Source organism: Andrographis paniculata, unplaced genomic scaffold (genome assembly GCF_009805555.1).
Source record: "Andrographis paniculata isolate CXL003 unplaced genomic scaffold, ASM980555v1 Contig22END, whole genome shotgun sequence".
Lineage (NCBI taxonomy): Eukaryota > Viridiplantae > Streptophyta > Magnoliopsida > Lamiales > Acanthaceae > Andrographis > Andrographis paniculata.
Window position 1 is genome coordinate 1,900,318 of NW_026137513.1, and position 144,179 is coordinate 2,044,496.

General features: G+C 31.9%; 5 protein-coding genes and 1 pseudogene across 6 annotated transcripts; 4 read left to right on the forward strand and 2 right to left on the reverse strand.

Moving 5' to 3' along the window:
- Nucleotides 1-46,738: 46,738 nt before the first annotated feature.
- Nucleotides 46,739-56,347, forward strand: LOC127245424 (mannosyl-oligosaccharide glucosidase GCS1-like). 2 transcript variants are annotated; one of them, XM_051266293.1, is made up of 22 exons: nt 46,739-47,145; nt 47,271-47,344; nt 47,958-48,209; nt 48,773-48,941; nt 49,125-49,211; nt 49,345-49,413; nt 49,526-49,613; nt 50,976-51,058; nt 51,894-52,001; nt 52,399-52,520; nt 52,683-52,790; nt 52,876-52,949; nt 53,463-53,588; nt 53,737-53,804; nt 54,240-54,386; nt 54,462-54,512; nt 54,826-54,882; nt 55,298-55,447; nt 55,573-55,664; nt 55,737-55,846; nt 55,929-55,992; nt 56,155-56,347. In XM_051266293.1, the coding sequence occupies exons 1-22, from the start codon at nt 46,864-46,866 to the stop codon at nt 56,297-56,299; spliced, it is 2,526 nt and encodes an 841-aa protein (XP_051122250.1). In that variant the 5' UTR covers nt 46,739-46,863; the 3' UTR covers nt 56,300-56,347. The 2 variants fall into 2 exon arrangements, with proteins under 2 accessions (XP_051122250.1, XP_051122251.1); XM_051266294.1 differs by lacking the exon at nt 56,155-56,347 and having other exon boundaries at nt 55,910-55,992.
- A 95-nt stretch (nt 56,348-56,442) lies between these two features.
- On the reverse strand, nt 56,443-59,595 carry LOC127245426 (nuclear pore complex protein NUP54). The gene is made up of 9 exons (XM_051266295.1): nt 59,116-59,595; nt 58,965-59,018; nt 58,208-58,267; nt 58,003-58,113; nt 57,822-57,887; nt 57,628-57,714; nt 56,978-57,079; nt 56,757-56,900; nt 56,443-56,680 (listed from the first exon to the last, which is right to left on the reverse strand). Exons 1-9 carry the CDS (start codon nt 59,515-59,517, stop codon nt 56,576-56,578), a joined length of 1,131 nt encoding a protein of 376 aa, XP_051122252.1. The 5' UTR covers nt 59,518-59,595; the 3' UTR covers nt 56,443-56,575.
- Nucleotides 59,596-67,576: 7,981 nt separating this feature from the next.
- LOC127245243 (probable methyltransferase At1g27930) lies at nt 67,577-68,968 on the forward strand. The gene is made up of 2 exons (XM_051265996.1): nt 67,577-68,336; nt 68,404-68,968. The coding sequence occupies exons 1-2, from the start codon at nt 67,783-67,785 to the stop codon at nt 68,711-68,713; spliced, it is 864 nt and encodes a 287-aa protein (XP_051121953.1). The 5' UTR covers nt 67,577-67,782; the 3' UTR covers nt 68,714-68,968.
- A 6,333-nt stretch (nt 68,969-75,301) lies between these two features.
- LOC127245711 (uncharacterized) lies at nt 75,302-76,213 on the reverse strand. The gene has a single exon (XM_051266726.1). It carries the CDS (start codon nt 76,211-76,213, stop codon nt 75,302-75,304), a length of 912 nt encoding a protein of 303 aa, XP_051122683.1.
- Nucleotides 76,214-88,293: 12,080 nt separating this feature from the next.
- LOC127245713 (uncharacterized) lies at nt 88,294-89,453 on the forward strand (annotated as a pseudogene).
- A 52,669-nt stretch (nt 89,454-142,122) lies between these two features.
- Nucleotides 142,123-143,075, forward strand: LOC127245649 (non-specific lipid transfer protein GPI-anchored 1). The gene is made up of 2 exons (XM_051266650.1): nt 142,123-142,549; nt 142,658-143,075. The coding sequence occupies exons 1-2, from the start codon at nt 142,138-142,140 to the stop codon at nt 142,873-142,875; spliced, it is 630 nt and encodes a 209-aa protein (XP_051122607.1). The 5' UTR covers nt 142,123-142,137; the 3' UTR covers nt 142,876-143,075.
- The last annotated feature ends 1,104 nt before the right edge of the window (nt 143,076-144,179 follow it).

The following is a 144,179-nucleotide window of genomic DNA, read 5'->3' on the forward strand; positions in this document are numbered from 1 at the left end:
GAAACAACAAAGGTCGGAGATATCGCAGAGGCAAAAAACGCGACCGTCCCCAACCTCGTGGAAATAATGGCAAGAAACCATATAAGCCCCTGAAGTGGCAGAATGACGAGCATAAAATAAATTATGAAGATAAGTGTCACAGGTGCGGCATAAAGGGACACTGATTGTGCGTCTGCAGAATGCCTAAGCATTTGGCTGAGTTGTACCAGGCTTCACTGAAAGGGAAAATTACTTCTGCTGACGTAAATCTCTCTGAGCAGAGTAATGATGACGCATATTATGATGTCTTGAAGAACACATCCGCTGATGTAAACCTCGCTGAACAGAATAATAATGACACATATAATGATATCCTAAGCGGCGACCTTATGCATCTTGACACATCAGACTTCCTTGAGCACCCTGAAGGTGCTAAGTGACTATGTACTTTACCGCTTTATTATTTTTTGTACCCCCTCTACTTTTTGTAATACCCCTCTTTTTGTATCATTTTGTATTCCATCGGCTATATTAATATATTTTCTGTTTTGTTTGTTTTATTCTGAAAAGAATATGAATGCCATGTGTCACAATACATATTATAAATAGGACAATATTTGCCTAATCGATAATGCGACCATGCACAAGATATTAAATACAAAAAGTGTTTCTCCCACCTAAATTTGGAAAAATCAAAAGTCAGCACAATAAGTGGCAGTGCGACAATTGAAGGCTCTGGAAGGGCCTTTATCTGTTTCCCTGGAGGAATCAGACTTGAAATACAAAATGCACTGTTCTCGAGTAAAGCTCGAAGAAATTTGCTGAGTTTTACTTATATTTGTAGAAACGGATATCATATTGAAACAATGGATGAAGCAAATAATGAATATTTGGTGATTACAAAAATCATCAATGGAAATAAATGTGCAGTTGTGAAACTGCCCTCTGGCTTGTATTATGCCAAAATAAGTACCATTGAAACATATGCAATAGACCTGAAGTCTATGCAATCAAATAAATTTTTGATTTGGCACGATCAGCTCGGGCATCCTGGAAATACCATAATGAGGCGAATAATCGAAAACTCCATTGGTCATTCATTGAAAGATCGAAATATCTTGAATTGGAATGAATTCGCATATGTTGCATACTCACAAGGCAAATTGATAATCAGGCCGCACCAACCAAAGTTGGGACTGAATCCCCATCATTTCTGGAAAGAATTCAAGGTGATATATATGGACCTGTAGATTCACCATGTGGGCCATTTAAATATTTCATGGTGCTCATTGATGCATCAACGCGATGGTCATACGTATGATTGCTATTTACGCGTAATATTGCGTTTGCAAGATTACTTGCACAAATAATTAAATTGCGAGCACAATTTATTGATTATCCAATAAAGAAAATTCGTCTCAATAATGCTAGTGAATATTCATCACAAGCATTTAACGATTATTGCATGACTTTGGGAATAACTGTTGAACATCATGTTCCTCATGTTCACACCCAAAATGGTCTGGCAGAATCCTTTATCAAAAGACTACAATTAATTTCCAGACCATTATTGATGAAGTCCAAACTCCCCGTCTCTGCCTGGGGACATGCAATATTACATGCAGCAGAACTTTTGCGAATTAGACCGAAAAGTTATCAAAAATACTCCCCAACACAATTAGTGTTTGGAAAAGAGCCCAATATTTCTCATTTGAGGATTTTTGGATGTACGGTTTACGTGCCGATTGCACCACCTCAACGTACAAAAATTGGTCCCCAACGTCGTTTGGGAATTTATGTCGGGTACGAATCACCGTCGATTATCAAATACCTCGAACCAATGACGGGTGATCTGTTTACTACGTGATTCGCATATTGTCATTTTGAAGAAACAAATTTTTCGGCATTAGGGGGAGAACAAAATCAACTGAAAAAGGAAATTTCTTGGAAAATACCTATGAATTTCTTGGATCCTCGTTCACAACAGTGTGAATTAGACGTAAAGGAATTGTACATTTGCAACAAATTGAAAATCAGTTACCGGATGCATTTAATGACTCTAGTAGAGTCACCAGATCATATATTCCTACAGCAAATTGATGACTCCAAATAAGAGCATATTCTTAGCTTGACGAAAATGTGTAGTACTTGAATTTCTGTATAAAAACCATCATAATATTTGTAAATGGTATACACTATTGATCTATATCGTTTGTCATGATCCAGAGTTCGTTGTTGAGATTATTAATGATTCTTTGCCCTTTTTAAGCGGTAGTCTGGTGCCAGATATTAATCTGGTGGAGGTTCAGAATCTCGTTCGATTATAAAATTTCAAGAAGAAAATCCAGAAGCCTAATCTTATATCCGCCAATTTTACAGTTTTCTTTCATCGCTTTCCTTGATAGAATTTACCGCTTTCATAGTTAAAATTTACAAGCTTTCTTTTATCACTTTCATAGATAGATTTTATAATTCTTACCGCTTTCATAGTTTAGGTTTACAATTTTTCTTATCGCTTTAATTAGAATAGTGTTATCGCTTTAAATAGTTAGGATGATTGCTTTCTAGAAGTAGTTTAATGTTAGAATTTTAATTTCTAACCTGAGCCTCACCTAAGCCACCCATCACTTCGCTTGTTTCACCCTGATACTCACTGGGGGAGCAGTATCGCTCATCCAGCACCGCTTTCATCATCGCTTGTGTGTCACTCTTAGGTAAAAAGAAGTGTTGCTTTACCCGCGCACCCGTCCTGAAAACCCACCCTTATACCTTTATAAGTAAATACATTGGACTTGGCAGCGCTCCGCTTGCCCTCTAGACGAGCAATAGAAAATTCTATAAATACCCCAGTCAATAGTCATTTTCCACTTTTGCCCTACAGTAACTTCCTTCAGAAACTTTAGTAACCGCCACTCTCCAAACCAAAATTTTTTCAAAATCTCGACGTTTCAACCTAACTTCATCTAAGGTAAGATCTAGGGTAACCTTAGTCCATAAACTTGATTTTATCGTTGATTTTCCTTGATTTAACGTTCAAAAACACAGAATCACAAATTATTTTCACTATAACTTTCTGTTCTCCATTTTTGCGAAAATGTTTATATGTTTGATTTATGAGAATCTAAGTCTATTATCTGCTAGATTTGGATATAATAACTGATATACTTGCTTTCTATGGATCAATTTTACAATAATCTGCATGTTCTATGTTGTTATGTGATTTTCTCCCTTTTTCAGAACGTAACACTCACAGTAGTGTTCTGCTTCGTTGTGAAGGGGAGGATCTAGGGTTAAAATCACTGAAATTGTGGAAATGATGGCCTGTACATGAATGTTGTTAGCATTTTAAAGTAGTAAGGCAGGATTCATAAATTTCTTATATTAAACAATAATTCTGGAAACCCTAGGTCCAGGACAGACTTGACAAAATAGATCCAGCAAAGCGAGAAGCGTTAAGGAAGGAATTTGAGAAGGTTAATGAGATGATTGAAAAAAGAGTCCAAAGGATCAAATCCACGGACAGACAAAAGGTGGTGACAACAACCTCAGGGGCTGAATTTGTGGAGCCAGCGCCGCCTGAGGCATATTATCGGAGGAGGAGAGTGTTAGAGCTTACAGAGGACTGGGGGAAGCTCAAACAGCTGAAGCCACTGCCCTTCAAAAACTTCATTCCAGAGTTCCCGGAAGACTACCTTAGATTCGAGTACACTGAGGAAATAGAGCAGAGGTATCCGGTGAGCGACTGGTGGTTGGACTACGAAGAGCTGAAGGAGTACTAGCTGAAGGAGCTTAAGGACAAACTTGCCTGCCAAGAGGCACCGCCAAGGAGAATGAAGGCGTGCAGAGGCGATACCTCCAAGAAGAACGCGATTGATGCTGCCAAGGACGTGTTGAGATCCTAACAGTTTGACAAACTTCATTTTGTCAACAATGAGGTAGCAGCGGCCTACGAAAGGATGAAGGCAATGGGGATCCTTTATGAGAGAGGATTTGACCCCGAGAAGATTACAGGCCCGCTCACTGACTGGCTGGAGGAGCGGGGCCTGTCATGGTTGATCAGAAACCCCAGTGATCCAGTGGATGTATCGCTAGTGAGGGAGTTTTATGCTAATCTGAACCAGGCTGAGAGTCTAAAGAATGTATATATTCGAGGAAGATGGGTAGACTGCTCAGCCAGGAAGATCAACCGACTCTTGGGGTGGGAACACCACTACCCCACCCAGGACATGAGGGACAAATTAAGGGCAACGGAGATCTGCAGCTTGCTTGAGCTGCAGACACTTTACAGGACCTTTGCCACCACCCCTGCCTACGAGAAGAGGAACTTGAAGTTCGGGTCGGTGGACGAAGAGAAAAAGGAATGGGTGAAGTGGTCGTTGAGCAAAGTGATGATCACCACACATACCACTGACATCCGTCCTGACTTCCTCCTTGCCCTTCACTCGATTCTGGAGGAGACTGCTGACGTGGATTTGGGTGCAATCATCGGCATAGACATCTGGGATAGAAAAAATGGAGATAGAACTCTTGGTCACGGGACCTTGATCACATATGCCGACGCACGGGTGTCAACCTGCCCACTCCAGCCCCAGAACTTCAAATGAAGCCGCTGCTTCTGGCGGCCTTTCACAAAAACTGGCTGGAGTCCAAGGGATTTACTCTCATCCCCAAGTAGAAAAAGAGGAAAGCACAAGCAACAGCCCCCCCTCCACCAAAAAGGAAGATGAACGTTGTGGGGGGGGAATAATCAGAGAGAAGGTGACACCCCAGACCGAGCCCGATTCTGAAAGGACAATCTCCAATGAAACTCCCAGCGATGAGGAATAGGAAGCCCTCCGCTTCTCGGGAGATAGAGGAGGATCTTTTTGGAGCAGAAGCGGTCAAGAGTGATAAGGAAGGATAAACGCCGAAAGCCGCCACTGGCGAGAAGAGGTCGAAGAAGAAGGAAGACCCTGTTCCAGCGCCTATCAAGAAGCCGAGGGTCAAGGAAGCACTCCGAAAAAATCCACCCCCTCGGCGAGCGACAAGGCAGGAGAAAGGGAAGGGGAAAGCGGTGGATGTAGAGGCAAGCAAAGACACGATCCCCCTTTCCAGGCTACAGAAGGGGATCGTTATCAGAGAACCCACCGCTCAACCCGAGAGACCTTCGCCAGTGAGGCCAGCGACGGTGGAGGTGTCACCCAGAATGCCGAGTCCGCTTGGCGATGAACCTGTTCCCTTCGACCAACAGGGGGCAGGTGAGCCAACTGCTGCTAGAACAGGCGAGGAAGCCGCACCCGTTAACCAGCCGGGAGTGGTAGAGCCTACCGCTACTGGAGCAGAGGAAGAGCGGAAGACCGTGCTTACTGAAGAAACCATCAACGGGATCGATGTCACAGTGGAGTCCTACAAGGAATATCCCGCCGAGGTCCCCGCTGCCACAACCGCTGAAGCTGCCAATGAAGCCAAGGAGGTGGAGGCAGTAATCTCAAACCTTCCAATCCTGCAAGTGTCCCCGTGCAGCCCAAGAACACCTACCATGATTGGGACACCTGCAGAGACTCTGACTCCTGCCTCAGCCAAATCAGATAAATCAATCATAGATGAGGAGGTGGATGAAGAGGATAGGAAGTTCCAGGAACAACAAGCTCAGCTGTTCGCTGAAATATAACGCCTTGAACGACTGCGGCAGCTCGAGCGACAGAAGAAAATGAAGATGAAGGTGCTGGTCAAGCTGCTCAAGTATTGGAAGCCGCTGACCCAACTCCAACTGCGATTCAGGAGATACTTAGAACGGAATAAAGCAGAGCAGCTAGAGTACGAGGCAGCGAGGCATCTAGTATTCTTGAGAGATGTCACCCCTGAACCAGCACCCGATTCCTATCAAGAGGAAGCGCCAGTGGAAATCAATTCGGCTGAGTCTGAGAGACAGTAACCTGCAGCGGCGGAAGCAGGACCATCAGCTCCCCTTGCATCACTGGAAAATATTGAAAGAAGACTGGAGGAACTCGACTCAGCCATACTCAGCCAATACATGATGACTCAAACATTAATTGATACATGCGCAAGGAGTCTGGCTGATGAACTGGCCACTGGCAAGAAGGCAACTGCCGTACTGGAAGTGCGTGTAGAAGTGCTGGAGACTCAAGCTGAAATCATGGGTACAGCGCTGACCGAGATTTTGGAAGCACTCGCAGCTCTCACCCAAAAAAACGCCATCCTCATGGAGCAACAGCTTGATACAGCCAGAAGTCTCCAACGAATGGAAGACCTAGTGCGACAGATATCTCGAAACCTTCCTCAGGGGCGGGGACCTTCAAGCAAAAAGAGAAAATGAAGAAATTTCCTCCCTCATGTACATAACCCAGAAATGGCAAGGGCTGTACATAACATTGATCAACGAAACAACAATTTTTGGTAACAAGTGACAATTTTTCTTTATTGTATGCCTAACATAATATAAAGTATGTGTTTTTATGTGAAATATCTGTGATATCCTGCTGAGTTAACTCTGTGATATGTTTTAGAGTAAAGTTAGATGACTTAAGCACATCAGACCAAGTAATTGTCCTTCAAACTTCACAATAACTTAAACATTGGCGTTAAACTAAGTAACAGCGAATGAGACTTGTGAAATCTAGTGCCCCCTTCGTTTCAAACTTTTCCATACTCAGTAGGGCAAGTGGACCTATGTTTTTCGAATGTGTATGTAAGAAATAACTTGAAAAGAGAAGTCCTTAAATATGGTTTAAGATACAATGCGAGTGAAGCAGGGGGACCTATCATTACAAAGGAACTGAAAAGGCCTAGGCACGTAAGAATCAAATAAGATCTTGAGCAGACACAATATTTGTTTGAAACTCTCGATCCAAAAAAAAAATGATTCTCCGCGCCCTTCGGCTGAAGGTTTCCTTGATCAAAAAAATATTCCCTGCTAAGCAAATAAAGTTGACAATACCTGGATAACTCCAATCTTGTTAAATCAAATGACAAGCTGAATACTTATGGCTCCTTTGTTTCTATTTTAGATTCACATTATTCCCAATCATGGCACTGGTTGTACACACTTTTTGATTGCAGTGAATAGAATAACCTTATGATCTCTTAATGCAGTTTGTTCGAGGACGAACAAAGGTTTAGGGTGAGGAGGTTTGATGACTCCAAATATGAGCATATTCTTAGCTTGACGAAAATGTGTATTATTTGAATTTCTGTATAAAAACCATCATAATAACTTGTAAATGGCATACACTATTGATCTATATCGCTTGTCATGATCTAGAGTTTGTTGTTGAGATTATTAATGATTCTTTGCCATTTTAAGCGGTAGTCTGGTGCTAGAAAAGCTAAGGCATGTGCCACAAGCGACAGCCACCTCCGCTCGCAAGCGCCCAGAATATCTCCTGGAAAAGACTAAGGCATGAGAGGCAAGCGGTAGCTTTCACCGCTCACAAGCGACAGCCTCTCCCGCTTGCAAGCGACAGCCCAGACACCCACCGCTGCAGATTATCACCAGATTCCAACTAAGTGTTCCAACTGCAGCAGTACAACCATTTTATTTTCAGCCAACACAAGCAAGCCTAGCTGCGCTGATGCCCTCCAACTCTCTGGTAAGTGAGGAAGATCTGAGCCCTTGCAATTCAATGCAATCAAAGCAAGCGCCCTGGGAGTTACGGCCAGCAACTATTTCAACAAAATAACTACCAGCAACCGCCTAACTGCCCAGCGGTTAGAACCGCACAACAACTGATTGCAACTGTCCCGTTTAACCTGCTATAAATAGGGTCAGATATCTTTATGTAAAAGGATCGATAACTTCGATTTTGGAGTACATTTTTAGCATTTACTTTCTGCATTCAAGTCTTCTTCTTGTCACCGAGAACTCCAACCCTGTAAGGGAGTTCTCCACATGAATGGCCAGGGGAGTAGGGATTTCCCTTCTCCCTTGGCCAAGTCTTTACCGCTTTCTTAGATTAGATTACTGTTTTCTTTTACAGCTTTGTAGTTCTAGTATTTTCAGCTTTAGTAGTAATTAATGAAATATCATTCATTTCTTCATACTCATTTCTTCCACACTTTATCCACACTTATATAAAGTTTGAATTTAGAGAACTTCATTTCACTAGTTTAGAGCATGAGAAGAATTGATTAATCTGAGCCTTGTTATGCGCCAGAAGTGATTTCATGGTAGTTCAATGTAGTTAAGTACGCAGGAGCCTTGTCGACCTGCTTAACTACTGTCCTGAATTCAATTTTGATTAAAAAGATGTAACAGAAGGGTAAAGCCACTAATGAGGCAAAAGTTGGGGAAATTAATGCGGCATAGACGGTGGTCTATTAGGTCACAGAGATTCCTAGTGACAGTAGGGTTTCTTTCTTATAATGTCTCGATTCTGGGTGTCATTGAAGTCTTGTTGTAAATTCTTTAAGGTTAAAAATTCCAGTGTTATGAATTCTTTATATTTCAATTTATATAATTACATCATCCACTTTTAACCGTTTCCGTAATATACATATATCTTCGATAACTCACTTACATCGCTCGTTCACTACATCCAGGGAAATCTATCAATTTAGTAACGCACAAGTAAGACACAACACCTCTCTTTCACTCTCTGTCGTTTACCTATATACATATATATACATATATACATAATGTATCATCCGCTCATGTCCCGTTCACTCGGTAACCGTCATTCATCCATGTCCCGTTCATTCGATTTCCGCTTCGCTCATGTCCCGATCACCTGGTTACCGCTGGTACTTCATATTCCGCCCTCGCTTCGCTCGCTTCCGCTCATCCTACCGCTTTATTTACTGCTTTCAATAGACTAAAAGTTTTGATCCGCCACAAACGGATCCTTTCCTGCAAATTTTTGTCGCTTTTTCAAGATCTTCATCTGTAAAATTCATTACTTAAAATCCTTGTGTTCGACCTGGAAACTCACCAGTAAAAAGAGTATAAATAATTGTGATAACTACTCAGGGTCTACAACCACATGATTTACTATATCTGATTGTTTTCTCTATAACCATTCACTCATTGATTTTCGAATATAAATTCCCTGTGGATTTGTAAAAATTACGAAATACAAATTTCGGTTATCACAAATGCTCCGGAAAAATTAAATATCTTAGAAGGACAAATGAAAAGTGCCAATGAATCTTCTATGCGCCTGAAGCTGGCAGACCTGTAGGTTCCAAGGATAAAAATCCCCGAAAGAAAACAGTATTGATTAATGATTCAATCCCTCAAACAATTTGTAGTGACAAGGAATAAATCCTTGAAGAGGATGCTCCTGAAGAGCCTACCTTAGAAGAAAATGAAGTTATCGAGAATTCAATTAACTTCATCGCTACAAATAAAAGTTAGAACCGCAATGAAATAGTCATCGATAAAGCATTTGCATATAACGTGCCACTTGATATAATGGAAAATGACGAGGATCCTGAACCAACATCAGTTGATGAATGTCGGAAAAGAAACGATTGATCAAAATGGAAAGATGCGATCCAGTCTGAACTAGACTCACTGGCCAAAAGAAATGTCTTTGGACTTACAATTCAAACCCCAAAAGGTGTTAAGCCAGTTGGGTGCAAATGAGTATTTTTGAGAAAAAGAAACGAAGACAATGAAATTGTCAAATACAAAGCGAGACTTGTAGCCCAAGGATTCTCACAAAGACCTGGGATTAATTATGATGAGACATATTCCCAGTTATGGATGGTATCATATTTAGATATCTCGTAAGCCTAGCAGTGCATGAAAAACTTGACATGCACCTCATGGACGTAGTCACTGCTTACTTATATGGCTTACAGGAGAATGATATTTACATGAAAATCCCTGAAGGATATGACATGCTTAAAGCATGCAAATCGAATCCCAGAGAATGCTATTCCATCAAAGTACAAAAGCCTTTGTATGGACTTAAACAGTCTGGACGCATGTGGTATAACCGTCTCAATGAGTGTTTAGCCAAAGAATGTTACACTAACGACCCGATATGCCTATGTATTTTTATAGAGAAAAATGGGTCAAAATTCGTGATCATTGCAGTATATGTCGATGATCTCAATATTATCGGAACTCCTGAAGAGCTCCAATCAGCCGTGGAATATCTGAAAAGGAAATTTGAGATCAAAGACTTTGAAAAGAAAAAGTTTTGTCTTGGTTAGCAAATTGAATAAGTGGATAATGGAATGTTCATCCACCAAACCGCCTATACCCAGAAGGTATTGAAACGATTTTATATGGATAAAGCATATTCATTGAGTACCCCAATGATTGTCATGTCACTTGATCCTAACAAGGATCCATTTAGACCAAAAGAAGGTGATGAAAAGATACTTGGTCCTGAAGTACCATATCTCAGTGCTGCACTCATGTATCTAGCAAATAGCACTAGGTCAGATATTGCATCTGCAGTAAACTTATTGGCCAGATTCAGTTTATCTCCTACAAAACGACATTGGAATGGGGTTAAGCATATTTTGTGCTATCTTCAAGGGATAAGTGATCTTGGCCTATTTTACCCGAATAATTATCGACATGAGTTATTAGGCTATGCCGATGCTGGGTATTTGTCTGACTCACACAAAGCAAAATCGCAAACCGGCTATATATTTACATGTGGCGATACTGTGATTTCCTGGAGATCCACAAAACAGACAATAACTGCCACATCATCAAATCATGCCAAAGTATCGGCTATTTATGAAGCGAGTCGAGAATGTGTTTGGCTGAGGTCGATGATTCATTATATTAAAAAGAATTATGGGTTAATTTCGGAAAACGAAAATCCCCTAACAACTATATATGAAGACAATGCAGCTTGCATTCCTCAGTTAAATTGTGTATATATTAAAGGAGATAGAACAAAACATATTTCCCCAAAATTTTTCTTTACTCACGACTTGCAAAAGAATGGTGAACTCGATGTGCAACAAATCCGATCATCTAACAATTTTGCAGATTTATTAACCAAGGCACTACCGACAATAACATTCAACAAATTGGTGAAAGGAATTAGAATGCTTCGGCTTAAAGATCTCAAGTAAAGTCCAAATCAAGGGAGCAAATCAATACAAGAATGATGTATTCATTTTCCTTCACTATGATTTTTTTCCACAGAATTTTTTCATAGTAATGTTATATTAACAAGACACATTCTTTGTTTAAAGCATCCAATAGGGAGTAATACCTATGAAAGAAGTACATAAATGCTTGTTGATGTCAATCATATAGTTGCTACGTAAGTAATATGTATAATTGCTGTGGTGCAATATTGACCATACCCTATCATTACCCCCTCCTATAAATAGATATGTCAAGTCACATTAATAATACATATTAGAATAAAAAAATCCATAAATTATCTCTCCTTCTTTTAAGCGAGCTCTATATACTTGCATTAATTGCTCTAATATATATACACATATTATATACATAAAATAATATATCTATATCTATCCACATACATATATATATATAAGTTAAGGGAAAGTTGGTCTGTCCACCCTGTCAGTCATATTCAATTATAATTCAGTCCATATTATAAAGAAATTGATCTCCACTCCCTCATTTACCTATTTAGTTTAATATTAGTCCTTATTTCATATTTTTTCTTTTATCTATATAGTATAAATTTGATGTACTCCTAAAGTATATCTAAATACTCTTAATGTTATTTTATATACTTATAATTGTTCTGCTCTACTTATATTATTTTTCACTTTACTTAAGTATCCCACTTATTATATATCTCTATTTATATTATGTGTACCTTTATTTATGTATTTTTAAAAAATAAATAAATAAAAATAATAATTATAATCATATTTTATTGTGGGATGAGGTAGAAAATTAAGAAAATTTGCAAAATATATTCTTTATATATTCAATTATCAAATTTGTCTATTATTTACTTGACTGACAAAATATATCACGTATATTCTAAAATATTATATTTTTTATATCCTAGTCACGATTAACGGGTGCAGTCAATTGTTCTTTATTAAAAACTCTATATGCAATTTATATTTTATATTTATTTTTTCTTCTATTTTTGTATTCTTTATATTATTTTTTTACTCTTTTTTTATTTTTTCTATCAAAATTAATTATTGGATTCAATTTTTTTTAATAATTTTAAATTTAAGATTTTCCACAAATGATTTATGTTTATATTTTCTTTATTATATTTTTATATGAGTATATATTATCTTATCGGTATTTATAAATGTGATTATTTATATTTTAATTTGTTTTTCATATTAATAGGTAAGAAATTATCTTATTATCGATTAAAATCAAATTGTATAATTTTCTAAAAATATTACTCTTTTCAGCCCTTTTTTTTTTTCGTTAAACTTATATATAATTTATTTATACTAAACAATTTTATTCACTCAAAAATTTATTATCTCACTTTAAGAAATAACAATCAATTTAGCACAGGGGTGGACACGATTAGGATATTTGTAGATATAGACATTAGAAATTAAATGCCTAAATTAAATTAAATATCATCTATTTTGGAAGAAAATAAAATTTCAATAAAATAAATATATGGTATTTAATTATGCACATATTTTAATTTTTGTACAATAAATATCAACTATTAATGCAAAAATCTGCTTAAAATGGAAGATATCGTACAAATATTACGTGCATAAATAGAGTCATAATAAATTTGGCACCAAAATAAATTATTCTTGTCAATAAATAAAGTATATAAATTAATATTTTTCGAAAAAGACAATGATATAAAAATATTGGCGAGAAAGAAAGGTGCACAATCAACCATAATTAAATATTTCATTTTATCAATATTAATTTACTTACTCTTTTAATTCTACCTATAAAATGAGAAAATTTGATATTAATAATTTATATTATTTTTGTACAAAGTTCATAATTATATTTAATATAATATAAAATATAACGTAAATATTATACATAATATAAACTTTATTATATGATTCAATATAATATTAGCAAAATATCTATCTAGATATATATAATTATTCTATCAAGTATTTAAAATCGTATATATAAGATACAATTTTTTTAAATATAAATACTAGTAATAAAATTTATTTATAGTATTCTATATATTTTAAATCCTTACTATGTATATATAAAAAAAAATAAAATGTGTAAATAATATAAATATAATGAGTGTGTGTAATATATTAATTTTTATAAAAAAATATGTTGAAATTTTTTCAAAAAACAAACAAACCCTTATTCTATAGAAAATAAAATTAAATAATTTTTTCTATCAAAAAATTTATATTAAATATACATTACACTATTTTGTACATTTTTTTTAATCTTTACTAATATTTTTATTGTTTTATTTTAAAACGTGAAAATAAAATAAATATAAATATAATTTTATTAAAACAATAAATTTAATTTTTTTAAAAGAACCAATAAAAATAAATAGAGTCAAATATTTTTTTTATTCAACAATACTAATTATAACGACACACCTAAAAAGTAAATATATAAAAATAAATAAATTATTCAAACACACATCCTAAACACCCATGCACATACCAATTTTTATGTACCTGCAATATAAAGTCATATGATCCCCTAATGCGTATCTATGCTCTAGTTATATATGGTTGGAAAAATTGGCCGTGTTTGGTTCAACATATTCAATTGCTCTTAGTAATTAGAGATAAATTCATCATTATTCTATTCTTACGACTCTCTGACATGTAAGTAAAGAAAATAATACATGTTTACTATAGATGACTAAACAAGTAAGAAATGACGTTGATAAGTTTGTTGGTTATTACTCATGCATCACTATTCTCACAAATTGATTATTTTTTAGACATATTACGTAGTAATCCATACCGTAGCACACACAACAACATTTAGGTCACCAAGGATGAGAGGGGAAGTGTTCTCACCGAATACGCGAATTGACCCATCTCCATGGAAATGACTGAAATTAACTACACTTGAAGATACTCGATAATATACAAATAATACCTAAGAAACCATTATTTATACCTCGCATGTAGGTGTTTGTACCCAAATCACATTCTTATGTACCTACATAATACATCTACATACCCTAAGGTGGATCTTAACTACTTATAATAATAGTCTTATGTGTTTCAGTAAAGAGTATATATGCTCTGATAACATGTAGTTGGAGAACAATCGTTTTTTATTTAAAATATTCACTTGTTGATGGTAACTAAAGATGCTTTCATTGTGATAGTCTTCCTATGACACCCTAAATTGTCAGAAAACGTAAACAACACATATTTATTATGAATGGTTAACCAAGTCAAAAATGACTTGGATAAGTTGTATGATATATGTACTATTATAGTCCAACCTCAACTAGTAGATGTCTAACAAAGTCATAAGTGACTAAGTTGAATTATATTGATTGTTAGATTACATGATTGCTACCACAAATTGAAAATCTATAAATCTATTACATATTAATTCACACCGTAGCGCATATAACAACTTTTGGTCAAGGGCATCTAAGCATAGAGTCTGACTTGACTAAGCAGGTGAGTACTCTAGAGCAGCTATGCCGTACCCCCAACCTGGTTTCGTGTACGACATTCTACTAGTTGTGTACCTACTGCAGTTTTTTATGTAACTGAACATCATAATCTCGTGACAGAGTTTTTTAACTGTGTAACTTCATAACTCTCATGTTAATACTTGTTATGATTTATCATATGACCAAAAGTGACCTTGATAGAATGGAACCTACACTACCAGGCGCATGTGCTTCGATACATCCATTGTAAACTCTAAAAAATGATTCATATAGCTCTGATACGTTTTTAGAAACCTATGACTTTAAAGTATCATAGAAAAATGAACACTATCACATATTTGTTGTTCGTGTCTATATACGTTAGTATATTCTCCCATTTTTCTTAGTGTATTATTTACAATCAATTATGTATGTGTCGAAATGGATACAACACAATAAACTCCGATTACTTTATACCAATTCGATTATTATTTTTCGAAACTTCATTGACATTGATAGCACAGTAATACCATACTACGACATTGTGCTTCAGGAGATCAACTACATACTCAACTGATAATTTGTGTGCCTCTATTACGTTTTCTGATATATGTGTAATTGAATTATCATACACAAAAGGAACTGTCAAATACCCATTGTTGGTGTTCATGTACCGCAATACATCCAAGTGTGGTTTTGTTGTTGTATATTTACAAACAATATTACATTATATCAAGTATGCCAAAACGGTTCAAACCGTACAGTTTATCAAAATGTCAAACCGAAACCAAACCTTCTGAATGACGGTTTCGATTTGAACCGCCGATTTATGTATATTCATTTTTAATATTTTTCTTTTTTGTTTTTAAGTTTTTCTAAATTTAAAATTTATTCAAAAATAATTATTTTTTATTTTAATTCTATTCAAATATATTTATTATTTATTTATCATGTAAAATCATATAAATAATAATTACTAAGATTGTTACAATATAAAAGTAATTGAAATAATAAATTTACTAAGTAATTAAATTAAATTAAATTTTAAATTGAAATAAAAAAAATTAAATTTTAAGAAATTGATGTGTATTAGATAATAAGATAGTTTAAATTAAATATAATTGTATGATAAGAAATACAAAATTTAAAATATAAATATACAAAATAATGTATATTATTATTATTATATAATTAATAATTATTTATTTTTATTAATATTAATATTTCTTTATTTTTATAACAATTTAATTATATATAGTAATTTTAATTACAAGTATATTGTAATATACAATTTTAGTTCTAAACATCTACTCTCCACATTCTACTTTGTAGAGGCTCATTTTTTGTTTTTTTGTTTTTTTGATTTTTTTTTTTAATTTTTTTTTCTTGTTTCTTCTTGCTTCTTTTTCATCGTCCGCCCATAACATTCCATAATCTACAGTCGTCAATCAACCGTCGCAGCCGACGTGCAAGTTTAAATTTTAAAAAAAAAAAAAAAAAAAAACAATGGCCGAACCGCCGGTTGAAATCGTAAACCGGCAGTCTAAACCAGCAGTTCGCACTTTGACAAATATATGAAACGTAACAAACGGTTCGAAAACTGGTAAACAGGAAATTCGGAACTACATGGACAAATTTAAGCCGAATGTGTTATAAGTATATAAAATACATTTGGAAGCATTTAAAGATATTCTAGATGTACATTCAATTTTTACCAGAAAAAATATAAAATAGGGACTAATATTAAACTAAATAAGTAAAAGAGGGAGTGCGGACCAATTATTTTAAAATGTGGACTGAATTATAACTGAACACTACCTACCTGGAGGGAGGGCAGACCAATTATCCGATAAGTTAATGCACTATATATATAAATATTTTATATACTTAACACATTATATACACATATAATATATATACAAATAGTGATTAACAGTAGGGATAATTAATATTCCTATTTGTTATTCCTATATTAATATTTACAACAATTTTTTTTTTTTTATTATCAGCGCAATTCTTTCATATTTAACGTAAGAAAAAATATATTAATCTTAAAACACAAAGTGAACAAATCTTAATTAGGTCATTCCCCGAAAATATATCTACTTCATTTTTATTTTTTTTATGAATAGTTTTATGTATTTACAATTATATTACTCAGTATATCTATTTCATATTTATTTTTCTTATGAATAGTTTTATGTACTTACAATTATATTACTCAATAAATATTTTAAGCCATAAAGTATTTTTATATAGTATATTTTTTTCAAAGCTAAACTGTTTTTTTGGTCCCGTAACTGGACCCCTTTATCATTTTAATCCTGTAAGTGGAGCCTATCGCAAACTAGTCCCATAAGTGATAATTTTTGCTGTTTTAGTCCTCTGGTGCCGGAGACGCCCGCGTGGCTTGCCGGAGATAACGTGTCCGCCAGGTGTCCCGGTCAGCGACACCTGGCGGACACGTGGATTTATTTTTTTTATTATTATTTTTAATTTTTTTAATTTTTTTAATTAGACCAAATCAAAAAAATACAAATAAAATTTAAAATAAATTAAAAATAAGTTTTAAAAAAAAATTTAAAAAATCAAAAAAATCCACGTGTCCGCCAGGTCAATGACACATGGCGGACACGTCACCTCCGGCGAGCCACGCGGGCATCTCCGGCGCCGGAGGACTAAAATAGCGAAAATTTTTCACTTATGAAACTAGTTTGCGACAGACTCCATTTACAGAACTAAAATGATAAGGGATCCAGTTACGAGACAAAAAAAAACTATTTACCTTTTTTTGCAATATAACCATTTTACACAAAGTGAATGGTTACTTTTTTATTCCCCAAAGAGGCAAGTAGTTTAATACAATTAATGGTTGTTAGGGTGTATGTGTAGTGTCGCCTAACTTTCATAATATTATTTTTAAGTGCAATTAACATTCAGGTGACTTTTGAAAGTTTTGACCTGCAGGAGCTACTTATTTTGGTTTGTTATTTTAATATATTTAATTATTTTTTAATTATTATTCCTAAGTTTGATTTAAATATATCACCTTTTATTTATATTGCAAATCTAGTTTCCAGGTCTTGCCTAACATAATTATATTCAATTGGAGATTATCGAGAGCGTATTCGAAAAATAGCGGTGATATGTTCACACATAATAAAAAATAAAAAAATGAAAGTTTTATACTATAGTTTTTTTATAATAAAAATAAATATATAATAAAAAATTTTATTTTTATGTGAAATATACAATATAATAATAAATATAATAATTATTTTATTTTAGCATAGAAAAATTGGATTTATTCTTTTTAATAGCTCAATTCCACTTAAACTTTGAATTTGTTCTTTTGTGATTTCAGATTGAAATCAATAATATTGATAAGATATAATTTTTAATAAAAATATATTATTTTTTCTCACAAAATATTATATACGACCAAACAAATTCAAAATTGAATCAATCGACTCCTAAACATAAGTATTATATATTTTTGTTGTTGCATTCTATTTTTATTGGTTTGTTTGTTTTATTTATTTTTTATTGTGTATTTTTTTTGTTACTTTATAATTAAATTTTTATATAATCATATTATATTTAAATTGTATTATACTATAATTTATTAATATTTTTAACAATTTTTTATTTTTTAATAACTTTTATGTTTATTTGAAGAGAAAAATAATAGACCAACTAAGTGATGCGATTTTCATATGATGTATAAAAAGAAACAAATACATCAAATTAACAAGAAGAATATTGTGGATTTTTTTTTTCAATTTCAATTATGGCTAATTTAATATGTGTTATATATATATATATATATATTGCAGTGTGAATATACTTATTCATCATCTATTGAGAATATTTTTTCAATGGTCATTAACAATATTATTATAATTACAATTTGAATTTGTATTAATATTTATTGTTTTTAATAATATATAGTAACATATAAACTATAAATATATAGGATTATATACTAATTTTATATTTTTAATTTAAAATAATTTTATATATAATTTACTTTTCATTTTTAAAATATTAACCATAAATAGAAAAGATAAATAGACATTATTCTTATATTTAATTTTCTTTTAAGAAGAATATTGGAAGTAAAATACCAAAAATAATGAAAAAAAATATTTTTATATTATTAATAAATAATAGATAATAAACATAGTAATTTTATTTTTTAATTTTACCGTGCATAGCACGAGTTCATATACTAGTTTATTACTATTGCAACAAATATAATATTAGTGTAGTTTTTAAATTTTGTATTTTCGAATAATAAATGGTTTGTTTGCCCGCATATATATTTCGATATGATATGTATATTTTTATTCTTTTATAAAAAATCAACATTCAACATAAAATATTATATTTATATTATCAACACAATTTTATATACTTTACATAAAAGGAAGAAAAAAATTCAAATTAAAATACTAAACAAACAAACCCAAAATTTTCAATTGAAATAATATTTGATATAATAAATGAAACTTGATTTTTTTATAATATAAAAAAACATAAAAAAATATTTAATTTGAAATATTTGAAAAAAAAAATTGATTAATCGTGCAAAACCAATCGAGACCTTTAAGTATAGAGCATTACCAAACTTAAGTTTAGGCAATTAACACTCAAGTGACACTTGCATGACTTTTAAAATTTCGTATTTTTGCTTGAAAAAAAACAATAATACTCCGCTTAATTACCATAAATAAAGATTTGTTTGAGAATTTAAAATTTTTAATGATAAAATTTTAAATTTAAATAATTTTTTAAATTGAAATAAATATATATTGATATAATATTTTTAATACAAAATCAATTTTCAATATAATATAAAATATATATATATATATATTTGATTGTATATATTTTGAAGAAAAATAATAATTAAATAGTAAAGAAAATTAAACTCAACCAAAAGAAAAATAATAATTTAATAGTGCTTGGACCCGTTGCAACAACCTTATTGTGGCATAGCTGCTCTAAGTCCATCTAATCAAGTTTGGTGTCTACCATCTTCTATATCAAAACAACGAGTGATATATGGTCAGTGCTTTAAATTAATTCATTTCTCAATCCCATAAGATAATCAAATTTGTTGTCTACAAGAGGAATTGTCCCATTTGGGGATGGCCAGATCGAGGCCCAACCCGAATATACATAATTAGACTCAAGATCCAAATAAGATCCAGTTGGACCTGGACTCGACCTAAGCTATACTTGTCAGACTTAAAATTTTTTACTATAAACTTGATATGAGCCTAGACCCAAATTCGGACTTGAGCAACTTGAAAAAATTATCTATTTATTTCAAATAATTATAAAAAATTACAAGAAATATAGAATCGTCGTCATTATTACTATCATAATAATCAACAACAACAACAATAATAATAATAATTCAAACATAAAAATATATCTTAATTCTTTCATATTATGAAATAACCAAATATGTATTCTTTTGTTCATGCATCGTTAAAAGTTTAAACACATTCAATGCATTAAGTCGTTAATCACAATACAAAAGAACTACGATCTTCATTGTTCATTGTCATCTTCATCTTTTCATCGTCAAATGCTTTTTAACATATTTTTTAACATCCGGAAGTCAAATTGCCACCTAAAATAATAACTTAATAAATAATATAAGTTATACAACATTATAAGATTTAAATATATTAATTAAAAAAATATTATGACTAACTTATTATTTGCTTCATTTCATAACTAATGTTGAGCTCATACTATTGCTTCAAAAGTAGAAGGATTAAACCTAAGATGAAGGATAATAATTCTTCTATTATTACTAAATGTAGATTCATAAGCAATAATAGAAAGCATAATAACCAAAATATCTTTGGTCATTTTCTTTAAATAAGGATTCTTGACTCCATTCGTCTTTCACCAATCCAATATATCAAAGTTTTGTGTCTATGATAGAATAATTTTTTTCCAAATATACATTCAACTCTGACATCATAGAAATCCTAAAAGAATAATTCATACTTGATGTCACAAATTGATCATACTTCTTCAACTGATCAAGATCAAGCCATCAATAAAAACAAGTTGATTGTGAGTTGTCTCCTAAATCCAACATACCAACATCAAACATCGATCTCATATCCATAGAAGACATAGCTCAAAATTGATAATCAATCAACAAATCATAACAATTTTACAAACTTAGTTAACTTTAATCTCAATCCCTTCACCATATATTATATTAAAGTAAAACTCAACCAACTTAAACTTATACCTGGGATCCAGTACAGTAGCAACCCCAATATGATACGACAATCACTCTAATATATTTCATACTTTGCAAGTATTTTTGTCATTTCTTGAACCAACACATTTGAACTCTTCATCAATTTATTTAATTTTAATTTTATCTCACATATATCAACAAAATAAAAAATTGATATAGAATAAAAAATTTCTTTCATAATACAACTTCGTCACCTGAAAGAAAATCTTCACCTTTTTACATATTTCAATTACAATTTCTCAATCCTCCTTACTTGGTTCACTATTATAATTTCTCCATCGGCATTTAACTTGTGGGAACACATCTTTATAAATGATAATTGTCTCTAACATCAGATAGGTAGAGTTCCAACGGGTTTTGCAATATAAAATTAACCTTCTAGAACAATTAATTAATATGCAATTAACAAGCAATTTTTTCAAAATTTTCAATTATAGAAGGTGAATAGTCCAGTAAGTGACAGTATCACACATTTTTTCAATTGTACCACTAAATATTTTCAATCCATCTCTAACAATCAAATTCAAAATATGTGCAGAACAATATATATGAAGTACCTTTTTGCCCACCAACATATATCTTGATGATAATTTTCTCAAAATATATTGAATCATCGAATCATTGGTAGTACAATTATCAAAAACAATAGTTGATAATTTTCTATCAATATTCCAATCTATCAAACACTCAACAGAGACAATGGATAAAACTTCAATAGTATGAGGATCCGGTACATAAACAAACTTACAAAGTGAAATATTTGTTAGTAAGTTTCAACTATATATACAACATAATTACAAAAATATTTTTAAATAAATATACTTTAAAATGACAATTTTCAAAGTTCAAGAGTTATCAATAAAATGCTCACTAATTAACATAAATTATTTCTTATTATTACTTGATGTCTATATGTTTGTTGTAATGACAATTCAACTATTAAACTTGTCCAATTTCTCAGAACATTTTCTCCTTTCTACTTCATAAATTTTGAAAAATGTCATATTTCAAAGTATTTATTGTAATCATGTTAAAATATAGTTGAATATTACCAACAAATCTTCGAAAACCAATATGATCGACAATTACTAAAAAATAATCATGAAAAATCACCATTGTTGCAAGATCTGCCTTGAATCTTCTTAATTAAACACATAGACTTCAAGTGCTTGACTTCCACCAACTTTTTTTTCCCATCATTATAACACTTTATCGAGAATCCATTTTTCTTGGCCTTTGTTTTTTTTACAATTTTTTTCAAAATACTTCTACAAATTTGTCGTTCCACAACCATTCGGTTCTTTGAGATGGGATTTGCAATAGTTGATTTATCATATATCACATCATCAATATTTTTTTATTTTAAAATGATCTCACCATTCTAATGTCTTTTTTTTTTTTTTGACAAACGGTGGAATTATTAATTCTCAAGCTGTCATTATTAATATTTTCTTCCAGAGTTTTTGTATATTCATATATCTATTATCTTCCAACCCAAGGAATAGAATTATCTACTCATTCGGAATTCATCTACAAAAAATAAAATAAAATAAACAATTTAAATTCATTGACATATATCAAATGGACTAATAGAGCTATCAATTAAGCTTTAGAATATTTGTTTTAAAAGAAAATGCACATAGGAAGCACAAATAGATTAATGAATCTATGTAGTATCAATTAAGTTTAAGAAAATTAACAAAAAAAAAAAAAAAATTGCACGCAAGAAACACCGCGTTTGAATTGTTTTAACTAATTTCAATATCAAATGGTTTAGGGAAAATATGAAATTATGTATTATCAATTAACAATTTTTTTTAAAAAAATGTGCACACATGCAACATAACAACATGTACAACAACGTGTACAATGCATCATTGTATCTGAATAGTTTGAATCAATTTCTACACAAAAATGGATTACTAGAACTATAGGCTATTGATTAAGTTTTAAAAAATTAAATAAAAAAAAAAGAAAAAAATGCATGCAAACAACATAATTGTATTGCATTTGAGTAGTTTTTAACTAATTTATATATCAAATATCAAATGGATTGATGAAACTATAAACTATCTATTAAGTTTTAGAAGGAAAAAATAAATAAATAATGCACACAGACAACAATCAAGATCCGAATAATTGGATTTGACCCTAAATAAATGGGCCGGATTGATCCGAACACATTGTCATCACTTTGCACTCAAGATACAGGAACAATTGATGCCTACTACATAAACATGATGATGATTTCAGAACAACTCCATCATTACCTTCCTGCTTTACATTGCAATTGTGGCTTATGTAACCAAGAGTGTTTCAATATGTAACACCTTCAATAAGAAAATGATATGATATTCAAAATGTTCAGTAAAGTCCATGAGAAATATGGACACATTTGGTCGCAACTACTCAATCAAAGACCAACACCTACCGTTGATGAGGCCTATAATGTCATCATTTGATATGAGTCTCAGCGTAAACAAATTACACAACCTTCATGGTATGACTCCATAGCCATGCTAGCATCGACTCATTGAGCAGGGCGTCGAGACTTGTCTTGTTTACTAAATATAAGTGTTATCATTTGGTCAGCTTCTCGAAGGCCTTCAAGTTCACAAAATCTCATACTACTCGTTTAGCCACTAATAGTGTTGCAAGTAAACAATTGTGGACTCAACAACAAAACAGTTTGGTATGACTTCAGAACAACTAACCACTTTTCTACAGATATTCATCAGCTATGTCACTCACTCGCCAAGCTCCAATTCATGATAGACACATGCAGTCGCTAAGGAAGGGGCTGGAGAACCTTCATACGTCTTTTTTGGTACCTCATTTATGCAAATATACACTCTTTTCAAATCCATCAATTCATTTAATTGTCTTGACCCTTGCCAAAGTGGATTATGGATACCGGAGCTACATACCATATTTTTGGAGATGTATCTATATTTTTTCATTGTGAAGCTATTATTGGCTGCTTTGTTAACCAATCTAGGGGTGTGTTTGGTAGGAAGATTTTATCTCAGATTTTATTATTCACCTTTCTTTTCCAAAAAAATTAAATCAAATATTTGTTTTCATATTATACTAAATATCATTTTTACATTTAAAATATCACATCAAAATATATTTATATCATATTATATAACTATTCAAATTTAAATTATTTTACTATTCAAAATCCAAATACCCTAGATAGAACATCCATTCCAGTCACCTACGTAGGGACAGTCTTCTTCATTGACACCAGCACTCTTGATTATGTCCTGTATATTCTAAATTTTGTCTTTAATCTCTTTTCTGTGAATAAGCTTACTGCTTTAGAAACAATTCATTTTTTTGTTTTTTGGCTCACAAGTGTTTGGTGCAGGCCTTACCATCATGGTCAAAAATTGAAGTTGTTAAACTAAGTAGTCTTCACTATTTTTCTTCTTTTACAGATTATGTCATTCGCCATGTTTGTTCTTTCTTCATTGGCATATTGTCTTGGTTATGCAACGAGGCGAGTCCTTCTTCATTTGAAAATTAAAGGTGTCTCCAGCTTTATTCCCACGACATATAATGCTTGTCACAAAACTAAACAAAAATGTCTTAAATTCCCGGCGTATGCCAAGAACTACATTGCACCATTCAAGCTTATTAATATCGATATATGAGGATTTTTTATCGAGAAGAGAGTTTGGGGAGATATAAATACTTTTTTACTATTTTCGATGATTTTTATTGTTTTATATGAACTCATTTGATGCAATCAAAATTTGAAATGTCATTCATTATTCCAAATTCCCATCGTTTGTCATTACACAATTTCAATTTCATATTAAAGTCTTACAGTTGAATAATGGTACCAAATTAGTCATACATTCTTTTATGATAAGATTGGAATCATTAACTATCGTTCATGTGTGGAAAATTCATAGAAAAATGTTGTTTTTGAATGCAAACATGGCCATCTCCTTGTTGTAGCACATGCTTTTCTTTTCCATAGTTCATTTCCTCTCAAATTTTGGGGCAAAGCTTTTCGCATTGTTACACATCTGATCAATTACTTACCTAGTCAAGTTGTCCACTATGTTGTTACCCCATACACTCTGATTCATCATGCTCTACCCATATATGACCACGTTTTAGTCTTGGTTTTTTAGTATATACATCTATCATTCCCAGTTTCAAAATAAATTCAAAATTCATGCCCGTGCTTGTGTTTTTGTGGGGTATCCAATGGGTATAAAAGGGTAGATTATATGACATTGAAATTAAGTATTTTTTTATGTGTGTAGGGATGTCATTTTTCATGAAAAGATATTCTTTTTTCACAATGAAGAGAGTCTGCTAGTCATTCTCTTCAGTTATATTCGTCAAATGATTTCAGTTTTGATTCTCTTCTTCCTATTCCTCTTGCAGTCCCTTTCATTCAAAGTTTATACACACATCCGTCCATTTTTTTCCCTTTACATCTCTATCTCACTGTCCATCTCTTTTTGATTCAGGATCTATTACAAGAGCAACAAAATGTGTCACATATTCCTTCTATCAATGATCCTTTGCATAGCTCTCCAGCTCTCCTTGCCACTCACAATACCAAACATTTTCAAAACTGACATTTGTCCTCTCATCTCTCCAATTACATCTTAGACCTCCTAACTACCCTATCAACCTCACACAAGACTATTGTTTCTTGTCATTTGCCTCTACTTAAGCCTGATTCTTTTGTGACTGCTATGGAAGAGCTAGAATAGATTGAGGTAATACGTGCTGAGCTGGAAATTTTACATGACAATCATACTTTGAAGGTTGTTCTATTTCCACATGATCAATCAACCATTAGTTGCAAATAGGATTTTAAAACATAGGTACAGATTTGATGGTTCACTTGAATGATATAAGGTGATTGGTGGCAAAAAGCTATAATCAACGTGAAGGCTTTGACTATGATGGAATCTTTAGCTCGGTAGTATGTCATACTATTGTTCGTCTTATATTTGAGTTAGTTGCCTCCCAGAATTGGTGGTTAGAACATCTTGACGTTCATAATTATTTTCTCAATGGTGAGTTAGATGAAGAAGTATATGCATGGAGTTTCCTGAAGGATATGAAATGTTGACTGACAAAATTGTAAATTCGAAACATGTTTGTGTATTGAAAAAAGAGTTGTATGGTTTTAAGCAAGCTTCACGAAAATGTCGAGGCATTGATACAGATCGAGTTTAAGTAGTTGAAGAAAAATGCATCTTGTTCCATGCACACTTTGAATTGTGGAAAGTTTCTTAGTCTATCGATTTGTGTTGATGATCTTATTCTTGGTGGTAATTGCATAAATGATATTGATGATAATATTTCTCTACTTCAAGCTCAGTTCAAGTTGAGGCTATTAAGGAAACCTCATTTATTATTGGATGTGTAATGTACTTGAAATGCATATAAGGTAAAAAACTTGGAACACATATCTTCAATTTATTATATGATATGGGTGCATACAAGGAAAATTTTATTCTAAACCTATTGAAGTGCAACATCAGCTTACTAGAAGTAATTTTCCAGAGCTCCCAAATATCTTTGCTTATCTTATTTTGAACAGAGTCGATATTACATATTTTGTACATGTTCTATCTCAGTTCATACATAAACCACAGCATGAACACATGAGGGCTACCCTATGTGTTTTTCGATACTAGAAGTTTAAACCCAATACAGGATTACTCTTTCCAACTTCATCAACCTTGGAATTAATATGTTATTCAAATAGTGATTGGGGGCTTGTTGTGAGATACACCGATCGGTTATTGGATATTATATTTTTCTAGGAGGATGCTTGATCAGTTGGAGATCAAAGAAATATCCGTAATAGCAAGGAGCTCTACTAAAACATAATATCATGCTTTAGCCTATGTCTGTGTGAAATCATATGGATTCAAAATATATTATCGGACTTGGGAATACAGAGTTCTGCCACACCTTAAATTCATTGTGACAATCATAGTACCATCCAGATTACTCGGAACCCCGCTCACCATGATCGAACTAAGCATTTTGATTTTGACTTACATCTTATTCGAGATAAGGTGCAAGCCAACCTCTTTCAAATTGAGTTGTCTCAACAAAGGATCAGTTGGCACAAGTCCTGGCCAAAGGTTTATCGAACTCTGTCTTCCACAAACTGTTATCCAAAATATGTGTTTGGGAATCCCTGCACATTTTGCAGGGTGGTGTTAAACACCTAACCAAAAAAGCTGGAGCAGAAGTCCAAGCAACAACCTAACAAACTATGAATTATATTTTTCTCTGTAATTTTTTTTAACCGCTCATATGATGCATTCTCAATTCTATATAATAATATCTCTGTAGTCTCATTGTTTTTGCTTCTTTGATGTAATTGATACAATAAATTTGACTGAATTAATCATTCTATCTTCTTCATCCTAAGTCATTTGCATCCACCCTTTGTTAGCTCACTAACCAAACAATTTTAAAAATTTCATAGAAAAAACATAATCATGAGTTTGTTTGACTTTCTAATTTAATTTTTATTATTATTTAGATCGTATAGCCATAATATTTTTTTATTAAAATATCATATCAAAATAATATTTAAATAAAAAACATAATCTCAATCACAAACCAAACAAATCCCGATATTTTTCATGCCTTAAAAATAATTGCATCAAACATTGCAAAGTTACTTGTAAAAACCCGAAAGCCAATACCTATTTTATGAAAAAAAAATGTTTGAATTACATAGAATATTATATTCTTTTTGAAGTTTAATTTTGATTTTTTTTTTTTTGGAACAATTATTTGAATATAATATTTTGCATAATTGAATAATATATTTCTAGACAGAATCGCAACAATTATATATTAAACAAATTGAAATTAATCTCTAAATAGTACACTAATAAATTCTTAAGACACTCAAATTATGCATTGAACCTACCCATTTATCTTTATTCCTACCATATAAATATACTACTCCCTCCGTCCCGGTACAAGATTGTTGTTTACTTTTTCTACGTAGATTTTTTAATATTAATATTATAATAGGTTGTAGTGAAAATGACAAAAATACCCCTATTAGTATTGTGTAATATAAAACTAATGGCATTTGTGTAATATAGTGTAAGTTGGAAAGGTATTTATTATGTTACGTAGGTAGTACAATTATTAAATTAGGAAATGGTAACCTTGTTTTGGGATGGACGAAAATGAAAAATGACAACCTTTTAATTGGACGGATTTGCTCCGTGTTTTTAAATATCTAAGGGTTTATTTGGCCGTTTTTGAGATTTTAGTATATTCTTAAATAATAAAAATTTTAAATTATTTGATATAATACATATATATCTAATTTAATACTTTTAATAATTTGTGTTGGAACTTATCAGGAATTAAACCCTAAGTCTAAGATCTAGCCTGTTGAAATAATTGAGATAAAAAAAAAAATAAAGCTAATAAATCTAACATGATTCTATTAGCGCAGTCGAATTCAGATCTACAAATTGATTGAGGGTATTGTGTTCTTCAAGTCTATGGCGCAATCTCTCCCGAGAAAGTTGCGAGGATTTTTGTAATTACTTCCACAATGAGATATGAACAATTATGAATGTTTCGCTTAGACCTGAGCTCACAACCCTAATATATATTCTTTATTATTAACTGGCTTCATCATCTAATTAATAAGTTACCCGATTTTTGCACATAAGAGGTCCGTACTTACTAAATACATTTAAGTCTAATAAATTATAGATCACTTAATATAGACTTAATCTGTCTGATAGTTCAAATAGTTACATTTAACCCACAATTAAATTTTTAATCCAACAATCTCCCACTTTGGTAAATGTATGTATGACCTTATAAGCCCATGAAAATTTTGCTAGCAGATCCTTTAATATATTTATCAATTTTATCTGTAAATCACATTAATATCGGATCAAAGCAGCAATAACTGCATTTATCGCAATGAGACCGATCAGTGGTCACAACATTAATATAAGTTAAGATTTGATCAAGTGCGGATGTACAACATGGAAATTTTATGTAATGTGATCTTAACATACCTATTTTCAACTTATTCACCTTAACTTTAATTTAGAATAATTGAATATTGAATACTTAATACTTAATACTTAAAATTAACTACTGAATATTACTAATTAACTCCCACTAAACCAAAATATCAAGATATGGTGCCACTGTCATACGAGCAAAATGCTCACTATATAACTTATGTGACAGCCCTTTAATAATTAAGCGGATCCGCAATATTGGAAGCTATACGAATAAGTTCAATAGTTAATTAATGATATGAAGTCAGACTATCAAGCAAATGACAATTATTATCATCAAATAATGTATTAGTTCCAACCATTTCGAATTTTAGAAGAGACTAAAACTTTATTTTTGAATAAACAATAATAACCGAATTTGTTCAAAACAGATATTGAAACCGAATTCTTTCTAAAGATAGTACAATTAAAATGTTTCATCCAAATCCAAATAATAACTAGTACTTAATGATAATCTAAAATTCTCAATGGCTTCAATTTGAACTTTCTTGCCGTCATCCATATAGATGTATCTTTCAACACCATCTTATTTTCGGAAATATAAATAATCTTTCATAGACATACTGATGTGAATTGTTACACCAAAATCCACCATCCATGTGTGTTTATGAACTGAAATTAGTTAAATTTCAGAAGAAACCAAATTAAAAAAAAAAAAAAAAAGTGTATTTCATTCATGATACTTAGCATAATTTTTTTTCTTATGTCCAGCTTTCTTGCAAAAGAAGGTAAGTCTTTTCCTCAGGACAAGCCTGATAAACTGAAAGTGGGAGTGAGAGCAAAACCAATATAACCAATATGTCCTGTAAAAGGTCTAACTTAAGTTCCCTCAATTTAATAGCAATATTGAACGTGTTTAGGATACATTCCCTTATATTATGTTTGCCATTATACCTCATGGTAATGAGGCTCTTAAGGAAAGTACTCATTTCTGCCTTATCGGTTTTGATAAAATGTTTTTCAATTTCGACAAAAAAATCATTGGAAGTAGTCACATAATCAGATATTGTACCCCAAAAGTTTTTTGTATGCTTTTCCATAATGATCATTAGACTTAGGCGATTAGACCTATCCCGCTTCTCAAACAATTACTTTTCATCTGCAGTGCTTTTTCTGTCGTATGAGTGGGTTGGTCTATTCTTAATGTCAAGTCAAAATCCATATAGCCCAAATGAATCAATATTGATTCTTTTTAGTGTTTAAAGTCCTCGGGCAGTTTTGGGACTAAATAAATAGACACATAAATATTCATGATGCATAATGAAACTCAAGGAAAAAGCAATCTTATCCCAAGACACTAAGTGCAACATCAATGATCAATCTTTGAATTAATAATATTGATTTCTAGCAATCAAGCAGTCATCTTATTGCAATAATCATATACGGATAATAAGTAATGTCAAACAGTTGATCTCTCGTTGGACTGATTTACTATTCACATAAGTTAAAGCCATATAATAATCTCATATATACTATCGCATGTGTATATTTCATTCTGTCAATTACCAACTTTCTTTGGGCCGAAGAATAATCACATGAATTAAAATACAAATATAACACTTATAATATCAAATAAAAATCTCATATAAGAGAGATTACTTTGGCAACTTCAAAGACTTGATTTTCACCATCAAAACATAACAAGCATTATTAATGAATTTTCAATTTTCTTAAACCAAATTAGAATCATAATCACGTTCAATGTATAAAAGTCTGGTTCCATAAAAATAAAGAATGTGTACAAGTAATTGATGCACATGTCAATAAGCAACCAAATACTCCATATGTGAATTTATAAAATAAACTAGCAATCATATTACAAGTTATCGAACAACATCAACAATTGTCTTTGGACATATTACTGACTCGCCAGTGAAAACTTGTTTTGACAATTAAATGTTGACAATAAAGTAGTGTGTCAAACAATATTTATTTTTTGGACATATCTATTATTCACACACAAATAATCAAATTATCATCACCACATTCATTGTCACTAAATATCCATGTAACTACTTAATCACTAACTTGCCTTTGGGTCAATCAATAGTCTTATAAGTCACGTACAACCTTCTAATATATAAAATAAATTGATCTATACAGAAAAGACTGTTTTGTCAACATAATTGTTTTAACTCATTCATAAGATATGTTATATTAATTTATTGCTAATTAAATTCACATTAAAAAATTCTTATTTATGTCCAATACAGATGAAAACTATAACCACAACAATTAATTTTTGAATTCATTAAAATAATCATGCAATCCAAAAAAACACTAAATGCAGCGGAATTGCATATAAAATATGTCATCCAATGAGAATATAAATTTGATATAATAAATATTTATAGTAGAATTTAAATAAATGCATGCGTCAAGAAACATATGCTGCTATATCTCAAATTAATTGGACTATTAAACAAATCAGAACGAATCTACAATTCTGATTATTCATAAAATCGGGAATAAAATAAATATAATCTGCACGGATATAATTATTTGCGTACTTCCAACTATTTCAATTATATATCAATTAATACTACCAAAATTAGTTGATCTAATTATACCAATATTGTTTATTATATTATATATATTTATATATGACTGCATACAGATAGATGTAGAACTTACATCAAGAACGCACGTATTCATATTGATCCAATTCATTATATGTCTGATGGGAAGTAATCCAAACACATGAAAATTTATTTTCAGATCATATATTCCCCCGTTCCATTGAAATGTTGCAATTTTTCATTTTTTTCGGTCCCAAAACAATGTTATTATTTTCTAATTTAGCAAGTATTTTATCTATCTAACATAATAAATATCATTCTAACTTAAAGTATATTACATAAATATCATTACTTTTATATTACACAATACTAATAAAGATATTTTTGTCTTTTTTACTACAACTCAATATAATACTAATATTTAAAAATCTACGTGCAAAAAGTACACGTTATCCTTTCAATGGGACGGAGAGAGTATTGCCAAATAACAAAATTATTGGACCGAAATAAATAAATGCATAATTAAATGTCCAAACGTGTACTTATGGTATGTTTGTTTAGGAGTTTGAATTTTGAGTTGAGATTTGAATAGTAAAAATTTTAAATTGAAATAATTGAATAATATGATATAAATAAAAGTTGATGTGATATTTTGAATATAAAATTAATTTTTAGTATAACACATCTATATTGACAAAAAAAAAACATATTTATATTGGCAATTGCAAATTCATAAAACACACTTAAATAAATAAAATAAAGGAACATGTGCACTATCAAGATGAACACGTCTGCACTAAATCTGAACAATAATAAATAATGCATTATGCTGATTTCAAGATTACACTGATTCCATTAGATCCATATTAATATATATGTTTTATATATATTCATAATGATAGGATGATACACAAAACTGATTTGGAATGTTAGATTCAATTCCCAATTTGTGTTGGACCCTATCATTATGAATATATATAAATAAACAAAGAGACTCACAAATTTGTATCCGATTTCAAGAACGGAGAGCGACTTGAAAAACAGAGATGCAAGATATATCATTTCAATCAATTGATCTAATACAATATCTTAATAATTCAACACGGACGCTTTGATACTAATTATTAGAACTTATCTGGAATAAAACCCTAAACTCAAGGTATGTCTGTGTTGAAATAATTGAGATAAAAAAACAGAAGTAATAAATCTAACTTGGTTCTATTAGCACGGTCGAATTCAGATCTGCAAATTGATTGAGGATATTGTGTTTTTAAAGTTTATGGTGCAAACCCGGTTTCTGCTATTATTGCCACAATGATATATGAAAAGTAATTGATGTTTCGCCTAGACTTGATATCACAACACTAATATATATCTCTTATTATTAATTGACTTCATCACTCAATTAATAAGTTATCGGGTTTCTACACATAGAAGATCTGTGCTTACTAAATACATTGAAACCCAATAAATTTATATGACTTAATATAGACTTAATATAACTCATAGCCCAAATAATTATATTTAACCTACAATTGAATTTTTCATCCATTAGTTTGTTGCATGTATGTAATATATCATTTTTGAAAAAAAAAGGTAAGTTAAAATTAACTAACAAATAAAATATTAAATAAAAAATAGATGTACAACATGATGTTTTCTAATAAAAGAGAAAGAAAAAATACAAATAAATAGTAAAAATTGAAAATGAAATACACAACCAAACAAACCATTGTAAATTTCACTTGTAAAATTAGAATATAAGTCAGAGTTTCGAAATATATAGTTGACTATACAATAAAAAATTATAACTTTATTATATATTTATATATATACTAATAAGATTTGAGGCCAAGTTCAAATTAACAAAATAATAATAATAATATTAAATCATAACTTAAGCCCCATGATTAATTAAATAAGAAAAAATTATTCATAACTCTCTTATGGTTTTGAAACTAAGCATAAATCTCCTTTTACTTTAAAATTACATAGCGCCTCTTTATACTTTCAAAAATGTTTCATGAAACCCTTCAGTGGTTTTGAAACTCAACGTAAATTCTCACTTTACTTTAAAATTTATTTGGCACTCCTTTATACTTTAAAAAAAAATATTGTATGAAACCCCTTTCCATGCAAAAAAAATATAGATAAGAAATCATCTTCTCGTCACACAATGGAAGTTTCATGGTGGTAGGTTTTCATGGAATATTGTTGAAAGTATAAGAGGAACCATGCAATTTTTAAAGTATAGAGAAATTTTACGCTAAATTTCGAAATCACAGGAGAGTTATGAACAATTTTACCTATTTTTTTAATTAATTAATTATTTTTATTAAATACTAATATTTAAAGCATAATATTTTATAAAAAATATATTTCTATAAAATATTATCAATAATTAATAAACAAAAAACATGTTACGAAAAGTATAAGAAAATATAATAACATTAAAATAAAATAATCTAATATTTTCTCCGTCCACCAAATTTAGAGGCTTTTTTTTTGTAATTTATAAATGAAACGTCTTTAAATTTGGCGGACGGGTGAAGTTATATATAGTAATATATTTATATTTTGTATGTGTGTGTTTTGTTATCTTAGAGAGAGAAATAGAATATATACTATGATAAATTATTTTTTTAGTCTCATATTTGACCCATTTTATCATTTTAGGACTTAAGTGGGCTCTATTTGAAAATACTTTTGTAAGTAAAAAAAATTCGCTAAAATGAACCTCCAGTGCCGGACTTGTCACGCTGGCCCACTGTTGCTGACGTGGCGATGATGCGGCTGATATGTTATCGTTATGTAGATGTCACATCAACGACACGTGGAATTGTTTAGTCTCGTATATGACCTCCTTTATCATTTTTAGGACTATAAATGGGCTATGTTTGAAAATAGTTTTGCAAGTAAAAAATTTTCGCTAAAATGGTCCTCCGACGTGGCATCTACGTGACAATGACATGTTAGCCGCATCAGCGCCACGTCAGTAACGGCGGGCCAGCGTGACGAGTCCGGCACCAGAGAATCATTTTAGTGAAAAAATTTTACTTACGGGACTATTTTCAGATATAATCCACTTAAAATTTTAATATTATAAAGAGGGTCATATACAGGACTAAAAAATAGCTTTCCCTATATACTAATAGCGAGACATTGAGATAGAGAGTGTGTGTAAATCATGAAAAATGTAGAATATCTTTTCATTCATTGGCAATGAGAATATTTATACATAAATACTCCATCCGTCCCAATACAATAGTCCTGTTTACCATTTTTGTCCGTCTCTAAACAATAGTTTTATTTCTATAAATAGTCATATCACTATAAAACTACCTTTACTTTTTCATTATTATTACACAATTGCCATTATTTTTTATACTAATTCACTCGCAAGGGCAAAAAAAATTTTTACCCGTACTTTTTACCCACTATCAATATAATATCAATATTCCTTAAATCCCGTGTCAAACACAACCCAGACTATAGTTCTGGGACGGAGGGAGTACAATATAATCAGTCATAATTATGACACTTATCAAATATATTTATGGTACATATAACTTGAGGTCTCATAACATTCTCTCTTAAGTGTCATTTAATTGCAATAAATACGTCTTGGTAAACTTTACTAGGAAAAAAAAATAGAACAAAAATCCCAATGAAGGAAAAAAATACGTAATTCATGCACTAAAAAAATACTCCACCTGATGTAGACATCACTTGAAATCTTACTATTGACGCATTCCGATGTTCTTTTATTAATTTCTTGAATGTTGCAGTCGGTAAAGCCTTGATCAATAAATCTGCTAAGTTCTCATTCGATCGAATCTGCTGTACATCTATTTCACCATTTTATGAAGATCATGAGTGAAAAAAAAAAATTTGGCGAACTATGTTTCATTCTATCTCCTTCGATATATCTTTCTTTCAGTTGCACTATACAAGTTGCATTATCTTCGTATAAAATAGTAGGAGGATTATCATTTTCAGATCTCAAACCATAATTCTTTAAAATATGGCGAGTCATTGATCTCAGTCAGACACATTCTTGACTAGCCTCATGAATGACTATTATTTCAACATGATTTGAAGATGTTGTTGTTAATGTTTGTTTCGTGGATCTCTAGTATGCCACTATACTGCCACAAGTAAATATATAGTCTGTATGAGAGTTGGCTTTATGCATTTCAGAAAGATACCCACCATCTTCATAGCCAATCAATTCATGTTGAGGATTTTTTTAATATAATAAATTAAGATCAATTGTTTTTGAAGATATCAAAAAATATATTTAATGTCTTTCTAATATTGTTGTGTTGGCATTGCACTAAATTTAGCTAATAAATTTACAGAAAATGCTATATATGGTCTTGTACTGTTAGCCGGATACATTAGTGCGCCAATCGCACTTAAATATGGTACTTCGTGACCAATCGTTTTCTCACTCTTTTCCTTTGGTCTAAAAGGATCCTTAATAGGATCGAAAGTTCTAACGACCATTGGAGTACTTAATAAATGTGTTTTATCCATCACAATTTTTTTTAGTACATTCTAGGTATATACGGATTGATGGATCAAATTTTAAATTTTCAAATGTTCAATTTGTAGACCGACATAGAATTTCGTTTTCCCAAAATATTTTATTTTAAACTATCTTTTCAAATATTCAATAGCTTCTTGGACCTCTTCAGGAGTTCCAATTAAATTCAAGTCATCCACATAAATAGCTATTATCACAAAATTTCTCTCATTTTTATTTTTTTATAAAAACACATGGGCAAACAAAATTATTGACATATCTCTCTTTCAATAATAATTCACTGAGACGATTATACCACATGCGACGATATTGCTTAAGCCCATACAAAGAATATTGTAATTTAATGGAATAATATTCTTTTGGCTTTGATTTGTATGTTTCAGACATACTGAATCATTTAGGGATTCTCATATAGATATCAGTATTTAATTAGTCATATAAATAGGCAGTTACCGTCTATCAGACATATATCCATTTTTTTCATGAATTGCCAAACTAACAAGATATCTAAATGTTATTCCATCAATAACTGGAGAATATATTTCATTAAAATTAATTTCAGGTCTTTGTGAAAACTTTTGACTAGAAGTCTTGCTTTATATCTTGCAATTTCATTATTCATATATATATTTTTTTTAATAAATCATTTATAGCCAACAGACTTAACATATTCAGGTGTTTCAATTCATATTTGATTGCATCTTTCCATTTTTACCAATATTTTCTTTTCCAACATTCATTAACTATCTAGGTTCAAAATCATCGTCATTTATATTAAATCAAGTGCTACATTATATGAAAAATTATTGTCTATAATTATTTTCTTTCGATTCCAATGCTTTCCACTAGTAACATAATTTATTGAATTTTTAACAACATCATTCTCTTCAGGAAATTATTTATCAGGATCAACTTTTTCAGGAAATTTTTCAGGATCAACTTTTTCAGGAAATTTTTCAGGATCAACTTCTTCAGGAATTTGATCAATGTTACTAATTTTTTCTTAAATATTTTGATTGACATTTAATTCCTCAATCTTTTCATTTATTCATCTTTTCTTTCGTTTTCGAACAAAAAATCATTTATAGTTATCAGACTTAACATCTTTAGGTGTTAGTACAATGAGTATGAAATTTTTTTGTTTTTCCAGTGAATTCAATTCAGATTGGATTGCATCCTTCTATTTTGGCCAATCTTTTCTTTTTTGACATTCATTAACTAATTTAAGTTCAGAATCTTTGTTATTGTCTATTAAATCAAGTGCTACACTATATGCAAAAGTATTATCTATAATTATGTCTTTTCGGTTCCAATGTTTTCCATTAGTAACATGATTTATTGAATTTTCGATAACATCATTCTATTCAGGAGAATGTTTATCAGGATCAAATTTTTCAGGAAGTTTATCATGATCACTTCCTCAGAAATTTGATCTATGTTACTACTTGTTTTTTTGAAGATTTTGATTGACATTTAATTCTTGAATCGTTTCATTTATTTCTCTTTTCTTTCAAGAATTTTTAACCTAAAGGTATGCTATGCTTCATGAGTGTATTCAATTCATTAGCACTTTGCATTTTTCAATCGGGAACAATAATTTTAGTCGGTATATCTTTGCAGCTATATATGATTCGGCGACCCTATTGGCATCATCGAAAATATCAAGTAACTGATTTTCTATTCGCTGCAAATATCCAATTCGTTGTACTTTTAATTCATATTGGCTATTATGAGAATTAAGAAAATTGAAAGGTACTTTCCGAGTAATATCCTTTTTTAATTGATCAGTTTCTCTCCCTATTGTCGGAAAACACGACTTGTAAAAAATGACATTCAACAAATTAAGCAGTAAATAAATAATCAGTTAATGGTTCAAGATATTTAATAATAGATGGTTATTCATACCCGGCATATATCCGCAATATCCGTTGTGGCCCATTTTTATGCGTTTTGGCGGTGCTACTAAACATAAATTGTGCACTCAAATGTTTGCAAATGTGATATATTGGATTTTCCATTGTACACCAATTGTAATAGAGAGTATCTAAGATACTTGTCGGTCTTAATCTTATTAGGGTTATTGCATGCATAACTTCATGTCCCTAAATAGATACGGAAAGTTTAGATTTCATTAATATATATCTTGCAATTAATTGCAGCATCTTTATAAGTGATTCAGCTAGACAATTTTGAGTATATACGTATGGTACAAAATGCTTAAAACCAATCCCAATAGATATACAATAATTATCAAATATCTTGAATTAATATTCACTAGCATCATCAAGAAAAAAAAAATTTATTTGGCGATCTGGAAATTCTACTCGTAATTTAATTATTTGAGCCAGCAACATTGCAAATATCAAATTGCGGGTGAATAATAAACATACAACTATCGAGTAGATTCATCAATAAGCGCCATAAAATATCTGAATGCTCCGCATGGTGGACCTACCGGCCCATATATATCACCCCGAGTTCGTTTTAGAATGCAGGAAATTTAGTTCTCATTTTTTCAGGTGATGGCCTAGTTATTAACGTCCATTTTGAGCAAACAACACATTTCAACTCATTTGTATTTAATACCTTTTTATTTTTCAAAGTATGGCCATAGCTATTTTCAATAATTTGTCACATCATAATATTACCGAGATGCCTAAGCCAATTATATCAAATCATAAAATCTGTAAACTTCTGGTTTACCCGATACGTTTCAATTGAATTCAGTTTTGTATAATATACCTCAGAAGACAATGAAGACAAATTTTCTAATATATATTTCTATTTATCAATGAATTTTGTAATTAAAAAAATTCATTATTTTTCTCATTCGATGTTTTGATATGATATCCATTTTTTCGAATATCATTAAAACTCAACAAATCTTTTTGATATTTTGGCTAAATAATATTGCATTTTAGATATCAAGTTCTACTCCTTTTCGGAGAAATATTACTGTCTTCGGCACCTTCAATCAATTTTGCAATACCAGCTATTGTATTAACATGAATTTTTCCAACTTCAAGTTGGTGAAATATTTTGTATACTTTAGGATGGTGTATGTTGATGCACTATCTATAAGATAGAAATTGTCTTCAGTATTATTTATTGTCGCACTATCTATAAGACATAAGTTGTCTTCAGTATTATTTATTATCACACATTCAAAATTCATATTTCTCTAATTTGGAAGAAATATCAGAAAATAAATATATCAGTCATTTGAACAAAATTCATAGTTGTTATATTATTACAAGATATGAGAGTAAAATTAATTTTATATAAAGAGTGTTAAATATATATTATCATACTGCACCGTCATGATGCTCAAAATATAAATTATCTGAAATTTTAAAATATGCACCTTCAGAGTACACAATATACAATATTGGAAATTTCAATATCGGGGTTTCAGAATATGAATATTTAGGATTCTCAAAACACAAATCTTTAGAATTATTAAAATATGTACCTTCTGGTACATATAAAAAACAAAAAAAAAAATCATACTTAATTTTATGTTAATAATAAAATTATCATCACTACTAACATTATTTTCAGATAAATTTCTAATATTGGCATTTTCAGATGCTTTTTTCTCTATAATAGCTAGTAGAAAATTTTAAAATTCTGTGTTAGTAATGATTATACCGAAAGAAAATAATTAAATAAATACCTTGAAAATTTTTGCAGAACTTCCGCGGTGTTTTAATATTTTTTTTTGTATCCAGATAGAACTTCGGGCTAAAAACTATGTTCTTCGAACACAAATTTTGCAACATGTTTTTGAAATTTTTAATAAATAAAAAAAATACGGAATCTTTATATTAGCACTTCATTGGCAAAACCTAATGAATGTGTTATAAAAAATATAATAATATATAATAATATTAAAATAAGATAATCTTATAATATGTAGTAATATACTCCATCATCACAATTCAAAGTACATTTTTTATTATTTTTCGTTTGTTCTACTTCAAATTTGAACCAAAAAAAGGACTTTTTGTATTGGTAAATTGCTTTTGATCGTAGTTGTGTTGTCCAGCGCTGACACTTCGCCCTTCCAAATAAAAGGCGACTGCTAGCGAGCAGGAGGACGAAATGAGGGGGCCATCAGAGAAATAAGTCCCACCGAGATTGGCAAGGACTAAAGAGAATCCCATTTCTCCAAAGGAAATAAATAGAATAAGAAAGTCTGCCCAAGGCTCCTGGCTTTTGTGAATCAGTTGTAGTTGCGTCCACTTTTCAGCTCGTACTGCTCACACACCTAGATCTTTCACGTCCCTTCCTCTACCATAGTGTGAGTTTGTAACTTCTCCGAAAAGTGAGGTAAGCATCAAATTAATTCGCTTTCAAGAACGTCAACAACACCACGAAAAAGTCAACTATGCTTTATGACTGATCAGATCATAGGTGAAATCCAAAGGGTATGGTCGCTTGGCACCTTGTCTTTTCTCTTTGTGCGACGTTAGGGACATTCTCCTTTGAACAAGAAAGAGCTCAATTCCATCGACCTAGAAAATTTGTAACGAAAATCCAATTTTTGTGCAAAATAGCCTTTTGTGTCAACTCTGTTGTGAATTTTGACCGCTACAAAAAATTGCGGTACAAAAAGTCTATGTTGCAACAAATTCCGTAACAAATAAATGGCGGTCAACCCTCAAAATAAGCACGTGTTAATTGTATTTGTTGCATTTTTTGTATGTAACAAAAGCATCGATCATGTTTTTGGAACAACATATATCCGTAACAAAAAAGTCGGAACAAAAAAAAAATCCTGTCAGAGAACTATTTGTTAGGACATATTTTCGGAACAAAAAATGCGGTACAAATATGGAATCTTTTCAGAAAAATTTTTGTTGCAATCTTTATCCGTAAAAAAATTGCATTACAAAAGTAGTAACCTGTCAGAGAACTGTTTTTTACGAAATTTGTCCGCAACAAAAAATTCAGTACAAATGTAATGCAAACGTAAAACACTTTTTGTACCGGCCATCGTCCGTAACTAAAAATTCGCTACAAAAGGTGTCCATGTCTCAAATAAGGATTTTGTCACCACGAATAAAATCCAATTTTTAAAGTATTTGTAATGGATCAATCTGCATCACAAATAATTTAAAATATAATTTTAACATAATTAAGTTGAAACCCTTGTTTACCTACACAACAACATCAATCCAACAACATTCATATTCATGTCAAAAATAGAATACTAGGCATCAACAATGGTTTAAAACATCTTAAAAAATCACCATGTCATACAACATAACAACCAACTAACAACCTGTTAACACTAGATTCCTAAATCCAAAAGTAATATGTGAATAAATAAATATGGTATCAAATTGCAGTATAATCCTAAGGTCGACTAACAAATACAACTATGAACGACCAATCTTATCGAGTGCAAAATCACAGAGGAAGCGATTAGAGGCGGCGAACAAACTGCAATGTGTTTTCAATGATATATAAGAATCATATCAACAACTAAAGTAATTAAATTTCCAAAAGAATAAACATTTAAAAAAAATGTGCACACCCTTGTAAGTCCACTTGATGTTATCTCCGTCAAGTACCTCATTGAGGATCTTCACTCTGGCATTACTTGGGAAAATAAGTGCGGTCTCCGGGACTATAACAAAGGTAACAAATTCCTTGACAATAGCTAGGGTATCACCTATATAAAAACGTAAAGCCAGAGCTAGTTATGAGGAAATATGATATCTTTAAACAACATGGATGAATATAATAAAATATATAAATATATCAAGAAAATGGTAGCAATGGAAATTTCATAATAAAATAAGTTATCCTTCAGTTTGATCTATGGACACTATTTTAACTATGAATATAGCAATATTTACAACCGAAATGGTCAGCACTAATCAAGAAGGTTGACCGCCAAACATTAGGAAGATAAACCACACAACAATAAACTACGAAACAACTCTCCCAACACCGATAAACCAACATTTATAAACCACCACAATCATAATCCGTATCAATCCGTACAACTAAAATTATACAATATGGGGGAAATCCTTCAGCAAGAAGAATAACATAACCACTCCTATGGCAACAAATAACCACCAATCAAGCCCTACATAGAAAATTCGACCATACAACTACCTATTACCCAAATAATAGTCCTTACAAGAATATCACCAAATGCCAACAAATTTCCCGATGCCATCCAATCCCAATATGTGTCAAATTTGGATTGAGGTTGAGATAGAGATTGGACTTGGGTGGCATCGGAAAATTTGTTGGTAAGTATTATTTAATTAGTAAAACTTCACAAATATAGAAATATATAATATGTTATGTGAAAGATTAAAATAAAAATAATATCATTTATTATGAGATGGAAGGAGTACAACATTTCATATTTACCCTAAATCACCGTCCACATAGCCACCGTTTAAATCATCATCTTCCTTTCTTTGTTATTTCATCTCTTTAAACCTCCTAAGCACCTCCATCAAATGATGTTGATTTTCTCCCTCTCTTGAGTCTTTACTGTTTCCTACTAAGCCAAACAACATGTCTGATCAAAATTTAAACTAAAGTAACTAGGAGCAAAAGTTATTATTCTAGTACTGTAAACTAACGTCGCTATTAAATTATGCCAAATAATAAAATAAATATCCACAAACAGCCCTATACTAATATAAATAAAAACAAAACTAATCTATCTAGCAAATTAATTAATCAAGGAGCACTTATCCTAATATAATTTAAACAAACAACAACAACAAAGATAATCAATATTGCAGTAACAAAACTTGCAATTTAACAATTAATGGCAACATGCTAATTTAGACTAGCTAGAGGCTATTAACAATCTAGTAGTGATATAATTATGACTAAGCTAATATAATATAATTAAGTAGACAACAACCTATAACAATAATATGTACTGAACCAGCCTGCAGCTAAAACTGCTCTATATTTCTCTCTTCTTCATCTTCTTTTTCCCACTTGAGTGAAACTAAGCCTAATCCAAAGAAACTAAAATCTATTGCACACAAAAAACAAGCAAGAAACAGAAAACCTACCTCTATGGTTAGTAGTTAACTAACCCTTTAAATACACCATTATCATAATATATATTATTTAAATAGTTTATTCATTATGACAACCTTATCTTTCAATCTATGTATAAATATTGCAGACTGCAGTTGTGCGGCATAGATAAGTTTGATAGTGGCAGAAGTTGTGGAGAACAAAGGTTTTCTAGCTGATAGGACCAAGACGGACAGTTCGGTGATAATTCGCTTCAATAAGTTGGTTCAATCCCAACCTAGTTTTGACATTGGATAGATAGATAGATATTGATAATATTTCTATCACTTTTCTGTAAAACAGTAGAAAGAAAGAAACTCATCACCACTTGCAATTCTCCCCAAGTTTGACAGTGGTAGATGTTGTGGAGAACAAAGGTTTTCTAGCTGATAGGACCAAAACGGGCGGTTAAGTGATAATTCGATTTAATAAGTTGGTTCAACCCCAACTTAGCTTTTGACATTGGATAGATAGATAGATATTGATAATATTTCTATCAATTTTGTGTAAAACAGTAGAAAGAAAGAAACTCATCACCGCTTGCACTTCTCCCCTGCACTTTGAAGTGGAATAAATATGCATATATAAATCTATAAATATGGTGGGACCAAACCAAAAGAAAATCACATTCCATTTTGATTGATAATTATTTTGTTGGCAACCAAGATTAAGGCATAAATCTAGATAGCTCAAAAAAACAAAAAAAAAAAGATGCTATCAATGTATCATTTATTATTCAGGTACTAGAGAAAACACTGAATATAAATTTTGAAGATTCATTAAGTTCAATACTCGCATTAGTACTTAGAAAAAGTAATTATATATTAATACTAAAATACTGTTAATTTTTACTTAAATTACAAATATATTATTACACGTATAATTAGTTTATACATAAAGTCAAATGGCAAAACTATCAAAAACTCTTACGCATTTTTACTAACCAATAAAATACTATTATTTCTTAATTTACTACAAAATCTCAAAAGTCCTATTTGAATTGAGACAAATGAAGTATAAACTTTTATACTGTAATCCCTCCGTCCGGCTACAAAGTAAATATTTACTTTTGCAGTGGAATTTAAGAAATAATAGTGTTTTAATTGTAGTGGGTAGTTAAAAATAGTGTAATGACATTTTTTATATTACTTTTTAGTATAAAAGCAATGATGTAAAATTGAGTATTTAATAAAATTGTTACTTTGTAATTGAACAACCCAAAATAGAAATATGTATAATTTATGACTGAAATAGAAGAACGAGAGATATTAAGATAGAGAAAATATGTAGATTATGAAAAATGCAGATTATTTTTTCATTCATCGGCAATGAGAATATTTATACATAAATACAATATGATTAGTCATAATTATGACTGTCGGTATATACTACGTATATATTGACGAGTTTGTGTTGCTACGTGGTGTTCCATTTTTTATTTATTTTTTTTTTAATTTTTTAAGGTAAAGCCCACTTAAAAATAATACGTGACACTTGGTTTTTTATTTTAATTAGTTGCTGGATTATTTTATTTTATTTTATTTTTTGATATAGGATCCACACTTAATAATAATTATTATTATAAATTATTTTACGTTGAAATATTAATCTAAATTGATTTTTATTATTACTATAATATAATTTATTTATTCTGAAATAGCAAGAAATATATATTTTTTTTTTCAATGGATTACATTATAATTATATTTTATTAATTTATGAAAGTGTATACAATAATTTTAAAATTTTTATCTTTGGTACAAATGCTAAAATACTTTTATAAAAATTAGGGATATTTGAGGGAGTAAAAAAAAAAAAGATTATTTTTAATTGACAAGAATATTTCTAAGTGACAAACAAATATAAATTTGACACTTTGTTACTTATTTTTACCATTTAATTGGGAATTTAGAAAAATAAACACATTATTAACAAATTGGGAACGGTTAGGGTGTTGAATTGTAGAAATCAGCATCGTTCAAATCACCACCCGTAATATATAGAAACAGCACAAAGTCTTATTATGTACGGCACATGCTGTGTATAATAAAGACAGGTAATGTTGATTCATAATTATAGCGTGCTATATAACAGTATGTGATGTGATGAAATCAATTAGTATTTGTATTGTATTAGACTATAACATGTGTTATAAGTGCATGTGTTGTATTTGTGTTGTTGGTTCATAATATAAGTATGTTGTATAACAGTATATAGTGTGCTGAAATCAAGTATTGATTATGTTGTATAAAACTATAGCATGTGTTATTGGTTAATGTGTTGTATTTGTATTATATGAATGCAGACTGTGAGTTGCCGATAGTAACACTGTGTGCTGCAGTGCGTTGTCAGAACAATGTTGAATTATAAAATTCAGCACTGTAGCCAACGCCTAACAAATTACTCCCTCCGTCTCATATCTATCTATTCATTTACTTTTTGCACGAAGTTTTAGAAATATTAGTATTATATTGAAATGTAGTAAAAATAAAGGTAAAAAAATTAAATTATCCTTATTAGTATTGTATGATATAAAGGTAATGATATTTGTATAATATATGGTAAATTAGAAAGGTATTTGTAATATTAGGTAGATTGTCAGTTACTTGAAAAGGAAATTGATACTTTGTTACGAGAAAAATGAATGGATTGTTAAGAGACGAAATGAGTATTATTTTTAATCGTAAATATAAACTTTAAAAAATTAAAATTTATATAATTTTGATAGATTATATACAATTTACATACATTATAAAATATAAAAGAAAAATCAAAATATTTCTTATACACATTTATTTTATCAATAAAATTTACGACGATGAGAATAATATTTAGACTATTACTTTTTAAAAAAGAATATAAATAAAAAATTTCTATTTAAACCAAAATTTAAAGAAAAATCTAATTAAAAAATAAAAAAGTCTCACTAATTAAAATAAAGAATTAGCTATGTATATTAATATTATTATTATTATTATTATTATTATTATTATTATTATTATACTACGTGGGTTCCACCCCATAAATTTAAGAGAAACAAAAAAGTTCAAATTATTATTATATTTATGTGGGGCCCACGTGTCAAAAATTAAAAAAAAAAAAGAAAAACAAAAGTAGCGACGTGGCCTATCAAAATCGAAGGTAAATATATCTATAGTAGATAGTAGAGCTGTTAAACGAATCGAACCGTTCGTGAATTCGGCTCGGTTTAGTTCAATTCGCCTCGATTGAAGCTCGTTTACGAACGTTAACGAGTCGAGTCGAGCTGAACAACATAAACATGCTCGTTTGGTTAACGAACGAGCCCGAGCTTTGTTCGCGAACGATTCTTTTAAATAATATATTTATTATAAATATTATATATATTTATAATTATAATTTATAAATAAATAAAATATTAATTTAAAATATATAAATAAAATAATTTTAAATTTTTTTTTATAATTTATATATAAATTTAAAAAATAAGACAAACGAGTTCGAACGAACTTAATCGAGCCTAAACGAATCGAATACGAACACTAGCTCAAACACAAAAAATTTTTAACGAAATGAGAAGCTTAGCGAACGAACATAAACTTTATTCACGAACGTTAACAACACTGGAAATCTGAGTCAGCTCGAATTGTTATCGGCTCTAAATAGTAGATAATTGTGAATTGGGTTTACAGATCGTTCTCTCTTTGATCCAATATAGAAGGCCCAATTCTCAACTCCGCTTCTTTTTCAGTTAGCATTGTATTGTAGCCAACCGCACGGTAAGAAACCGCAGGGAAGCTTGTCTTTCTCAGCCTACACTCCCTGCTGTTCGTCTTCAGTTAATTGTCTACAATTTTGTCTGAGACACAGAGCTAGAAACCGTAATCTCGCTGGACAAATGACTCGAATTTCCCGAAGAAATATGCGAGGGAAAACTGTAACCTTCTCTGATGGTGATGAGCCGCCGAACAGGGCAACTCCGAATGCGAAAACCCGTGCGAAAGACCGAAGTCTCAATCGAGTATTAAGTTTAAGGTGGAAGATCTTCTTCGTTTCTGCAGCTGTTCTGGTTGCAATCGGATTGTATGGGATGAACTATTTTGTAAACCCTGAGAAGGAGTCTGTTAAACCCAGGGTCGTTACTCCATTACCTGCTCCGAAGCTCATGGATCTTCCTATGGTAAACAAGCAGCTAATTATTGTTTTTTTTATGTGATCTAATCATGAATGAAAAAATATTTTGTTGATTGCTTCGTCACTGTATATGAGATTTATCCGATGATTTAGTGAAATCGTTTTTTACAGTTCGAAGGGGAGCACAAGGAGAGTTTATATTGGGGAACATATAGGCCACATGTTTATTTTGGAATACGAGCAAGGTGAATGCTTGTTAGTAAGTTTACGTTTTTTCTTTATGTTGTGTCGTTGCTATTAGCTCTAAAACGATATGCTTGATATATCATCAGCTTAGGAGAAAATGTGAAGGGTAAGATACTGAATCCACCATTTTTGTGTGTGATATGATCTAAATTTGGATATGTTGTGATGAATGGAAAGTTCTTCTAAACTTGTACGTGGGGCTTTGTCAGTATAAACTGCCTTCTTTGACTGTTCTTGTATATGCCTCAACGTTGTTGAGATTATGATTGCTAAGGCCTTATGTAGTTCATACTAAATATATAGAATTCTTTCCAATTTTGCTTGCCCCTTCTGTATGGATGAACTTCACTTTTTCTTATTCTTCATTCTTTCAAGATACTTAAGATAGGACGTGTGTCGGTGTTTGCTAAATGTATAAGTTATGAAAAAAGTTTGACATTTGGAATGTAATAATGTTGCATTATTCTTTTGAGTTGTTTTCTTGGATATGAGTTTTAACTTGTGTTTATTTAAGTGTGTAATTTATCACTGCATCTATTTCATTAGTGTTTTTATTTGGCTATTATATACTGTGTGGTCAATACAAATATGATAAGAAGATGCCACTTTCAGGACAACACAGTCTCTTCTTGCTGGTTTGATGTGGCTTGGTGTTAAGGATGGGAGGTACACTATGCGGCATGTATGTCAAGACTCAGATGAGCTTAAAACCTATGGTTGGACACATCACAATGGACGGGATTATGGCCGACAACTGTTGGTTGACCAAAATTTGAAGTTGACGACAAGTTTTCTTAAATCGATGGAGACAGGAAGTGGCTATGGAGGGGACTGGGCAGTTCGGATTGAAGCAGAAAGTGAAGTGTAAGTTTCTAGTTGAGTTATACTGCTAGTTTCTTTAACTGAATATGTATAGACTATTCTTCCTATTATCAGTGAAACCAATGGGCAATTGACCTATATGTGGTAAATAAACATGACACGTTTTCTGCATTGAGAGTTAGAAAATTGAAAGGTCAAATCATCTTGAAAATGGAGTAGAAATATAGATTGGAAGCTTTCTGCATGAAACTAAAATAGGAGCATGTAAAAAAAAAAATGCTTAATGTTACAATATTTGGAGTCTATATATAGAGGGTTGTGGCAAGGATGCTCTTCCCAGATCTTTCCCAACTTACGTAATATTTGGATTGCCAATCTGTTAATCCTGTGTTTTGTTGGAATACTCTAGATGGTTAGCTTTGGTTCCTATTAATGCATTCTGATAAGTTGCTATTTATTTCTAAATGTACCTTCAAAACTATTTCATCACTTTAGATCGATGGATGTCCATCGAGCACTCTTGGCTTTCATGTTCAACATCTGTCATTCTTGCAAACTTCGGTGTAACTTGCTGATATGAAGTCTTTTCACTTTTGCTGCTGTAGACATAATGAGGAAATGTCAGATGTTGTTCACCTGTTCTTTTACATGGCTGATGAAAGTGGAACAGCTCTAGAATTAGGGAGGGGTGCCTCAGATATTCCAGGTGACCACATCCTTGCACTTGGTTCAAGAAATGATATTGGTAGTTGGAAGCTTCATTTAGAGTCAAAGGTATCTGACTTGGCCATTATATTTTCTGCAGCTATTTTAATACGACCTGTGTCTGTTCAATATATAATGACAAAAACTAGTTGATGTACATATTATTTTTCTGATTCTGTTGTTCTGTTTTAATGTATATGTCATGTTTGTCAGGCCTTTATATTATTAGTTCAACCATGACTAATTTTGTAGGAGGACTTTGAGTTCCATTATGCTGGTTTCAAGACAAATCACTTCCACAATCTATCTGACCTTGTCCAAATCAATCTTGCGATTCAGGTATCAAGGTCAAGTTAGTGTGTTTTTATTCTGGACTGCTACTATTGTTTTTTTTCAATCCAGTTAGGTTTCACTGAATGTGCTTTTAGATACAGTCGTTTCCTCTGGCTCATTTTCCTTACTTTCTGTCCAGGCTAGGAATACGGGTCGGTTACAACTCTCTGATACATCTGATAATGCACCAAATGTTCTAGTTTTCCAGGTCTATTGTCAATATTTTCATATATTGCCCAGAAACTTCCATAAATTAAAATTACCTGGTCTCGTATGTCATTTCTCATCTGTTAACTCAGCAATTTGTATTCTTAGTTCAGATCTCTGCAATGGTTCCCATGAAAGCAGATTTTTCCTTTGTGTCTGGTTCTAGTTTAAGGGTAGAAGAACGCATCAAACACCTTACAGGTACTGTGGTAATTCATTCTAATATGGTCTTTTCTCTCAACCAAGGGCAATGCTTTTGTTTAGCCACAACGTTCTTGATTGAATTTTGTAGAGAGAAGAATCATTATGCATTCTTCACTTTGAATTTTTTCCTCATGGACGCATGCTAGACTGCATTTCTCAGTGATTCAAATTTCTCATACAAACTCAGAAACAAGTTCTCATTTGGATTTGTAGCAGATAAAAAAAAAAAAAAAAAATTAAAATTCAAAAGTTCTTGCAAATGCGAAGTAAGCAATGCATGTTTAATGTTGCATAATTGATAAAGCAGGTCATATTAGGAATGATACATGTTTACTCATTTACTACAGAATCACAGATCACTCCTTTAACATTCTACAGAATTGAACATTGACGAGTATGCTATTTCTTGAATATACATAAATATCAGATTTAATTTGTTTTAACATTCACTGGACTCTCTGAATATCCACAAATCAGTTTCAAATGCCCGCTTAAATTTATGTCATTGTTGGATGAAATGAGTGGAGTAGAAAAGTGATTATAGATGTTGCTTCTGTAAATCTTATCCAATCCAGAGCTCCTTTTCAAGCAGTGTAATCACTTAGGGTTGGCAATCACATTTATAAAGCTTTCATCTAATCAGTGACTGAACACAGTATACCGAGTCCCTGCAACCAAGCTCTTGACCAGGAACGGCAAAATAATTAAACAAATGATTAAATTGCTTGTATTTGGAATTGTTTGCAGAGTTTCTGTCTCAGAAGAGTGGAGGATTTTCTCTGTTCTGTTTGTCTTATAGATATCTTTATCTATTTGGAGATTTCCTTTTATGCAAATTGTGGTGCTAAAATATTATTAAGTGTAATTAATAGGAAAAGCCCGAAAAGGCCCCAATTTTCTCCTCTTCAACTTCTGTCTGTACTTAAATCAAGCATTTATTTATGTACATGTTAGTCTATGCAACTTATAAAATGCTTGTTGCTAAAACCAGCTTGGAGTTGTCTATTGGTGAAGTTTTAAGTAATTATAAGTTAACTTGCTCTCAAATGAATGGTTCCTTTGCATGCATGATTAGCATGAAGCTTGTTTTTATTTTTCAGTTTTTCTTTTTGTCGTATTTGATACAAGTTAATTTTAGGGTATTTTTTTGTTTTAATTTGAAATTGAGGTGGTGATTTGAATTTTTGGTTTAAATAGTATTTTGATATGATGTTTTAGGATATGAAATCATTATTTTATTTTTTTTAAAACCGTGCATGATGAATAATTGAATTTTTTTATTTGTAATAAAAAAAACAAACACATCTTAATTTTTTTATTCTCTCTATTGAAATACTAATTACTTATAAATCACTCCAGGTGATTTCTTCACTAGTCATCTAGAGCAGAAGCAGAAGCAATTTGATGAAAATTTCAAAAGATGCTTTAATGTGTCTGATGAGGTACTTAATAGGATGATTCTTGTTCTTCTGATCCAGCCCCTAAAATTCAGATACATAATATATTTACGAATTCAAGATTTATATGTGCTTTATATTTCCACTCTGAGGTATGCCGTTGACTTTTTGGTGACTTCTTCATTTAGATTTCAGCTAAATGCCTAAGTTAACTTCATTTCTTAATCTTGAAGGTGTACACTTTAAATATATTTTATACATATTTGTTTCATTGTATAATTTCTTTACAATGCTAGGTTTAGTTTATTGACTTTGGATGTGTAAAAAATATCATTTTGAAATTTCCTTGTATGTAGTTATGCAATATTGGATAATGAGTTTCATATTGTCAAAGTTGTTGTATTAACCTAAATTCCTGGATTTTATTATTTCAAAATCAAGAAATGTGATTAAACATGTGAAATCATAGACAGTGACTGGAAGTTTTATCATCTGTTCCGCAGCACACATTTAGTTTACCATGGACACATATTAACATATGAAAGAATAATTATAAACTACATTGTGTGGAAGCAAATGTTGCTTTAATCTGTGCAGAAATTTTGTATGTGGTTATTTGTCGGTAACATCACATATCAAGTCACCACTATTTCTTGAGGTCAATCACACTGATATATTGAACTGAAGTACGGTTTTGGGACAATATGTGCCAGAACCTATGTATAATTGTCAATCAGATATTTCTAGTACTTTTGAGCCGGCCAAAAGATCTGGTCCAGTTATCAACTCATCAATCTACTTCTGTCATCACTATACTTCTCTCATTTGTTTGTTCTTTGGTTTTTATGTTTTCGAATTAAGGTCAGTTGTATTATTTCAGCTCGACTTTGAAGCCTCAACAGTGGGCAAAGCAGCTCTTGGGAATTTATTGGGTGGGATTGGATACTTTTATGGCCAATCAAAAATTTCAGTTCCACCATCTTCTAATGTAAGTTTGTTGGCTGAATTTGTTCTTATCCCATATATTTTGAGACTTTGGTGCCATAATGAGTGATGGGGTTTTACTTGGCCCCTACATGCCCCTCTTGTTTTCTTGCTCTTCATTTGTATTTTATTTTATTTTATTTTTTCTTTTTGTACATTAACTACAACCATATCTTTGATTTATATATGAATTAATCGTTCAAGTGAGCAAGAATATATTCTTGCTTCAGGTTTGAAAAAATTATTATTAGTATTTTTTTTTCTTTTTCTTTTTGTATATGTATGAATATGTATTTGAAATGCACCCACCTTGCTATAATACATTGTTCACGATGATAGTATTGCTGGTTGGAATTTGGAATGCCTAACAAAGTCATGCAGTGGGTTATTTCTGCATGCAGCTTGTACCTGGTGATAACTATGTATCATATTGGCCAGCTGAGCTATATACAGCGGTGCCTAGTCGTCCCTTCTTTCCTCGGGGTTTTCTTTGGGATGAAGGATTCCACCAGCTACTGATATGGTGGGTTATCTGTGGGCATGTTGATCTTTCTTATTTTGGTTTTTCTGGCGACTGGAGTACTATTTGTTAATAGTCAAAGCTTGATTTTTTTTTTTTTGGTTAAGAAAGTTGGAGACTTTTTTTATCTAACTCTCTGTCTTTTTATGTTATATATATAAAAAGGCGATGGGATGTTAGAATTTCTTTGGATATCATTGGGCATTGGTTGGATCTGATGAATGCAGATGGCTGGATACCACGTGAGCAAATTTTAGGTGCTGAAGCTTTAAGGTGAAATCGTGCTGATATCTTTATATTGCCAGCACATATCATTTTTATTATTTATTTATTTGTTTAGTTGTCTTTCTGTCTTCAGTAAGGTACCTCCTGAGTTTGTTCTTCAGCATCCATCTAATGGAAATCCTCCAACATTGTTTTTGGTTTTGAGAGGTTTGGTTCTCACTGCAGTCTCCATATCTCTTTTGTCATATATATATATATATATATATTTAAAATAATAAAGTGGAAGAATCACTATCTGGTCAATGGTCATACTCGTTAAATGACCTAGCATAACATTATACATTTCTCTTATTATATAATTGATTAGTGCCAAACCTGTAGTCATGTTACATCATATTAGTAAAAGAATCTAAATGTAACTATTCAAATACCATTGGTAATTTGCAAGCAATGTCACTCAAACCATTTTATATCATTGTATGGTAAAGCATCCAATCTATCATGCTGATATTTGAAAAGATACATTAACAATGGCTGTGACTATATATATTTGAACCATTTAAAATATCAACAATTTTATGAAGATACCCTTGATATGTTCTCCATTTTGGTTAGTCAGTAGCTGATTGGATCAAGAAACCATTCATCACACTTGGGTTAATGGGAAATTTTTAGTGATCAGCTGAAATATGAAAGTTATAAGGTACACTTTTTTTGCAGATCTGATTTGTGGCATGAAGAAAAACAAGTTCACTACATCTGAAAAAAATGATCTCACTGTCTTCTTACGTCGTGCATTTGCGCGTCTTGATGCATGGTTTAAGTGGTTTAGTTCTACTCAATCGGGTGAGCATAATATTACTAGTGCCTTACATTGATTAGTATCTTGTAAAAAAAGAAAATGCGTGTAACATCCTACATGAAGTCATAGTTTGATTGGAATACCCAGTTTAATTTGGTTGCTCTGTAAATGAAAGTTAGCTGTTAATTGCAGGAAAAATTTCAAACACTTACTTTTGGCATGGAAGGGACAACTTGACTAGACGTGAATTAAATCCAAAGGTTCCCATCCTCTTTATATCCTTTTAGGTGTTTTGATCAATATACATACGATACATGTAACATGTTTCTATCAATATACATAAGATGCATGTAACTATGTTTCTATCAATACATAAGATCCTTTGTGGGTAATAGAAATCAAGAAATAAGTTTGTCAAGATGTAACTATATTTATTTCTTGCTTCCGTCACAAAATTTCCAATCTTACCCCTACCCTCAGATGTTGAGAATGTCTGAAGAGTACATGCTTATTTTGAACGGCATAGTTCTCATATTTTAGTTTTACCTGTTTTTGTGCATTAGCTTGCTTCAGCACTGTAGAGTTGCAGCAGACATTATAGTCGTAACATATAACATTCTAAAATTTGGAGCAGGCAAAGGTAATTATTATTGATTACTTTGGCACTTAACAAATTTGTTCTTTGGCATCTCTAGACACTGTCTTCTGGATTGGATGATTATCCCCGTGCTTCACACCCAAGTGAAGATGAGCGTCACATTGATCTACGATGTTGGATGTACGTTGCTGCTGATTGCATGAATTCTATTTCAGAATTTCTTGAGGACAGTAATGTTGGAAAGGTACAAGTGGAAAACTAAAATTGAAGGAGTTGCTAAGCATTGAGTTCACAATATATGCTCATATGTATTTTGCAGGAATATGGAACGACAGCTAAGCAGCTATCAGACTTCGAGCTTTTAAACAAGGTAGTTTCTAAGGGTTTGTTCACTTTGTGTGTTTTTGGATGTATGTGTTTTTGGTGTTAGGTATGAAGAATCGTGTCCATGATATAGAAAATAATATTTTGTATTAAAATGTTGATTTTTTGTGAGTACATAAAGTATATATTATATATTTTGGTAATATTTATTGGAACCGTATCACTAGTAAAATGTTGGGGGAACACAGGCAATCCCTCTTGTCTGCTGTAAAACCTGTCTATCAATATCATATTAGTAGAAGTTGTATCGATCTGTTTGGTTTTCTATCAAACTGATGTTCTTTCTGTGTGCTTTTCAGTTGCATTTTGACAATAACTATGGAGCTTATTTTGACTATGGAAATCATACAGAGAAGGTACACTCTTTAGCTTTTACAGTACTCTAGCACCATATATATTTGCTTCCTGAATTCTGGTCATGCAAATCATTGACGTTTCTTGCTAAAATTTCTCTATTCCGTTACCATTTCCTACTGATATTGTTCTTAATGCTAGTGTCTGTTATGTTCTAATTCGAAACAAATGAAGATGAAGAAGTTCCGTATTGGACACATTAGTGGTGTAGTATTCATTTCTTTAATGTGCATGTTCAAAATATGAGAGGTAAGTATATGCAGAAGTAAATATAAATATAGTCGAACGTATGCTTATTCATGATGTTAGAATTAACTATTGATGTAAGAACTTGTTGGTGGAAGCTGACAGACATGAAAGTTTTGAATTATACAAATTATGACCTTGGCTTACCCCATGTTTGACTCTCTCTCTCAGGTTCGGCTAACTTGGCGGGTTTTAGAAACACCGGGAAATTACCCTACTCGTGAACTTGTACGAGAAGTTTTAGAGCAGCCTTCACTTAGACTAATTCCTCATATCGGCTACGTTAGCCTCTTCCCCTTCATGAATAGACTTATACCACCTGTGAGTTAATCAAGGATCTGATGCTACAATTTACAGATTTTGTTTAGAAATATATATGTAGATATATATATATATATGTATATGTTCTGGTTATTTGATGTTCGATTACATTCTACACATTGCAGGAGTCGGGGATACTAGAAAGACAGCTGAATCTTATATCGAATTCGAGCATTCTGTGGACTAAATTTGGGCTTAGATCTTTAGCCAAAACAAGGTAGAACTATGGATAAATATTTTTAGGTTCGATCAAGAATACTCACAAGAATTTTGGTGAATTTTGTTCCAGCTCAATATACATGCAACGCAACACCGAGCACGATGCACCTTATTGGAGAGGACCAATTTGGATGAACATGAACTACATGATTCTCTCCGCACTTAAATATTATTCTGAAGGTACAAAGTTTCAAATGATTTTTCTTATTCTCAGTTTCAACTCTTAACTGTATCTTTATCAAGGTCGACTTGGTTGTTGTAGCTGATGGGCCATACCAAGACCAAGCTAGAAATATATACAATGACCTGAGGAGTAATGTGATCAGGTATTCCCCCCTAAATCATATCTGCACAAAATCCAGAGCGTTTCTTTGTGTTTTGAATTTGAATTTTCTACGCTCTACTCCTTGTGAACATGAACCTGCCCCTTTACACCTTTTCTTTTACATGGAGCTCGAGTGTTATTTCATTTTCTTTCAAAATGGCAGAAACGTTGCAAAGAACTATAAGCAGACCAGGTACCTGTGGGAGCAGTATGATCAAAAGAAAGGACACGGAAAAGGCGCAAGAGTATTCACCGGTTGGACTTCGCTTGTAGTTTTGATGATGGCTGAGTTATACTACGATTGTTAGATGAGCTCAATACAATGGCGACATCCAACAGTTGGGATCATTGCTCAATTAGTCGGTCATATTACAAACCGGCATAACATTAGCAGAGCAGAATCGAATAGATCAACCCTTAGCTTGTTTTGAACCTTATACTACACCACAACTAGTTTTTCAAAATGAAGAATCTGATTCTACAAATGGTCATATTCGAAATTTCTAGGATTGACATTGTCACAACATAATCTTGGCTGGAAATGGATTCTGAAATTTCTCAGGATCGATATCGTCATTCTATGCTTAGGAAATTTCTGCATCTTCAGCCATTATGATTTCCATGTCGCGCATGTCACGCTTCAGCACACTGCCAAGCCGAGCAATGGCTTCTGTCTGCCGTTGTAGGACCTGTTTGCAACACAACCAGCCATCCAAATAACCGAAAACAATAAATGAATGCCAGAAATATAAGTGTCGTGTGTACCTCTTGCATGTCAGCTAGACTTTGCTCGTGAATTTTGGCTGCTCCGAGCAAATATGGGCCACCGTTTAGACCGTCGGCTTGAAGCCTAGACAACGTGAGCAGATTCTGAACCCGTCTGGAAAGCTCTGCCCCAGATCCTTTTAACTGCAAGAACATGCATATTTACACGCTTAGACCCATCATCAAAACTGAAGTTTGATATTAAACATCGAAAAAATAACCTGTCGGGTTATTGCAGCTAGCTTCTCGGCCAATTCTACCTCTCCTTTCATAAGGGGAAGTCTGCTTCCTTTGCCTTCCAATGCTTCTATTATTCTCATAACCTGTGTACAGTATATAACATACGTAAGATTATTAATTACCGGGATTATATGAAGTAGAACCAACAGAAGATTATTCGCTTTAATATACACAAGAATGTTCGAAATCTTCAAAATTTGTTCCAAGCATCCACATTAAAACTTTGCAAACCAAGGATCTCAAATGTATGTGGAAACACTGCAAATAAGCTATTAATTACCGGGAGACAACCACTATAACTGCTACTCACTTGGCCTGAATATTCAGAATCGAAAATGAAATAAAATGGCAAGATGAGATGCAGTAGGTTATAACAGTTAAATCCAATCCAAATTCAATGGAAACGCCTTCGCTCTATTCTCTTTGAATGTCCTTCAGTTTTTTTTACTATGCAAACAATTTCCTATAAAATCACATTATTCATCAAAATACTATTTAAATCGAAAACTAAAGCAAAACACCGAGACAAAAAGAGCAAACCCTTCTTTGCAAATTACAGTACACATAAATTAATTTCTTTTTGCGGTGAAAATTGTATTGTAATCAATGAAAATCCAATCGAATACTTCACCCGCAAAAGACGCCTTTGGAGGCTTTGCTCCTTTTGCTGCATCCGTTGAATCGATGGAAGTGTGTCAACTTGAAAGTGTCTCTGAAGCTGCACTAATTGAACGACAAAGAAATCTTCAAATCGAAACAATAATACACCAAAAGCACACACATTTATATAGACATGAGAGAGAGAGAGAGAGAGAGAGAAATCACCATCTTCACATTGCTTTGAGTCATCTTCAACCTCTCAGAATCTGAGAGTATAACTTCATCTTGGAGCTTCATAAACCAAGATTCAGAAACCGGCCAAAAATCATACATATTGTCAAATGATTATCATTGAGTATGAGAGAATAAGTAACACATTGAAGGAACTAATCAAATTTCTTTGCACCTTAAGACGCTGCGAAAGATCCTTAAAGCCTTGCACAAGTTGGGGCCACAGGCTCTCCCGTTTGGAACTCTCCATGCCTTCTAGCTTCGCTATTGCTTCTGCCCACATAATCTGATGGTCTAAACTATTATAAAAGACTCCACAAGAAAAATACGTTCAATTCAAGCACCGGTGATGGATATCAAATTGGCCATTCTGAACTTACATCGGATACATTTGCAGGCTTCACTCTGTACTGAGGATCGGTCACACTGAACAACAGATGCTGCGAAACCAACAAAGGTGATTGATGAGTTCACTCAATCTAAAATACACATATCACTGACGTAAACTATCTCACCGCCCAATACATATTACGTAGTATATTTCAAGAAGCTGTGACCTAATCAACAACCTAGCCATATCCAATCGCTAGATAATTTTTCTAAGAGCTATTGCATAATTTTTTGGTGGATAAGCTTCACTCCGAGTTTCTTTAAGGTCTGAATTTTGTCTCGGACTGTTCATCAATTTTTTGTCTTCAAAAACCATCAAATCAAACATATTTTTTATTTAAAATATCACATCAAACAGCTATTTATACTACATCAAATACTATTTCAATTTGAAGTTTTACTACTACTAAGACCCAAACCCCAATCCAAACATTAGAGAAACACTCACTTGCTCAGTATGAGCAATTTCAAACTCATACTATTTTCACAATCTTGAGCTCAAAGTGGTAATTTGGAAATCTTAAGTTTAATTAAAAAACCTCAAATGGAAAGTTAAACCAAACCCCGACATTAATTCAGGTTTGAGAACCTTTCGATCAAGCCGAAAGGGATTATCAATTAGCTAACCTAAGGTGTAGACATCTCACTTTCTTTTCAGTCTTGTGGCAGTATAAACCATATGAAAATTATCAAATCAGTAAACGCAGAGCACACAAAAAGAGATCACAAAGCGCTGAAAACTCAAACCTTGAAGGCATATTTAGGGTTCCCTGACTCTTGCTTATACGCATCCACAATTCCCTGGAAGAACAACACAATCAGTTCAAATTAAACAAAGTAATTGATCGGAATCCTTAAAGCTCGTCACTAAATTTAAATTCGCGAACCGAATCCCTACTTGAATGTCTCGATCTGCCAGAGAAAACGGAAGAGGTGCAACAGGAGCCATCTGAGTTGTCAGCTGTAAATTCATAAAATTTGTCGGCTGCGCTTGCGACGCGGCATTGAACGGCGTCGAAAATCCAAACGGACTTTGCTGCTGCTGCTGAGGCGTCTGAAACAGCGATGGGGTCTGCTGCTGCTGTTGGGGTTGAGATTGCTGCGAAAATGGTGTCGAAAACAGCGAGGAGCCGAATGCCGGAGTTGAAGGCGTTCCGAAGGCCGGCGTCGAGGAGGGAGTGCCGAAAGCTGGAGTGGAGGAGGGCGTGCCGAAAGCTGGAGTGGAGGAGGGCGTGCCGAAAGCGGGCGTGGAGGAAGGCGTGCCGAAGGACGGCTGAGGCTGAGGCTGAGCTCCGAACATTATTATCGGGGGCGGTGGCGGAACCCTAGATTAGATTTGCAGTTACCGCCAATATTATGGGGATGGTCGCATTTACAGTGGGCTTCAAATTTCGAGTTTAACGAAATCTTTTTAAATTTCTAATCTTTTTATTTTTGATAAATTTATTAATTTTAATCATACTAAATAAATATAAATCAATTTAATTAAACTACGTCGTCACTCTGAAATCCTTTTATTTGTATTTCTCTTTTCAATTAATAAATATTTTTATCTGTCTTTAAAACTTCTTATTTTTCATAAAAATTAATTTATGATATTGATAAATAAATACATATTTTTTATTTATTTGTATTATATAAAATTTTATTATCTATAAAATAATATTCATATTGCATCTATTTTATTGAGATATAATTAAAAAAATTAAAATATCAACAACACTACTTATATAAAAAATAATAAAATATTATCATAATTTATTATTGATAAGTTACTGGCCTACACTACTTAAAATATGATGTCCCTAATTGACATAGAGTATTTTTTAATGAAATAAGAGTGTATATTGCTTCAATTTTTTTATTTTTTCCAACTTTTGTAAAATATATTACTCCCTTCGTACCTTTTGAAATGACTCTTTGGTGTTTTTCAATAGATTAAGAGATAATACTCTCTATGTCCCACATTACATGTTCATGTTGCCGTTTCGGAACATCACACATACCATGTCATTTACCATATTTGACAAATTATTATATACTTTAAACATAATTAAAATTTCTTAATCTAAAATTAATTTAATCTAAATATACATACATATAAATACCACCCACCTTTACCCTTACCCCCACCACCCAATTTATCTTCCCAATTCACTTTCTCTCTCCCCGATCTGAGAAACCCTAATCTTCGCTCACGTATTCTCTTGATCTGCGCTTTGGTCATCTCAGATTGATGTCTTCGGTCTACCAATCGTCGACGCTTTCTCCCCCGAGCTCACAGCAGCCCTTCCCTAAGTTGGGATCCTCTTTTCGCTGCCCGAACTGTGGCTATTTTTCTGGTAAAATCCCCAAATCGTCCGATGAGCTCTTCCCCGTCAACCCAGCTTCTAGTGACGGTATTTCCCGTCAATTTACTGGAGAGAAGGTTAGTGCGAGTGAGGGTTTCTCATTTTGGGTACCAGACAGTGAATCTTCATTCGATTTAGGGTTGGATATCAATGTCTCACCTCTAGGGCGGGAGAAGGCATCAGTAACTTCTCTCCGGCATCAACCGTCGCCGGAAAAGGACAGATTGTTTGATAGCGGCGCTGGATCGCTCCCAAAAATTGACGATATCTGGTTCGAACTTGGGTATTGCCCAAACTCTGACGACGATTGCGATTCCGAGCCTACCTCGTCCCTATTCCGGCGGTCTCGACAAATACGTCCCTATCGTGGACGTCGGTGAGATCTAAACAAACTTTTGCTCGCATTTCATATATTGTTATGTCGGGTAGCTAATGAGTATATTGCAATTCATGCCGTATTTAGTAATTGTGGCTTGAACATGCATTTATTTTATGTTTTGGTGGATGTTATTGAATTAGCTGGTTGAACTTTGGGTGTTATACCATTCTGTCTCGCCTAATATTTCCGATTTGTTATTGTCGGCTTCGAAATGACATTCACGATTACATATACTCATATTAAAACTGTTTTCACTTAACAACCCAAGTTCTAATCTATGAATTTAGGTTAGCAGTTTGAAAACAAACATTTAGTTCGGTAAAATGCATTTCATCAAAATGTTTACACTATAAACCTGTTAGTAAGTACCTTTACAGGTTTACACAAGCATAAACACTTACAAAAAGACTTTCTTACATCAATTCATAGTACTAATAACCTAAATCACTTATAACTCGTTCAATACCTGTCACATCACCTTTTTCAATTACATAGTGAATGCATTCATGTATTAATTACATTGGAACACTTATGTCATTTGGGAGATTCCCATCTCTCAATAAACTATCTTTTCTCATATGTGGAAGCTTATATGAGTTGTCACCCTTTGTTTCCATCACTTCAATCATGCAGCATTGCAAACTAAAAAGTACCTTGTTTAAACATTGGGGTGTCAACTCATTGAAGCTAGAAATAACAGCATCCAGTAGGTCATTCACTGTCTTGCATGATTTCTTAGTTTGTAAGCTTTGTATAGCTCAAAACCAACCTAGGTCATTCACATTCATGTCGGGTGAATTTGGAGGTTGCTGAATGAGTTTGATGTTGAAACCGTTGTTGTTTGCTGCTTGTACAAAGTCCGGATCATCTTCTTCTCCTTCTGCGGCTCCTCGGCCTCGCCGCAATCACAGGGTCTTATCTCACCTTTCTGATTATGTTCTTGACTCTCTAGCGTCCTCTCACCACATGTCTACTGCTTTCCTTCTTTGTCCCGAGCCACAGTCCGAAGTGGAAGCATTGGCGAGGAAAGAATGGAGACAAGCTATGACCAACGAAATGATAGCCTTAAAGGAGAATCACACATGGTCTATTGTTCCTCTTCCTCCTGGTTGCACTCCCATCAGATGCAAGTGGGTCTTTAAAACTAAAGTGAGAGCCGACGGGAGCTTAGAACGATCAAGGCCAGACTTGTTGCTAAAGGCTAAAACCAACGCAAGGATTTTGATTATCATAAGACTTTTAGTCCTGTTGTTCAACACACTACAGTTCGTCTTGTGTTTGCTCTTGCAGCTCACTTCAATTGGCACTTAGAATAACTCGATGTCCACAATGCTTTTCTGAATGGCGATCTGGATGAAGATATTTACATGGAGCTTCCCTACGGATATTCGACTCTCACTAGTGAGGATATTCCATCCACTCACGTTTGCAAGCTTATGAAGGCGCTCTACGGGTTAAAGCAGGCGTCTCGACAATGGAATACGAAGTTTACTGCCACCTTGTTAGAGATGGGTTTTGTTCAGACGACTTCTGACCCATCATGTTTTGTCCGACATTCGGTTAATGCTAATATTCTAAGATTATTAGTCTATGTGGATGATATTATTTTGACTAGCAGTTATCATGAAGATATGGGCAAAACCATCAGTGTGCTTCAAGAGAAATTCCGCATGCGACTTCTAGGAATTCCACGCCTTTTCCTTAGGATTGAGCTCACACATTCCTCCATTGGCATCCGCCTGTGTCAACAAAAGTTTATCACCACTTTGCTCCAAGAATATGGTTGCACTGATGCTAAACCTCATGTCACTCCCATTGAGGTAAATCACCACCTGGCAGAAGACTCCTCAAGGCCTCTCGATGATGGTACACCCTTTCATCAACTTGTGGGAAAGCTTCTTTATCTTACTCTCACTCGTGTGGATATTACGTATGCAGTCCAGGTCCTCTCCCAGTACATGCATACCCCAACTCAATCACATGCGGCAGCTACTCGTGTTCTCAGATACTTACGTCAAGAACCCGAACAAGGACTTTTATTTTGCCGCTAGTCTCTCTTAACCTCACTTGGATACAGTGACAGTGATTTGGGAGCTTGTCGAGAGACACGACGGTCAGTAACTGGGTACTGCATTTTTCCTGGCAGTTCATTGATTAGCTGGCGATCAAAGAAATAGTCAGTTGTCACTCGAAGTTCTATGGAGGCAGAATATCGTGCTTTAGCGAGCTACGCCTGTAAAATTATGGGGATCCAAAATCTGCTGAGCGAATTGAAGATCACTTGCATGGGACGGTTGCTATGTGATAATAAAAGCACGATCCAAATCAGCAAAAATCCAACGCACCATGATCGGACAAAGCACTTCGATTTGGACGTACATTCTGTTTGTGAAAAGATACAAGCCAAGTTGTTCGAAATAGATTACATACCCACCAAGTCACAACTTGCTGATATTCTTACAAAAGGTCTCTCTGGACCAGTGTTTCACAATCTGCTGTCCAAAATGCTCATCCAAAATACCGATGAACATTTTGAGGGGGGCGGTGGAAAATTAGCTTCTTGCTGCTGCAAATTATCCAGTGCTGAGGACATACAGACGTGCACCTCAGTCATGCAGCCACATGCAGAGACTCCGCCATGGCCTTTGTTTGAATTAATTCACTCCATGAGCAGAAGACCATAACGATTTCTTGTTATGTTTCAGATTTGTTGTACATTTTTGTTAGGGTTGTTAGGGGTCTATTTGCGTGTATATAAATAGATACAAATCTGCTTAATGGAAAATATATAGAAGAATTCCTTTTATCTTGTGTTTCTTTCTCTTCTTCAATACATTAGAATTATCTCGCTCAATCTTCATCAGACACGGGAATTTAAGTAAAGTATGATTAGTAAGTAATGAATAAGTGTATTAATAAAAATAATTATTGTATAGTAAAAATAATTATTGTGAAGGTTGGAATAATATGATTTATTGCACTTGAAGAGAATTACAATATATGATTATATAGAATGATAAGAGAAATTTATGAAATAGAATAGGGAAGGTAAGTAAAGACAAGAGTAATCTACGGGAGACAATTAAGGAGCTAAGTATAGAAGATGCAGAATTAATTAGCATAATTATCGCTAACACGCCCCCGCAAGCAGAGCGTGGGATTGTAGGAAATGCGAAGCTTGGACCTGAACATTTCATAGGCTTGTCGAGGAAGACTTTTTGTGAAAATATCGGCAAGCTGGAGCGAAGACGGAACAAACTGAGTAATCGAGACATCCAGATTCGACTAGTTCTCGCACAAAGTGACAGTCGATATTGAGGTGCTTGGCGCGCTTGTGAGAGACTGGATTCTGGCTAAGGAACAGTGCACTTCTGTTGTTACAAATGAGCACTGGAGGAGAAGCCGGAGAAGCGTGAAGGTCTCGAAGGAGGTGAGTAACCAACATAAGTTTTGATGTTGTATTAGCAAGTGCCCTGTATTCAGATTCGCAGCTGGAGCGAGAGACTGTTGGTTGCTTCTTCGCACTCCATGAGATAAGATTTGGACCTAGAAAAATGGCATATCCATATGTTAAACGTCGAGTGTCAATGCAATGTGCCCAATCAGCATCCGAATATCCATGAATACCATACTGCCCTGGTGAGAAAGATAGACCGAAACCGAGAGTGCCTTTAACATACCTTAAAATACGTTTGACAGCCTGAAAATGCGCAAGTGTAGGGCGCTGCTAAAATTGGCTGACAGTATTAACATAATAAGCAAGGTCAGGGCGCGTGATTGTTAAATATTGAAGGGCACCAACCAATGAGCGATATAATGTAGGATCATGAAAAGCAGAACCAACAGCTGTAAAAGTAGCGCCGGGAGCTAGAGGAGTGGAGACTGGTTTGGAATCAACCAAGTCTGCGCGGGCGAGAATATCGCAGGCATATTTACACTGACTGAGGAAGAGACCAGAAGAGGTGTATGAAACTTCCAAGCCAAGAAAGTACCCCAGACGCCCAAGATCCTTAATGGAAAATTCGGTGCGTAGGCGAGACAATAGAGAAGAAACTGCAGCATTGTCGTTTCCTGTGACAACTATATCATCAACATATACTAATAGAGAGATGAGTGTAGACTTTCGTCGAAGAACAAATAAAGATGTGTCAGCAGTACTGCAAATAAATCCAAGAGTGCACAAAAAATTCCGAAGACGATGATACCAGGCCAGAGGGGCTTGACGAAGACCATAGAGAGCTTTCTTAAGAAGGCATACATGATTTAGATACAAGGGATCAATGAAGCCAGGTGGTTGCTCCATAAAGATCGGCTTAGAGTCGTAACTGTATGCCCGAGAAATGGCCTCCTAAACGTCCCTAGATGTTTTGCATCCGATCACGAGGGCCATCGAGTCCTCGATAAGTGTGGAGATGAGAAACAACTTCAAGAGTTGATCACGGTAGCGCCAATGTGTGTACGCAGGATTTGGTTGTTGGCCATCAGCGGTGGTGATATTGACGGAAGATGGTGAAGAAGAGCCATCGACGAGAGACAAAATTTTGACTGACGATGAGGGGCTCGATCTGGGCATGCCAGAGTAAATAATTGGTAGAGGTTAATTTGATAGGGACCATGTGAATCATAGTAGAGAGGGGAAGGGTAGGAGAATCTTGTTCTGCCATAGAAAATGAAGAAGGAACGCAGCAGCAGGACGGTGGTGAACAAACCGAACAAAGGGTTTCACACCTAATTGGCTGATACCATGTGAAGATTGGAATAATATGATTTATTGCACTTGAAGAGAATTACAACATATGATTATATAGAATGATAAGAGAAATTTATGAAATAAACCAGGGAAGGTAAGTAAAGACAAGAGTAATCTACGGGAAACAATTAAGGAGCTAAGTATAGAAGATGCAGAATTAATTAGCATAATTATCGCTAACAATTATAAATTAAGATTAAGATAACTAAATAGTTTAATTTAGATTAAAAAAATATAAAATATAAAATTTAAAATATAATTAAAGTGTATAATTATATTTCCAAAAAAGAAAAGGACGAGTTATGTGGAACGGACGAAAATAAAAAATAAGGACAAATTATGTGGGCTAGATGAAGTATTATTTACATACTTTTCTATACTTTATATAAAAAATATATTTTCAAACCATTTAACTGATCTAAAACCAAATGACTTTATTTTGAAATTATATGTTAGAATTGCATAAATAAAACAAAAATAAAATAAAAATGATGATATATATTTTTAATATATAGTACAAGATATCAATAATATAATAGAACTGTTAATTAATTGATTCGTTATAATTCCATCAATAACACCCTCGTATTCTTAATTGTATTTGCAAGTTTTTATTTAGACAATGAGAAATGTTTCGTTATTATACGAAATAATATATTATTATTATTATTATTATTATTATTTTTATATAGTAATTAGAGTATATTGTATGGGAGTATACATATTATATTTTTTTGTATATTGATCGGGGAATTATATTAAAAGAAATTACTGGACGAACTTCGGTAATTATTTTACTAATTCACATTTACTTTTTATTAATTTTTTTTTATCAATTTTATTTAAAATAGTACTCCCTCCGTTCCAGAAGAAATATCTTGTTGGAAGTTGGCACAAATTAGGATGTAAAAGACTATAATGTCTTTGCTTTTTTAAGAATTTAAAAAAATATATTAGAGTAATAATTAGGGGTAATTTGGGAAAGTGTGAATAATTTTGTTATAAAGTGGGGACCACAATTACTAATAAGGAAACAACACAATTGTTTTAGAACGGACGAAAATGAAAAAACAAAATAACTCTTTTGGGACATAGGGAGGGAGTATTATTTAAACTAAAAGAAAAACACATTTTTGGGGTTGGTTAGCAGCCATGTAGGTAAGACAATTTTTTATACACATATAAAATATAATTATATATAATTTTATATAATATACTCCCTCTGATCCAATACAATAATCTTGTTTATCATTTTTATCCTTCTCAAAACAATAGTCTTATTTCCATAAATGATCATATCACCATAAACTATCTCTACTTTTTCATTTTTATTACACAAACTGTCACTCTTTTTTACACTAATACATTCAAAGGGCAAAAAAAAATAAAATAAAATTATTCATACTTTTTACCAACTATCAATATAATATCAATATTCTTTAAATTTGTGTCCAACCTAATTAAAACTATATTTATGGGACGGAGGGAATATAATATTATTTTTTATATTTTTCACATATTATCTATGATATTTTTACAGGAAAGATTTGGACAATCATCATAATGATATAAATCTCCCATTAGAACTCTAATATTACTACAATTCCATTATTACATAATTATTTATTCAGTGGTCATAACTATAATTATGGGGTAATAGGTGATTTAATAGTATTTAATTAATTATCAATTTTTACCAGCTAGTGCGAGGGACGCGCATTCAACTCTACTGTTTCCGATTTTCATTTTTACCGCTGCTATTTTATTTTTCACATAGAATTTTTACTTAAAATAAAATTTCATTTATTTAAAAAAAAGAAAAAAAGAAAATAGAGAGAGACCATAAAACCCTAGAGAGGGGTAGAATTTAGAAAGTGTGTTTTTGAGGCCCAATTATTGAGAAATGATCCAAACACGGCCTTAGCTTTGGTATACAATGCAGTATAGAAAGAAGGAACTGCTAGTTCGCATCTTATTGCTCAGTCTTTGCGCTAATCGATTTTCTCTGTCGGTCAGTGGATCGATCGGAGTTTTCGCCGGAGTCAGGGGAAGGGAGGATCAGACGAGCGAAGGAATTCGTGAAGGATGCAGAGGCTCCTGCCGCCGCAGCATTCAAAATTGAAGGCGGAGAACATGCGGTTCCTCTGCCTCGCGGTGGCGGTGGTCGGGATGATCGGCGCGGCGTCGCTGGTGGTGGTGTTCGTACGGACCGGCGGATCTCATCCGATGTTCTACGGCGCGTGGGCGCGGCTATCGATGGCGAGCAGCGCGACGGACCTGCAGCTGAAGGCGATCATCCACTACGCGACATCGCACATCGTGCCGCAGCAATCGCGGCAGGAAATCGGCGTTTCGTTCGACGTCCTCCGCTCGCTCGGCGGATCCTGCAATTTCCTTGTGTTCGGGCTAGGGCACGACTCGCTGATGTGGTCGGCGATTAACGCCCGGGGGAAGACGCTGTTCCTCGAGGAGGATCCGAAATGGGTGGAGACCGTCCTCAAGGACGCGCCGGAGCTCCGCGCCAACACCGTCCGCTACCGGACGCAGCTCTCCGAAGCCGACGAGCTTATGCGCCATTTCCGCGAGGAGCCGGACTGCTCGCCGGAGAAATCCTTCATTCGCGGCAACGATAAATGCAGGTACTTACGCTTTCCGCATTTCCCCCTTTTTTATTTATTTATGTTCTGAAAACAAGGGACGGTTCAGATTGGCGCTGAATATGCTATCGGATGAAGTGTACGATACTGAGTGGGACATGATAATGGTGGACGCGCCGCGGGGGTATTTCGACGCGGCGCCGGGGAGGATGGCGGCGATATACTCTGTGGCGGTGATGGCGAGGAATCGGAACGGGTCAGGTGACACGCACGTGTTCCTGCACGACGTGGACCGCCGGGTCGAGAAGATGTACGCCGATGCCTTCTTCTGCAAGAAATTTCTGGTCAAGGCGGTCGGCCGCCTCTGGTACTTCAGGATTCCCCCCGCCGCTAAACGCAGCCGCGGCGGCTTCTGCTAGGACGCGCCCCCTGCCCTTTTGCTAGGATGCGCCCCCTGCCCTTTTGCTAGGATGCGCCGGGATTGGACTTTTGTGGTTCCTGAATTCACCCTCTCTCCCACTCTCGTTCACTCATGCTTGATCTATTTTATTTATTATTTCTTTTATTATTATTATTATTATTATTATGTTATTACAGAGTTTGGGTGTAGTATGCGTGTTTAATGTTAAAAAAATATTGATTTGAATTTAATATTAAAATAATATTTAATGAAATATTTTGTAAAAAGAAAATTAGTACAAATACAAACAGTAAAGTTTAAGAATTTTATGATAAGAAAACACACATTGGAGGAGATAAATAGATGTTTAATATACTCTTTCTTTCTGTCCCATAACAAAGTTTTTTTTTTTTTTTTATTTTAGTCTGTCTCGTAATAAAGTATTTTTTTTTTTAGTAACTGTACTATTTATCTAACATTATAAATACCTTTAAAACTTACAATATTACACAAATGTCATTAACTTTATATCACACATATAACAACACTAAAACTACGTAAAAAAGCAAATGAATACTTCGTTTTGGACGAAGGGAGTAACATTTTTAATATACTCATTCGGTAGTCAGAATTTATATTTTTTTTTATTTTATCAGTTGTCATAAGAGATATTGTCTTTTTTCTTTTTTTTTTTATTTTCTTTATTATAAAAAAAAATAATTTATATTTTCTTTATTTTTATTAAAACTCATATACATCAAAATGAATATGCTTCTTTTTTTTAAGTATTAATTTCTTTATGAAATAGTCTTTTAGTCTATTATAAAGTTACTAAAAATGTTTTGGATAAAATTATTTTTAATATTTTTTTCGTTTCATTCAATATACATTTTTATATATTTTTTGTATTAAAATAAAAAATAATATTATTTTATTAATTAGTTAAGTATGTAAAATTATTTTAATATTTTTATTTTTTAAAATACAAAATAAAATGATATCTAAAGAAACTAAAAATATTTAAATATGAATAGGTTTTTAAATAAAAAATATACATGAAATAAAATAGACGAATATAATAATAAAAATATTACGTTTTTTGCCCCAAGAATTTTTTGAAATTTTTTGATAAATTAAGAAATAATAGTATTTTATTAATTAGTGGAAGTGCGTAAGAGATTTTGATATTTCATTGTATTTATAAAATAATTATATATGTAATATATATTTGTAATTTAAATAAAAATTAAAGATATTTTGAATTAGTATATGATTGCTTTATTTTAAATAGAACATAAATATTTTTAAATAAAACATGAAGATGATAAAAATAATATTTTACATTCGTACTGAGAAAATGTATATAAAAATTATTTACTTTATTTAATTTAATTTTATATTTTTAAATAGTACTCTTTGAGGTCATCCACATCGATAGTTTCTCTCCTTTGGAGAGAAACTCTCTATTTCATATATGGCTTCCATTCGGCATTTTTGGGAGTAAAAAAAAGTTTAATGACTTTTGGGTTGCTGCAGAGAGCAACTCAAAAACACCTTCAATTTTTTAATTTTGTATTTATTTATAATAAATTTATTTATTTATTTATTATTTTTTATATTATTATATTATATAAAATTTTACTCTCTACAAAATGATATATTTATATTAATATATTTTTATTTAAATTTAATTTTTAAATAAATTATATTGATATAAATATAAATATATATGTAAGTTTTTGTTGAGTTGAAAAAGTGAAATAATGATGTGGAATGGAGAGAAACTCATTTGTGAATTTATCTGATGCTTACTGTAGACACGACAATTTATGAGGGGTATAATTAATAAATAATTAAGAATATATTAATGAAAATAATTATAGTATAATAAAAATAATTTTAGATTAAAATTAAAATAACCAATTAGCCTAATTAAAATCGAAAAAATTATAAATTAAAAAATTTCATACGAGATTAAAGTGTATAATTTTTTTTTTTTTAAAAAAAATAACAATAACTAAGATGGACGAAAATGAAGAGATAGATACGGTAAGTAAGACAGAGACAATTACAAAAATTGAATTCCCAAACGAAAAAAAAAGGGATGTGTTTTGGCAACGTCAGTACGGTAAAAAACCACACAAACAACGCAGATAAGGAGGAATTGTCACTCTTAGGGTGTGTTTGTTTGGGGAATCTTCCCCCAAATACATTATTCATATTTTTTTTTTCTTCTAAAAAATATCAAATTAAATATTTATTATTTATTATTTATTTTTTATATTATATTTAAAAATTAATTCTACATTCAAAACATCACATCAACACCTAATTATATCACATTATACAACTATTCAAATTCAATATTTTTACTATTCAAATCTCAACTCAAAATCTAAATTCCCAAACAAACACACCCTAAGTCCTAACCTATATCTAGGTTTAGGCAGTTAATATGCTACTATTTAATTTGTGTTGTTTAGGTTTTAATTTCTGTTATTTATTTATTTTTTTTACAAAGCTATACTTAATACTACCTCTTTCCTTAAATGCAAAGGGTTTGTTTCCTTACGTTTTTTAAATACAAGTTTATACATTATTTATTCCGTAGATTTTAAATAAAAACCTATCATTTTTTTTTTTATATAAAATATTCCTATATCAAAATAGTATTTAAATACAAATTCAAACTAATATTTTTTTTTAGTTCATTTTAAACTATAACCAAATAAACTTTCTATATATTTATTTATATATACATATAATGTCATAAATAATACTTTCTCCGTTTAAGCTAATTATGTCACAATACCTGGATATAGATACTAAAAAAATAATAGTATTTTAATATAAAAATATAACAGATAAAAAGTAAAGTAAATATATTATAACTAAAAATGTTACATATTTAATAATAAAATAGTAGAATAAAAAAAAAATATTGACAAATTAATTATTATTTGTTAAAATACGACTAATGAAATTGTTGGTATATAAAATTATTTACCAAAAATATATAATATATTAGTTTAGCTACAAAAGAATAACATAATTATCCGGGATGGTCCAAATATTTTTTTTGAGCATTGGCAATGAATATATATAAATATTGTAGTATTTAAATATTAGTTATTGAACTTTTTATGTTTTGTTTTAATAAAATTTATTTATGTTTTACTAAAGATAATAAAATATACATTTTTGTGTTTGAATAGATTAAAATTAATTGCTTATCTATTTTATTCTACTTTTTATTTAAAATATTTTAATAAATTGAACATATATATATATGGATGAAAAAAAGAAAAAATAGTAAAAATAATACGAACCGTATAATAATAATAATAATAATAATAATAATAATAATAATAATAATAATAATGATATCCTTTTATAATTTAGATACAATTTTTTTTTTATTGCACTTTTAAGACTTGTATTTTGAATATGTTATTAAATTAATACACATATATTGGTGTAAAAGTAAAACATAAAAATAAATAAATAAATAACAAAAAAAAATTAAGCAATATTACAAAATATTGTGGAGCATAAAAATATAACAAAATATATGAAACAAATCCAAGCACACCCTATTTGTATTGTATGAGCACAATTTGATTTATTTTTTTATTTTTTTTTATTTTTATTTTTGCCAATAATGTACACTAATGTAGGTTTTGACATTTCAATTTTCATCTACCCATCTCTCACTAAACCATATTATAGTACATACATTCAAAATTTCTTTTCCATATTATTTTTATAATAATTTTTTAAAAATTACATTGATATGTCTTTTTCTCGGGAAAAAAAATAAATTTACATCAACCTCAAAAAAATCTTAAATAATATCTAAACATAAGCCTAATTTTATTTCTATCCAAATAAATAAATGCCTTGTTATTTAATGAGTGGATGTCTCTCTGGTTTGAATATTTGTTTGTTTTTTTGTATTTGTATTTTGTTTTTGAATATTTATTGAATTTGATTTTTGGTAAAATATATATATATATTTTATCAAAGGTAAAACTTGCGTAGTAATAAAATTGTTGATGCAAATTTTCAACAATAAAAAAGTAAAATTCGAAAATAGGAAATTATCTTCGAATTTGATATAATTAGTGTTTGTGATTAGGAATCTCTAAACACTGTAGGATACATAAATAAAATAGGAAAATAAAACTACAAACCGGAAAATAAAGTGGTGATCCCCAAAGGCAATTCTTTTGAATTTGATGTTGATTGAAGATGATTTGTCAGAACAGACCCGACTCCTTAAATAACCCCTTAAATAAACGGTTTGAACCACCGTCTGGTCGGTTACAGCAACCACTGTCAATCGCCCAGAAAGTCCTCTTTTGTCGACACGTGTGTTAACCGACTCACCAACCGCTCGCGCCAGTTACAGTACTCAACTATCTCGGCCGACCGCTTCTGAAAACCTCACCGCCTTAAATGGGCGGCTGGTCCCGACCGACTACTCAACCGCCCAGTAATAACCTCTTAGACTGGTCGCTAGACCAAACGACTCATCGGCCGCCCCATTAAGCGACCACCATCTGATTTCTCCAATCGGCTGAACAATGAATCATCCAGACGATTCAATAGTCGCCCCAACCAAGCGACTGAACTACTGTTTACTTAAGTAGGCGACCAATTAACGGACCTTTTTCCGACCAACCTCCGTATCAGCCGTCCTTCTTCGCCCGACTTCCTCTTTCGACCGACCTCCGTATCATCCGTCCTTCTTCGCCCGACTTCCTGTTTCGACCGACCTCAGTATCAGCCGTCCTTCTTCGCCCGACTTCCTCTTTCGACCGACCTCAGTATCAGCCGTCCTTCTTCGCCCGACTTCCTCTTTCGACCGACCTCCGTATCAGCCGTCCTTCTTCGCCCGACTTCCTGTTTCGACCAACCTCAGTATCAGCCGTCCTTCTTCGTCCGACTTCCTCTTTCGACCGACCTCCGTATCAGCCGTCCTCCGTCTGACCTCATTTGGTCCGACTGCGAACCATCCGACAGCGTACCAACCGACCGGCTCTGTTTGCCTTATCTCCTTAGATGGACCACTGGTTCAACAGACTATCCTCTTGACAGACCTCCGCGCTTCTTTGCCAGACCTTCGTCTTGACAGACCTCCGAGTCTTCCGGTAGTTCTTCTTTGCCCGACCTTATCACGTCCGATCTCCGTGCCCGACCTTGTCCTGTCCGACCTCCGTATCTGACTTTATTACGTCCGATCCTCCGTGCCCGACCTTGTCCCGTCCGACCTCCGTATCGGCCGATCACCCTTCCTTGTCCGATTTTCTTTTGCCCGACTTTTGGATCGTTTGGCTTATATTCAGATCCATCCAAAATCCTACTGCCATTATTTATTATTATTATTATTTTTGCGCTCAACAAAAATAAAATTGTTAGTAGAGTTATGCAATAATAATTCAACAAAAATAAAATTGTTAGTAGAGTTATGCAATAATAATTCAACAAAAATAAAATTGTTAATAGAGTTATGCAATAATAATTCATATTAAATTATATAATAATTTTACTGCATATTGCAATTTTTCCCAAAATTTGAGTTGTGTGCCTTTAGGGTCTGGTCTATTCGTCAATATTTTTTTATTTCATATAATTTTTTATAAATATTAATAAAATATATATATTATTATTTATATTGTTTGTATTATTATATTAGTTTGGGCCTTAATTCTATCTTGTATATATTTATTTTAGGTTTTAGGTTAATACAAGTTTAAAATATTAAATATATATATGTACGGTGGCGGATCTAGAATTTTGAATTTGATGGGTCGATAATTAATATAATTAATTTAAATTAAAAATAATAAATTGCATCAAAAGAAATTTATATTAAAAAGTATGAAATTTCAAATTAGCAATCACTAATACATCAAAATAGCTACAACGGTTCACGACGAGATCTCATATTTTGGTATCGATTGACAATATCATCGATACTAACTTTCGTAAACACATCTCTTTCTAGAAAAGTAACTAAAAAATCATTCAATAATTGATCTCCCATGCTATTCCGTAATTTGTTCTTGATGGTAGTCATCGCTGAAAAGGATCTTTCCACGATTGCAGTTGCTACAGAAAGAAGCAATACTAATTTCAATAGCAAGTAGACCCTTGAATGTGTTTCATTCTTCTTTGTCTCAACAAGTTTCATAGAAAGTTCATTTAGATCTTTCAAATCCCAAAATCTCTCATCACATCGAATATCAGTAATGAAATTACCCAATAAATATTCAAAAACCATCAATTCTACTTCTGAAAATTCTGTAGGATAAAATTCTGCAAGCCGTCGCAAACTTTTTTTTTTATCAAAAGCAGAAAACCGATTAGAAGGAAGAAAGCAAGACATACACATCAGTAATTCTTTGCTTACCTTATTGAATCGATTTTCAAGTTCTTGCAATTGTAGATCAATTACACTCAAGAATACTTCAACTCGAAAATGATGAAGATTTGTCATTTGTGGAGACTTATTTCCGCAATAACACCTCATCCCCATAATAACATATTTTCCCTTCATATCAAGAATCTCCACTTCATGTTTAACTATAAATGATGTAACTTTTTACATGAAATCGTCCCATCCATTCTCTCTCAAATCTTGAAGGTTTTTCTTAGTTACATCAACAATGGACATTGCATTTACAATGTCTTGTTCTTTTTTCTGCAAGGCCAAATTTAGTTCATTTGTAATTTCAAATATTGACAACATCAAGTGTGCTACGAAACTGAAATCAAACGACAACATTAAGTGTGTAAGTGACTCAGCTTTATTCTTGTCTTTCATATCATAAACTTTTCCAATGGCATCAAGTGATTCAAGAATCGAAGGAAATAAATGAATCACATTTAAAATTGTTTTGAAATGTGATCCCCAACGAGTATCTTCAGGCCTACTTAATCCAAGCTCTTGATTTAAACCTGTTCCAGATTCGATTTCCCCCAAAGACAATGCTTGCACGACAATTTCAACTTGTTTTTCTTGAAGAATTTCTTTTCTTTTGGGTGAACCTTCAATAAAATTCAACAAAGGTACAAGAACATAATTAAATAACCAACTAACATCTCTATTCTTTTGAGCAACAACAACAAGAGTCAATTGAAGTTGATGAGCAAAACAATGAACATAATAAGCACTTGAAGATTCTTTCAGAATTGAAGTCTGCAAACCATTAATTGACCCTCGCATGTTACTAGCCCCATCATATCCTTGGCCTCGAACACTAGATAGACTTAAAGAGTGTTCCATTAGCAGTGACTCTATTGCATCCTTTAGAGTCAAAGAAGTAGTATTACCGACATGCATAATACCAAGAAATCTCTCATTTACTTCTCCTCTTTTATTAACATATCGCAAGCAAAGAGCCATTTGCTCCTTATCAGCAATGTCTGCAGACTCATCAACAAGAATCGAAAAGAAACCACCGTCAGTCAAGTTCCTCAATAATCGCTTTAGTTGTCTCTTTTGCACAAGCATTAATTATATCCTTTTGAATTGAAGGACCAATCAATTGACAATTTCCAGGAGCATTTTTCAAAACCACTTTCTGGTAATCAGAATTATGCACATAAGGTAGTTGAAAGTTCTAAAAAATTACATTTATTCAATGATCTTTCACTCTCATCATGACCACGAAAAGCCAATCCTTGAAGCAAAAGCCATTTCAAGCATTCAATTGAAGCTTCTAACCGCAAACGATAAGCACTCGCTGATTGTTCAGATTGCTTAGACAAAACAGATACAACCGAAGATTTTTGGTTCTTGAAATCATATAATCTTCCCAATGCTTGATTGTGAGCACTCTTAATTCCACCCACATGCTTAGAAAATGCTTCACTTCTATTCCAAGTTCTAAAACCCACACCAACAAAAGCATCTCCACCAGTTGAGTTATCATCCTTGAATAAGTGACACACAAAACAAAAGGTTGCATCCTTTTCAACACTATACTCAAGCCAAGATTTGTATTTCTCAAACCATCTAGGGAGAAAGCGACGGTTGTTGCCCGAAAATACAGTTTGAGGAAACAAGTGATTTTTAGGTTGACAAGGTTGTCTTTGAATATATGCTCTTCTAATCATATCTCTATCATCCGGATGAAAATCAACAATTTTTCTTCTTTTTCCCGGATCATGTGAAAGATCATAAACATCACATTGATTCAACCTTACTTGATGCCTCGTATTTGAATTAACTTTGATGCATTGTTCATCTTGATCTTGAATGTGTTCATGCTTATCAGATGAAAAATCATTTAAAGGAGAAGATGCTGGAGAACTTACTTCAAATGGCTCTTCTCTGTCTCTGTTTTGGTGAACTTTTTTACAAAAAAAAGTTGAAATTTGACTTTGATTGATCCTCTTTATTTCGAAACTCTAAAATTTGAATTAATAAAAAAAAAAATCAGCAAACAACATCACAATAATATCACAAACACAAATGCATAAAATTATTTATAATATAATACAAATTGTATTGAATGATAAATTCTAAAAAATTCCACAAACTATAATAAACTCTTAAAAAAAATATGATACAAAAAATTCAATATACCATAAAAAAAACCCTAATAGACAGCGGACATCAACCAAATTACCTCCAATTCATTCTAAAATAATAAATAAAATTAATTGTCTGTCAAAGGTATTGGTGTAAATTATAATGCAAGGAATATTTTTCAAAAACAGGGGAAGAGCCGAAGAGCAGATAAAATTAAATCTGCGTTGGTGAAATTGGGCGAATCCTGACTGTAGAATAAAAGAGGAAGAAGATAAAAAATAAATATAAAAATAATAAATTAAATTAGGGTAAATATATAATTTTAGTGATAATTGAGTATTATTTTTATTTTTATTTTGATAGATAGGCAGAAACATCGCCATTAATTTTTAATATAAACATAAAATTAATAAATTAATTTAATAGTATAATTATAATTTTAGTAATAATTAGTATTATTTTTAATTTTTTTTGGTGGGTCAATCGACCCACCCTACATCATACTCCATCCGCAACTGTATATGTATATATTATAGATAGCGGCGGACGGTTATGGTGCCGACAATTTCAAATCATCACCATATTGATATAATTAAATTAATAAACTAACATAAAGTAACAACAATTCGTTACAAAATAAATAGTTGATCACATTACTTTGAAGCAATTACCATTTTATCACAATATAAATAACATATGTTGCACTGTTATATATTAATATTAATATTTGCTATTTATTTTTAAATATTTGTTGACAGAATCAAATTATATTATAATAAAATTAAAATATATTTAAACTATATATAATTATATAATATACTATTAAAATATATATTATATATTATATTAATATTTTTTTATTTTATTAATAAATATTTGATGTTTAGGTCAAATCAATATCACACTAATTTGATTCCATCAATATAATAATCAGCGCAATTATACACTGTCAAAACATTATATTATTATTATTATTACTTGAGTGGATATACAAAACATTATTGATATAATTTAATGTTGCTAATTTAGGATTTGTTTAATTTGGCTTCAAACTAAAATTATTTGTATAATTTAATGTATACAATTGTAAATAATAAAAATAAGTAATTACTTTACATCAAAATATTATTTTATCTTGACTCTTATTTAATATAGTCATTCAATCTAATATTTTGTATAAGATAATTAATACATCCGTAGTTCAATTGTGTGGTCAATAGAGTCAATAGATTGAGAATGAGTTTTAAAAAAAAATAGGTAAAAATAGAAAATGTTAGTTTTTAGGGTAAAGAAAAGTATAAAAAAGTAGTATTTTTTTACTAAAATTAAAATGAAAATAAACTTATATTACAACAACGAAAAAAGAAAAGTGAAAATAATTTTAGATGATGGAGGGATGAAATATGTTTTTATCTATAACCATAAAATTACAATATAAAACTTAACAAATAGGGTAAATTGTACTTTTAGTTTCGTATCTGACCATTTTTATCATTTTAGGACTTTAATTAGAGTGTGTTTGCTTGAGGGATTTTGCTAAAAATCCACTATTCATCCAAAATTTCGTCCTAAAAATATCACATCAAACATCTATTTTTTATTTTCTATATTATTCTAAAAATTAATTTTATACTCAAAACATCACATCAACACCTATTTATATCACATCATACAATTATTCAAATTCAAAACTTTTACTATTCAAATTCCAACAAAATCCAAACCTCCAAACAAACACACCCTAAGTGGACTCTGTCTGAAAATAGTCTCGTAAGTAAGATTTTTCGCTAAAATAGTCCTCCGGTGCCGGATTCGCCACGCTGGCCCGCCGTTACTGATGTGGTACTGACGTGAATGACATGTCATCACCACGTAGATGCAACTTCGGAGGACCATTTTAGCGAAAAAATTTTACTTGCAAGACCATTTTCAGTCAGAGTCAATTTGAAGTCCTAAAAATGATAAATTAGGTCATATACGGTACTTAAAAAAACAGTTTCCTAAGACATTTTGTAAAAAAAAAGAACAAAAACAAAAAAGTGTCGCTGACGTGGCAACTACATGGCGATGACATGCCATCCACGTTAGCAACAACGGGCCAGCGTAGCGAGTCCAGCACCAAAGTACCATTTGAGCGAAAATTTTTTACTTAAAAGACTATTTTCAGACAGAGTCCAGTTAAAGTCCTAAATTGATAAATGAGGTCATATACGAGACTAAAAAAATAATTTACGCTAACAAATAAAAATTAACGAGCACGGAATTAAAATATTTGTATTGAATGCAATTAATTAATTGGTAAACTGATCTTTTAATCCTCTAACTGACTCCTGTATTATTTTAGTCATATAATTGGAGTATATCGTAAAATAGTCTTGTAAGTGAAAATTTTTCGCAATTTAGTCCTCAATGTCTATGTGGCACCTGCGTGGCATGCTGACTACATATCGATTAGTTTAGCGCCATGTGACCTACACATGTCCGCCATGTGGATTATTTTTATTTTTTTAAATATAAAAAATTACAAAAATTAAAATTAAAAAAAAAATTTATTCATATGTCTGTCAAATCAGTGCAACGTGACCTTTAATAATTTATATATTAGTATATTTTTTAATTATATTTTTATTTTTAATATAAAAAATATAAATTATTCATATAGCGGCTACGTGTCGGTTAACCTGACTGACATGTGGATAATTTAAAGTTTTTATTTTATTTTATTTTATATATTTAATTTTATTATTTATTTTAAAAATAAAAGTTATATGGCCAAGCACATGTCCGTCACCTTACACGCACATATCACATAAGCATTGAGAACTAAATTAATTTCTTCTTTTTATTTGCGAAACTATTTTAAAATAGTATCTATTAGATACTAAAATATTAAAAAGGTCCAGTTACGAAACAAAAAAAATCAGTTAATACTTATTTAATTAACATATCCAATATAACACTAAAAGAAATTATCAATTTTGTAACGAGGTTTTTTCTTTCATAAATTCACTTTTTCCGCTACTAATGATATTAGAGACGAAATTAGAGACGAAATTAGAGATGGAATTATGTTAGCTACGTGAACTTTAGGAACGGAATTCCGTTACAAATATACTATTTTTTTTGTAGTTTAATCTTATTTATTAGGTAAAGTTTGTGTTTGATTTGGATTTTAAATATAAAATAAGTATACTATTTAATATGCATGTTTTTTTTTTTTTTATAATAAAAATTCATGTTTTTCTTTCGTAATATATTACTACATGTCCTATTTAATTTGTCTATTATTTCTATTTTTTTTATCTAAAATAATTTATGATTTTATTTTTTTGAAATATAATTATACACTTTAATCACATTTTAAAATCATAATTTATAATTTTTTTATTTTAATTAAATTATTTATTTATTTTAATCTTAATCTATAATTATTTTTATTCAATCATAATTATTTTCACTAATAAACTTCTTAATTACATAATACCTAAAATTCCGTTTCTAAACTAAAGAGGACAAATTATCCGAAACGAGAGTATATTAAACTATTATTCAAATCAAATCAAAACCAAATAAACTTGAACCGAATAAAAATTAATACTTCATTTGTTTATTTGATAAGTATATATTTTGCTTACTTTTGTTGTCTAAATATAATATTTATTTCTTTTTTTAATATATATAAATTCACTGCATATTACAAATACCTTCACATTTATACTTATTTATATCAATAATTTTACATTAATTTTACATATCAAAACTATAATTACAATTATTTATTACTCCCTTCATCCCAAATAATTTGTCTTTATTTTTTATTTTCGTCCGTTTCACATAATTTTTCTATTTATTTTTTAGAAATATAATTATACACTTTAATCTCATTTTAAATTTTATAATTTTTTAAATTTTAATTAAACTATTAAGTTATCTTAATCTTAATCCACAATTATTTTTATTATATAATAATTATTTTTACTAATACATTTTTTAATTATTTACTAATTATACTTTTCCTAAATTTTTATATCTACAGTAATACGTCCATAATACATGGGACGAAGGGAGTAGAAAATAAGTAAGATTTATCAAATTTAAAGGTGTATCTACTTTTTTATGAATCTTTTATTTTAGATTTTAATTTGAAGCAATGAGTTATGTATAGCATTATGTAAGAATAGAAAAAATAAAAAAAGTTATTTATTTTTATATAAAATTATGATTATTTGTGTAGTAATTGCATTTTGTTCTTTAAAAATAAAAATAAAATAATTATTTTTATATTAAAAATATCACATAAATTTTTATTTATATAACATTAAAAAGTTATTCAAATTGAATTCCAAATTCAAAAATCACATCCACAAACATACTTTTGTATGAACTAGTTTGACAGTACATTTAAGGGTGTCTTTGTTTGGAGGTTTGGATTTTGAACTGGGATTTGAATAGTAAAAATTTTGAATTTAAATAGTTGTATGATGTGATGTTTTGAATGAAATTTGATATTTAGTATGATATAAAAAATAAAAATTAAGTATTTGATTTGATGTTTTTGGAGCGAAAAAATAGAATGAAAAATGGAAATTAAATCCAATCCCCGAACAAACACATATTCAAACACATCACTTTCGTCTTATTACACGCAAGTCTAACGTTTCAATATTGTATTCTACGCTGTGTTTTGATTTAACTTTAATAAATAATCAAACAAAATGTCAAACAAATAATAAGTGTTGTTGAAATTGAAGAGACAGCGGAGTATCATATGCAACAGGTCGTTGACTGTAGAAGACACGTGGCTGACCGTCGCCCTCTCTCTAATGGTTAGGATGATGTTACTACTCCTTACATTATAAACAATAAAAGAGTGTGTTTCTTTCGATGAGATGGGAAAAAATTTGATTTGGATTTGGTATGAAAATAATGTTTGATGAGATATTTTGTGAGAGAAAAAAATTATATTTTTTTAAGAAATGCAGAGTCCAAATAATAAAATTTAAAAAATATTGATTTTGTGTATTGATTTCGAAGATATTTTTTATATGAGGTATAAAACTTTGTATAGATAATATAAAAATAATGAATACATGTAATATATTATTTTTTATATAGAAAATATATTGAAAATTTTTGTGTAGGCTGTGTTTGTTTGGGAGTTTAGATTTTGAGTTGAGATTTGAATAGTAAAAATTTTGAATTTGAATAGTTATATGATTGTGATAAATAGATGTTGACGTGATGTTTTGAATGTAAAATTAATTTTTAGTATAATATAAAAATGACAAATAGATTTTTAATTTGATATTTTTTAAGAAAAAATATGAGATGAATAGTATATTTAAAATCCAATCCCCCAAACAAACACACCCTAAAAGAACACATAAATAGTTATTCCGAGTATTTTCTTCCAGTGGTGTGTTATATCATATTAAAAACTCATTTAAATTTTTATCATATTGTAAAAATAAATTTTGTATTATTTGAATTTTTTAGACGTCAATAAATTTATTATTTTATTTAAAATATATTTTATACATATCTTTATATTTAATAAAATAATTTATGAAAACTTCCTTACTCTCAATTAAATCGACATATTTAATTTGTAGTACGATATTTAAGATAGTAACATTTGGTGAATTAATAATAATGATTTATGATTTTAGTTTATTTATTTTTTATATGAGTAGTGATTTTGATATTTTTTAAATAAAACTTAATATACATCACTAAAAAAAGTTTAAAAAAATTTTATATCTCAACAAAATATATACAATATAGATATTATTTTATAAAGAATAAAAATTTTATATAATATAATTAAATAAAAAATATTTTATTTATTTATAATTAATATAAACTAATTTTCTTAAGAACATATGAAGTAATGTAAATAAAAATATTTGTTTACTAAAGAGAAAAAAAAATTTGAATAGATCCTATGTATAAGAAGTTAAAAATTTAATTGTGTTAGATTGAAAAAAATGAGTTTCATGTGACTCCAACATATAAGATATTACATATTTAATTAAATGATTTATATTTGTTAAACATGTTCAATATGGATAAATTTTACTAAAAATAAAAGGGTAAACTAGTTTTTTAGTCCCGTAAGTAGAACTTGTCGCAAACTAGTCCCATAACTGAAAAATTTCGTTGTTTTAGTCCTCCGGCGCCGGAGACGCCCGCGTGGCTCGCCGGAAGCCACGTGTCTGCAGGTGTCACGCCAAGTCAGCGACACCTGGCGGACACGTGGCCTCCGGCGAGCCACGCGGGTGTCTCCGGCGCCGGAAGACTAAAATAGCGAAAATTTTTCACTTATGAAACTAGTTTGCAACAGGCTTCACTTATGGAACTAAAATGACAAGGGGTCCAGTTACGGAACTAAAAAAGCAATTTACCCAAAATAAAAATATATCAAGTAAAATGAGAGAAAAAAAAAGTATATCAGTTAAAATTGGACGAAAGAAGTATAACTTCCTCATTTCTTATAATATAAATGTCTTTTATAACATTAATTAATTTATTATATGAAATTTAAAACAAAAAAATATTATATATTAATTTTTTTATAAAATTATAATATTATTAAATTATTTATTATAGGAGTATTAAATAATATACCAGTAGTGGCACACATATGGTGTTGTATAATTTGTATAAATTATTAAAGTAATATTAGATAAATAGTTTATTATATTGATAGATAATTTACAGAAATATAAGTATTCTTCGAAGTAATTATTAATTAATACAAAATTATATGACTTTTTTTTTTTTTTTTATCATGTCCACAAAGATGGAGTTTATATAGTTAATATATATAAGTATATTTTATAAAAATGTCAATAAACTTCTGTATTAATAATATACTATTTTCTTGTTATATATTTAAACAAAATATTAATGTGCTAAAATAATTAAAAATAAAAATAATATATGTTTATTTATACATACAAAACATACATAATTTTATAAATCTTTTGAAATATGATGATTGACATAGAAAGATGAATTGAATTGTTTATATGACAATTTAAAATTTCTATTTTCGATACCATCTTTTGTCGTCAAGTTAATATCATATATACATTGAAAATTATATGTAAAATATAAATAAAATATTGCAACGTATTTATATGTATATATATATGATATATTACCTTAAAATTGAAAATTATATGTAAAATATAAATAAAATATTGCGACGTATTTATATGTATATATATATATATATGATATATTACCTTAAATCTGCTTCAATTATTTATCTGCAATGTATGTATATAATCTTTGTAAAGTAATTGCACATAATTTTATGTACTTGTTACATATGGTAGTCCGAAGATTTTGAAAATCAACATGCTCAATTTGTCAAATAATATCGAAAAATTTGACCTTCATATAACAAAATAAGAAAATCAAAATTATGTGTTGAAAAAATTAATTATAAAAATAAAGTACAGAAAATTTACTCTTTGTTGATGTCTAAACTTGCGCATACAAATTTGTTTTTTTTGCATTTAATAATTGAATTACTTTTGAAGTTGTTGAGATATTTTAGATATCACTTTTAGATTTAATATATTTATATCTAGATTTGATCTTATTCATAAATTAGATTACTTAGATTTGAGTCTATCGAGTCTGTTTTGTATTGTCTATATATGGGCTCCTTATTTTGATGATCAATAAGATAATCTCATTATTTTCCCCCAAAATTTCTAGCATGGTATCAGAGCCTACTTTTCTCATGCCTTAGATATAGCCTACGAACTCCTGGTACATTCAACCTACATTGTACCCGGAGGTTTTGTGATTTTGAGATCTTTCTGCCATCCGCTGCTTGTCATTCGCTGCTTGTTTGTCGTACAATCAGAAACCTGTCTGCCATCTGCCATATATTCATCTGCCATATGTTCGCTGCTTTTCTGATGTTTGCGTCCGATCTGAAACCTGTTTGCGATTTGCTATCTGTTGTTTGCGTGCGATCTGAAACCTGTCTGCGATCTTCTTTTTGTCTGTGCTTGTCTATTGCATGCGTGCGATCTGTTCAATGTTTCCGATCTATGTTGTTTTCGGCTCCGGTGGAGTCATGTCGTTTTTTGGCTCCGGTGGAGTCATCTTGTTTACGGTTCGTTTTCAGCTCCGGTGGAGTCTTGTCGTTTTTTGCTCCGGTGGAGTCATATCGTTTTCGGCTCAAGTGGATTCATCTCGTTTTTTGCTCCGGTGGAGTCCTGTCGTTTTCGGCTCCGGTGGAGTCCTGTCGTTTTCGGCTCAAGTGGAGTCGTGTCGTTTTCGGCTCTGGTGGAGTCATGTCGTTTTCGGCTCCAGTGGAGTCATCTCGTTTTTTGCTTCAGTGGAGTCATGTCGTTTTCGGCTCCGATGGAGTCATCTTGTTTTTTTTTGCTCTGGTGGAGTCATCTTATTTTCGGCAACGGTAGAGTCATCTCGTTTTCGGCTCCAGTTGAGTTATTTCGTTTTTTTGCTCATGTAGAGTCATCTCGTTTTCAACTCCGGTGAAGAGTCATCTCATTTTCGGTGGAGTCATCTCATTTTTTGCTTCCGGGTGGAAAGTCATCTCGTTTTCGGTTCCAATGAAAAGTGAACTATTATTTTTATTTATGTTTTCTTTTTTGCGTTTATATTCAAATTTCTTATCAAACTCAAGTTGGTTTCTGTTATATCACTTGAGTTTGAGAGGGATGTTGAGATATTTTAGATATTCAGTTTTAGATTTAGTATATTTATATCTAGATTTGATCTTATTCATAGATTAGATTACTTAGATTTGAGTCTATCGAGTTTGTTTTGTATTGCTATATATAGGCTCCTTATTTTGATGATCAATAAGACCATCTCATTATTTTCCCCCAAAATTTCTAACAGAAGTAGATAATAAATTCGTACTAAAAATTATATCAACTTTTATAATTTTTTTTAAAATCATTTTTGTAGATCTAAAAATGATACCAAGTTTTTGTAATTTTTTTTTTCTTAATCATTGTTGCATCTACAAAAGAAATACCCCCTCCGTCCACAAAAATTACTCCAATTTTCTTTGTATACAAAAAAAATGAGAGTAATTTTGCGGACGAAAAGGTTTAATAATAATAATAATAATACATGCATACATACATACATACCAAGAAAGTAACGTATTTGTCAGTTCATATTCGTAATTATTATATATCTTTTTTGAATCATCTAATTTGAAGGAGTATTGTACAATAAACAACAACAACAACAATGATACCAAATAAGTCTTACAATGACTCCATAAGCTGCGATGACATTGTTATGTTGAAGACTTTAAAATAATATTTCTCATTCCAACATTGTTATGTAAAATCATTGGTGCAATTGACATACTAATTATTACTTTATCTGTCCACCAAATCTATATTTTTCTTTTTTGTTTGTTTACAAAAATATGTATTTTTCATTTTTAGCAAATAACTCTTACACACTCTTTAATTTATATCATTCACTATTCTACTTATTTACATATATATGCTACCAACATCTACACATTCAATCTATCCAAAATTTTATCTCACATTATTCATTCAACTATATATTTACCAATATAATCTTACTTTGTATCAAAATCAACCAATATAATACACATTCATTAAAACTCATGTCCAACTCATATGAGTATATATTTCATGGACGGAGGGAGTATTATTACAAGTATATACCCCCTTTGTCATGCTCGAATGTACCCATTGGTTTTTTTGTAGTAAATAAAAAAATAATAGAATTTTATTAGTTAGTTAAAGTATGTGAAATGATTTTGACATTTTGCTCTTGAAAGTATAAATAAAATGAATATTTTTATAAAAGTTAGGCATGTTTGTTTCTTTTGCAAAAAACTTTTTTAACACATTTTTTCAAAAAATTAATATATTACACGCTCAATTTTTATTTTTTTTATATTACTTACACAATTTCATATACTTCACATAAATTTTTTTCCTTCAAACCATAACACAAAACAAAGGCATATATGATTATTTTTACTAGAGATAGAAATTGATATTTTTAGTGAGACGGGTGAAAATTAGTGGCGGATGGAGTATTAGGCAAGGTGGGTCAATTGATCCAAAAAAATAAAAAATAAAAATAATACTAATTATTACTAAAATTATAATTATACTATTAAATTAATTTATTAATTTTATGTTTATATTAAAAATCAATGGTGTTATTTCCACCTATCTATCAAAATAAAAATAAAAATAATACTCAATTATCACTAAAATTACATATTTACCCCTAATTTAATTTATTATTTTTATATTTTTTTTTCATCTTGTTCCTCTTTTATTCTACCGTCAGGATTTGCCCAATTCCACAAACACAGATTTAATTTTATTTGCTCTCCGGCTCTTCCCTATTCCGTTTTTTAATCTTCCTTGCATTATAATTTACACCAATACCTTCGACAGGTAATTAATTTAATTTATTATTTTAGAATGAATTGGAGGTAATTTGGTTGATGTCCGTTGTCTATTAAGTTTTATTATTTTTTTATTTTTTTTTTATTTTTTTATGGTATATTGAATTTTTTGTATCATATTTTTTTAGAGTTTTAATCTTTTAGAGTTTATTATGGTTTGTGGAATTTTTTAAAATTTATCATTCAATACAATTTGTATTATATGATCAATAATTTTATGCCTTTGTGTTTGTGATATTGTTGTGATGTTGTTTGCTGATTTTTATTTTTATTTTATTAAGTCTGAATTTTAGAGTTTTGAAATAAAGAGGATCAATCAAAGTCAAATTTCAACTTTTTTTTGTAAAAAAAATTCACCAAAACAGAGACAGATAAGAGCCATTTGAAGTAAGTTCTCCAACATCTTCTCCCTTTAAATGATTTTTCATCTAATAAGCATTAACACATTCAAGATCAAGATGAACAATGCATCAAAGCTAATTCAAATCCGAGGCATCAAGTAAGATTGAATCAATGTGATGTTTATGATCTTCCACATGATCCGAGAAAAAGAAGAATAATTGTTGATTTTCATCCGGATGATAGAGATATGATTATAAGAGCATATATTCAAAGACAATGTCAATCTGAAAATCACTTGTTTCCTCAAACTGTATGTTTGGGTAACAACCGTCGCTTTCTCCCTAGATGGTTTGAGAAATACAAATCTTGGCTTGAGTATAGTGTTGAAAAGGATGCAGCCTTTTGTTTTGTGTGTTACTTATTCAAGGATGAGAACTCAACTGGTGGAGATGCTTTTGTTGGTGTGGGTTTTAGAACTTGGAATAGAAGTGAAGCATTTGCTAAGCATGTGGGTGGAATTAAGAGTGCTCACAATCAAGCATTGGGAAGATTATATAATTTCAAGAACCAAAAATCTTCTGTTGTATCTGTTTTGTCTAAGCAATCTGAACAATCAGCGAGTGCTTATCGTTTGCGGTTAGAAGCTTCAATTGAATGCTTGAAATGACTTTTGCTTCAAGGATTGGCTTTTCGTGGTCATGATGAGAGTGAAGGATCATTGAATAAAGGTAATTTTTTAGAACTTTTGCATCTACTTTTTGTGCATAATTCTGATTACCAAAAAGTGGTTTTGAAAAATGCTCCTGGAAATTGTCAATTGATTGGTCCTTCAATTCAAAATGATATAATTAATGTGCAAAAGAGACAACTAAAGCGATTATTGAGGAACTTGACGGTGGTTTCTTTTCGATTCTTGATGATGAGTCTGCAGACATTGCTGATAAGGAGCAAATGGCTCTTTGCTTGCGATATGTTAATAAAAGAGGAGAAGTAAATGAGAGATTTCTTGGTATTGTGCATGTCGGCAATACTACTTTGACTCTAAAGGATACAATAGAGTCACTGCTAATGGAACACTCTTTAAGTCTATTTAGTGTTCGAGGCCAAGGATATGATGGTTCTAGTAACATGCGAGGGTCAATTAATGGTTTGCAGACTTTAATTCTGAAAGAATCTTCAAGTGCTTATTATGTCCATTGTTTTGCTCATCAACTTCAATTGACTCTTGTTGTTGTTGCTGAAAAGAATAGAGATGTTAGTTGGTTATTTAATGATGTTCTTGTACCTTTGTTGAATTTTGTTGGAGGTTCACCCAAAAGAAAAGAAATTCTTCGAGAAAAACAAGTTGAAATTATCGTGCAAGCATTGTCTTTGGGGGAAATCGAATCTGGAACAGGTTTAAATTAAGAGCTTAAATTAAGTAGGCCTGGAGATACTCATTGGGGATCACATTTTAAAACAATTTTAAATGTGATTCATTTATTTCCTTTGATTCTTGAATCACTTGATGCCATTGGAGAAGTTTTTGATATGAAAGACAAGAATAAAGTTGAGTTACTTACACACTTAATGTTGTAGTTTGATTTCAGTTTCGTGGCACAATTGATGTTGTCAATATTTGGAATTAAAAATGAACTAAATTTGGCCTTGCAGAAAAAAGAACAAGACATTGTAAATGCAATGTCCATGGTTGATGTAACTAAGAAAAACCTTCAAGATTTGAGAGAGAATGGATGGGACGATTTCATGTAAAAAGTTACATCATTTATAGTTAAGCATGAAGTGGAGATTCTTGATATGAAGGGAAAATATGTTATTATGGGGATGAGGTGTTATCGCGGAAATAAGTCTCCACATATGACAAATCTTCATCATTTTCGAGTTGAATTATTCTTTAGTGTAATTGATTTACAATTGCAAGAACTTAAAAATCGATTCAATGAGGTAAACAAAGAATTACTGATGTGTATGTCTTGTTTTCTTCCTTCTAATCGGTTTTCTACTTTTGATAAAAAAAGAGATTCCGACGGCTTGCATAATTTTATCCTACAGAATTTTCAGAAGCAGAATTGATGGTTTTTGAATAGTCATTGGGTAATTTCATTACTGATATTCGATGTGATGAGAGATTTTGGGATTTGAAGGATCTAAATGAACTTTCTATGAAAATTGTTGAGATAAAGAAATGAAACACATTCAAGGGTCTACTTGCTATTGAAATTAGTGTTGCTTATTTATGTAGCAACTGCAACCGTGGAAAGATCATTTTCAGCGATGACTACCATTAAGAACAAATTACGGAATAACATGGGAGATCAATTATTGAATGATTGTTTAGTTACTTTTCTAGAAAGAGATGTGTTTACGAAAGTTAGTATCGATGATATTGTCAATCGATACCAAAATATGAGATCTCGTCGTGAACAGTTGTAGCTATTTTGATGTATTAGTGATTGCTAATTTGAAATTTCATACTTCTTAATATAAATTTCTTTTGATGTAATTTATTATTTTTAATTTAAATTAATTATCGACCCACCGAATTCAAAATTCTAGATCCGCCACTGGTGAAATAATAAAAATGGTACATTGAATTGCGACGGAGCAAGCATATGTTAGTTTTATTGAATAGAAATATATATTAAGTTTACATCCAAATAACCTTATACTTTTATGAAGATGCATTACCATGCACATTTTTCATAAATAAGAATGGTGTAAAGATGCTTCAACAATTAACTCTTGTGTTACTTTTGTGACCACAAGAAGAATTTGCTTAATATATCCACTTAAAATGCACAATTTCCCCCCAAACTGCAAGATATTAGAGTAATTTTTTGTCCCTTTTAAAAAATTCTTAGGAGTCTCACTAACTACTTCGACAACATATTGATACATTATTGGAGTTTCGTCCCATAGAACAATAGATGTCTCTCGGATTAGTTGACCTAAATTGGAGTTGATATTTATCAAACATATTGATTTCTCACGTAGATCAATAGAGATTCTAAAATGGAATTGTGTTATTCTACCACCATGAAGGAGTAATGAAGCAATTCCAGAAGACACTACTGCTAACAAATTTTTCTCTCGGATCAAAATTTCACAATTAATGTTCTCCACAAGGATATTTTTCCAGTGCCCTCACTCTTATTGACAAAGAAAATTCATGTAGAACAATATTGTAAATATATAATTGTTCATTGTTCAATCCACAAAAATACTTTTCAAACAATCTTTTTTCTCTTCAAAATGATCAAAGTTGAATGCTTCTGAAATCAATATGTTCGAGAAAATACCAAATGTAGTGGAAGAAGGTTTGGACAAAGGTGAAAAATCTGATAATAATTTTCCACTCTTGTTTAGTATGCATTCAATTTCTTGTATACATAATTCCTTTAAATATTCATTGCTGACATCATGAGAATTATGTTGTCAAATATTATAACGTAATTCATCAATCCTAGGATGTTAGTGTACCTCCGATAATTTTACATGATCTTTCAACTTTGAGAGTAAAAGTATAACAGAGAACATATTGTGCGAGTTCAATGAAAATGGTCACATCGAAGATTCAAACAATGTAAATTCCACTCAATATCATCATTCAATAATCCATGAGGCGCACAAGCCTCTTTAAATGTATAGAATAAAATATCATTAAATGTACGAATATTCCCATAATTTTGGGTCCCACACACAACATAAAGTAGCATTATAGAGTAGTATTTTTTTTTTCCTACCATTGGATGAATATATAGTATTCTTTCTATGCATTTTTTTCTTTTTCTTTTTTTTTTTAAAGCCCAGTCCTTGAGGTTTTGCTTCCAAACTATTATGGAAGGAAATTCAATATAAGTCATATGACGTATGTTTTATTTGGTTTAAACCATTTGGTTAACATTATGTCATGTACCCTATCTTAATTTACAATATTAACCAAGTTATCGTCACTGTAGAATAATATCAACAGTTGGTTTGACAAACAATATTTTGCAGACGCTCAACATGAGGATTATGACCTTGAAAACCAAATTCATAAATCCTCTAATATGCCTCAATAAATGAAACATAATGACAATCCAAGTATCATTTCACCTCATCTACTTGTTTGTTTGTTCGTGTTGGCTTGAGTGTCATCGACATTATTTTCAATGACAATTGTTGCTTTATCATTACCTTTGCACATGTATTTCATTAAATTTGAAAATGCACACTTCTTAATATTGATGTGATATATAAACAAAATCAAACGATCACGATTGTAAGGAACCACCCATCAACCATCCAATTCAACTCCATTTATAGTTACAATATTTTGGCAATTATTTCTCCGCTTGTATGACACAAATCCATCTTTATCAATCGTGATTTCACTAGAAAACTTTTTCGAATAATGTTTGCAACAAATTCCATCCACCATGCAAGGAGCACTAAGATTGCATGGTCGGCTCATGCATTATGCATCGTGTGACCGTTCGATAAGCAAAAAAAAATCTCTATTCTTATCAAGAATCTCAACAGATATGAATGAATCAATTCCCTTAATGGAATATGGCTTATATTACTCAACTAAAGTAAGATATATGTGAACGTGACAATACTCTCTTCTAAAATTCTATGTCATGAACATATGTTATAAATGAAATATTTTTAGTAATTGTATATAAAATTTGTAATATAAAATAATATTCATAATTAAATACGTTATTATACTTGCAATTACATCACCGAAAGCTTTTTCTTCTTTCAAATATTTCATGAAAAGTTTATGTTTCATTCTAAAGACCTTTATAGCAATATCAGGTCTATCTTCAATGCGTCGATTAGGGATTTCTAATAACTCATGTGAAATTTCAGATCAATTTTGATTATAGGTGAATGTATTAAAACAAATTCTGGTGGTCCTATACTTCTACATATTCCAATGGTATCTTGATAATGTTGTATCATAATTTGAAGTCCTCCGGTAAAAGATGGTAGAATTATTCCTCTACCAACAACTGCAACATGAGTATCTTCAAGTACTACAACTTCTAAACCTTGGTATAAATTTGCATGTATTTCAGCTTGATATATTTCTATATCATTTAGTCTTTGTTATTCATTTATTTCGTAGAAATCAACTATAAGTTGATTAAACAAACGCCATCCCTTACAACATAGTTGTCCATTTTGATATTTTATATTAAATTTTGAATGCCCAAAACTCTATCATTGGTACGTGTCCTCTTCTTGATTGACCAACTGATTCATCATAGGGAATATTGTGGTTTCATTCATATGTACAATAAGGAAATAACAATGGATACTGCATCAGAGTATAAGATGGATGAGTCTCATTTATTCTCTTCAAAGTTCCATTATTTTTGCAGAAAAATACATCAAGGTATTGTAAAGTATTAGAAATTTTTCCAACAATCTAAATTGCAACTTCTTCAACAATTGACTTAATATAAGTCTTCTTACATTTAGAATATAAAATCCTTATATTTAGATCAACTAAACTATTATTATGCAATGCATCTCTTGCAGTACGAAAAATTCTAATATCATGATTCACCTCATCTAATATTCTTTGTATACCCACAGTAAGTTACTTAAGAAGTTACAAATTCGTTTTTAATCTGGGCAAGACATGATAACTCTTGATTTTTCCATATTTTATATATTTTATTTAGGTAAAATTGCTTATAACTCCCATGTGGTTTTGAAATTCAGCGTAAAATCTTCTTATATTTTAAAAATTGCATGACACCCCTTTATACATTAAAAAACGTTGTTTGAAACCCCATCACCATGAAAACTTCCTTGCATGATGACAAGATGATTTTCAATCTGTATGTTTTGCATGGCGGAGGGGGGGTTATGCAATATCTTTAAAGTATAATGGGGCGCCATGCAATTTTTTAAAGTAAAGTGGTGATTTACGCTGAGTTTTAAAACCACAATTGAGTTTCATGCAACATTATTTAAAGTATAAGGGAGCGCTATGCAATTTTTAAAGTAAAGGGGGATTTACGCCGAGTTTTGAAACCACAAGGGAATTATGGAAAATTTTGCCTTCTATTTATTTATAGTAAAATTGCTCGTAACTCCCATGTGATTTCAAAATTCAGCGTAAAATCTCCATGCACTTTAAAAATTGCAGGCACCTCCTTATACTCTAAACAACGTTGTATGAAACCCCACCACCATGTAACCTCCCTTGTGTGATGAGACAATTTTCTATCTATATGTTTTGCACTGCGGGGGGTTTCATGCAATATTTTTTAAAGTATAAGGGGACACCACACAATCTTTCAAATTAAAGTGTGGATTTACGCTGAAATTCGAAACCACAAAGGGATTTCATGCAACATTTTTTAAAATATAAGGCGGCGCAATGCAATTTTTAAAGTAAATTAGAGATTTACGCTGAGTTTCGAAACCACAAGGGAGTTATGGACAATTTTGCCTTTATTTATTTATGTCGAGTTTTGGTATTATTTATGTTAAATTATTTTGATAATTATATTTATCGCATATTATATGTAAAAGATTGATTTATTAGTTTTTAAGTGTATTTTATAATTTTGGTGTATTAATTAAATTGATTGATGTGCTTTTTGAACTATGTTTTCAGGCATTATTTATATGTTATTTAAGTATTTAAAATTTGCTAAGTTATATAATTAATATTGATAAGTTGGTATTTTTATATAATAAATATTTATTGGATGCTTATTTTTTTTATAAAAAGTGAATCAATATTTATAAACCGGTATGAGAGCTCAAATTTGGCCTAAAATGGCGAAAAAATAACTTCATGAGGAAAAAATAACCGTTGGCGCGAAAGCCAACAGTCAACACTGATGGGTCAAAGTCAAAAGTCAATCCGTGAGCGGAGCGGAGAAAAAAAGACGGCTACATTTGAACCAACGGGCGCGGAATCTGTGAGCGGAGCGAAAATCCCTCGTAGAGGTGAGCGAAGCGACGACTGCATTTATGAGTGCAAAATTCCAGTGGCGGCTGTGCGAAAAGTCAGAGGAGCATTTGTCGTTGGACCGGAAATCAGCACGTGGAAGTTTCCAAGCGGTGGCTGCAATTAATTTTGTCTCAATTTCAGCGGAGCGACACATTAAATGAGTGGCGAGTGCACATAATTTCAGCGGAAGTCAACAACACATTTATTTTTCATTGTATTTATTAGCACATAATTCCAGTGGCAGCTGCACAGAAAGTCAGTGAACATTTACATCCAGCCACCACATTAAATCAGCGTGGAAAGCCACTTTAAATATATGAAAATTTCAGTTTTGTTTCACGAGTAAGCTACTTTTCTTCCAATTTTCTCTTACTTCTTGCATATTATTTTAGCTAATAAAAATTCCTATCATATTTCTCCACCTCACATTCACCCAAAAATTTCATGTTCGCACTTGAGTTGTTCACTTTCGACAAGGTTGTGAAAGGGCGGCAGAAGGGTTAACTATCCATGCCCATGATCGCGTTGTATTCATTAATATAGATTACATGGTTCGTAGCAGCTAAGTATGCGGGAGCCTTGTCGATCTACTTAATTGTGAGCCAAATTTAACCACGATTAAAGAGAGGTATCAACGGGGTAGAGCCACTAGTCAAATAGTTGAAAAAATAATTCATTGGACATAGTTTCTTGCTTATCGGGTCACAGAAATGTCCGATGACAACGGTTTTTTTAGAAAATAATGTTCTTCGTCAGGTGTCGCTGAAGTCTCGTTTTAAATCTCTTAAGGTTAAGTACCCACCAAGTCAAGAATCGGGCTTAGGCCATCTCCAACCACACAACTTCATTTATGCCGTTGTAATTCTAAAAATGCAGTTGCTACAGTAATTTAACTACAACCCACAACTCTATTTTCAACTTCAAAAAGAATATTTTATAAATATTCCTTTTTATATATTATTTTAAACAACTTTTAAATCACTAAATAAATAATAAAAATACAAATATACACAATTAAAATATAAATATTATAAATTGGTCCCTTATGCAGTTTGTAAAAAATAAAAAAATAAAAAAATAAAGGGTAAACTGTTTTTTTAGTCCCGTAACTAAACCCCCTTATCATTTTAGTCCCGTAAGTGGAGTCTATCGCAAATTAGTCCCATAAATGAAAAATTTTCGTTGTTTTAGTCCTCCGGCGCTGGAGATGTCCACGTGGCTCGCCGGAGGTGACGTGTCTTCCAGGTGTCCCGCCAGGTCAGCAACACCTGGCGGACACGTGGATTTTTTTTTTCATTTTTTTTTTATTTTTTTATTTTTTTTTAAAATTGGACTAAATAAAAAAAATAAAAAAATACAAATAAAATTAGAAATAATTTTTTAAAAAAAGAAAAAATAAATAAAAAATCCACGTGTCCGCCAGGTGTCACCTCCGGCGAGCCACGCGGGCATCTCCGGCGCCGGAGGACTAAAACAGCGAAAAATTTTCACTTATGGGACTAGTTTGCGACAGGCTCCACTTACGAGACTAAAATGATAAAGGGGTCCAGTTACGGGACCAAAAAAACAGTTTACCCAAAAATAAAATAAAACAAACACAACATAAATGGCGTTGCTACAGTGCAATAGCAAACACAAAAAATGGTGGAGGAAATAGCGTCTGGTTGGAGAAACTGATTTGCAAATATGGAGCTGCAATGTCAATTTGACATTGCATAGGAGATGCTCTTAAGCGAAAAAGTGTGATCACACTTGTTCCTCTAAACCGTCCCGAAATTATATATATTATTCGTTATCACACAATCGCCATCCCACTCAATTCATCCACGTAAGTATAGCCATTAAGAAAAGCACAAGTCAAACACAAACATATATATGATATAAATTCCATTCTCTCCGATATACTTATATTTTATCGTTTTTCTAGTTAGATTTAAATTCTGCAATGTACTTTTCAGCCCATTCGATTCCTTTAACTCATTCTACTTTTTTAATTAAATATATGATATTCACATATTCCCTGAGTTCGACTTGAATACTTACCAGTTAAAGAGACTTTTTATTTTTGACGAAGTTTTTGGAGTTACTATATGAAAATGCACGACACTATTTTCTTTTATACATATATATATAAATTTTGTATTTTAAAGTATTTTTAAATCTTCCAAATTCCATCGATTAAATTTTGGTCCGGTTGTTGGGGAATAAATCTAATATTCTTGTTTTAATTGAAAAATATTGAGTTTAATGTTAATTTATTTTTAATTTAGAATTTTATTTTATTTTAAATATGTAATCCATCAAAGATATGCTTTGTAGATCTCGGAATGTGATATTCAGTAATAAGGATCAAACCTGCATAACATATATGTTTTTACATAAGATCATAAAATTTTTCAAGAAAAAAAGAACACTACCGCTGCAACAATGCCTCTGCCTGTTCTGTTTCTATTTCTCTTCTGTTTATATGTATACTAGTTTTTAAAGAGTTTCTTATCTCATAAAAATAAATGAATATATGTCCATTCATACAATAAGGTGTCTTGTTTTAGTGTTTTAATAGGATTTAATATTTTATTTTCCTAAGTAAAATAATTATTAATGTAATATTTTTTTAAGAAAAAAATAATTATACTGTTAAAATGAATAAATCAAATAGAAAAAATGATGATGGGGTAGAAAAAAAGTAACCTTTTAATTTGATTCATTAATTATTTTTCACTAAAATAACATAAATCGAACTTGATCTATAATTTATTTTTAATATGTAATAAATACAATTTTAAATTTAAGTTCGATTAAGCAATATATATTGAGTTCGATCTGTTGGATTATAAATTCAATTGTGGGTTAAGTGTAACTACTTGGCCTGTCAGTATTAAGTCTATATACAGAAACTCGATAACTTATTAATTGGGTGATGAGACCAATTAATAAAAGAGAATATGCCTAGTGATTTTCTGAGGAGGATTACGGAATAGGCATGAAGAACACAAAACTTTATGTTAATTTGCAGATTTGAATCCGACAACATTAATGTAATCAAGTCAGTTTTATTAAATTTATTTTTATATCTCAATTATTTCAACACCACGTCATAGAATTTAATTATTGAGAAGTTCCATTAATAAAAGGTCAAGTTGATTGGATTAAATGGTGACAAAATCCATAAAAAGTATTAAATAATATAATAATATTGTTTACTATTTTTGTCCGTTTCAAAATAATAGTTTTATTTTCATAAATAATCATATCATCAAAAAACTATCCCTACTTTTTTTTTATTACACAATTGTCATTACTTTTTACACTAATATACTCACAATTGTCAATATTTTTTAAATCTCGTGTCCAACATAATTAAGACTATATTTATGAGACGGGGACGGATAGAGTATTAAATAGTAGGGTTAAGTTGGTTGGATGAATGGATATAAATGGTGGATGGGGTCACTTATAATTAATTTAATTTAATATGGAAAGTACTAGAAAAAATGAAATAAAATAGGATCGAGTAACATGGCACGGTGTTATATAAAAAACGATTCTTATATATATTATGATACACACACCAACTTGGATTCCGCAAAATCCTCTTGTCAATTTTTTATACACCAAAAATAATAATTATAATCATACTATATTTGTGGATTGATTCTTCCTCAGGATTGCTCTGCAACTTGCACCAAACTATTCATGTCAATGACTATTGCCCTCGTGTCTTTATATATATATATATATATACACTAAGTACCCGTGAGAGTGCGGTACGTCGCGCCAATTGTCATGTTGTGTAGTTTAATTAGATTTCAGTACACTGAAAATAGCTTTTTTCCCGACATAAGGTCAATAAAATGGATTAAATTTGTTATATTATATTAGAAATATTTATAATTAAAAAAAATTAATTACAAAATAAAATATACCAAATGTACAAATTTTAATAACAATTTAAATAAAAATTGTAATAGAGCAATATTATGTTGTTATCACTCGAAATTATGATTTTATGAAATGGTTTAGTTATCTTTTATTCGTTTGATTGAACAGATGAGAATAATTAAGTTCCTGCGCAATGATAGAGCAACCTGACATTCAAGTTGATTATTTTTAACATAGTGTTATAAGTAAATTATAAATAAATAAAAAATATAGATATTCATAGTGGTGAGATCTGTCGGATGAGATAGCGGCCGACTAGTTGGAAAGGGAGTGACAGCAAGAGTCCGTTCGGTTGAAGATTGGTATGTGCAAGGTCGGTTTATGTTTTAGGAAGTATTTTTTGGGGTCGGTAGGCCTATGGTGAAGTTAAAAATTATATATATTTGTATTTTGCAACGTCCATTACAAAGTAAACATTTCATTATAGATGTTTTTTTTTTTTATAAATACTTTAATTTATTATCATATTATTACTTTTATCCCAAAAAAACAAGGCCAATAATGTGATTACAATTATTTGTAATTATCTATAATAATTAAAGTACTACTTACTATGTTCTATATATATCAATATTATAATTTTTTTTTCCAAAATATATTTTTATATTATACTTTTCTTCGAATAATTTTTTTTTGATTTTATTAAAAAAAAAAATTTTACAAAATGATATATATACTGAATTGGTCGGATGACAAGGAGGATAACCGTCTAGTTGGTTGGCATAGAAAGGGGAGCGAAAGAAATAAAAGAAATATAATCAATTATATAAATATATATTTTTTATATCTATGTAACCAACCAATTTTTTTATAAAAAAAATTATTTTTCTTTGGATAAATTTTTTCTATTTTATTAAAAAATAATTATGTACAAAATGATATATATACTGAATTGGTCGGATGAGAAGGAGGAGAACCGTCCCGTCTGTTGGCATAGAAAGATGAGAGAAATAAATATAATCAATTATATAATTTTTTTTTTATATCTGTGGAACCAACCAATTTAAAAAAAATTACTATTTTTGTTTGGATAATATTTGTTTCTATTTTATTAAAAAATGATTCTCTACAAAATGATATATATACCGAATTGATCGGATGAGAAGGAGGAGAATGTCCAGTCGGTTGGGATAGAACAATGAGAGAAAGAAATATAATCAATTATATAAATATTATTGAGTACAAAAAATAATAATAATAATGGCAGTAGGATTCTGAATGGGTCCGAATATAAGCGAAACGGCCCAAAAGTCGGGCAAAAGGAAGTCGAACGAAGAAAGATGACGGCCGATACGGAGGTCGGACAAGATGAGGTCTGGCGAAGAAGGATGAGACGACAGACGGACAAGATAAGGTCGGACAAAGAAGGATGAGACGGCAGACACGGAGGTCAGACAAGATAAGGTCGGGCAAAGAAGGATGAGACGGCAGACACTAACGTCGGACAAGATGAGGTCGGACAAAGAAGGATGAGACGGCAGACACAGAGGTCGGACAAAAGAAAGGTCTATTAGTTGGTCGTTTAATTAGGCGGTCTGTTAATTGCCTGATCGGTTGGCAGGTCATTTGGTCAAACAGCAGTTCGGTCGCTTGATTGGGCGACCAATGAATCGTCCGAACGAATGGTTGTTCGGCCGACCGGATGGTGGTCGCTTGATTGGGCGACCAATGAATCGTCCGAACGAATGGTTGGTCGGCTGTTTGAAGGGACCGGATGGTGATCGCTTGAGTGGGGCGACCAATGAATCGTCTGAACGAATGGTTGTTCAGCCGATTGAACGGACCAGATGGTGGTCGCTTGATTGGGCGACCAATGAGTCGTTTGGTCTAGCGACCAGTTAGTATCTGGATTAGTCGGTTGGTCAATCGTTGGGTTATTCGGTAGGTTCAGTCGGTGGATGGTCTAGACGATTTCTCAGTCGGATGGTGATTTATGATCCGTCTGGAAAGGTGTTCAGAGGCCGTCGGTCGAGGCAGTTAAGTCCTGTGATTGGCATGGGCGGTTGGCGAGACGGTTAAGACACGTGTCAATGAAGGAGGAATTGGTAGGCGGTTGATAGCGGTTGCTGTAACCGACCAGACGACAGTTCAAACCGTTTCTTTAAGGGGTTATTTAAGGATTTGAGTTTGTTCTGAAAAATCATCTTCAATCGATATCATATTCACTAGAATTTCTTTTGGGATCACCATTAACTTTTTCAATCTGTAGTATTTATTTTCCTAGTTTATTTATGTATCGTACATTGTTTAGAGATTCTTAATTTCAGGCATTTATTTTATCAAATTCGAAGATAATTCTATTTTCGAATTTTACTTTTTATTGTTGAAAATCGGTATCAACAAATATATTTCTTTTTTTATATATGAGCAACTAATCAATTTTGAAAAAAAAAAAATTCTTTTTTCAAAATATTTTTTTATATTATATTTTTCATTGAATAATTTTCTTTCTATTTTATTAAAAAATTATTTTCTACAAAATGATAGATAGACTGAATTGGTCGGATGAGAAGGAGGAGAACCGTCCACTAGGTAGTCGGTTGGAGTTATGAGAGAAAGAAATGAATGAATTATATAAATATATTTTAGAAAGCCAACACTGGCGAAAGTCGGTTGGCCTCACATGGGATGGATTGAAGACAACGGTCCACCCAGAAGTCGGTTAGTGATAAATTATGTGTTATTTAAATATTATAAGAAAATATAATTTAAATATTTAATGTGTTAGGCATTATTTTTAATTTAGCTAAATTAAATATTATAAGAAAATATAATTTAAATATTTAATATTAACGTAATAAATATTTTTAAATAAATAATATATTTTATTTTATTAAATATTTATTGTGTAACTTTTTAAAAGAATATTTAAAAAAAAATTAAAATTAATTGGTTGCACAGTTATAAAAAAAAAATTGATATTTATATAATTTATTATATTTTTTTATATCTTTTTTCTATACCAACCGACTGGACCTCCTTCTCATCCGACCAAACACTTCTTCTTCTCTTTCCATCTAAAATTTTCTCTTTTAGGGACAAAAAGAAGAAAAAAAAAAATAAAAAACAAAATATTCAACCAAATTAGTCTTAAACCGAATTAGTTTTACGAAAGAGGTATATAATGAGAGAAAAAGAGAAAAATAATTGTTAATGGATTTTTTTTCTGTATTATTAAAAATATTATTCTATAAAAATGATATATTAATATATTATAAATTTCTAAATAAATTTTAAAAATTACATGAATATATAAATTTAAATAAATAAACCCTTAAATGAGAGAATATAGAAGACAGAAAATAAAAATAAAAAAATAAATATTTAACCAAATTGGTCGGATGAAATGAGGAGAACTGTCAAGTTGATTGAGATGAAAAGAGAAGAGAAAGTGGTTGAATTGGTCGGATGAAATGAGTAGAACGGTACAATAAGTTGGGATAGAAATATGAGAGAAAAAGTAGTTGAATTGGTCGGTTAAGGAGAAAAATTGTTTAGAGAAAGAAATATAATAAAATATATAAATATATATTTTTTATAACTAAAAAAGTATATTTTTACATCAGTTGTACGTACTGCTAATATTATGGGCAAGTATGACTAAATTTGTCAATAAACCCCTAACATTGTCAGTTATAACTGAAGATATTGGATGTTCTTGAGAGTTGTGTTTTTTCAATTCTATTTGCTATTTTGTAGTGATTTTCTTGTACAAAATATATTGATATGGATATCATTTTGTAGATCGTAACGTTTTCTCTAATACAATAACTTAGTTACAATATTCTAATGCTATGATATATAAAAAAAAATGCATTTGAAACTAATGCAGTGGTTTTTGAATTTGTTGGGCATGCAAAACAAAAAAAAAATTGTCCAACTAGTCGCTGATCTTACAGAAATAGAAGACATCCAAATTAGGGTGTCTCAAGTGGTAACCCTCCAATTCCCTCAAATTCAAAAAATAATTAAAATAATTAAAAAAAAGTTAATTTATTTTTTTAAAAAATTAGTTGGTTGCAGTAACTTAGTTACAAAATTTCTTTCTCTCATCTTTCAATCCCAACCGACTACCTACTGGACGGTTCTCCTCCTTGTCATCCGACCAATTCAGTATATATATCATTACGTAGAAAATAATTTTTTAATAAAATAGAAAAAAATTATCCAAAAAAAATATATATTTTTTAAATTGGTTGGTTGTACAAATATAAAAAATATATATTTATATAATTTATTATTGTTAAGTAAAAAAAAATTATTAATAATAATATATAGGGTGTATAAATTGAATTGATATATAGTCCAAGGGGCCTGATACGGAAGTCAGTCAGAAAAGGGAAGTCGGGCAAAGAATGATGAGACAGCAGACACAGAGGTCGGACAAGATAAGGTCGGGCACGGAGGTTGGACAAGATAAGGTCGGGCACGGAGGTCGGACAAAATAAGGTCGGGTACAGAGGTCGGACAAGATAAGGTCGGGCACGGAGGTCGGATAAGATAAGGTCAGACACGGAGGTCGGACAAGATAAGGTCGGGCAAAGAAGGATGAGACGGCCGATACGGAGGTCGGTCAAAAAAGGAAGTCGGACGAAGAAGGATGGGACGGCCGATACGGAGGTCGGTAGAAAGAGGAAGTCGGGCGAAGAAGGATGAGATGACCGATACGGAGGTCGTTCGGAAGAGGAAGTTAGGCGAAGAAGGATGAGACGGCCGACCTTATCTTGTCCGACCTCCATGTCTACCTTCTCATCTTTCTTCGCCCGACCTTATCTTGTCCGACCTCTGTGTCTGCCCTCTCATCTTTCTTCGCCCGACCTTATCTTGTCCGACCTCTGTGTCTGCCCTCTCATCTTTCTTCGCCCAACTTCCTTTTGCCCGACCTGTATGTCACCCGACCTAAGTACATATTATTTTCCCTTCTTCATCCGACTTCTTCTTGTCCGACATCTTAATCACAGTTATCTCCCGAGGAAACCTTTTCTTAATAGCGCTTGGACTTATATTTTGACCCCTTTATAGTTGAATATATAGAAATTTTTTTTTTTTTCAAAATATTTTTTTATATTATACTTTTCTTTACTTAGTTTTTTTCTCTGTATTATTAAAAAAGTATTTTATACAAAATGATATATATTGATATATTTCAAATTTTTATCCTGTAGAACCGTCAGTCATTAGGGATGGAAATAAGAGACAAAATGACTGAATTGGTCGGAGGATGAGAAGGAGTGAACCGTCCAGTCGGTTGGGATGAAAAAAAAGGAGAAAAAATGATTAAATTGGTCGGAGGATGAAAATGAGGTGAACCGTCCAGTCGGACTAAATTTTTTTTTGTTTTGCGTGCCCAAAAAATTCGAAAACCCCTGCATTACTTTCAAATGCATTTCTTTATATATGAAAACATTAGAATATTGTAAGTAAGTCATTGTATTAAAGAAAATGTCACGATCTACAAAATGAGATCCATATCAATATATTTTGCACAAGTAAATTAGTACAAAATAGCAAATGGAATTGGAAAAATACATCTCTCAACAACATCCAATATCGTCACTGTAATTGACAAGGGGGGTTAATTGGCAAATTTAGTCATATTTGTTCACAATATTACCAATACGTATAACTGATGTAAATATACATTGTTTCACTATTAAGACTAATTTAGTAAAAGCAGGTAGCTATCGGTACAACTTCTCATATATATTTGTTTCGTGGATATATATATATATCCTTACAGCAATAATAATAATAATAATAATAATAATAATAATAATATTGATGATAAAAAAAACGATAACTAAATGAATAAATAATTAAATAAAAACAGTATAAATAATTAAATAAAATTTCGGCATAGGAGCTGCTGCTCCGTATTTTTTTCTTTATATGGGAAAAAAAATCAATTTTGGTCTCAATATAATTAAAATTTATCAATTTTGGTTCCAATATAAAAAACTCATCAATTTTAGTCACAATATAAATAATTTCAATCAATTTTGGTCCCACCGTTAAAAAACTAACGGAAATTGCTGAGGTGGATATGACGAAGGTGACGTAGCAGTTGACTTGGAAAGTATACGGTCATGTACAATTATACACGGTCCTCTTGTTACATAGCCATGTATATTTCAGTGTATAATTATACATGACCATGTACAATAATTATATACAGTCATGTACATTTCTATTTTAGTTTAAAATTTTGTTTTTTTTGTTATATTATTTTTAAAAAAAAATTACTTTGAATTTAAAATAGTTGATATAGTTAAAATGGAAAAAATCAATAGTAATTATAATATAATTAAAATCTATCAATTTTAATTCAAATATAAAAATTTATAAGATATATTCTTTTGAAAAATTTTGTCTAAAATTTTATTATTCATAAAAAAAATTTCTCTTACAAACATCAATTTACACAACTATTTTTAAAATTTGTATATTATAGTAGTATTAAAAATTTATTTATTATTTCAATACAATAATTGGATGTTTGTAAGAGAAATTTATTTTGCTAAATAATATAATTTTAGACAAAATCTTCCAAAAGAACGTACTCGATAAATATTTATATTTAAACTAAAATTGATACATTTTAATTATATTGTGATTATTATTGATTTTTTTTTCCATTTTAACTGTATCAACTATTCTAAATTCAAAAAAATTAAAAAATATAACAAAAAATAAAATTTTAGACCGAAACAGAAAGGTACACGGCCGTGTAGAATTATAAACTGTTGACACGATGCGGCCTCTCCTAAGCAGAATGATTGACGATTTCTTGAGATTCCAAGATCCTTCCATATCAAGGCTCCTTCCTTTTGCGCGCTAAGAAATTTTTGAAATTTTGAAGCACCCAATTGTTCGATGGTGTCCAAAACAGCGACAACTGCAAATGGATCAACGTCTATCTCTATGACAAGTGAAGCGACGATTGCACAAGCAGAGTGAGTCTTCTCATTCTTTTCTCTAATTGAAGCGGAGAAGCCCTCTGAGATGAGCGGCGTCAGAACCAGCGGAACTCTGTCTGGGTAGAACTTTTTTTTATGCGGGTGACAACCTCTTTCAAAGCTTAATGAGAAAATTCTATTTAAGGAGAAGCGCCCCAATTTTCTGAGCCCTAAATCATCAGACTTCAATCTGAAGAGCCGTGGGTAAATTCCAGATAAAGACATCGATTTATATATATGTAGTTTTCCTTTTTTCTTCCCTATTTTCTTTTCTCTCCTCTTCCGAGTGGGGCGCCCACTTATTTTTTCCAAATTGCTCCGTCAAGTATAAGCCCTAGCCGGCAGCCTTCAAATCTTCTTCCAATCATTATTTGTGAATAACCGCATCCAATTCCCTTCATTCATTATCAAATTAGCCTTTAAATTCCCCCAATTTTTTCACCATAATTTTTTTCTCCTACCGATAACGATGAAGGCGACCGCACCACCTCCCCCAATTCTAACCGCTTCTGATTTCATCATCATTCATCTTGTCTCTAGATGTTAAACATTGAAAGAAATGTTATAATACTCTACTCAACCTTCTTTTGCTATTTCATCGATTTTTTTTAAATTTCGAAAACAATATTAATATTTTGAAAATTTGCAGGGTTGCGTGGAATCGGAGTACCTCCTCTAATTATGTTATTATCCTCTTTTTAGAGTTGTAATTGTGATTAAGTTGAGAATTATGTTGGAGTTTTGGATATAATTTAATTTGAAATTAGTTAGTTAGCTTGAACTCATTAGTTGATAGTTGATGAATTGTAGAGATTAACTTGTCCATGAAGATTAATTTGGCCAAAGTGTGAATCTGTGATGTTGAAATTCTTATGTTTGGTGAACTAAATTAAGCTTTAGGATTAGTCAATAATTTATGCAAAGCGAGAACAACCTGCAGGGGTTGGTTGTTGTTGTGGTTTGAGATTCATTCGGTTTGGAGGGTTAATAATTGAGGCTATGGTTTTGTTGTGCTTACCTTTGAGTATAAAGATATTTGTAGATTGTAAACTCACATGGATATGAGATTTTCCAATTGTAGAAATCAAGGGAAGAAAATATCTATTTTTATCAGGAATTTAAGCGAATATGAATGAATCAATTCGCTTAATTGAATAGAGTTTATATTCATCAATTAAAGTAAAAGATATATACGAATGAGGCAATACTCTCTTTTGAAATTTTATGATATGAACATCCGTCATAAATGAAATTTTTTTAGTAATTGTATATAAAATTTGAAAATATCAAATAATATTCATAATTAAATACGGTACTATACTTGCATTTACATCACTTAAAGCTTTTTATTTTTTTCAAATATTTCATTAGAAGTTTATATTTCATTCTAAAGACCCTTGTAGCAATATCAGGTCTATCTTCAATGCGTCAATTAGGGAATTCTAATAACTCATGTGAAATTTCAGATCAATTCGGATTACAGGTGAATGTAATAAGAAAATTATGGTGGTCCAATAATTATACATATTTCCATGGCATCTTGATAATGTTGCATCATAATTCGAAGTCCTATAGTAAAACAAGATGGTTGAATTATTTCTCCACCAACAGCTGCAACATCAGTATCTCTAAGTTCTACAATTTCTAAACTTTGGTACAAATCTGCACGTATTTCAGCTGGATGCATTTTTATATAAATTAGTCTTTGTTATTCAATTGTTGTATAGCAATCAACTATAAGTTGATTAATCAAACGTTCCCTCTTACAACATAGTTGTTTATTTTGATATTTTATATTGAATTTTGAAAGCCCAAAATTCTCTCATTGATATTTGTTTTTTTCTTGATTAATCAATTGATTCATCATAGGGAATATTGGGGTTTCATTCATCTGTACCATAAGGAAATAACAATAGATATTGCATCAGAATATAAGATGATGAATCTCATTGATTCTCTTCAAGTTCCATTACTTTTGCAGAAAAATACATCACAATACTGTGAATTATTAGAAATTTATCCAACAATTAAAATTGCAACTATGTCAACAATTGACTTAACATAATTTTTCTTACATCTAGAATATAAAATTTTTATATTTAGATCAACTCAATTATTATTATGCAACACATTTCTTGCAGTACGGAGAATCCTAACATAAGTAGTTGGAAAAATATAAAAATATATAATGTACTTAATCTATAATGTACTTCATTTTGTGCATAAAAAATATATAGTTGAAAAAATTTATGACTTTATTCCGGCGAGTGAAGCAAACATCCAATCTTATTATGATACTTTTCTCCGGAAATTTTAAAGTAGGATCGAACTTTTTTTTTAGGACAAACATATCAATTTTTCCACCTTTTTATGGGAAAGATATTAAAACTTAAAGATCTTATATTTTTCCTAAACTTGAAGTCATTCAGCAGTGAAGCTAGATATGACGGAGAATGTGGTAATAAAGATAGTGAGACCTTTCGGATTGAATCACTAATTGACACTAGGCAGCAAAGACAATTTATTATTTCAATGGTGTTTAAATCACCATATTATCTTGTTGTGAAACTTGTATAAAAAGCTTGTCATCTCACTAATGTTGAGAAGTCTGTAGTGAGTTGAATTTGAGTTATAAGTGATCGCGAAGCGTATGGCGAAATAATTGTATCCGATAGAAATAGCTACATGCAGATTGAAGTAGTACAAAGCTTAGAAGTAGAGCGATATATTACAGACACCCCAATTGATTGTTATGCTCACTTTCTTAACTGACGAGAATTTGAAAGGGCGAAGACGGATAGAAATCAAATAACTCATATTTTTTCAAGTATATTAGTAGTATGAATTATTTTATTTGATATATTTATAATTTTTATTACTATATGATTCTTTTTTATTGATATATTTATATTTTAGTTTTCAATAATCAATTGCACTGTACAAAGTACAAAATAAAAATCAAGTGTCAAGTAAAAAGACAATCATTTCATCACGGACTTCGTATTTAAAAAAAAAACGTTATCTGAGAGAAAATTGAAAATGTGCATTCTCAGATAATTATGTAAGTATATAAAATTGTATTTATTTTATGTAAATTATTCTATTATTTTATATCTAACATAAGTCTTGTTATTAAACAATATTGTTATGTTGCTGATATGTTATTTTGTTAATGAATTTTTTTGTGTTACTAAAATATGATGTTGAAGTATTATTCATTAATATGAAATTATGGGTATTTTTACTTTGTTATTTTGATAAATATAGTTCCTTTAAAGTCAAACGTGAATTGAAAATAGTATTTAGGTTGTTCTTCAACGGTCTGTTCGGCTAAATGGAAATTCCAAATATTTTCAAAAATATTTAATTTTCTTTGTTGTATATATTCTTTAATTTTAATTTAACGTTGAAGTGTTATTCATTGATTTGATTTCTTTTGTATGTCTAATTTGATTTGTTTCAAAATAAAACAATGCTTGCAACATGAAAATACAATGTATTAAAATAATACCACAACTGTCTAAGTTTTATTTATTTATTTTTGTATTTTTTTTTCTCACTGTCGACATGATCATTGGGTGTTCTTTTGTATTGATATACCATGACATAAAATTTGGTATTTTAATTCACTTAATCACAAAGAATGGTGAATTATAGATAAGCTAACAATGAACACATTGTGGTATTATTTTAATGTTATTGTTATATATCATTCAGCTTATGACAAGTAGAAAGAAAGTTTTGCATATATTTTTTTAATAATATCTCATGACCAAATACCAATTATTGTGACACATTGACTAATTATAGATGGAAAGAAAGTTTTGAATATATTTTCCTAGTCATATCCCACACTCAGATATCTATTATTGCAGTGTAATAATAGTTTTTTTATATACGAATTACTTCAATGGTCATATTATGAATAGTATCATTGAGTAATTCAGAGTTTTTAAGATTTTGAATGCAAAAAGAACAAATGTATGTTCTGAATTACTGTTGGAAGATGTTAATTAAAATAATTTTGATTTTCTAATTTACAACAAACAAAATAAGCATATATATATATAAAAAAAACTATAAATATATATATTTATATATAATTAGACAAAGATCGAGGCAGAATTTTGGTTTTCTAAATAGTTTGTAGTTTCTATTAGTTATTATTGTGAATGGAAGTTGTATTATTTGTTTATACTAGTGGATAGATTGTGTTTCTATTTTTGTAAATAGATATATTGTATTTTAGAATGGTGTGGAGTTGAGGATGTGTCTAACGGATTCGGAGTTGATCAAAGAATTGCCGATGAAGCACACGATGGTCATGGAAAAATCGTGTAAAAAATATTTTTGTTAAAATATAAATATATACATCAAATAATTTGATTTTTATTTTAAAACAAAAAAGTAAAAATGATAACAAATATAATCATATTCAAAATAGAGCGGTGAACATGTTCTAGAACTCAATATTGAGAACAAGGTCGAGAACATGGCTGTATTGAGAACGTGGTCGTGAACATAGGTAGGAACATGGCTGTGTTGACAACACGGACATGAATACGGTCAGGAACACGGCCGTATTCAAAACATAGCCGTGAACAGGGACATGAACACAACAATGTTTAGTGCAGGAAAATGAACACGGCCGTATTGAATCCAACACAATCGTGTTAGCACGGTTGTGCTCAAGTCAATATAGCCATTGTCAGCCCCTGTCAGCTACCATGAGACGAAATTGGATAAATTTTAATTTAAATGGAACCAAAATTGATTATAAAAAAAATGAGATCAAAAATAATTAATATTCCATCTGTTTCAAAACAGTAGGCGAGCTGGTTTGTTTTGAATACGAAATTTAAAGAATATAAATTTTATATTACATAGTTAGTATAAAATAAAAAGTAAAAGATAATTTTACTGGGATTAAAAAGAAATTGGAGTTAGTAAATAAAAAATTGTTAGAAAAGTAAAATTTTATTTACTCTTACCTTAAGGGATTAAATAAAAATTGATAATAATTGAGACATGTAAAAATAATAAAAATTATATTTTAAATTTGGACGGAAGCAATATAAGAAAATTTATAAGCAATTAAGAATATTTAAAATTTAAATTAATAGTAAAATGTTTAGGATGTGAGAAGTATATAATCTGATAATATAAAATACTAAAGTTTTTTATTGTTTAGAAATTAATAAAATTTTGAAAGTCTGCATAGTAGGGCAAACTGGGCCGAGCCTATCATTTCTGGATCTCTTTTAATTTGGGCTCAAATGGAATTGGGCCTTGAGTGAAATGGGGCATAAAATATAAGGTGCAATATTTGTTTTGGCATGGGTTTTTAGGTGGGTAATATTAAGTAAGATAATTTAGAAATTAGGTGATGTGATGGAGAGAGAAATATATTTTTTATTTTTTTATTTGAATGATGTGAGGAGATAAAGTGTAAGAGATTAAGTATAATTAATTATTTCTTATTTTGAAAATGTTGCAGATATTTGAGACATACCAAAAAGAAAACGTTGCAAGGTGTTTGGGACGTAGGGAGTATTAGTTATGTAGCTGCATTGCCTGTGGCCCATTATTATATTGGGTTGAGCCCGGCTCGATTGGTTCCAATAATTTGCTTGATATTTTATTTAATTTTTTTTGTTAACACACGTTTATATTAGTAAAAAAATATTATATATAAATTTACGAAGATTTGTGTATATGGATGACATTTAAATGTGATAAGATCAATTTCAATTTACTTCATCGTGCGTCTCTCACTCTCTTAATTCTCTCTCTCAAACATCTTTAGTTTGTAATATATATATATATCAAATTTTTTTTAGGATCTTCAGCAAAAAATAAATAATTAAATTTTTTTACCAAATTATCATATAGGTATAATAATAAATTGTATAGAAGTAAAAATTATATTAATCATATATCAAATAAATGAAATATACATACAAAATATATCATTAGTCAAAAATATATATTAATATTTTGACTATTATAAACTCAATAACTTAATAATAATAACACCGCCAACCACAGTAAGGAATATGGGATTAATTTTATAAAAAATTTGATTAGAGTTTAATTTTAGAATTAGAGTTGAAATGAGTAATTGTACAGAAAAAAAATTGAGATAAAATCTAAATTAAATTTTAATATATTAATAATACTAATGAGTTAAAATTTAAAAAATATGTGCCTTTTGAAGTTGTGGCAATTGCTCATATTGCTCTTGCTAATAACCGACTCTATTAATATATACATAAATATATATATATATATAATATTTTATCCGTCCCTTTAATTAAATATTCATTTACTTTTTGCACAAAGTTTTATGTAAATTAGTATTATATTGATATATAGTATGAATAAAATATAAATGACTAAAATAACTTTATTAGTATTATACGAGAAGCGGTTAGGGTGCTGAATTGGAAAAATCAGCACCCGTAATATATACAAATAACACACAGTTTTATTATACACAACATAACATTGTGTATAGTAAAGAGAAATGTTATTAGTACACAATTATAAGTGTATTGTATAACAGCATGTGGTGTGCTGAAATCAGCTATTATTTGTTTTATATAACACTATAGTATATGTTGTTAGTTTGTGTTGTATTTGTGTTATTAGTTCATAATTACAAGTGTGTTATATAACAGTATGTGGTGTGCTGAAATCAACTATTGTTTGTATTGTATAAGAAAATAGCATATGATGTTAGTTCATATATTGTATTTGTATTATATTAATGTATACGGTGTGTTGTTTGTGGTAATATTGTGTGTTGTCTGAAAGCACATTGTGTCTTGCGGTGTGTTGTCAGTGCGGTTGAATTTTAAAATTCAGCATCATAGCCGCCGCCTATTGTATGAATAAAAGTAATGACATTTGTGTAATATATAGTGATTTGTAAGAATCTTTGTAATATTATGTAGATAGTACACATAATAAAAAAGAAATTGATAATTTATTATGAGACGAACTAAAATTTAAAAAATAAATAGTTTGTTAAGAGATGGAGAAAGTATTATATTAACATTAAACATCACACACACACAATATCCGTGTATATATATGTATATACTTATCTTATTTATATACATCTTCCGTCCCAAACAATCTGTAGCATTTTCTTTCTGGTTTGTCCAAAATATTCTGTAATATTTCAAAAACTAAAAATAATTAAATATATTTAATATTTATCCTTCATTGTATCTAATCACATCACTAAAAAATATACATAATTTCCAATATACATAATATACTATTATATTTTACCATCTCACCAAAAATCAATATTTAATATAAAATATTATTTCCTCGATCCAGTTAGAAAGTATACAAATTTCTATTTTGGGACGTCTAATTACAAAGTAACCATTTCATTAAATACCAATTTTTTTCCACAAATATACTTATTTTACATTATATCATTACTTTTATACAAAAAAAAAATAAGGGCAAAAATATCATTACACTACTTTTACTTGCCCACTATAATTAAGATATTATTATTTCTTAAACTATGTGCCAAAAATAAATGTATATTTCTTACTTGAACGAAAGAATTACTCTTTTTTATATTACTTACACAATTTTCTATATTCACGTCAATATATATATATATATTTCAAACCAAGAACTAAACAAACCTAAATAAATAAATAAATAATATAACAGCTACTTTTATATTGTACAAAAGAAATGTACAATGCAAGACATAATTTCCATAAGAATTTGCAACGTATACTTATTCATGCCTTGAAATTAAAAACAAGGAATGATAACTTGATTATACTTTGGCCCTTTTTATATACTACATTTTTTTTTTAAAAACATTATTTAATAATAATATTATTTTAAAAAAATCATACTATTAAATATTTTTTCTAATTCAACAAATATATATTGAATTAATTTTAAAAAATTAAATTAAAATTCAAAACCAATGGCATCATAATTGGTAGCGGTCAACTACGTGTGGATTGGACCACGATGGGAAGTAATACGGAAGATCCCTTTTCTTATGACTCGCACGTGCCCGCATTTATTAACCCTTTTTTAAATTACTACAATAAATATATTTATTTATCGTACCAACAGAACTTTCTACCACTTCGTTTATACTTATTTATTTATTTATTAGTGGTCCTCCTCAAATCACGCTTACGTGCAAGATCTCATTTTCTGTGTACTCCCCTCGTTCTAAGTATTTTACAATTTTTTTTTTTTTTAGTATTTTCAAAATAAAAAATGATTAATATCTACTTTATATTTTATCCTCTCATATTATTTAAATAAAAAAATAAAATATATATTTTTTTCATTATATCATCTAATTTTTAAATTATCTTACTTAATACTACGCACCTAAAAATTCATGCCAAAAGCAAATATTGCATCTTACTAGAACAAAGAGATTACTACTATTTAGTCAACTATTTATTAAGTTTGAATTTTCTTTTCTTTTAATTCAATTCTATTGTTTTTTCTTAATTAAGAATAATATTTTATTTAATAAATACAAATTTTAAAAATAAAAGTAAAAATCAAATCAATCACTAACCAATCAAACACTTGTTGGTTTATAAGAAATTGTAAATAATGAAAAATTAAAAATTAAATTGTACAAGAATAGAATAGAAAATACCCTCTCTTTTTGTGTTTTTATTTTTATTTGTATTTTCTATTTGTTTGTTTTTAGGTTTTGAATTTTTAATAATAAATAAAATTTTGAATTAAAATAATTATTTGATGTGATATAATATTTAAAATAAAAAAATAATTTTTAATGTACAATAAAAAAAATAAAAATATATAAATTTGATTTGATAATTTTATTTTATTTTATTTTAAAGAAAAAATAGTAAAAAAAATGGATTCTAAAACTTACAACATGTTTTGCATACTTATTTTTGAGCTCCCTGAAATAATATTTCAAACATCTTTAAAAAATCAAACAATTTTTAACAAAATCCTACTATTCATCTAATTTTTTTTCTCAAAAAACATCAAATTAAACACTTATATTTTTTTTATATTATACAAAAAATTAATTTTACATTCAAAATATCACATCAACATATATTTATATCACATCATACGACTGTTTAAATTAAAAATTTTTACTATTCAAATTCCAACTCAAAATTTAATCCCCCGAACAAACGCACCATAAATATAGAATGAAGTCATCTACTCAAATGATAGAACGTAAGCATCCATAGCAACAACACGCTGTTACGTATCTATTTTTATAATTTCAAATACAAATTTACACTATTTAGTAAGTAAAATTTTCAATAAAAATATATTAATTTTTTTTATATAAAATATCATATTAAAATTTATTTAAATAAAAATTTCAATCAAATATTTTTTTTCAAATCAATTTCAAACAACGATCAAATAAAATATTTTATACATTTGAAACTAATTAGTAAAAATACAATGATTGATCTTTCTTGTTTCTTCGAGCATTTTTTAAGAACTAGTGTTTCAAACTCAATTTGCATTATGCTTCAACATTTTTTTTTATTGTTATTTTAAATATTTCTCAAATTTTATAAAGGTATTATTTGCTTATTATAGTATCTTATTTCCATCGTATTCTAAATATTTATATACAAATTTAAAACTTGCTTCCTTATAAAATTAATTTATATTTAGTAATGTATAAATGCATATTTATTTTTACATTATAACATTTTATTTTTTACAAAATTACTTATAGTAAACATTGCTGTTCGTAGCTGTAAGGTATAATTTTTAAATATATTACCACACTTCTTATAATTTACTTTAATTAAAAACTATATACTCTATCCATGTCTTAAATTTAAACTCAAAACTTGTCAATACGGATTTTAATGTGTAAGAATTTTTATTGATATATTTTTTTGTTTTTTTATAATAAAAAAATAGAAGAAAGTAATCTAATTTTCACTAAATAAGAAAATGAGAACATTATCAAAAGATCATTTCAAAAGATTGGAAGAGTAATAAACCAAATTTGTAATAGTTTTAATGTTTGGAATTTAATTTTAGCAAAATAATTCAAATTCAAATTTGCATGTGGCTACAGTCGTCCGTGGCACCTAGACCAAATAATGATATAAGTATACGAGCATTATTTTGGTCTCCGGCTTAAAGGTCTTAGTTGTGGTCGTGTGTTAGGCTTGATTTTGGTGAATGCTAGATTTGATGAAGTCTATTATACTCCAAATCCAAATCGAAACAACAAAATATTTTATTGAAGTTAAAAAAAAATTATTTTTGTGTAAAATTGCCCAAAATTATGATTACATGCATATATAATAAATGATTATTTGAAATTTAAAAATTCAAATAATGTATTTGTGATCGGATTTAAATTTGATGTTTATAACCGAACATTACCGGAATTTAACTGTCGTCGATTACGGTGGATTAGACTCGTGCGTTAATTGCCCCGCACGGTAGAGCTGTCTATAAAAGGTCCTCCTATCCATTTCTTCAACACACCAAAAACCAATAGAAGAGTTCTCTTCTCTCTAATCCTCTTCTCTTCGAAAACATTATCTGGCGAAGTTTCCAATGAGTTTTCCGGCACAATCCGGCAACTCTTTCTTAAATATAAGCCTCCCAACACAGTACTAGTACCTCATTTTACTTCGTCGGAGCTGCGAAATATTTGAGTGTCACATAATTCGGAGACAAATGTCATTTTATCTTTGGAAATATTACGCCACGAACCGGAAACACTATTGGTGCGTATTCGTTTTTACGGAGAGAGGTTCTACCTCGACTCGACGTAATTATCGAATTTATTTCGATAAATTATTTTGATAACGAATTTTATTTTTCGATAATTATTTGATATTCTTGCAATATAATAATTTTCTAACAATAGTGTCTTTGGTTTGTGGCGCAATATTTTTAAAGATAAAACGATATTCGTCTTCAAATTAGGTGACACTTCAATATTTCAGAGCTCCGACTAATTAAAATGAGGGGACTAGTGATATGTTGAGAGGCTTAATATTTAAGAAAGTATTGCCGAATTTATGCTGAAAAACTCATCGAAAATTTTGCCGGATAATGGTTTCGAGAAGGAGAGGATCAGAAAGAAGAGAACTCTTTTCTTGATTTTTGTGTGTTGAGGAAATGGATTGGGGGGGCCTTTTATAGGCACCTCGACCATGTGGGGCAATTAACGCACAAGTTGAAACTACCGTAATCGACGACAATTAAATTTTGGTAATGTTCGATCATAAACATCAAACTTAATTTCGATCATAAATACATTATTTGAATTTTTAAATTTTAAATAACTATTTATTATATCTGCATGTAATTATAACTTTTAAGCAATATTTTTGCTATACAAAATATAATTTTCTTGAACTTTGACAAAATATTTTGTTGTTTCGATTTAACTTTGGAGCAAAATAGACTTCGTCAAAGTCTAGCATTTACCAAACTCAAATCCAACCTACGACCAAGACCTTTGAGCCGGAGACAAAACTCATGCTCGTGTAGTTGTCTCATTATTTGGTCCGGGCAGATAGCGCGCACATGTGACTTACCAACATTTATATGTTTAACCATACTATCAATAATTAACATATAACTCAAATTCATTTCAAATTATCGAATAATCAGTTTCGAAAATTATAAAATTAAATTTCATTGATTGAATTGATTTTCGAATTTTAGTTTTTAAAGCAAGATTCAAAATTAAGCCAAAACACAGTTGGGGGGCATTTAATTGGAGTATCAATTCCACATGGTTTTAGATAATGGATTATATGTAATTAATTTTGTTATATATATCCAAATGCAAAACCGTGCACGTGGGAGAGAGTTAAGCATTAGGATCCGATCCTTTCGGGTCGGGTCGGGTCTACCTCCAAAGACAATTCGAATTTGAGTTCTATCCTTGACAAAACAAAATTAAAGCGATGGAGCAATCAATTCATCCGCAAATTTCGTTGTAGACAAATGAAGTTAGCAATTACTCAAACATCACAAATTAATGCCTGACATGTGTGTTTCTTTTCAATTTCTACACTTATTTGAACTTTATATTAAAAAAAAAACATAATTAATTATTATAAAATATCAAATCAAATATTATTTAAATACAAAAATTCGAATTTTCAAATTGTTACGTATGAAATTTATAATTAGGTTAAAAAGCTCAAGTTAAAAGGAGAACATGGGCCAATGATTGGGTTGGTTGGATTGATTGAGGGGTATTGTGAGAAAATCGGGTGAAATAGGCGTGTTTATAAGGAAACCGCAAGACGGAAGGTCCGCAGGTCGGAAGATCCGCAGGTCGGAAGGTCCGCAGGACGGAAGGTCCACAGGTCGGGTGGTCCGCAGGTCGGAAGGTCCGCAAGTCGAAAGGTCCGCGGGTCGGAAGGTCCGCAGGTCGGAAGGTCCGCAGGTCGGAAGGTCCGCAGGTCGGGTGGTCTGTAAGTCGGGAATTTCGTTTGGAATCTCTGACAATTCAACCTGGAATTGAAACCAAGGATGAAATTCCAGAAACCGTTTCAAGGTTTGTCAAATCTCGACTAGGGCCACGTATCCCCTGCCGAATGACATAAATCAATTGGGTTGAGGAAGAGCCTTTGTGGGCAAGTCTGGTAGATGAGTTTATAGAAGAGCCAGAATGGGCAAAGATTTTGGATCCTGATTTTCAATCAGAAGTTCCTCCAATAGTCTTCCCTCCCATTCCAGAAGGCATGGCGTCTCATTTGAAGCCTCTGTATGTTAATGCTCATATTTGTGGGAAACCAATCACAAAGGTTTTTATAGACAATGGAGCCATCTTCAATGCTATGCCATTAAAGACTCTCAAGAAGTTAGGAAAAGGAATTCATGATCTATCTCATTTGGATTTTGAGATGACTAGCTTTATAGGGCAACCGACCAGACCAGAAGGCATGATGGTTGCCTCAATTGAAGTCGGTCCTAAGAAGATATCTTCTGTTTTCTTCGTGGTGGATTGGACGAGATTGGATTCATGCATCTAAATGTGTGCCATCAACACTGCATCAATTATTAATATTCTGGGAAGGCAATCAGGTCTTCAAATTGGAAGCAAATGACAATCCTTTTGGAGCATCAGAACAAGTTGAAGAATCAATTTTTTAGTCTGATCATGTACCTCCAATGTATCATTTTTTTTTTATGGCTAATGAGTACCCAAAGAAGGGTTTTAAATTCATTAGCCAGAATTCAATGTTCTTTTAAAAGAACAAGTTGTACTATATGGCTCTTGAGTAAGCCAGACCTACTTTTTATAATATATTTTTTATGGAAGAAGCAGACTTACAAGATTGTAGTTTACTTATTAATCAGTATTATTTAGACCAGCTTTTGAAAAAAGTAGAAAAAATAAAAAAATGTGATGTTCATTTCCAAGAAGATGAACAATTTCGTTGGCCTGATTTATTAGAGAAAACAGAGCCAACTTTTTCAGCACAAGATCTTTTGCTGGAATTTAACTTAGGAACCGACCTGGTTCCAAAAATAATCAGGATGAGTGGTTATTTATCTGAAGAGCAACAAACATTGATGCTCGAAGTTATAAGAAACAATATTGATTGTTTAGCTTGGGATTATTCAGAGATGTCTGGTTTAGAGCGAAGTCTTATAGAACATCGATTGCCCATTAAGAAGGATTTCAAGCCTTGTAAGCAATCTCCAAGACGTATAAGTCCTGACTTGATGCCTCAGATCAAAGAAGAGATTCAAAAGCTTCTCAAAGTGGGTTTCATCTGACCTTGCCGTTATGCGGATTGGTTGGCCAATATCGTGCCTATGGTTAAAAAGAATGGTAAGATCAAGATATGCATCGATTTTAGAGATCTTAATATGGCTACTCCTAAAGATGAGTATGTGATGCCTATGGCCGACATGTTAATTGACTCAGCAGCAGGGCACAGAATTCTCAGTTTGATGGATGGTTATGCAGGATATAACCAAATCTTTTTGGCAGAGGAAGATATTCACAAGACGACATTTAGATGTCCAGGAGCATTAGGTATTTATGAGTGGACAGTTATGCCTTTTGGTTTGAAGAATGCTGGGGCGACTTATCAGAGGGCCATGAACTCAATTTTTCATGATCTCATTGGTAAGTCTATGGAAGTATATATTGATGATGTTATCGTCAAATCTTCTAGTTTTGGGGAATATTTGAGGGATCTTAAAGATGCTTTCAGTCGGATGAAGAAGTACAAATTGAAAATGAACCCGACTAAGTGTGCTTTCGGTATATCAACCGGGAGTTTCTTGGGGTTTTTGGTTCATGAAAGGGGAATAGAGATTTATGCTAATAAAGCCAAGGCAATTTTGACTAGCCGACCGCCTAGGACAGTTAAAGAAATTCAAAGTTTGTTGGATAAAGTAAATTATCTCAGGCGGTTCATTTCCAATGCTGCTGGCAAGGTCAGAACAATCACTAAGTTATTGAAGGCAGGAAGAAGCGCCTTTGAGTGGGGACCAGACCAACAGACAGCTTTAGAGGCTATAAAGCAAGCATTGGCTCAACCACCTGTGTTGATGCCTCCCATGGAAGGTCGGACCCTCAAACTTTATTTGGCAAATACCCATGAAGTGGTCAGTTGCTTACTAGCTCAAGATGGAGATGATGGAAAAGAAAAGGGCAATTTATTATTTGAGTAAGACTCTCACAGGACCATAATTAAATTATACAATGCCAGAGAAGATGTGTTATTCATTGGTGTTTGCATGCACCAAACTTGAACATTATATGCTGCCTAGAAGAGTTGAGGTTATTTCAAAGATTGATCTCATCAAGTTAATTTTGCAAAGACCTACGATGCAGGGCAGACTCATGAAATGGGCCATTAAATTGGCGCCTTTCGATTTGTATCATTCTCATTTGAGGGCGGTTAAAGGCCAAGCAATAGCAGACTTTTTGGCAGACTTCGCAGGTCATGAGCAGCAACCGACCGGGGGCATGTCCTATATTAGTACCCGAAATTGGTTAATGTTTTTTGATGGTTCTACCTCAGGAAACAGATCGGGTGCAGGTGTCTTGTTGGAAGGACCAAACGGTCAAAGGGTCAATTTGCAATTGCAATTAGAAGCCATGACCCATAATTCAGCAGAATATGAAGCTTTAATTTTGGAGTTAGAAGCTTAAATAGCCAGGAAAGTTCAGTCGGTTATTATAAAAGGGGATTCTCAGTTGGTGATTAACCAGGTGAACAAACAATATGTTTGCAATTATCCTCACCTACGCAGATACAGGGATTTGGTAGGTCGGTTGTTATCAAAGATCTCCGAAGTGATAATTGAGTTCGTCCCTAGAAAGGAGAATCAATTTTCAGATGATTTAGCTCAAAAAGCTTGCAAGGGAATCCTAAAAGATATGTGTGTAGAAGTCGGCCCTGAGACAAAAACAGGACCCGACTGGAGGACAGAACTTGTCATGTATTTACAAGATCCAAAAACAAATGTACCGATTGGAATTCGACTAAAAGCTTTGCGATTCCAATTGGTAGAAGGAGTACTATATAAAAGAACATTCGAAGGATTGCTCTTGAAATGTTTGGGGCCCAAGCAGGCTTTTGAGGTGAAGATAGAAGTGCACAGTGGAATATGTGGAGCTCATTGAGCAGGTCTTAATATGAGATAGGCTATTCATCATTTAGGTTTCTTTTGGCCAAAGATTTTTGAAGACTGCATACAATTTGCCAAGGGGTGTCAAGAATGTCAGAGACATGGGCAGTTAATTCATTTACCAGTCACAGAATTACAAGCTATGGTAAAACCATGGCCTTTTAAATCTTGGGCTATGGATATCATTGGTAAAATTCATCCTCCCTCATCCAAGAATCATTGTTTTATTCTGGTTGCAACAGATTATTTCACCAAATGGGTGGAGGCGGTTGCTTTGAAAAATGTGGATCAGAAGGAGGTGATCGATTTTGTGCTGAATCAGATCATATATAGATATGGTATACCTCATTCAGTAACAACCGACCAAGGTCTGGTCTTTACTGGGGAGAAGTTTTTAAGCTTCTTGGCAGAGTTTGGAATTCTTCTGAATCATTCTTCGCCTTATTACCCCCAAGCCAATGGGCAGGCAGAAGCAGCTAACAAGATTATTATTGGGATTATCAAGAAAACGATTGAAGGGAACCCAAGGAAATGGCATTTGTTGTTATCTCGAGCTTTATGGGCACATAGGAATAACAGAAGTTCTGCCACAGGGTTTTTACCATATCAACTTTCATTTGGACAAGATGCAGTGTTGCCAGCCGAAGTGCAGGTCTCATCTGGACGCATAAGCTTTACCAATGATGAATTTACTGAGGAATATCAACAAATGATGCTGCAGCAATTGGAAAGTCTGGATATCAACCGACTTCATGCAATTGATCAAATTGTAAAGCAGAATGGGATCAGGGCTAGACTTATGGAAAGAAAATCTTTTACAGAACATTTAAAGAAGGAGACTTGGTCTGGAAGACTATTCTTCCGACATATAAGAAGGTTGATCAATTAGGGAAGTGGTCTCCGAATTGGGAGGACCATTCATAATTCAAAAGGAGATTGGAAATGGTGCCTTTATTATTATAAATCAAGAAGGTAAAAGGGTACACGACTGTATTAATGCTAAATATCTGAAGAGGTATTTTCCTGCCTTTTCAGATAACAAGAAAGCATGAAACAATAAGTTTTTCAGAACCCATTTGCCAAGGGTTCGAACCTAACAAGGGTTCATTCATTATCAGATGTTGAATCATGCAGGGGATTACTTTCTCCTGAGTCAGAATCGTCATTCCAGTGATTAGGGATTAATTCTGGCTCTTCATCAATAAGGTCCTCTAATCTAGGTCAGTACTTCTCCCATTGGTCCTGCATCTTCTCAAGATCATAGTCGGTCCGAGCTTTCATGTCTGTCACGGCCTGGCGCTCACGATCAACAAGAGTGCGTAATCTTGAAAAGACTGCGCGCCGGTTGGAGAAGGTATGATCCCAACCAAGGTCTGGGAGTATGGCTGTCACATGGTGTTCAATCAAATCCATGTGATGATCAATATCAGGAAGGCGATTTTGTATATCTTGAAGGGTCTCATATCCTTCTAGCACGTTTTCCATCAGGCGAATAACGCGATGAATGGTTTTTCTGCCTCGTTGGAAAAATCTGAATTTGAAATCTAATTGTTTGAGGATGCTTAGCAGGTCTTCGGCGTGACCTCCAACTGGATGATTACCCACAAAAAAAGGTTGAATAACACCTTGCCAATTGTTCACAGGAACTTGAGGACGATGAGGTGGCATTTTAATACTTGTTGACAGGTGTTCAAGGTTGATTTGTAGGTGAACGCTTATTTGCTGATTTGCAAGGACTGCAACTATTTATAAGGGTGATGAATTAATTGGTTCCCCGGAAGGTTGGAATTTGGGAAGTGATCCTTAACAATAGGATAAATAAAAATTTATTTACTAAGTCAAAGTTTCCCAAAAGCTTACAAAAAAGATTCTAAAACAAGTTTGATCTGGGACCATTTATCTTCTGTCATGGAAAGTCGTCTGTTATTGGCAGCCGACTGATATTGCCTTATGAGTTGAGATCGGGCGTGAATCTTTAATTATTGGTCTAGGTCGGCTGCATTGGTTTTGTACCGTTCAATTAGGCATTGCTCGTCGTTGATATGGCCTTCTAGGACAGACTTTTCTTGATGAAGCGCCCTCAGTTCTGCTTCTTTTTGTTGGATTGATCCCTCTATTTGTGCCTTGGCGTTGTTAAGGCCTTCTAGCCGACCAGTCGCTTGTTGAATGGATTCCTTGGTCTTGGTCAAGGAGGCCTCCAGACTTATTTGGTCCAAGTCAGGCAAAGGTGTTTCAGTTGTCAGAATTCGAGCGAACAAAACTTCATTCCGGAGTTCAGATAGTTGCTCCATTAGTTGGTGAAGAATTGAGGTAGCAGCCGACTCTGAAGACATTTGGAACAACAGACCACCAATAGCTTGAAGGAGGCTGTCAAGGAAGTCTGATCCCAGGTCAGGGAAAGATTGGTCAACAGCCTGTGCAATTATAGTTCGGACGTTCGTCGGAACAGGAAGAGTTGATAAGAGGTCTAGATCAGAACATCCCTGGAGGAAATGATGTTTATTTCAGACTGAATGGAACATAAATATTGAGAATTGATTGTGGAAATTGTTCTTAACTCTGGACGGATGGTAGTCACTGAAGGTGCCAGAATAGCCATAAGTCTGGAAGGCTGGGCGACTGGTACTGCGATGGCCGACTCATCGGCTGCTTTAAGTAGACGTTGTGGAATGGATCTGGGTCCCTGAATGATGGAGATATAGTGTGTTAAAAATCATGTTAACACTAACTGGACTCTGAATTATTAAATGAGGATGAGCAATAGGACCAGACAAGACTTGTTGGCAGCCGAATTGGCATGCCAAAAATTGAGGTTGGTAGTTGAAGGTATAAAATGCTTTGGGACCCTTCTTATCAATTTTCTTGCTAACGAATAAGGACCTAGGCTTAAGAGCAGCATCCCAGGACGAGGAATAAGTAGGATGTGGAAGAGGATCCGGTTCAGATAAAGGTGAAGGTACAGAGAATGGCCAAAACAGGCCAGATGCATAACCAATATATCTTCTATGTATGTAGAAATGGGTGTTCTTTCGATTATCGGTAAGAATGGCGGTTATGATAGGGTCGGACGCTTGGAGGTTGTTGCGACCCAAACAAAGGCGGTTAAGGGCTATCCTTAACGATTTGTCAGGTGGTGGCGCAACAGGGGGATGACCAAGTTGAAATGCTTCAGGGAAATAAAAACGGAACCACAGTTCTAAAAACCAAAAGGGGTTTGATGCTGCAGTATCTAATTTTTTACCATCCTTCTCTGTAAGGCGGGTGCTAACCCTGGATAATCCCTAAAAAAGATTGGCAAGGAAAAGAGTGCCCAAAGAGAAGAAGCGACCAAAGGCTATATGTATGGCTAAGTCAAGATGAGAGGGAAGGACGCATTTCGAAGGAGAAACTACAACATACTTATAAAGCCAAAAGAGTAGGAAAGCTATGTGCTCCCGGTCGGTAACAGGGGTCCCGTATGCTCCTTGTTGATCATTTAAAAATTTGGTCCAGCCCCATTCCTTCACGTCCGTCAGAGACCAGCCCAAATGGTCTGCATTGGACTCTTGCCCATCTAGGGCACCCATTACAGGGTCTTCTCCCACGATTGGTAGATGTGCGATCATGGCCATATCCATGAGTGTGGGGCCGATGGGGGCTGTTGGAAGGAAGAAGGTGCATGCCTCAGGGTGCCAGAACGCTGCCATTGCTAAAAGAACTTTCTCATGTAAATGACATGGGAGTGTGGACAGACGTATGGCGTCGTCGATCTATTGAGTTTTCCATTGATCCTGGAAATGTTCTGCTACCCTTTGGTACCAGGTGCGGTAGGGATCTTTGGGGTCCGTCAGATGAGTTTTGATGTTATCATGAAAACGGGTAGCGTTGTATTTGGGATTGTTGATGGCCAGTAGATTTCTTGCCTCCAAGACCTCTCTCATTCGATTGGAGTCTTCAGGGGTAGTGCAGTAGGGGCGAATGGTCGGAGTGAGCATTTTCTTCGCAACAAAGGCTGCTTCAGGGGTGATCCATCGAAAGGAAGTGCAGGTATGTATTGATTAGCCATGATTCTGGGGTTGCAAACTTTGAGTAACGAAGAAAGTTGATTATGAGATTGCAGAGACGGTTTCGTAATAAAGGTATGGTTGTATCTATGTTGCGAACTTCCAAACGGCAATTGAGGAATGGCGTTTGAAAGTCCGATGGCGGCGGGCAAGTTGTTACGTATGAAATTTATAATTAGGTTAAAAAGCCCAAGTTAAAAGGAGAACATGGGCCAATGATAGGGTTGGTTGGATTGATCGAGGGGTATTGTGAGAAAATCGGGTGAAATAGGCGTGTTTCTAAGGAAACCGCAAGACGGAAAGTCCGCAGGTCGGAAAGTCCGCAGGACGAAAGGTCCACGGGTCGGAAAGTCCGCAAGACGGAAGGTCCGCAGGTCGGAAGGTCCACAAGTCGGAAGGTCCGCAGGTCGGAAAGTCCGCAAGACAGAAGGTCCATAGGTCGGAAGGTCCGCAGGTCGGAAAGTCCGCAACATGGAAGGTTCGCAGGTCAGAAGGTCCGCAGGTCAGACGGTCCGCAGTTCGGGTGGTCCGCAGGTCGGAAGGTCCGCAAGTCGGAAGGTCCACGGGTCGGAAGGACCGCCAGTCGGAAGGTCCGCAGGTCGGAAGGTCCGCAGGTCGGGTGCTCTGTAAGTCGGGATGTTTGCGGCTGGACCAACATGTCGGATGGTCTGTAAGTCGGGAGGTTTGCGGCTGGACCATACAAGTCGGGTAGTCTGCAAGGCGGAAGATCTGCGGTCGGTTCAAATAAGGCGGAAGGTCTGCGGTCGGTCCGAAGAGTCGGATACTATTAAGAGTGAGTGAGAATGATAATTCGGTCGGCTGAGGACACGTGTCAGCAGGAGAAGGGTTAGCAGACGGTTGAAAAAGAGGCGTTGTAACCGTTCGGGAGACGGTTTCCAGTACCATTTCTGAAGAGTATTTAAGGATTAAAATTTGCAACTGGCAAATCATCTTCAATCATCTTTAATCGACATCAAAGTCAAGAGATTCGAGGATCACCACTTTAAATTTCCAATATTTTATTTTTCCAGTTTATTTTCTGTACCGTACAGTGTTTAGAGATTCCTAATCTCATGCACTACTTAATCAAGTTCGAGGATATTTCCATATCTTTGGATTTTACTTTTTGTTTGTTGAATAAATACATCATCACAAATATAATCCCAATTGAAAACAAACACACCTATATAAATTTTGGTATACTATTTGTCTATTTGCACTCTTATTCTCATTCATTTATTTATTTATTTTTGCAAAATGAATATCATTGTTGGCCATAAAAATATGCAATACTTACTATTTTTTAAATAAAAATATATCCCTATCTCCCTCCCATAAAATCAATATCATTTGTCTTTTTCGATAAAAAAAAAAATCATTTGTCTTTTACCAATAAAAAAAAAAATTATTTGTTTTTTGCGTTATTATATTTAATATGAAAAATATCCTTATATTCATATAATTTATTTCAAAAATATCATTGTATTTCTATTATAAAAAACTAATAAAGATATTTTTGTTATTTTCTCTTAATTGATACTACGTATTGATATAATAATTAATATTAAAATATTAATACGCAAAGAATTCATGATACACTTTTTATGAGAGGGAGAGAGTATTTGATCTGTCAAAATATTATATATTTACACTAAAATATTATTTCACCTAAAAATACAAAAATCATAACCTACAACATATAAACCAAACAAACCTTTTAAAATATATATACTTATTGCATAAATTTCAAATGTATAATTATGCTCCAGGTCACATAGATAATTTAACATTATTCATCAATAGTAATTTTTTTTAAAAAAAATAATTACATATATTTTAAAAAATACAATATACTTTCTCTTTCATTCAAATACATCCGTATAGAAAAATTGACCTATGAAATTATTGAGGCTCAATCTGAATATAAAGTCCAGCGGTGATATAATCAATAATTGTGACTCACCAAACCAGGCCTATCCGATTTAATCATATTGAGACTAAATCCAAACCGTCCGATCAAGAGATTAAATCTAGACCGTGTGATGTGTTAAACCCTATATATATATATATATATACTGCCTCTTTACACCGGCTCCATCATTTGATACAGACACTCACATCTCTCTCTAGATCACTATATTTTCTTTCTTGCTCGCGTTGCGTCTCTTTCGCTCCTTATTCTCTGTTCTTCTTCTATGTGTGTTCCTTTGTTTTTTTTTTTTTTTTTGGCGAAACTTGAGAAATTCCAATCATTTCTCCGGCTACTTGACTTTGTAGTCGTTCAATGGTTGTTTTCTTTTTTTTTTTTAATTGTTTTTTGATTGAGAATTAAAATAATTGGATGTCAAAATTATTTTTTTTTTACATAGTAAATTAAATGGAAACAATCATAAGGGCTTGTTGATAAAAATAATATAGAATGTGTTTGTTAATTAAACAAATCATTATAATGTTCAAAACAATCATCAAGACAATACAATGAAATATTCGTGTTTGGCAATTAGCTGATAGCTGTTAGTTGTTAGCTGATTCAATTAGCTGATAGTTGTTAGTTGATTCAATTATCTGGTTTGACTAGCTGATTCGATTAGCTATTTCTATTAAAATGTTTGGTAAAACAACTTTTTGATATTAGTTGTTTATACGTAAAATGACAATTGAGGACATTTCTATTTTATTTTTGTTTCTAATATATTCAATTATGTTCTTTTGAGTTTAGAGTGTTTAAAATTCTTTGTTATTAGTTATTGAAAATTGTAAAAGTGTTATAGAAGTATTTATTTTTATTACAATTAGATTTTAAAAAATAATATATTTTTATTAAAATATATAAATAGTTTTTTCTATTGAAAATGATGTAAAATATAAAATAATAAATTTTTTGTGTATATATTTATTATGTTAGTTATCGATTACTTCATTATATTTATAATTTTCAATAAATTTAATTTTTTTAATTTATTTTTAGTATAAAATTTATATAATGTAATTTTAACATAAAAATAAATTATTAATATTTATATTTTATATTTTATGTCGATTTTAATAAATTTATATATTTTACAATTAAAATAATTTTATATAAAAATTAATTATTTTAAATTTATAAAAGTAAAACTATATTATAATAAAATATTCTAATATAATCAAAATATATTTATTTGTGTAAAATGCATAATAAATTTTTAAGGGCATATTAGGAATAAAAAAAAATTTCAGAAAAAAGCTATTTCAAAACGCTGGGTAAGTTAGCTTTTCAGAAATTAGCTTTTTGGGTCAAAAAAGCTATTCCAAAAAGCTAATTTACCAAACACCTAAATTAGCTTTTTAACTGGTCAAACAACTAAAAGCTGTTCAATAAGCTAAAAGTTCTTCAAAAAGTTATTTGCCAAACACCCCCAAATTTGATGAATGTATGAAAAATTTAGAATTTTCAAAAAGCAAATTTAATTACTATTTTATTAAAAACGAACTCATTTTTTTTTTTTTTTTTCATTATGAATTTTTTAGGTGATGGTAAAGTAAATTTTGGTATGAATATTGTTAAAGATAGAAAAAATAACGAACTATTTTAAATCAATCTAGTAATATTTGAAAATTTATTAAAAAAATTCTCTATAATCATGCCAAGTGTACTTATGTCCCTAAAGCCTCTAATTGTGTATTAAATAAAGATTAATGTCTTAAATCCGAATCTAATATTTTCTATGTACTTTCTAGCTAGTATTAGACTCGATTTCGCATATGTTGTAAATTGTTTAAGTAGGTACATGTCTAAGTCTGGTTTAAAATATCAGTATGCTTTGAAATAACCCTTTAGATATTTAGTAGGTACTATTAATATAGGTTTAGTGTTTGGAAAACACATTAATGATGTTAGATTTGAAGGTTTTGTGGATTTAAATTATGTTAACGACCCTAGAAAATCTACTGCGTCTTATATTTTTACATTATGTGATACATGTGTAAGCTGAAAATCACAATTACAAAACATAGTAGCGTTGTCCACTACCTAGTTTGAGTATGTTGCAATAAACGAAGTATTAAAACATGCTTTATGGAATTTAATTAAAGAAATTGGTTATTTGTAAAATATTGTTACTGTATTTTTTAACAATCAACTTGGAAAATATTTATGCAAGAATTTTATATTTTACGATAGAACTAAGCACATAGATGTACAATTTTATTTTTTATATAATACAGTATATAAAGATCTATTAAAATTAGAAAATATTCTATCTGCATTTAATCCGGTAGATATGAACACAAAATTTTGCTCTTAACTAAGTTTGGATCTTGTATGAAAATTATGTATTGTGATACATTTGATTAGCATGTGCTAAAATTGGTGCATAGTTGTATGCTTTAATCATATATTACAATTGTTTTTCATAATCTATACTAGGGGTGGTTGCTTATAGGAAAATCTCTTGGTTGTCTCTGCACCCCTACTTCCCTTATCATTGAGCGAGAAAAGAGACTTGTCGAGAATATTGCTTAGTTGTTTACCCAACGGAAAAAGATGGGATTATTTTGATGCAATATTCTTATTCTTATCTTACAATATTTCTTCAGTCGATTTAGTGCAGACAGATGTTCATCAATATATGGAAGATTGAGCTTCACTATGGTATTCATTTGTTGGAAGTTAGGTAATTTTTTCTTTTTGATCGAGGATCGGGGTGTGAAGAAACTCGAAAATACAGTGGATTATTTCTTTACTCTAGAAGGATTGAGTGGTAAAAGATTTTATTTCAGCCGAAGGAGTATACTCAATCATGGAAAAGGAAATTTTGTTTGGCTTCCATTCTCGAGTGTTGGTTTGGAGTTGACCAATTAGCAAGAGTGGAACACAACTGATATTGATCCACTACTACATTCGCTGAAAGATCTATTGCAAGTTCCGATCGATGGGATAGGCATGAAGGAAAATTCTTCTGATTATCTGACTTTAATTCAACAAGCCCCGAAAATATTCTCAGATGCTCAACAATTGAGGGTTGAGGTGGCATGCCATAAGAAGTAGCCAGTTTTGAGAAAACCAAATGCATACGCGAACCATAAAGTAGCGTTCCATACCTTATCTCAGATGTGTTCTTACTTTCCGCTTAAGCGTATCCGTTGCTATTATTCTTGTAAAGAGATGACCTTCTGATGCTATATATTCTTTTTAACTGCTCCATCGATACTAAAGTTGAACTACTAAAAAAGGATAAGAATAAGAAATGATGAATGGTCTTATACTTGCTCTAGGTATTCCGTTCATTGGTACGATGTTTCAAACGACTTATTCTAGTCTCTTTATTGTCAGGTAGGTGAAACATCTAGCTTAGGGGTACACAATGAATCGCTGAAAAGCCTTAGTGGTTCCTTTTCAGATTTATGTATATATAAATTGTGAACGATAGTAATTCAATGGGTGAGAATGATCCCTTATTACCATAGACAAAATTATGCAGAGGATTTGTAGGGATTTTGGCTTAGGAACTTTTTTAGGCTTAATTCAAATCTAAGTCCAATAGCAATATAACCCATAATTGCGACCCACCAAACCAGATCCCATCCAATCACATTAAGATCAAATTTCGACCATTCGATCAAGGGATTAAATCTGGACTCCGTGATGTGTTTAACCATATATATATTGCCCTTTTCACGCCACCTCCATCATTTTTTACACACACCCACGCCTCTTTCTAAATCATTTTTCTCTGTCGTGTTGTGTCTCTCTCATCAACTATTCTTTGTTCTTTATCTTTATCCTATTTTTCATTTTTATTTTTTGGTGAAGCTTAAGGACATGGCTGGTCCTGTCTTTCGAAGAGCCTGAAGCAAAACAAAAATAGGTGATATTTTTTCTTTATAATAAAATTTAAATAATTAAATAAATTTTTTAAATATTTTTAGATGAAAAATTAGTATTAAAAAAATTCCAAAATTTTGTAACTCTATGAATTAGAACTTATGATCTCATCATTACAAAATAACTCACACCACCCAACTACATTCCTTTTAATTTTAAATAAATCAAATAAATTATATATATAATAACTTTACATATATAACACAAATATTTTACGGACCCCTCATTTATATTGAGCTTTGGGCGGGCGCTCCTCTAGTTTGGGCCCAAGGCCGGACCTGCTTGAGGAACCCCGACCATTTATCTGGCGACTTGACTCCATGGTCGTCCAACGCTTGTTTCCCTTTCGATTGTTTAACGAATCGTGTCCTTTTGTCCACTGTTCAATTAAACATGTAACCTTGTGTTTGTCTCTGTTTATGTTGATTTTTGTTTGTGTTCATAAAATTTTGAGTAAAAATCATTATTAGTCTCATTCAAATCCAATTTTTTCATTTTTGGTCCCATACAAAAAAAATTATCAAAACTAGTCTCATCCAAAAAATCACTTATCATTTCTAGTCCTACCGTTCAAATTTTGATGGTTCCGGCTGACGTGGCTATTACGGATGCTGACTTGAAAGCTGACTCGGACATAACATGCCCGTGTTTAGAATACACCTCATCGGACCGAATTTAAGACTCCAACACGGGCGTGTTATATGGAACACGGCCGTGTTTTTACATGATACACGGGCGTGTTCATTAAGACACAGCCGTGTTTGAGATTGCAGTGGTTCAGGACAGTGTTCAAAATACGGGCGTGTTCAAATAACACACGCCCGTGTTTGAAGCTACAGACCATGACTTCAGTGACCATGTTTATGTTTTATTGACCGTGTTTCAGTTTCATTGATCGTATTGTTATGTTTTAAGTGACATATTTATTATCTTTATCAATATATATTTTTAATTACCACAACATATTAAACATAAATAATAAACTAATAATATATTATATTCAGTTAAAAAGTCGATTTACATAATACAAACCTAAGAACAAAACAATCAGAAACTACATAATACATATTCAATCCGAGTGTTCCTCATCCATCAAATCATCACCCTCTCCTCCCGCCGTATTGTCCTCTGCTGGGGCAGGTGCATATGAAGGCCGGGGTGGCGGGTACAGAAGCAAAAAATGCTCGTAAAAACCCGCAAAAGATGCTCTAATCTCCTCGTGCATATTTTGGAATTGACGATACATCTCACCACACAACTGATCGAAGGAAGACTCCTCATTGAACTTATGCTGCACCCGGCGATGAGCTTGAGGATGCACGGCCTCTTGATCAATCTCTCACTGAACCTCATCTCCCTGAGCATTATCATCCCGATCCATCTTCTGACCAACCCTATCAACCAACACAAACCGCTCTCGCCCACTCTGTGTCCTAATTTTTGTAATCATACCCATAGACTGTAGGGTACGGAAACCACATGGCATCATAAGAGAACAAGGCTCCTCCATCCCTTCATTAAATACTTGAAAAGACCTTTCGCCAATCGAGTCACATAAGGCCCAATAGCAATGCCTCCCAAGACGTTTATCCTCAAATTGATGAATGAGAAACCGTGCAAGCATAAATCCTATATTTACAAGCATACGTGCATGCATACTTCAAAGATAACATAAATCGTGCGACGATACTACCCCTGTACTCTCTCTACGACTAGACAACGTATGGGCAAAAATATAATGAATATATCGCAGAGATGCATATCGGAGGGTCGATGCCTTCGACCGTATAGGATTGTAAAATTGTTCCGTGCTAATACGCGACCTAAAGTGATGAGCATATTCCGTTATCGAAATCGGCAAGTTCTTAAACTCCGGCATATCCACGAATGCCCTATCATACAAACCTATAATTACGCCAAAATCAGATAGGGAAACCAAAAACATCTTGCCTCTTAGTCGAAAAGTCAAACTCTTCGGTTTTTCGTAATGGTAGTTAATAGAGTCGTGTGTTAACGTCGTCATAAACTCCAATGTCAAACTCTTATATGTTGACTCAATAATTTGGAAGAAATTACGCCATGCCCCAACCGAAACAAGCTCTTCTACTTCCCCTTCTATGCCCAATGTCTCCAATACTATGCTATCAATATGCTTACTCGTCAAAAAACTTTATCTTTCAACGGCTCATATCGCTCTACGAGCTCTTGTTCTTGAAAATTCAAAAACCGACCACTTAAATCTGTATTCTCCCTCGATGAACCAGCCTCGGTCGATACTCCCTTGCCGCTCCGTTGTTTTCCTCGTTTAGGTGTCATTCCTTAATGTTAACAAGCACAAAGCATTATAACATAACATTGTTCGAAAAATCCAACAAAACCTCAATAAACATAACACCAAAAATAAAACATTATACGACATTGTTCGAAAAATCCAACAAACCATACCAAGAACAAATACTATACCACACATTAACGAAAAAATATAAATGCAACACCAAGAACAAACCATTATACTACATTGTTAAAAAAATCCAACAATAAGTAGTTCAAAATTGGAAAAAATTCATATAATTTTCAAATCCAAATGTATACCACAATGTGAGAGATATAACAAGTAAAAACATTGTATCATGAAAAAATTAAAAAAAAAAAAACCTTTTTCCCGAATCTTCAAAATTAACACAAGGAAACAACCCCCAAATTAGCCGCCCTCGACCTCGTCGTCTGTCGCCGCCGCCCTCGTCGTCTTTCGCCGCCCCTCTTGTCGTCTGTCGCCACCGCAGTCGTCTTCGTCTAGGATGTGTAGGTCGAACACGGGAGATTTGTATATAAAGTCTCCCGTGTTTGACCGATCCGGGTTTTTAAAAAACCTAACCTGCCTCAAACACAGGCATGTTCCAATATCACACGCCCGTGTTTGCTTTACAATGAATTATCTTTAACGACCTGAACACGGCCGTGTACCCAAACACGGCCAGAAACGTGGCCATGTACAACCGCCCTGGACTATTCTGTTTCCACAACACGCCCGTGTGCGTAAGTACACGGGCGTGTTTCTTGTACACGAGGTAAATATGTAAAACAAAGCTAACACGGCCGTGTATTTATAGAACACGGCCGTGTTGTGTTGCACGGTCAAATACATGGGCGTGTCAACCCCTGGGTTCTATTCTGTTTTTTTAACACAGCCGTGTTTTATGCCACACGGCCGTGTTCGACTACACGGCCACTGACATGACCGTGTCTGACCCCTGGGTTCTATTCTATTTTTGGAACACGACCGTGTGTAAATCGACACGGCCGTGTTGAAGTAAATGGCCACAGACATGGCCATGTCTGAGCCCTCTGTTCTACTCTATTTCCGGAACACGGCCGTGTGGTTGTCTAACACGGCCGTGTTCTATGTACACTGAGTAATTTTTGCAATCGAAATGCATGCGTACACGGCCGTGTTGTGTGTTACACACCCATGTTTAACCCTAAATTTTGGCTAAAATCATTGTTAAAATTAACGCATCCAAACACAACACCTACACACAAAAACAATACCAACTAAATAACTCAAATTCATCCATACGTCAAACCCACAACAAACATAAGTCAAATTTATACACAATAACAAATGATAAATAACATAAGACTAATCCAATTACAGTAACATAAGCCAAATTCACAGAGAGTAACACAAATCAACTCCACAAACATGCCCCAAATTCATATTTTCTCTCAATGTGTCCCACTCGATGTTCCGCCTTCAGTTGTTGCTTCATTTCCAAAAGTTCTTTTTCTCACCTATTTCATACAAACGGTAAGAGTTTATTGTAATAAAAAAATCAATATGTGTACCAATATATCAACACACCACGTAAGTTGTGTACCGTTAACTTTGCAATTGAAGGTTGTATTGTAGGAGTCTCGGCTTGTTGAATTTCTGGGGCTGAGATACTTTGACTTTGCGCCGGAATATCGCATCTCTGCGACAAATCCTCAGCAAGTTGCATTCCGTCCACCGTGGAATTTGATTCGATCAAACTTGCTCTTCTCTTTTGGCAACCCTTCAAAGTATGTCCAACAAGCCCACAAAATTTGCAAGTTCTTCTGACTTTTTGTCTTGGTAAAATAATCTCACTAAACTTTTTTCCCCGTGATTGACCTTTCTCCATTACTTCATTGGGGTCATGTCTCCTTGCCTTTTTAGGCCTTCCAGCGGCTCATTTAACATTTGGGGGAAGTGGTGGAGGCAATTCAGTTTATTGCCAACATTTTTTGACCATCCATTGCGCCAATAGAATACGAATACACCTTATTGAATGTCTCAACACTGTATATTTCGTCAACAAAATCCTCTGGATTTAACTGTTGTCCACATATCGCACTCATCGCATGGCAATATGGGATACCACATAACTCCCATTTTTTATAACTGCAGGATTTTTTAAAAATGTCAACAACAAATCGATTTCCATCCGAACAATAAAATCTCGTAACACCAATCATTGACTTTAACGGGTGCACAAGAAGAAGCCGCTTAAATGTTTTTTTCCATAATTTTTACTATCTTAGGGCAAAAGCGCATATCCCTCCATTTTCTATGCGCCATCTCCCTTCGTTTCTGAAGACGTGTTAATAAATATCTTCTAATCCACTCCAACATCGGCAATATCAACATTTCTCTTGCATCTAATATTATACTATTGAATGATTCACATAAATTGTTCAAGATCATATCACATTTCGAAAATGTAGCAAAATGTGATATTGACCACTGAAACGGTGGCTTGTCGGCAAGCCAATCAATGCATTTTGGATCCAACTCTTGAATCTCCTTCATCACCTCCTCAAAGTCGGGGACAGTACTTGCGTCGGCGGCCATCCAAATTAATCTTTTATATGCAAGACCCTTAAATCCAACTATTTTCATATTTCTATACAAATATCAAACACAAAATCTTTTTTCGCATTGAGGGAAAATCTTTTCCATGGCCGGAACAAGACCTTTTTGTTTGTCATATATAAATGTATAACCCTCGTGCTCTATGTTCAAATCCTCTCTTAGAAGAGTGAAAAACCATTCCCACGCTTCACGCGTCTCACTCCCGACAACAGCATATGCCATAGGAAACAACTCATTGTTGGGATCAACTCCAATAGCAGTCAAAAGAATGCCTTGGCAAAGACCTTTTAGGTGACAACCATCCACCCCAATGATAGGTCAACATCCAAACTGAAACTCACGCACAAGCGATTTCAAACATATGTAATACTTGCTAAATCTGCGTCGTCCATTCAAAAATTCGCCTTCCAATTGCATCAAAACAGTTGACCCAGGATTAAACTGTTGTAAAGCTTCAGCATAGTCCCACAACTTTCCATATTGCTCTTCAGCATCACCTTCAATTGCCTTCAGTGCCCATTTTCGTGCTCTATATGCTTGCTGCTGGGATATATTGCAGCTAGTATCTTCTGTGACGTCTGTCCTAAACCCTTTTATACGTCGTTTAGGATCTGATCGAAACAAAGACTCATACTTCCTTGCAAGTCATGTCGACTTCACATTCTTCACATTCAAGTCGCACATACAATCATGATTGCAATTATATGTTATTAATTGAAAAGATGCTTGATCATTCACCTTTAACACATTCATTTTCCAATTGTAGTTCTCAATAGCACATCAGACATAAACTCTTCTTTTATCATTCTTGACAAATTTCAAACTTCTCATTGTCTTGATAGCGTGATTCTAGACCGCCTCCTTAAATTCTTTTTTAGAGCTAAAAATCATTCCAAGACTAAAAGTGGGATCATACTTTGACGTTGGATCATAAATGGCATACGATTCCATCTCATCAACATCGGATTCAACAAACATGGTTAAATCTTTTTCTTGAGAATCACCGAATGACATGTCATCTTCGGAATTTTGGTGCAACACGACACTTTGATTTTCATTAAACTCATTTATATCCACATTATTATCGATCAATGACCAATCAATCCTATCATCCTCCGAATTTTGTTCTTCCATCATATAATCGGAATCCTCAAAATCCGATTCATTAAGCATTTCATTCCACTCATCTTCTTCTCGAATTTCATTGCAATCCAAATTTACATCTTCATCGTATATTTCTTCGACACATTTTCCTTTATCATAACTCATTTTTATGATAAATAATTTTCTCCTACAATACAAGTGAGGATATAACACATATTGAATACACTAATTATAAAATACAAAAAATTATGCATTAATTATAAAACAATACATTATATAAAACTTATTTCTATAATATTCAACTTTTCATACAATATAATCCATTAATCACTAGAATATACAACTTATACATATTATTATTTTTTATACCATAAAAGACAATAAAGTTATGAAAAAAACAAATTAAAATTACCTCCACAATAGATTCCACAAGAATATTCTTCACTTCAAAGAGATAAAATATAATATATGAAAAGTGAGGTTAATAAATTGGAGAAATGGGACTGGAATGGGGAAGAAAATGGGAGAGAATTTGAGTGAAATAGATTTGAAATGGGGAACATGTGGGGCTAGAGTTTTTGTGAACAATGAGGTCGAACACGGCCGTGTAGGGCTAATTCTAATCGCCAATATTTTTAATGGTACAACACGGTCGTGTCTTAATGAACACGCTCGTGTATCATGTAGAAACACGGCTGTGTTCCATATAACACGCCCGTGTTGGAGTCTCAAATTCGGTCCAATGAGGTGTATTCTAAACACGGGCGTGTTTTGTGCAACACGGGCGTGTTGTGTCCGAGTCAGCTTCCAAGTCAGCATCCGTAACAGCCACTTCAGCAGGAACCGTCAAAATTTGAACGGTGGGACTAGAAATGATAAGTAATTTTTTTGGTGGGACTAGTTTTGATAATTATTTTGTACAAAAAAATTGGATTTGAATGAGACTAATAATAATTTTGTTTTGAGTAAATCAACTCACTTGGGTCTGTTTTTGTTACATAAGCTCACTTTTTTTTTTTTTAATTGTAGTAAGAAAAATATATATTTTCTTATTTGTTTTTAGTATTATTATTATTATTCACTTTTTTTAATATATGTAGGCATTAAAAATTAAATGTCTAAATTAAATTAAATATCATGTATTTTGGGAGAAAATAAAATTTCAATAATATAAATATATGTTATTTAATTATGCACATATGTTAATTTTTGTACAATAAATATCAACCATTAATGCAAAAATATGCTTAAATGAAGTATATAAATTATTATCTTCCAAAAAAAAATGATATAAAGATTTTGGCGAGAAAAGAAGGTGCACAATCAAATCCGTCAAGAATAAAAAACAACATCTGATGGAAAATGAAATATTATAAAATCTTTTCATCCACGTGGCACCATCCGAAAAGGAAGCCAAGACCACCCTCCCCTATAAATAGGAGCTTTGGCCAATTCATTAGACATCGAAGTTCATTTGAAGACTCGCGCAATGGTAAGTCTTTTTAGACTCTCTGCAATGTTCTTCATTGTTCTTCATGTCCTTCGAAGCGTTCTTCGTGGAAAAGTCACCGATTTGGACAAATGATCCAATATTGGTTGACGAATCGATGGAGTTAACGTTCTTCGTCGTATGTCCGAGCCGGAGGAAGGATCAAAGCTCTCAAAGTCATTGAGGAATCTATCAAAGCCAAGGAAGAGCCTCCAAAGTCGCTCCCAAAGCTTCAAGATGTTCATCGCGTTCTTCATCAAAGACGCAAACTCTGCCCTCTTCGATCCAAAAGTCAAAGGGACACGCCGCTAAAAGCGTTATGAAATACCAAATCTACCCCCTAAAAGATCAAATTCTGTCGGATCATCCAAAGGAGGCATCAATCCAAAATCGACGATCAAAATCGCCAACACGGATATCAAAGCCCTTCAAAACTCCGGCAAAATCAAACCGAAGACCAAATCCCTTCGAATAAAAAAAGCCACCCAAATCCAAGTTGAAAAAGTGAATCGACCGGAAAGAGAATCAAATGATCCAAATAGAGAATAGGATCCACATATATTTAAATTAAATGTAATTTGTACGATTTTGTGTTTATAAAAAATATAACACAATTTTTTTGTCTACAATATATTATTTGTAAAAAATAATTATTATTATTATTATTCACTTTTATATTTAAACATATATTTCAATTACAGAACAATAATAGTTTTTATTAATGCCAAAATATTTGAAAACTCAAATTTTCATCTAAACTAAAGCTTAAGATTTAAAAAATAAAATAGAAACAGAAAGAAAGGGGTCGTTAATTTGCATGGATGATTTACGTACGTCGGCGGATGTGAGCTGTAACGTATGGTGTAATTAATAATAATAATAATAATAGCATAATTGAAAGACGACAGGCATGCATCTGCGCTAACTCCGCTTTAATGTTGTGTTGTCTGCCCGCACCTCTAGTGGAAACCCTACTCAACTCCCCACCTCCTTCACTTCAATACAACTACAGCCCAATTTATTCTTTTTTTTTTTTTTTTTGTTTTTTTGGATGAAGGAACTTCCTGTAAATCTCCGATCGAACCTAATTATCTGCAAATTAGGTCCGACGAAAAAGTAACACTAAGCGAACCATGTGTGACAGGTGACCTGAGGCGTCGGGTTTTGAACCCATTACGTATTAAATAACTGTAATGTGAATCCATTACTTATTAAACTTTTATTTAAATCATCATCGCTATATTCAAAATTTATTTCATCTCAAAAAATTTTGCAATTCAAAATGTTAATATATTAAAATAATTCCTAAGGAGGAGAAATAATATATTTTAATACTCTCTTCGTCCCATAATAAATTGTCTATTTTTTTATTTTGATCAGTTTCATTATAAAGTATTTATTCTTTTTTTTAATAATTGTACTATGTACATAATATTACAAATACTCTTACAACATAAAATATATTACATAAATGTCATTACATTTATATTACACAATACCAATAAAGTTATTTTAATTTATTTTATTTTATTCCTACTATATACCAATATAGTACTGATATACCTTAAACTCCGTGTAAAGAATAAATAGATATATATTTAAGGGATGAAGAGGGTAGTTTACTAGTAGCTAGTAATAGGGGTGAAAATAGGTCGGACAAGCTTTGACTAAATAGGCCAGACTTGTTTTATAAAATTAAAGCATAAATTTGTCTATCCGTCTGTTAAAATATATCTTTGAGGTTGAGGCATTGCTTATTTTAAAGATTGGTCTGACCTAGGAGCCTATTTAAAAATCTATATAATATTATATTTTTATTTTCAAACTTAATATTTGTAAAAGAAATAAATATAATTATCTATTATATATCATAAGTCAATTAAAATAAATTAATCTTTTATATTTTTTATTGTTACCAAATATAATTTTTTATGAATTATAAATAATTAAAAACATAATATTTGTATATATTAAATAATATATATATAAATATATAAGCATGCCGGCCTAATAGGTCAAAAAGATTTTTTGTAAAGTTTAAGTCTCGTTTTATTTTAAAAGGCTTAAAAATATACATAAATATAATAATTTTAGTAAACAGGCCAAATCAGACTGTAGATTTCTAGTAGGATGCTTGGCCAATTTCCATCCTTAGTTAGTAGATGATACTTCCTCCATCCATCTCTAAAAGATAACATTTATCTCTGTGTCATTGTAATTGACGGTTAAAAATATTTTTATATTTGTATAATATTTTGTACAAATATTTTTCTATTAGTATTATAAGACAATAATTGAAGTATTTTTTAATTTTTTTTTATTTGTACTATGTTCGATATAATAATTAATATTAAAAAATTAACACGCAAACAATTAATTAATGAGACTTTAATAATTCTATTTATTAATAGAAAATTTATTAAGAATGAGAGTGAGAATGTAAATTATATATTGAAGTAGACATAAATAAAATTATGAATACATAAAAAGATAGTACTATCAAAGAACTAATGTATGAATTTTAGTATTTTACCATATTATTAACTAAAGAAAATCTAACGTGGTTTTTTATTACAATTTCAAATTAAAATAAAGACTATTTATTTGATAATATTTTTAGTAAAAAATATAATTTTTTTTTACAAAAATATGTCATCAAAATATTATTTAAATAAAAATTTAAATTAATATATTTTAAATCAATTTTAAATACAACTAACAAACTAATATTTTCAATTAAAAGAAATGGTAAGGACAAAATAATTTTTATATTACATTTTAAATTATTAGTAAAATGTACTAATATTTATTAAATTAATTTTTAAATTAAATGAATCATTATCGACCAATAAAATATAAAAATTATTTTAAATAAAAAACGAATATTTAATTATGATATTAATAATTTTAAAAATGGAAAAATAGTGAATTCAAAAAAGGTGTTTTGAATGGTTACTAAAACCGGAAAAGCCATCTGTAATAAAATCAATATAAAAATATCTGAAGTAAGTAAATAAACAAAAGTTCTCTAAACGATTACGAAACTGATTTGACGTACAACTCCCAGATTGCCCATATCTCCGCCACGTGGCGCCAATCCCGCCGCGTGGTCGAAACCTCTCAAACCCTCCCTCATTAATGGCGGCCACGCTTTCCAAACCCACTTTTAAATGCCTCCATTTCCAAGCTCCCAACCACCTCCCCATTCTCTTCAATTCCAAAATCCCTCCACCGCCGGAGAAATGAATCCGCTCGCCGCCGCCGTCGCCGCCGCCGCGCTCCTCTGCCTCGGAATGGCCTCCGCCGCCGACAACTCGCTGGCGACCAAGTGCGCGGCGGAGTTCCAGAAGGTGACGCAGTGCCTCCCCTTCGCCACGAACAAAGCCGCGGAGCCGAGCAAGCAGTGCTGCGACGCCGTAGCCGAGCTGAAGAACACCGATCCGGCTTGCCTATGCTTTATAATTCAGCAGATCCACAACGGCTCCAACGAAGCCGTCAAGAGCATGGGCGTGCAGGAGGAGCGCCTCCTCCAGCTCCCCTCCGCCTGCAAATTGGCCAACGCCAGCGTCGCCGAATGCCCCAGTAAGTCTTTTCATTTTCCGATCCGCCGGAAATTTTGCATCCGATTGTCAGTTTCATTAAATTTTTTTTTTTTTTTTTTTTTAACTTTTCGTTGTTTGCGCTGAACAGAGCTTCTGCACTTGGCGCCGAACTCGCCTGACGCGGCGATCTTCAACAATGTCACGGCGGCGCCGACCACCGCCGCGCCTTCTGGCGGCGGCGGTTCATCCGCGCCTGCAAAAGATGATGGGATTCGGCTGGAGCCGCAACTGATCGGATGTGTGGTGGTCGCCGCCGCAGCATTGTTGTTGGTCGGATTTCCCGGCGCCGGCGCCGGCGTGATTTGAGTTTGGGGATTTTTTGGTGTATTAAGGCGATGTTTGTTTACATTTGATTAATGTGATGTCATGTGTTTTTCACTTCATTTAGATCTATGATTATTATTATTATTATTATTATTAATTAGCTTTTTGTTGACTTTATTAGACCTCGATTTGCACATTTCAAGTATAATGGAGTAATAATAAAGTAATTTTCATGTCCTCTATTTATTTATTTATTTATTTATCATTATGTATGGTTAAGTTGCTCTATTTATTTATTTATTTATCATTATGTATGGTTAAGTTGCTCTCGTAAGTCTTAGCAGATAAAACAATTTATTTACGAGTGTATGACTCATGACTGAAATTATAACATGTGTTTGTCTGAATTATTATTATTGCTACTCAATATAATGTTATTTTATTTATGTGTGTTGCAATGCAGGCTTAGATCCCGAGACGCAGGGTAGGGTTTTAATTCATAATCTTAAAGTTCACGAATATATCATTATACCACCGGACTATAACTATTATTTTATATTAAGATTATTAACTGAAAAGATGGCTATACAAAACAGAATTTTCCAAGATCTTGTGCATCGAGCACATATATATATATATACAATTGCCATTCATTCTAGTTTGATTTTTGGCTAATTTGGAGTAATTGAATTTGATTTGTTAATTTTCTCTGCAAGAATGGGTAGCTGTTCAAACTTGCAACGGACCTGCTCTCGTACAAAATGATAATCAAGAGCTAAGTGTTTCATTCGGGAGTGAAAGACTGGATTGACACTAAGTATGTGGCACCAATATTGTCATACAGGAAGATAGGTGGTTTCTCGAATGGGGACTTGTAATTCGTGCAACAAGTTTGTAAGCCATTTGACTTTAGCTGCAGCATTGGCTAACGATCGGTATTCAGCCTTGGTTGAGCTTCGAGTAACAATTTTCTATTTAGTAGATTTCCAAGAGATTGGATTGCGACCTAAATATACCACATAGCCACTCGTAGAGGTTCGATCATCGAGGTTGCCCCCCCCCCCCCCAATCGGCATCACTGAAGGCAGTTATGGTTGTGAAACTGCACATCTTTAAGGAAAGACCATGATTTACTGTACCTTTGAGGTAGCGGAGCGTACGTTTTGCCATGATCCAATGATTAGCTGTTGGATTATGCATGGATTGTGCTAGTCTATTGACAGAGAAGGCAATATCCGGTCTCGTCAATAGGTCATATTGCAGAGACCCAAGAAGTTGCCAAAACTCGGTGGCATTTGTCTCACTCGAACCATCATTGGCTGTAATTTTGGTTGTAATTTTGGTTG

Excerpts from the sequence above, each read along its gene's own strand:
- LOC127245424 (XM_051266293.1), top strand. The coding sequence starts at position 46,864 with ATGACTCGAATTTCCCGAAGAAATATGCGAGGGAAAACTGTAACCTTC. Across the intron at positions 51,059-51,893 it reads GCTTTAATGTGTCTGATGAG|CTCGACTTTGAAGCCTCAAC; the intron begins GTACTTAATAGG and ends GTATTATTTCAG. Across the intron at positions 55,665-55,736 it reads AGATCTTTAGCCAAAACAAG|CTCAATATACATGCAACGCA; the intron begins GTAGAACTATGG and ends ATTTTGTTCCAG.
- LOC127245426 (XM_051266295.1), bottom strand. The coding sequence starts at position 59,517 with ATGTTCGGAGCTCAGCCTCAGCCTCAGCCGTCCTTCGGCACGCCTTCC. Across the intron at positions 58,268-58,964 it reads ACCCTAAATATGCCTTCAAG|CATCTGTTGTTCAGTGTGAC; the intron begins GTTTGAGTTTTC and ends TTGGTTTCGCAG. Across the intron at positions 57,888-58,002 it reads ATCTTTCGCAGCGTCTTAAG|CTCCAAGATGAAGTTATACT; the intron begins GTGCAAAGAAAT and ends TGGTTTATGAAG.
- LOC127245243 (XM_051265996.1), top strand. The coding sequence starts at position 67,783 with ATGCAGAGGCTCCTGCCGCCGCAGCATTCAAAATTGAAGGCGGAGAAC. Across the intron at positions 68,337-68,403 it reads CGCGGCAACGATAAATGCAG|ATTGGCGCTGAATATGCTAT; the intron begins GTACTTACGCTT and ends GGGACGGTTCAG.
- LOC127245711 (XM_051266726.1), bottom strand. The coding sequence starts at position 76,213 with ATGCTTGTGCAAAAGAGACAACTAAAGCGATTATTGAGGAACTTGACT.
- LOC127245649 (XM_051266650.1), top strand. The coding sequence starts at position 142,138 with ATGCCTCCATTTCCAAGCTCCCAACCACCTCCCCATTCTCTTCAATTC. Across the intron at positions 142,550-142,657 it reads CAGCGTCGCCGAATGCCCCA|AGCTTCTGCACTTGGCGCCG; the intron begins GTAAGTCTTTTC and ends TGCGCTGAACAG.